This window comes from Emydura macquarii, unplaced genomic scaffold, assembly GCF_026122565.2.
Source record: "Emydura macquarii macquarii isolate MOO-44397 ecotype Brisbane River unplaced genomic scaffold, CSIRO-AGI_Emac_v2 contig_2676, whole genome shotgun sequence".
NCBI lineage: Eukaryota > Metazoa > Chordata > Testudines > Chelidae > Emydura > Emydura macquarii.
Window position 1 is genome coordinate 44,298,275 of NW_027132813.1, and position 144,179 is coordinate 44,442,453.

Below are 144,179 nucleotides of genomic sequence, written 5' to 3' on the forward strand. Positions count from 1 at the left end.
CTGTCCCTATAAAATCTGGACATCTGGTCACCTTAAGGTGCACTGATCATTACCTGGCTCTTATAATCCAGTTCTGGACTGTCCTGAGGGGCTAAGTTAGCAACTGTTTGGTTGCTTTTTCGTTATTACCTTAAATTTTGCCCCCCTTTCTTTCTTGTGGGCTAAGTGATGTTATCCTTTATTTCCTCCTCAGAATCTGTGAGTGTAAGTGGTAGAGCTAGTCAGAACGTTTTTGATTAACCAATTTTCCCATTGGAAAATTCCATTTAGTTGATGCTGAAATGTTTTGTGGAAATGTGTTGATTTGGATGAAGGTTTCTGAGGTCCACAGTGGAGTCTCTGGACATTTCAAGAGAGACAGACAAATATGACCTTTTTTGATTCAAAAACAGATGTTTTGACAATTCCATTTTGAGAAAACCCTTAACATTGGTTTTGACCCAATGTGGAATGAAAACAAACATTGAAATAAGTTGCTGTAAAATGCAATTGACATTCTCCAGCTAACCCCAGTCAATGGGGACCAACTGAGCTAGAACCTGTAGCACCTGGTAGAGCATGAGTGCCAGCATTACTTGCCTCTGAACACCCTGCCAGGGCTCTAAAGGGGACTGTATACCACAGTGACACCCTGCACTAAGATTGGTATGATAACATCGAGGATTTGGGAACCAGTTACCCTTCTGTACTATCACCTCTTGTTGGCTAGTTTAGTAGGTGACATTTACATTCATTTGGTAACAGCTCACTACCTATTGGATCTAATTATTCTTTAACTGGATTACAACAGCACTACGGGTCCAAACAAGATATAAGACCCATCATGTGGGCACCATATACTACACAGTCTGAGACAATTCTTGTTTCATAAAGCTTACAATTTAAATAGATACAAGACAAAGATGGTCAGAAAAGAAGATTCATCACCATTAAAGATGAGGAACTAAGGCATGGAGAGATTAAATGATTTGCCGATGGTCACAGAGGAAGTCTGTGGTGATGACAGAAATTGGACTCAGGTTCTGATTCCCAGTCCAGCCTTAATCACAAGTCCATCTTTCCTTAGATCTATCTAGAAGTACCCAGTTTCTGGGTGGAAGTAGTAGATGCAGCTCTTAGAGAAGATAGAGAAGACTAGAGAGGAAAAACAGGGATAAGGAAATTAAGGGCTTAGTTAATATAGTCTATAAACCAAGAAGGATGAGGTACTGTACATTGCTTTTCAAAATTCAGCTGAACAAGGTGAAATTTTGATTGATAACAAGATTTCCAGAATTTATCATCCATAAAGCAGTAGTGAGAGCCAGTGGGTGCATTGTACGTTTAAGCCCTTGAGTTCTCAGGCACATCAAGCAAGGAGGTTTACCTTATTCAGAGTGCTACGATTTATTGTCTACATTATGATGAACTGTTTGTTATGAGAGATCTGCCTGAAGACGTATGGTTTCAAAGACTTAACAGAATGCATTTGCGATGGTCTTCTTAAGCAGATAAAGGGCCTAAAGACACAAGAATAATTTCACAGGAACCATCCTATTCAGATGCTCTGACACTCTTTTTACCATAAAATATTCTTCACTGTTTTAGAGTGCAGTTTCTAGCACCACCATTCCTATGCAGCACTCCCAGTCCAACCCATACAATCGTCATTAATGAAACTTAGCCGGCACTGGAGGAAAGAGACAATCACGTTTACAGGAGGAATTCAATTGGCAGCTGGAAAAATGCTGCGTCTCTTTCTGTTATGCCCTCCGATGAGTGACAATCCCATCTTTTGCCCTAATCCATCATTGGAAGAATTGACTGACTTCTGGCTGAAGGCTAGCTCCTATGTTTGAATTTTAAAAGCTATTACGACACAGTGTTACATTAATATCCAGCACCCACAAGTGCCAGTCTGCTGACCTACTTATTTGCAAATTCTGGAATTAGCCTTTTTGAAAGAAATAGAAAATCAGAAGCTGTAAGAAAGGAGGAGCTATTATTCTGCAGCTGTACTTTAGATGAAAATGTGCATCTTTTTAACATGGGTGCACTTTCTGTGTGATTACGGGCAGGAGAAGAACAGCAGAAGGTTTAGGGGTTCTGAAAGATTGTAATAAGAGCAAGGATGTTCTGTCCTTACACTCTCACACATGGACACATATGTGACCACTACCATTTTGACCAACACACCAGGGAGTGAACCCAGGGCCTCCAGAGCTAAAAATATAAGCTACTTCAACTTGAGCGAAGGCTCCGCAGTTTGGGAGGAGGGGGTTGGGTCATGGGGTGGTACCCTGTGAGTCTCTTCAGGCCTTAACCACAGACCACAACCACTCCAGCTCTGCTTCACTACAGCCATGGTTTACAGTGAGTTGCCAGCTTACCCATTTGCTTTTGGAGAAGATGCAGTAGTAGCAGCAGCAGCAGCCAGTCCTGCCTACTTCTGCCTTCCTTCAGGCTCCCAGCTTTCCCCCAGCACTTCCTTCCTGTTTGCTTATGCAGTCCTAGCTGCTGGGGCTGCTTCCCCTTCAATTATCCCTGGGGCTGGAGCTCTTATAATTTAATTGGTACCCTCTGTCAACTACCTGTCTTCCAGTTAGGTCCCAATTAATGTATACTAATGGGAATTAGCGTAACAGAGTGTGGAGTTAGCTCCTGGCTCAGCACAAATTGTTACACACTGTGATGCTGGCAGTCCAGGTGCCAGCTCATGCCAAGGTCTCAGGCCTCATTGAACACTTACAATTGCATAGCTGGAAACGAATCTTGCTTGACTGTGTGTTAGCATGATCCCAATAAACGTCACTTGTTAAGTGGATAAGAATGTGTTTCGTGTGTTATAAAATGCTTGTAGGATGCTGCACGTGTTGTTCTCACTCAAGTATATCCCATGTTATAAGGCAACAGCAAACATTTGCATTGAATGTACCCGTTACAAAGGAACCCATTATATGAGAAAGAAGCCTGGTGTAATGCAAATGATGGTCTCTTACAAGAAGATGTTAAATCCTATTCATTAAAGGCAAATGAGCCATAGGTGTGAGATCAAGGATCAAAGACTTTAAGTGTGTTCTCCCCCTCCCCCACTTCTCAGCCCCTGAATAAGGAACCTGTGCGTGGGAACTGTTGCTGTTAGCTTGCTTTCTGTGAGAAGAAGCTATAAATATGGATACAAGGAAAAGTTCTTCATATTTGGATTCTAACAGGGCAGAATAACCAAACAAGAAGACAGAGATCCCCAGAGATACTCTGGGTAACCCTAAAATACTTTAGGGAAACTAGCAGATTACTACATCTCTGATACCTTTTGAAATTATAGACACCGACTCTCCTGTACATATATTTTTTTACCTGCTTTAACCTCTCAATAATTCTCATTCTTGTTTCTTAGCTAACAAACCTTTAGTTAGTTTACTGCATAATTGACTACCAACATTATCTTTGGTGTAATATCTAGGAGGCAAATCAACCTGGTATTTTGGGACTGGACATAACCTGAATGTTTTGTGATTTTTGGCATAAGCAACCATTTATCGCATAATCTAGCTTGCCTGGGAACTGCCTGTGACTCTGTTATTAGATCACTGAAGTACTTTGGGAGTTCATATTTGCTACTGGGTTGGTGAAACTAATTATAGAACATACCACCAGTTGGAGTGTCTGTCCTGAGGTTGGCATTCATGATCATCAGTCACTCCAGACAATGTGACATTCGCCTCCTTCACTTCTTCCCAGCTGGGGTCTCCTTATTCCAATGCCCTATATTCTCTTGAGTTGAGCTCTGCCCCTGTTAACATTCCCTGCTTTTTGGGGGGATTACAATTTAGGATCTATTTCTGGCTCCTTAATGGATGTTCTATGCTTTCCAGCCACGGAAAGAACAATCTGTGTGTGGAGGCCACCCCCACAATTTCTCTGCCTATGTGTCCTCACACCAAGGTCATTCGGTGAAACCTTTTATTACCTGACTGTCCCTCTTTAATCTCTCACTGCTCTACTGGTTCTGTCCCTTGTTTGGCTAAATTCTCTTTCTCCTGCAGGTCTGCTCCTGAAGCTATGTGGGGGACCCCTTGGTAAGCAGCTAACTCTATTCAGGTCTTGGTCACCAACTTGTTTCACCTCCATATCTCTTCCTTCTTTACCATCTCTGTCTCTGCCCCAGACTTTTTTCCTTTTGCTGACGTTCCTGGCTTGTATCTTCCTATCTATGTTCTTTTGGTTTTTTCGGATCCCCCCCCCTCCAGTCTCTTTTTCCATTATTCAAAACCAGTCCTGTGGTCTCCTGGAGTTTCCTCTTTCCCCCATGACTGGATGGAGCAAAGTCTTCACCATCCTCACTTGCTTCCCTTTAAACACTCTTTTGACCTGTAATAGGATTTTTGCTACTGAGCAGCATCTCCTTTCCCTTGCACATGCATTCAACTTTAATCCCCTCCCAGGTAACATCTAGTGGGATTTCACAAGGTCCCCCCGGATGAGTGAACACCTGGCAGTCAAGTCTATTAACCCCTTCACTCCTTTCCTGCCAACCTTGACTATAAGGTTAAGCATGTGTTTTCCCCTGGGTGTCCCAGTCCATCCACAGAATTCTGCCAACCTACAATCCATATATGGACAGTCTACCTTATATGTCCTGACCACCCACATTGGCAACAAACCACCCCTCTGCTTGCAGAGAAGGAGGACCCCTTAGCCTCTTTCTGTATTTTCGGTCCCTTTTCCTGCTTGGGCATCTACAGTCTTCCTCCCCATCTCTGGTCCCCTTTTGGGACAGATTGTTCGCAAGCCTCTAAGGACCCTTCCATGCATTTTGCCACGTTGTCCAAATCTGAGGGTTGCTGAGGGTGCTCCCATACAGTTGCCATCTCAGGGAGACATTGAAAGAACTGCTTTAATATAACTATATCCATCACTTCCTCCAGCCCCTGGCTTTCCAGCCTCAACCAGTGGACAGCCCAGTCCAACAGTCTCTGTGTGAAAGCTCTGGGCTGTATTCCTTCTGTCCATTTTGCAGCCCAAATTTTCTGCCAGTATTTCTCCAATGACAGATCCAATCTATCCATGATGTTGTCTTGACATAATCATAATCTCTGGCATGTTCTTCACTAAGGAACATGTATGCTGCCTGGGCTTCACCCATCAGACAGAGCCACTCACAAAGTCCATGGATGCCCTAACCAGAATCTATAACTACCCTCTCAAATGTTTGTGGAAAGGCCTCTGGATGATCTGTTGGATCATCAATTCCCTAGACTTTATTGCTCCCCCCCATTGCAAGACTCACTCTGCAGCAGCTGGCGTTGTGCTGCAGTCTACTTCTTAATAAAGAGTCTTTTGTTGCTCTGCCTGCTACACCATCCTAAAATGTTTCTTTGCTTCCTGGGATTGTTCAAAGAGCTGCATAGACTTTTGTAGCTCCTTTTGCTGTTCTACCAACTATTTCAGGAATTCTTCCATTTCTGCTGCACCACCGATCCTCACACCAGCTCCCTCCTTGGCTTATTGCTCAGGTGAGAGACACTGATCCCCGAAAAGCCCCCAAAATATCACAGATCAGTCCTCTGGGAGCCCGTTCAGGCTTTAATGACAGACCACAACCGCTCCAGGTTTCTTTCTCCGTGTTCCATTTAGGTTCCAGTTAGTAGATGCTGGAGGCTATTAGAGTGAAAGGATACTGAGTTAGCTCCTGACTCATCCCACCCTGTTACAGGCTGTAACAACTCATATCCTCAATTGATCAGCACAGAGCGGGACACAGTCACCAGTGGGTTACACATACACTTAAGACAAGTGCTGAACTATCACATTGGGGCTGCATTCTCCCTCAACAGGGTAAAATGGCTTTCATTCAAGTCAATGGGAGTCACTTGTGTCCACAGCTGGCCTTTAGTGTGGCACAGAGAGGGTGGCTATCAAAGCTCTTGGTACTAGGGCCCAAGAAATGTGAATGAGAATCTCAGCTTTTATTTAGTAAAAAAGTAAGTTTCCAGCCCTTTTCATTTCAAAGAGAGCCTTGAAAATGTAAACTGATACAAGCCAATCAGGGAAGTTGAAAGCTTGTAAGTAAGTGTTCCTAAAGATTACAAGCTAAGATTTTTCAAAACTGGGTGCCTAAAATTAAGCTCAGACTCTACATTTAACCACCTAAATAAATGCCTGACGTTTAAAAGTGCAGAGCACCAATAACGCCAGGCATACAGGTTATTCACAGTAACCTCACAGAAACCTAGGTCTGGCCTTTGGGATCCCAGAAAAAGCATGCCCATAAGTCACTTGATTTGGTAAGAAGACCCAAGATCACAGCTGTAGAGACAGTACTCTCACAGCTGGTTGCCTGTGGCTGTCAACTTCTTAGCTAAGCAGCCTGTCTGCTAAAAGGATTGATTAGATATCAAGGAAAGGTTGCATGGGGTACATCCGCAATGCCAAAAAAGACCTCCCTGTGGTAGTAATTCTCAGAACCCAGGTCAACTGACTTGGGCTTGCGAGGCTTCCGCTGTAGGGCTAAAACTAGCCATGTAGACATTTTCACTGGGGCTGGAGCCCAGGCTCTGAAACCCAGGAAGGCAGGAGTGTCTCAGAGCCCAGGTGCCAGCTCCCATGGGAATGTCTATACTGCTAGTTTTAACCCTGAAGTGTGACCTGAACTCTGAGACTCAGTGCTATGATTTTTTGTTTTGTTTCGTTTTTTGTTTTGCAGTGTAGACATTCCCATGGTCTACTAGAACAAGCAAGGGGCTGAGAGCAATGGTCTAGTCCCTGCTCTGACACGGACTCCCTCTTTGGTCTTTGCCAAGACACACAGGCCGAAGTGTTCAGACTTGGATTCTAGAGGTGCAGATCCAGGCCCTGATTCAGCATGGTGCTTAGGCACATACCTTACTTTGAACATATGAATCGTCTCATTCTCTTCAATCACTTAGTCCAACAGATCAATAGGTTGCTTATAACTATGGTTCATAACCATCTATCCCTTCCACTAAAGTACTTATTTATAGCCATCTATAACACACACTAGTCCTCTCTGCAACATGCTTATAACATCCATTAGTCATTTAACAACCCCTTTATCAGCTATTATAAATATAGCCTTAATATAAAATGTGACCAGAATCCCAATCTTTCAGAAAGGTTTTTTTCCTTCTTTTTACTCAGATCGTTTTATATCACTGGTCTTAGAAGCAAGATCATTTTCATTACAGTTGAAACTACCTGGGCAACACCTCTGTCATTGTATAAGAGAACTAGAATATATAGTTTACAAAAACTTCCCTAGGAAAAAATCCAGTTACCTTGACTTAAGGCAAATTTGAAATATGGACATTTTAGGATAGATGTTGCCTCTGAAAACAGCAGCCTCCCAAGATAGTTGGCTAGGATTAAAAAAAGTTCAATTTTTGCTATTTTAGGAGAAAGCAATGAATACTTTACATGTCTATGCTTTGGATGTGTGCCTGAGTGACACATAGGAAGGCTGTCTGAAGTCCCAGCAGACAGAGAAATTAAATGTGAACAGATGGACTAATTCAGTGCAATCGAAATGTGAAGAAAATATGGCTGACTAGAGATGACAAGGTTTGCCTGAATTCAGCACTGGAGCTATAAAAGACAAGCATTTTTTTTTAAACCCATCAGATTAATCTTCAGGAGATGAGCTCTGCAGTGGGTTTGAAGCACTGATCTTTCATCTCCAGAGACATGGGGTCAAATTGTAACTCAGTGTACCAGCTCAGTACATTTGCTGGTTTCAGTCTAATTCACGGTGGAAATGTGCCCCTCCTCACCAAACCACTCTGCAGTTCATTGTTAAACATGTGCATTGACATTATCTGCTGGAAAAGAGTCAGGATAAAAATTTGAAAGCTGTTGTAGGTGCTCAGTCCTCAGCGTGGTGTTAATTGTGAACATTTAGAATGACCACTGGCAGGCATAGAGCAAGGGCGTATGAGGCTGTGTAACAGGAATTAAAGTCAGTCTTGCATTCACCCAGTTGTGATGTGCTGGGTCTCTGTAATCTGTACATGGCATCCAAGTGGGACTGAATTAAGATCCAACAGACCACAGAACAAAGGGGAAAAGAAGGACAAAAAAAGCCTTCCAGCCCCAGTTAGAACAGCCAAAAAGCTGCACAGAATAGCGGCAGAGCAGGGAGAGCCTTGAAAGAACAGCTAAAGTGAGTCCAGGTGGCAACAGGGAGGAAGGGTAGCAATACAAGAGTCACCAAGGCATTCCAGAATGATGGAAGAGAGCAAAACAGTCTGTTTGGGGGCCTGGGCTGAGCAAACGATGACAACAAAGAGTTTAGAAATGTGGTATTTGTGCTCACATAAGAATCAACCCACCAGAACTGCTACTGCCATCTGCTCTACCAGAAGGACCAAGGGAGAAAGTGAGCACTGACCTTTTCTCTCTGGATAATCCAACCTATTATTTTGACTGATTATTTCTCAACATCCATGGAAGTTACCAGACTGCTCAACACCACGTCAAGTGCAGCTGTGAAGGGGATAAAATCCATCTTTGCCCGTTTCAGGATTCCAGAGCAAGTCATCTTTGACAATGGCCCTCAGTTTTCCCCTCAGACCTGTAAGAGGTTGGCAGATACCTATGGTTTCACTCATGTCACATCCAGCCCACAGTTCCCTCAGAGTACTGTTGAAGAAGAAGGTGCTGCCTAGACAATAAAACTTTCTAAATCTTGAGGTCCTCATCTCACCCTGTTGCCATACTGATCAACACCTCCGTGCTCTATGCCCCCTAGTGGTATTGTGTAAATAGAATGTAAAATCCATCCTGCCTTTACCCCAACCATAGTGTGTTGGTCTCTGTAATGGCTACTCCACAACTGCGTGCATGCTTCCCAGCTTGACTAGACAGACATGTCATAGCTCTGCTTCATCCAGCATGCTAAAAATAACGGTGTAGCATGGGTGGCAGCTCAGGCTACCTGCCTGAGTATCTACCTAGGGCATCTGGCCAGGATTGCATTCAGGAGCCTCTGCTACCTCCAGATGCACTGCTATTTTTAGTGTGCTAGATCAAGCAGAGTTAGTGTCTGTATATTCGAGCTGGGAAGCACAATCCCGGCTGCAGCACAGACAAATCCTTGGAGGCACTGGCAGGGGTGTGTAGAGAAACTTGACTAATTCCTTTCAGATTATCAGGCCCTAGCACACGTTGTTCAGCTGTCACTTTCCTGAGCATTATAATCTGATAAATTAACACGCATTGAATTGAAAACAAGATATTTTATTGTGTTCCAGTCGCGCCTAGACGTCCCAGCCAAGATCGGGGTCCCAGTGTGCTAGGCGCTGGGAAGATACATAGTAAGAGATGCTCCCTGCCACAAAGAGCTTTTAGTCTAAAGAGGTAAAACAGACAAAGGGTGGGGAAAAGGAGACACAGAGAGGTTAAGTGACTTGCCCAAGATGTCACACAGTTAGTCTGTAGGACAGCTGGTAACAGAACTCTGACTTTGAATTCCACATTGGTGCCTAACCCACAAAACCCAACCTTCCTGTCTACAAAATACAATACAAATAAGTGTAAATAAAGGCATCTATGGATACAGTGAGGGCCAGATTTGCAGATGCTGATCTCCATTTTTTGTGGGTGTCAATAAATGCAGACTGCATTTATTTGTAACTATAATTTTGCCCCCTCCCTGACATGGAGGCCTTGTTAAGGCTACGCTTAAAATTTGGCCATGAATGTTTTGTCACAGTGCTGTTAATACTGATCTTGGTCAACGAGCTCTCTCTCTTATAGAGCACCTTTTAGCATGAAGCTCTGATCCATCAGGTATAAAGGGGTCTATTATCCCTTCAGTGGGCCAAAATAATTCCTGGTATAATTCCATGAAATTAAGGGGCTTATCCAAGGATAATTTAACCCAGTGTGTTCACATAATTCCTATTGATATTACTGGGAGTACAGCATGTGCTAGAAAAGAAACATGATCTGTATTTGTTCAGCCTGAGGTTGTTTTGAGAGAATTTTTATTTTAAACCTTTTTTCTAACGAGAGACATGATTTTTGTAGTTTTCTTTCATTTCAATTATATATATAGTGCTACCTCTGTGTGTCTTCCAGGTGCTTTTCCCCCTACAGAAAATGAAATGTTAAATTCATGTGGTAACATGATTTAGGAATCAATACATTCTCAGCAGGCTGACAAGAGTACACCAAAAAACTCACTCAGCACACAAAGCCTTCAGGAGCAAAACTGCTAAAAGGAGACATTTCCCCTGTACCAGAGTGCATAGGGACCAGTATCAATGGCAATGCCCTGCATCATCAAGAATTAAATGGAATCGGGGTTGCTAACCATCCGTAAATTTACGGACTGTCAGTAAAAAAATGTACAATTTTAACACTGTCCATAAACTCGTAAATAAATGAAAATGTCCGTGAAATTGGGTGGAAATAAAACATATTGTATTTTGACATTGATTATCGTTCAGAATCACTTGTATCATAAAACTACACTGACCATGACTTTATCAATTTCCTGTTTTCTATTATTGCACACACTTAAAGAACCCAATTGATCAATTAACTGCAGCTAAAACAATTGCGTAATTCCAAATTTCTGTGTACAGAATATTGCGATTGAGTATACACTTTTGTGACATTATTGTATTGTTTATGGTATTTTTAGTGATGTCAGTAAAAGTTTACCATGTCAGTAAAAAAATCAACTTCAGATCTTCATGCCAGTAAAAACTAAAATGCAAGGTTGGCAACCCTGATGTGGAATATTTGCTTCAAAGAGACCATTCACTTGCCTCTGGCCCTCTCTCTATCATTTACTTGTATATCCTGCTAACAAAGGGAGATTTATTATCACACCAGAATGGGCATTGTCCTATTTAGGAAAGTGATCTCCGTTCTAGGGCTACAATTCAAAGCAGTATTTAAGCATGTGCTTAAGTCCATCACCACTGAGCAATTCACAAGCACTGAAGGCAATGAGAGTTAAGCAAGTGCCTAGGTGCTTTGCTGAATCAGGAAGGACTGCTGAATCAAGGCCTAAATCATGATCTTTTGTTTTCCCAGCTAACACATAGACTGAGTAAACGCTGAGGAAGCTTTAATGTCACTTAACATTGACTCCCTTTGGCACACTAAGGAGCAGCAGTGGTGCTGAGCCCCTCCCAAGGGAAAAAAAGGTGTCAAATCACAAGGGGGAAAATCCCAGAACTATTGGGAATACTCTAGACACATGGCTTGATTGCTAGATATAGGACACAGACATGAAAATGGAAGCTATGATGCTCAGTGGCAAGAAAGCAGAAGATATTGCGTGAGATTCATCCATGATGCGGAGGGACCATGCAAGACTTGCCGCACTACGTATACCCTTTGTATGGTCTGTACTGGGGGGTATAAGGAACTGAAGCAATGCTCTGAAGTGCTATCCACATAGGCTGGCCAGGGAGGCCGTGCATTAAGGAATGATCGGCATTTATATAGATCCAACGGCCATAAGAACGCTCCACGATGGTCACAACGAGGTGGCAGCTGGAATTGCGGCTGTGTATGTGAACAGTGAGAAGACTGCAACAACTGCTCTGCTCAGTGGTCCCAGGTAGTTAGGGGTGGATACCCCCTCTCTGCACACCACTCTCTCAGAGCTCACAGGCTTTGGCTCTGCACAGGTAGAGAAGATTTAATGATGAATAAATGTAAATGGCACCAAAGGTAAAGGAATACAAACACTGGCAGGTATAAAAATCTCATTGAAGGAAAATAGAGCTAAGTATATATTTTTAAAGGCCGAATTAAACATAGGGGATGGTTTCCCTTTATCTTTACGAGGCCAAAGGGAAACCATCAAAATGAACATTTCTCTAGCAATACTCTAATACAGTCTTCGTACCAATGCTGTCTGCTGCCAAGGCTACAAAACAGGATTGCTTGATAGACGTCTCTGGGATCTTACAGAGCAGAAACACACAACGAGTAAAATGCAAACTGTTCAGAAAAATAGAGAGGGAGCCTTGCAGTTCTGGAGTACACTTCAACAGAGGGACGTGACATAGCTACCTAAAGATTCTGTGTAATTACCTGAGAGAGCAGTGAGAAAGCAATTGAAAGGGACTCTACAGACCTAGTTCAGACTTGCAGGATTTGTATTATATACATTAAAAGGGTGTAATTTTGAAGTAGTTACAGTATCAACACCATGTAGGTAAGTGCCAGTATGTTTCAATACATGTATTAAGTATGAGATATTAGGTATTATGAAGGCCTGGCCTACACACACATTTTACTTAGCTAGCTACTTTGGTTAGAGGTGTGATATTTCAATGAAATAATCAGATCAGTACAGATTAGATCAGCATAACTGAGCCTACACTATCTGTACGACTGCACAGATCAGTACAGTCAGATCAGATAGTGTAGGCTCAGTTATGCCAGTAAAAAGGTGCCTTATGTTAGTATAGCTCAATGCCCCTTCCCATATAGGAATAAGCGACATCAGTGCAAGCACTTTGATGCTGGTATAACTATGTCCATTCTAAGGTGGATGTATCACTTTAGCTATATTAGTACAGTGAAAGCAGTACAACTTTTGTTTTTAGGCAAGGCAATTCACTCATTAGGTACAGCTTTCAGTTATATGAATGGCTGGTAACAAAACTTAGAACTGTACTTTAAGATCTACTGATGAAAAGTGATATAAAAGAGCTAGATATTATTATTATGCCAACTAGCCTTTAATTATCTGTATTATAAAAATTTGTAGTTATACTATACTAATTGGCCACCCACTTACAATTTATGTTGGATGGGATCAAAGATGGTGAGCCCCAATGGCTACAGACTGAAATACAAAATATTACTGATGGAAAATAAGAGGAAATACCATTAATACCACCAAGGTCCTCTTCCAGCAATGAGCTCTGCGCTGTTGGGGTTTACCAGCTCAGTGCTACACAACTGGAATCAAAGGGAGATTTGCCATTGACTTCAGTGGTGTAGGATCAGTCCTAAAGAGCTGTCATTTTTAGGTCAAACAAATAGTAATAATAAACAAAAACCACCACCACAACAGGAGATAATCTGTGGATTTCCAGCACACTGAACATATGGGAAGATAGGAGAAAGCAACCAGTGCTCTTGAGGTATATTTCATAACTGACCACCATTTAAAATCTTCCAGCTATATTATTCTGACAAAAAATATGAGGAAATAGTGGCTCAAGCAGGGTTAAAATATATAGGAAATTCATTTGACTAAACTGAGTCATAAAATTGCAAAAGAAGTATAAATCAGAAAAACTAAGATATTATTTATAAAATCATAAGAACTGGGGAATATTTATTAGGCAACTGCGTAAGAAAGATACAAGAAAAATCAGATGTCTGGTTAAAAAGCAAAATAGGTACATTGTGCATGTGTGTGTGTGCATATCTTTCTTTTCTCCCAGGGAACTCTAGATCAATATGGACAATATGAGGCTAAACTGAAAAAAAGGAAGTGAACCAGCAAATCTTTGCAGTGGATTGGATGGATATAATACTAGCCATTATGTGCGGTACAAGTTCCTGCTCATGGAAACAGTCCTAGTGAAAAATGATGATTGGGTGTTATTGCTCATCCATCTTATAAAACAAAAAGATACACATTTACACTCAGGCCACTCTGGCTGTGTAAAGACGTCCTAGGTTGAATGAGAATCAGCCCCCAAATTCACAGTGGATGGAATGCCATAGTAGGGGGAAATCACTGTCATGTCTTTTGGAATGTCCCCAGTTGAAAGGTTTGTGGTTTCATATTTGAAGATTGATGTAAGAGTTATTTCAGGAATATAGCCCCAAATGCCCACTGTTGTGTAATGTTTGGGAAACATCCTGGCTTACTGAACTGAAACAAAGGTAGATGTTCATTTGGACTCTTTGGGGAAGCAGCCAATATGGGGCGATATTTTATCACGCTGGGGCTGAATGGCCAGCCCTGATAGTCTGCTGAGTGCTAGGCAGAGACACCGAGGAGGAATTTTCCATGCCACAGTTGCAGATTGACGGTGGAATCGCTCCAATGAGGTTATTGCAGCCCAGTGATGATATAGCCTTTTGTGAGCTCTTACTTATAACTCCTCTTCAGGATGGGGGAGAGGATCCAGAGAGCTGCACATCCTTTGGCCTCCATCATCTCAGCAACCTCGCCAGTACACATGCTGCCTGCCTCCTGCCCAGGATCCCATATTCAGCCCCATACTGGGCCGTGGAACTACACCAGTTCTGCTGCAAAAGGCCCTTCCATCCATCCCCTATAGAAATGTAGCTGACACAAATAAAAGAACTGAGGGGAATGAAATGTCTCTGTCTGCTTTAGAGTAATAACAGAGGAAGATGCATCAAGAGAGATGAATTGGTTAAAATAAATCTTTGACACAGCTTTTATAATAGCAGTCGGTGTATTTACTGTAGCCCATTATTTATTCTGATGAAGCCTTGCTTATCTCAACACCCTCTTCTTTTACTGCAAATGTAAGAAAAAAACTCCTACTGACAACAGTTCTGGTTATCTTTAATGAAAAATTAGTGATTCAAAAAGGAAAAATCAAAAGACTATGTCCTTCTCTTGTGGGAGCTGGGCAATAATTATATTTGCTTATGTTAACTTTGCTTATGTAGCAATGACTATTGTCACAAAATAAATTTGTGCTGTAGATAAGTTAGTAAATACAATTGTTTAGCTCCACTGAGGGAGGAGAGATACATCTGCCTGCAGTTTGGATGATCTCAGATGTACTGGTAAGACGTGTTTAACTCCTTAGTTGTTCTACTTCCTAGACCAATTTTCATCAAAAAAAGCATGTCAGCTAAGGTGGGTTGCTATTCATTAAATCAAACTGAATGATAGTGTATTTCATAGTGTTTTGCAGCTGGCCAGGTTGCAGCCGTCAGTGCACATGTCTAAAGGAGTACACTACAGAACTGGGGGTGGATACTCATGTCAGTGGGGATGTTCTTCATGAATGGCTTTTGTTGGGCATTGCACAGAACACTTCACTGCAGCACATGACCGTGGTGTTCATTCAAATGCTGACTCCTTGAAGAGGGACAGCTATGACAAGGGACGTTCTAGCCCTGTTTTGACCCCGATATTTATGGACTGAAGCTGTTTGAGTAGAACAGGACTCAAACATTTTCATTTGAATTCAGACGAGTGGTTTGGTCTGGCCATGTTTTTAACCACTTGTTCATTATTTGTCAATGTTCATGTGAAAACTGATATTCACTGTCCATTATTCACTATTCCTGATTTGTTCTTCTTTGATTTTAAATATTTCAGGCAGCAGAATCCTTATGCTGGAGTTTAGTGGACTACTCACTCTCCACTAGTAATGAAGTCCAAAGAGTCAAGGGGAAGAGTTTGCTTACACCTAACAGCATGAAAACTATTAGGCCCAAGCATTCAGCAAATACAAATGCAGAAATCAGAATGGAATCTGGAATTATCTGTGAACAAGAGAAGTAGGAAAATCTGATGGCTAATTTATTATGAATGAATAAGTGGTCCAGGCCTATGATGGACTGGATGGAAATAAGTCAGACAAGGAACAGAAACAATGTAAGATGGAAAAGACTATAGTTCCACCAAGTCCCTGCCTTCCTATCAGCAAGTGCCTTTATGTCTCATTAGCTGTCTCCTGTGAGGATAACATATTTTATTAGAATAATTTATTTCTACCAACACCCACAAAAGTGCTACGCACTGTACAAATATAAAATATGACATGGTGACTCCCAGCCCCAAAAAGCTTACTATCTAAAAATGTTTTTAAGGGTCTGATCCAAAATTCACTAATCAATGGGAGTGTTTCCATGGACTTCACTGGGCTTTGGATCAGGCCCTAAATATTTATCGATTCTGGATTTGACTTTGTTGAGACTATCATTCCCCACCCTAGAGGGCACTCTACTCCAGACACTAATAATCCATGGAGCTACAAAAGAAACTCACCTCTTCCTCTTCCCCATCTCAGATTGTTTTCTTCACTGGTAACAAATATTGTAAAGAAATTGTCTTTCCTTTGTATCCCCTATAGTATTTATAGATCAGCATCGGGTCAGTTTTTCTCAGCGCTGGTCCTTTCTTTGTAGAACTTTCCTTCCACTCCAGAATGTTGTCTTCAGCAAAATCAACATAGCATATCAGTGGTGCTCCTTTTGTGATGTATAATTTATGACTTGTTGCTTACTCTAGCTGTGGGTAACAGCGTGTGACAGTGGAAAGCACACTACTTTACATGTTTTTAATATCTCACTCAAATATAGGTACCCATTCTGCATGAAGTAAATGTTCAGAAATGTAATTTCTTGCAATTTTAAACAAGGGTTTTATTCTGGGTGCCCTTTTATAAAACTTTCATTTTACCCTAGAGTTCAATGGCTCATCACGTGAAAGCCAGAACTATTACACTTGGAAAGCTACTGAGAAATGACCCTTTGAGACAATCCAAAAAGAACTACAGAAATTAAATGTGGTAGACACATCACTGCACAAGGGAAGTGGTGTTTTGGTGATATTTTTTTCCAACAGAATTACCTTTTTAAATTTTTATTGAGAATTACATCTGCGAGAGTTCTCAAGTAATACAATAGAAGACATTTTCTAGGATTTTAATGTGTAGTCATAGTTATCTAATAGCCAGAGACCTGCTCATTAGTTCTTATTTGCAATGCTTACAAAATGGAACTTCAGTGCATCTGACTTTAGGTGAACCTTATTAGAGAATAATATTTCTCTCAGTGGGAACTTATTGCATAATCACACTAGTGTTTGATGTGGTCATAAAGATGCATCTGACTGCATTTGCCTTTTTGCCTTGTCGTAGCACATAGTCCTGCAATTTCCCATGCCTGCCTCACAATCCAATATGGGTTTGAAATTACCATAAATAGCGTGTTAAGCTAATGGATTTTGGTTGTTACTTGTGCTCGAGGGGGACTGCTTTGCTCATCTTGGATATGAAAAATGAACTGGATTCTTGGGAGGGAGGGAAGGAGGAGAGGAGTGAACGTGCTTCCTGTTGCCAATCAGCATTGGGCATTAAAAACCATCAGCAGCAACGCCTCTTTACTCTTGAGCATTAACCATTAGCATTTTTTTCAGAAAGTGTGCATTTGACTGATGAAGCTCCACTGAGGAATTTACCACTGAAAACTAAATGACTGTCTGGCAGCTACTTGCCTCCAGTTTTGATGGTCTCTTCCACAGTACCGGCATTTATCAGAAAAAAAACAGTCGTAGAAGAGCCGATAGTGTATGGAAAGTTGATGCCTGGCGGTATGGCACAAGCGAAGCTATTGATTAACGCCAGGTAGATGGCTTGGCAGAAAATGGAGCCAGCTCCAGTTGGAGATCAAATCTGTTGAACCCTGAGACTGTGTATTCAGTTCTGCCAGCAATAGTTCAGATCCTCAGGTCCCGCCAGTTATCTCAAAGCTCAAGACAGGTGATGATGGTGATGGTGAGGCAAAAACAGTTTAAAGGCACCTTTGTGCTCGCCCCAGTCCTGGAGCATCTGGAAGCTATTACAGGCCACATAACTTATGTTACAGTCAGCACATGTCTTCTCTGATCTATGCTGGCTCATAGTGGCCCCTTAAGAACAGTTATGTTACCTGTGATTGCCTCTGGTCACTCCCCTTTCCACCTATTTCATGCACTGCAAACTCAGTTATAGAGAGAGGATGGTATAAAACCAGCTATAGCTATGATGGCTCTATCTCCATCCTGGGGAAAACCCCAACTGCCCAATTAGGACAGCTTTCTAGCTGGGTCTGTTCTGCCTTAGAAGAGGACTAAAGGGACCAGAGAGAGGAATGAGGTTCTGGCCCATATTAATATGAAGATGCCTGAGAAAATGAGGTCTGGCCTGTTAGAACAGAGAGAAAAACTCTCAGATAAGTTCGGTTTGGGATACGGGGGGGTCGGCGAGGCAGTGATGATTCTCGAGTTTCGCTTAATCAATAAACTTTTTATTCTATATTAAACAATTCTACTCCTATAGTAAACAGTTCTACTTCTATAATAAACAGTTCCACAGCAAACAATTACACAGCAAACAGTGATAGCAAAGGGCAGGGGAACTCCATGCGCGAAAGGACAAAGTGCGCCACCCAAGACTTCTGCGTTCGTGATCTCTCTGGATCAACGCATGGCTGCCAGCGTGTGACACTAGGGTCCCCGGTTTTGGAGTTCCCCGAAGGAGTTACAAGACAAACACAACAGAGAACAGTTAATCCATACTCACAAACACCATGTACAAATATACCATGTTGGTCAAATTCAGTTGCCGTTTGCTTTAAATCCTGCAGACGGGAGAGAGCCACTCTGAGTGATCAGTTGGCAGCGAAGCGGGCTGGGGAAGATGCGTCAGCCCGCTGAACCGACATGACCAGGAGATTCATGGGGTGCCGGGTAGATACAATTCCTCTCTGCTACCTGAGTTTAAACTTTTATAGTTTCCCGCGGTTAGCAGAGGCTAAGCCCCATTGGTTGCTATTTGCTGCATGACCTTTTAAGGTCATGCCTTGGCGTTTAGCCAACCAGGTGCTTACAATTTTCCCGGGAAGTTGCTGACCACGCACCGGCAGGTGAGGTCGCTTCATCCCGTTATAAGGGGGCAGGTACGTGTGGGTCGTGCGGTTCGTGCCACTGAGTCAACCCTCCCTAGGCTGCTTCTTTATCCGTGTGGGGGGGTGCAGTGCACGTGGCGCTGCGGACGGCAATATGCAATTTTGTCTCCACATGGCCTAGCGGCTTCCACACTGGCAATAAGATCAAGGTAGGTGGGGAACAAGTTGCTACTGAATGCTAATTCTGCATCTTGTCTCTGACTCCCTCTATGGCACCAAGCACGTCACTGAGGCCAACGTTTTCAAAACTGGAATGGCTCAAGTGGGGCACCTAAAGAAGTGGCCTGGTGTTCAGAGCTCCCACTGGCTTTACCTGAAAAAGCATATTTGTAGAGGGTTGCCAAGGTGGTTCCAAGGTCAGGGAACTTTCTCCATACACCCTCCTCCTCTTCTCTGCCCTCTTGGGGTAGCTTGCCACCATTCCTGACGTAGGGTGGGAACCACTGTTTTAACCTCTCTATTGTTTTCCCCCTATGAAAAAATGGGGATATCATTTAAGTGACTAAAGAGGATGAATTTTGGTGTGTAAGGCCCTTTGGAGAGCAAAACTGCTGTATACATGCTTGTCTCTGAGTTTGGATCATGATGCAATGACATTTGTTACCTGTCGCAATGTAGGTCGGTAGCATCGCATCATAATGCTGATCCCAAAGCCCATTCATTATTTCAGGACCCTAATCCCAAACCATCCAACCACCTCTGGCTTTTCCCAGTGTTGCTCTCATGGTAAAAGATTATTGTTCCTGGCAAATTCCATGCATGAGCAATTAAATGAGGACATTATTATAGACATAAGGCTAAGAAAAGGTATAAGGAAATCTGGGGCTGACTACAGTAAATGCTGCTTTGGCTCATACCTGAGGCCAAATCCTGACCTGGTCAGCTCAGTGAGATAGTGCATGAAAAGGCCCACTTATACTTTTTGGTTCAGGAACCCTGTTTGCCAAGATGGCAGCCTGGAGGGCATCTACTAGGGCAAACTTTGGGATACTCTCTTGAGCACTAGGGAGAGATCTTACCCTAGGGTTGCATGTTACTTACACTTCTTTGTATTTCAGTGGTGGCTAGAGTCCCTTTTTCAAGTGCTTACAAACTAGATAATGTAAGACAACACAGCCAAATGGTGGGAAAAAGGAAGTATTATTTTCCCCATTCTACAACTGGGGAACTAAGATACAGAGGCCTCAGTTCAGGAAGGTACTTAAGCCCATAGCTAACTTTGAACATGCAAGTAGGCCCTTTGACTTCCCATGCTTATGGCTAACATTTTGTAATGGGTAATCATAGACAGGATGCGGGCAATAAACAATAAAATCATGGAAATGTACACACAGGAATGCATTTTTCAGCACATCAATACAGAAACTTTTAAATTGCCTATTAAACCTTATATAATTCTGACTACTGACAAGATTAATTGTTAGAATGTAAAATGGTCATTTGCGAACACTTAGAGCTTTCCACTATTCTGAAATAGCATGTTGTACATTGCTAGGTTGTCATCTTTGATTGAGCATCTGTCATCTCACAAGATAGCTTTGTAAGATGAAAATGATCGCTTGTAGTCTAAGCTCAAATAGGCACCAATAAGCACCTCAGAGCTATTGCAGCCAGATTTGGAAAGTGATCTTTTAAGTTGCACCAAAATTCCACAATGCCAACGCATTTCATTTCAGAAACCACACTGCTGTGGCTACAAAACTCAGCTTTTGCCAACTCACTGTCCTGAAGCATGAGAATAGACTCAAATACATTCAGTGATGCAGCATCAAGAAGTTTGGGCTGATTGGGATCAAACAGTCGGCAGGCTTTAAAAAAACTGGCAGCGGGTTGACAAGACCATTCAGAACCAGTCATGAAGGCTTTGATTTTATCACTGTTTTCGCAAAGGGCTTTCTTAGCTAAGAGGTTGTCAGTCATGCCACTGAAGGACTTTGTCCAACTGGCAAGATCGGCTGAATCATTTGCCACCTTATGCGATCTGATTTCTGGTTTTTGGTAGGCAGTTAGAGTTGTCATTACTCTTGGTGAATTGCCCCAATATTTGCTTTTATTTCCATTTATTTACTTAGTGACCATATCAGAGGTTCTCAGACTGGGAGTCGGGACCCCTCAAGGGGTCATGAGGTTATTATGGGGGGTCTCGCAAACTGTCAGCCCCCATGCATGGCTGACAGTCAGAGCCCTTCAGAGCTGGGTGGCCAGAGAACAGCAGCCGATGGCCGGGTGCTCTGAAGGCAGTGCCACCAGCAGCATGGCCGAAGTAAGGGTATCATGACTTGGGGAGAGGGGAAGCATGGCATGGGGTGTTGTCACTTTTTTGGAGGGGGTCATCACAACCTGAAATATTTTTAAGGGGGTCCCAGTGAAAAAAGTTTGAGAACCACATGAACTACAGCTTCGCTCCCACTCCGCCTAAAAAAATTCCATGTAATCCTGCAAGTGGCTGGTATGAAAAGGGACAGCTTCAAATCAACTGTTTCATTGTGTGATTATGGGGGAAGGTGGAATTGCAGGCATTTTCCCTTTTTCCTGCAATGATTCACAGAACCATGTTGTGGGCAGGGCAGACAGTGAATGCACGTTTTACACCAATGACAAGTTCATTTACTTGTACAAATGTTTTTCTCCAGGTATCACCCACTAAGTTGAGAAGATGTGCAGTGCATGTTATGTGCACTACATTCAGAAAAAGCATTAGAGGCTTTGTTCCCAGGTTTTGTTCATATATGCCGCATTGCCAGTGACAAAAGCATTGACTTGATCAAAAGGAATTCCATATTTCTAAACTGACTGCCTGAGCCCCACCGCCCAGGGCTAAAGTTGCAGAGGTCACAAAAAATCACAGAATCCGTGACCTCTGTGACCAACCCTTAGCCTTACTGTGACACCCTGTGTCTGAAAAAAACATCCCCAGAAATCCCATATTCACCAATGTCATGTAATTATATGTTCTGAACAAAGTACACCTAGTGTGGTATTATTTTAAAAGTCTTGATCTGCTGAACATCAATATCTTGGCAGATTATATATGCTACCATTGTATGTGAAGTCATGAAACATTGTTGAACATGTTGTGAGGTGGGAAATTCCCACGAAAAGCCTTTCAGGCAAAACAATGGAGTGGCCAGACAATGTTAATGGCTCTCTCTCACCCATTCAAGAATAGATTCCACTACCAGCAACTATTTACAGTCAAGTCTTCACTGTAAAGTGCATGTTCACAATGGGAGTTGAGTGACCAATGAGGATGACCCCACAGGTTATGAGCCCTGATTGTTCTAGCAAGCTGAAACAGACTATAAAACGGGGACCATGACCTCATGATAGGGTGATCCGATGTCCTGATTTTATAGGGATAATCCTGGTATTCGGGGCTTTTTCTTATATAGGCGCCTATTAACCCCTCACCACCATCCTGATTTTTCATACTTGCTATCTGGTCACCCTATCTCATGAAAGGGCTTCTCTCTCTCCCCCACTCAACACTTGAAGGTTCATCTGGGAGACAAAAGGACTTTGAAAGGGGGAAGGGGAGTCCCAGCAGGGAAGGTTGCCCAGCCTGCTTTTAAGAAACTGCTTGTACTAGCTAACAAGGTGAGACATTGCTAAATCAAAATCTTATTAGTGTGTAGAATTTTGACTGCAAACTTATATTTATTTCTTTTGGTAACTACTTTTAATCTCTTTACACTTGCCACTTATAACACTTAAAATCTATTTTCCTGTAGTTAATAAACTTGTTTAATGTTTTATCTTAACCAGTGTGGTCTCAAATTGGAGTGTCTAGGAACCTTAGTTCAATAACAAAAGCTGTTGCATGTCTTCCCCACAATGACGGGGGAGTGGATTTTTTTAATATAATTTTGGGGATAGACTCCTTTTGGTGCAGTTCTTATATCCTGTGTGGTGGGGTAATTGGCTGGTGCCTATCTATTGTTGGTTTGTGGGTGGCTAAGCAAAGCACTTATATATAGCTAAGCACTTGGCTACACGCACAATTATGCTGGCAAAACTGTCACTCAGGGGTGTGAACCGCCCCCCTTCCCCAATATAAATTTTGCCAGCATAAACGTGAGTGTAGCTGCATTATGTTGGCAGGAGAGAGCTCTCCTACCGACATAATAAAACCACCTAAATTGTAGCCTCTGTCTCTATGGAGAGCATGTCCCACCAACATAGTGCTGTTCACACTCGCGTGTACGCCGGCAAAACTTACATTGCTCGGGAGTGTGTGTTTTTTTCACTCCCCTGAGTGACAAAGTTTTGCTGGCATACCCATGAGTGTAGACAAGGCCTAAGTTGGGTGTGTCTCTTCCTGTTGATGGCTGTGTACATTCTGCTTGCTGACAGCATCACAGAGTGAGAGGCAACCCAGGTTAATGTTCATATGATCTAGTTGGCTGTGGTTCTCTGCATATTATTGTGTTAGATGATAGCGCCTGGCAAGGCATAGTGAGGGATAGCCCAGGTTGGAGAGTGAAGAGAGCACAGCATTCCCATAGTTTTCATATTGCAATCCAGGGGACCCTGTAACATTTACCCATGCTTAAAGTTAGGCATGTGCTAAAGTACCTTCCTGAATCAGTACCTGCCTGAATCAAGAATTAAGTGACTTGCTCAAATTGACAGGAAGTCTGTGGCATAGCCAGAAGCCAGATCTTCTGAATCAAATTCCAGTGCCCTAAGCAGAAGATTATCCTTCTCCAATCACCATCTCCCCTCCCTTTTCGTTATCTAGCCCTTGGTGTTGATCTGATTTAACACAATTCATACTAAGTACTATATCTAAAAGGGAACATTACAATGATGGTGAAGGGGGGTAGAGGCAGGGAGGGAAAGGAATCAGGGTTGACATTTTATGTCTTTTAAAAGTCTGACCTTTTGGAAATATCACTGTGTACATTTTAAATATTAATAAAGGCACTAGCTGTTAGAAGGCGGAGTGGTGTTGTCGGGGGTGACCTTTTATTGAAGTAAAAGAAAATTGACAGTTTTATTAGCTGTAGAGTACTGCCAATGAAAATTCAAAAGAGCAAGCAAAAAGCTGCCACTGTAATTAGCTAAAATAGCTACATTCTGTAAATGAATCTGAATATAAGGTTAAGTTGAAAAGTTGCTGCAGGCACAGTTCATACCTCAGCCCTGATTCAATTGCTAGTTAGCCTCAAAATTGGGAAGATACAGTATTTCTATTTTCCTGGTCTTTATAACAAAGGCATTGTTTCCCAGAGGTGAGAGCAGGGAAATAGGCACCCTAGGTGCTACGCTCTGCCACTGAGTCACTGTGTGACTGATAAATCACTTTTCCTCTCTGTGTTACAGTTTCTTCATATACTACTACTTACATATTACACAGTAGTGCTGTGAGTAGAGATGGGCCAGGACAGCATTTTAAAACACCCCACACACTGGGTGTTTGACCTCGGGACCGAGCTCAAAGAATTTGTATCTCAAGTCCATCTCTAGTTTTTAGTCTGAATTAATGGGTATAAAGATCCTTAGCTGAAATGCCTTGTGATTAATAAAAGAAGCAGTTTTATTAGATCCACAAATAAGTACAAGACTACATTTTAGATATGGGATTGTTTCTTCTCTAATAAACATTTCGAGTAAGACAACCACCAACCCAAAACTTTCACCCAAAACAAACTTTAAGATTCAGAAATTTAGATTGACTTATCCCCCCACGCCACCTCCTGCAGTGCTATTCATGGATGTTGATGTTTCTGCTGCCAAAGGATTAGTGAAACCTGAACATTACCAGGAGACTGTCCACATATATAAGTAGTTCCCTTCCAAGTTTTATAGAATATTAGAATCATAGAAGATTAGATTCGGAAGTGTCCTCGGGAGGTCATCTAGACCAACCCCCTGCTCAAAGCAGGACCAACCCCAACTAAATAATCCCAGCCAGGGCTTTGTCAAGCCGGGCCTTAAAACTCTTAAGGATGGAGATTCCACCACCTCCATTCCAATGCTTCACCAGTCTCCTAGCGAAAAAGATTTTCCTAATATCCAACCTAGACCTCCCACACTGCAGCTTAAGACCATTGCTCCTTGTTCTGAGTGGTGGCAGATGGCAGAACAGCCTAGCTCCATCCTCTTTGGAACCCCCCTTCAGGTAGTTGAAAGCTGCTATCAAATCCCCTCCTCACTCTTCTCTTCTGAAGACTAAATAAGCCCAGTTACCTCAGCCTCTCCTCGTAAGTCTTGTGCCCCAGCACCCTAATCATTTTCATTGCCCTCCGCTGGACTCTCTCCAATTTGTCCACATCCTTTCTGTAGTGGGGGGCTCAAAACTGGACACAAAACTCCAGATGTGCCTCACCAGTGCCGAATAGAGGGGAATAATCACTTCCCTCGATCTGCTGGCAATGCTCCTCCTAATGCAACCCAATATGCCATTAGCCTTCTTGGCAATTAGGGCACATTGTTGACTCATATCCAGCTTCTCGTCCACTGTAACCCCCAGCTCTTTTCTGTAGAACTGTTGCCTACCCAGTCAGTCCCCATGGAGTACTGCATTGAATTCTTCCAGCCTAGGTGCAGGACTCTGCACTTATCCTTGTTCAACCTCATCCGATTTCTTTTGGCTGAATCCTCCAATTCGTCTTGGTCACTCGGTATCCTATCCCTATACACCACCGTATCTACCACTCCCCCCACTTTAGTGTCATCCGCAAACTTGCTGAGGGTGCAATTCATCCCATCATCCAGATCATTAGTGAAGAAGTTGAACAAAACTGGCCCCAACATCAACCTCTGGGGCACTCTGCTTGATACTGGCTGCCAACTAGACATGGAGCCATGGATCACTACCAATTGAGCCTGATGATCTAACCAGCTTTCTATCCTCCTTTTAGTCCATTCATCCAACCCATACTTCTTTAACTTGCTGGCAAGAATGCTGAGGGAGACTGTATCAAAGGTTTTGCTAAAGTCAAGGTATATCACTTTCCCCACAGCCACAGAGCCAGTCATCTCATCATAGAAGGCAATCAGGTTGGTCAGGCATGACTTGCCCTGGATGAATCCATGTTGCCTTTTCCTGATCATCTTCCTTTCCTCCAAGTGCTTCAAAATGGATTCTTTGAGGACCTGCTCCATGATTTTTCGGGGGACTGAGGTGAGACAGACTGGTCTGTAGTTCCCCAGATTCTCCTTCTTCCCTTTTTAAAAGATGGGCGCTATATTTGCCTTTTTCCAATCATCTGGGACCTCCCCCAATCACCACAAGTTTTCAAAGATAATGGCCAATAGCTCTGCAATCACATCAGCCAGCGGTCTCAGATGTATTACAACTGACCCCATGGACTTGTGCATGTCCAGCTTTTTTAAATAGTCCTGAACCTATTTTTTCAACACTGAGGGCTGCTCAGCTTCTTCCCATATTGTGCTTCCCAGTGCAGTAGTCTGGGAGCGGACTCTGTTTGTGTAGACAGATGCAAAAAAAAAGCATTGAGTATGTGACGTTGGCTTCCAGGGGAGCCATGCTGAGATAGCTTAAACAGGGCAAACTGCAAAGAATGGGGCAGGCAAAGCCCTAAATACTGGCGGCTTTTCTTCTATAAGATAGATCAAGCCAGCAACAAATAGGTTCTGATGACCGCACTGGTCATTCAATAGACAAAACACAGTTCCCTTAAAACGATCCAGCCCTTTGGCTAGCACCCAGACAGCCAAGTCAAACACGATGGGGATTACTGAAAATCTTTATCCATCATATGTAAAAAAGTTCTACCAATCCCAAAGGATTGGACACATTACCAAACAGGTCAATGAATAGTTCAGATCTTACCCAAATACATGCTTAAAGCCAATGCTTATTAATTAAACTAACATTTATTTTAAAAAAGGAAAGAGTAATGGTTAAAAGGTCATGACACATACACAGATGAAAATAAAGCTCTTAGGTCAGTTTCAAAGTAGCGATGATAACTGAGTTGCAAAGTTCTTAAATTGCAAAGTCTCTGAAATTACCCAAACTGCTTGAGGGTCATCAGTACTTGTTTAGAACTTCTTTGTTAGAAATCCAATCCAAAAAATGAAGATTAAATAGTCCATGTGCAGAGTTTGCTCAAATTCTCCCATAAGAATTAGCAGGGTGATTCCAGGCTTGTCGCTTGGATCCCAATCTTGCAACCCAAACTTTCCCTGACAAGCTTGGATGGATTTGAGATAAAAAGGATCAGTGCACTAGAGTCTTCTATAGATCCATGCAGGCTGACCGGTCCCTGAAGTATCATCTCCTATGTTTTGTGCAGACCGGTAATTAGTTGCATTAGCATAAGGTAATTGGCAATTTATAACCATTTATAGGTATTTACTACTTAAACTTCAAAGAGAAATACAAGCAATAGTATTGTTAGATTCAAAGTTCCATCTAAATGTTCATATGTTCCTTTTGAACTCTTAATCATTAAAACAGTGATAGACAGGAAAGCAGTTTATCTACACTGCTAACCTCTAACAAGAGGTAAACAACATCAAAACTACCAACAATACATTTGCATATCAAAGCTCTAATCTACTTATGAGGAGTGACCCTCATCATCACTGTATTTTCCTATAATATATCTTTAAAGGTCAGATTTGGGCCATGTAATTTGTAAAGTTGCTTGGCTTTTTCGGGCCTAGTGTCAGAGTACTTCAGCTTTTTCCATATCTTCTGCCACTAGTTGCCTCCCCCATTCAGTAAGGGGCTCACACTTTCCCTGATCACCTTCTTGTTGCTAATATACCTGTAGAAACCCTTCTTGTTGCCCTTCATGTCCTTTGCTATCTGCAACTCCAATTGTGCTTTGGCCTTCCTTATTTCACCCCTGCAGTTTGAGCAAAATTTTTATACTCCTCCCTAGTCATCTGATCAAGCTTCCACTTCTTGTAAGCTTCCTTTTTGTGTTTTGCTCACGGAAGATTTCTCTGTTAAGCCAAGCTGGTTGCCTGCCATATTTGCTATTCTTTCTATGTATCAGGATGATTTGTTCCTGAGCCCTCAATAAGGTTTCTTTAAAATACTGCCAGCTCCCCTGAACACCTTTCCCTCCATATTATCCTCCCAGAGGATCCTGCCCATTGGTTCCCTGATGGAATAAAAGTCTGCTTTTCTGAAATCCAGGATCCGTATTCTGCTGCTCTCCTTTCTTCCTTTTGTCAGGATGCTGAACTTGACCATCTCATGGTCACTGCTGCCCAGGTTGCCATCCACTTCTACTTTCCCTACCGATTCTTTCCCGTTTTTGAGCAGCAGGTCAAGAGGAGCACGGCCTCTACTTGGTTCCTCCAGCACTTGCACCAGGTTGTTGTCCCCAACACCCTCCAGAAACTTCCTGGATTGTCTGTGCACTGCTGTATTGCTCTCCCAGCAGATGTCAGGGTGATTGAAGACCCCCATGAGAACCAGAGCCTGTGATTTGGAAACTTCCATTAGTTGTCTGAAGAAAGCCTCATCTACCTCATCTTCCTGGCCCGGTGGTCTGTAGCAGACGCCCACCATGACATCATTCTTGTTGCTCTCACCTCTAAACTTAACCCAGAGACTCTCAACAGGCTTTTCTCCAGTTTCTTACTGGACCTTTGAGCAATCAAATTTGTAAAGTAACTGCTGTTGTAAAGTAACTGCTGTGACTTCAGATGGAAACATTCTTGCCAGTTCCAGGAAGGTGCTCTGGGTCTAATATGGTTCAGACGGGCAGCGTGGAAAAACCCAAGTATTGCAATAACTATGCTTTAGTATGTAGGGACCGAAATTATTTAACATGGCTTTTGATCAGTATCCTAACCATGGCTTGGGTATCACGACTGGCTGGCCAAACTCTGCTAGAACTTAGAATATCTTTGACTACCAGTAACTTATCTGAATTCAATTGTTGCAGGAATGTAGACTGCTTTTTAGTCTGAAGCAGTGTCTCAATGAGAGTCTGGTTCAGAACTGTCCATATGTTTTGTGATTCCTTTCTAAAAGCTGCAAGAAAGTTACACTTTTGGTGTGATCCGAGAACAGAAGCTGCCCACACAAAGTTGCATCACTTTTGCAGCCTGGAATCTTGAGAAGAGTAGCCACAAAAAAATTGGAGGTTTGAGTCTGGTAAGATCCGCACATTTGGGTACATTCTTGAAACTTAGCCATGTCTTGTTTGAATACAGATTGGACTGAAATCCTGAAAGGTTTGATTCCTTTATAGTCTAGTTTTTGTGAGGCCATGGGTGGATAAATGGAATTACACCAGGGATTAGCTTGGCCCAGTGAAGCTATCCTTAAAAAGCCTTCTGATAGGACACACATAGAAAGCCTGTGCCAGTCCTTCAAACAATCTGTCCTGTGAACAGCATGCTGGTCAATGCATGCATGCTCTCACACTTCAGTACTATTTACTTTAATACAGTATAAGATCTTTCTTGTCCTTCAGGTCTATTCAATGTATGATTTACTATGTTATTATTCACATCATAAGACTGGTAGCTTTTTACAAAGAAATGTATTTAAAACTAATGCAATTCAATGAAGATGGGGAAGCAGGATTTGCCCACAGCCCCCACAGATGAGAAGGATCCTGCCTTTCTTGGAATGAGTGTTGTTCCATTGCATTGGCGTTGGAGTTGAATTTGGGGAGCTCATGCAGATCGTATGTACCCCTGGCGCATGGTGGAGGTCTGCTTTGTTGGTCTCCCTGTGAGTTGTCTCACAGTGGGGTCTGTGGGAAGGCTGACACACTGGTTGTTCCTTCTGGGCAAGGGAGTGTAAACAGCATAGCATCTTAGCCTCCGTGCAAGCCACTCTGCTGCTAGTAGTGGTAGATCCCCCCAAAGCAGGGAGCACCATGGCCGATTCCCTTGCATTGCCCAGCAGAGCTAAACTGGCCAGAGGGAGGTGGAGTGCCCAGGAAACCCTGTTTAAGGGTAATTGTTCTCCTGCTCCAATGAGCAGTCCCCAGAGTTAACCTAAATATTTCTGGGGACCTCTGTCATTCTCAGCCCCTTTGCAATCATTCCTGCCCCGACCCACCTGAACCCAAACTGTGGCTTGAAAACCCCAATGCAGCCAATGGACCATTTGCTGTGCAGCTCCTGTGTGGATCTAGAATGCCAAGATGTCACGGCATTTGGTCATTCGTGTGAGGCATGGGCAGTCACAGCATGGATGAAGCAACTATATCCGGGGAAGCAAAACCAGCCATATTTCAGTCAGATCAGGAGCTACTAAGGAATTTGACATTCTGCCTGGTAAACCTGATGCCTGTTAAACTGTGCAGCGAAGCAGCGGTTCTTGCTAGTAGTTTTTGTTGTTGTTGCTGAGAGCTACATGTCACTGGCTGAGGCAAAAGAATAAACCTCAGTGATGCTAGTTGAAGGAGATGGTCCCGTATGTCTAATATCATCCTTGGAGAACCATAGTCCTGCCAAAACACAGCCAAGGTTGTCTTCTCCTTTGACTTCAGTTTTATACCAGTGTAACTCCAGTGATTTCAGTAGAGGTATTGCTGATTTACACCAGTGTAGAGGAGAGGAGGAGCAGACCTTTTATACTTTTGAAATCTCTGCTTTGTATTTTGTCTGCCTCTCCTCCCCTTCTCTGCAGGTCCTACTGATTCCATGTTCACTGCTGCTGCTCAGAGCAAAATCAGCACTTCCACTGAAGTCATTTATATATCATCCTCTCGTATCTTAAAAAGATTTAACTATCATAATCCTGTATGCTAGCAGCTGAGTTCCTGCCCTTCTCTGTACCTTTTCTCATCTTTTACACCTTCTCAACAACCTTTGGTCTCCTCTCTCCTTTTTTCTATACGTTTCTCTCATGCTCTTCAACTTTCTCTTGGGGCTTCTATCTTTCTTTATGACCTCATCACATCATCCACATTGCAGTCACTGCGGGCACTGGATTGAGACACACAAGATGTGGGCTCTGGTTTCCGGCTTTGCTATTAATCTGCTCTCTGACCTTAGGCAAATTACTTCTTATCTCTGTGCCTCTATTTCCCGTCCTAGCCTCCGTCTGTCATCTATTTTGATTATAAGCTCTCGAGGGCAGAGAATCTTTTATTAGGCTTCTGTACAATGCCTAGGCACAATGAAAGCCATATCACAACTGGGGCCTCTAGGCAATATTGTATTACAAATTAAAGTAATTATTTAAAGCTTTCTGAATTCTTCTCGTGTCTTAAGATATTGTGTCCTTCTTTCTCTCACTGTGTCCCCCATAGTTTGGCCGTGGCAGGTGGAGAGAAAGAAGCATAACCAAGAAAACAGTACATTTGAAGAAACTTTTTATCCTTGCATCAGGCTTTCAGGGTGACTGAAATTACCAGAAAGATCTTACTGTATCTTAGCCAGAAATGAGTGACTGCCATACACCTATCAGGTCTATATTTTGATATTAACCACACCAGTATTAATGCAGTATTTTTTTTTTTAATTTTCAAAGTCTATTTGGTTAAATCAGAGAGCAGAAAGACAACCGGCACTTCAAGACAATTAACTGCAGCTAAATCACATGGTTTGATTTAACATTTTAAAATTTTAATGATAAAATAATAACTTGATTTTCAGTTCCTGATATTTCCTGTGGAATTATATTCAAGGACTGCTTTAGAGCATAAAGACACATGGGCCTGGATCCTCAGAAGTATTTAGGCTTTGAATGGATACTTCTATTGATTTCACATGCTAGTGCACATAAGACATCAATATCACTCAGGCACAAGGAAAATATCTGGGCACAAGAATATGAATTCATAAGAGAGGGAGCAGAGTATAGAGTGAAACAGTTCTAGAGAGACTTTTAAATCTTCATTGGGAAAAGAATCGAAGTGTATTTTGCATACAGACATGTAACCCAGACAGGAAGAAAGAGGCATGGGAATTAGAAAGGAATATAGAAAACTCAGGCAACATCTCTAAAAGAACACAGCAGCTCACTTGCTGTTTGGTTCTGTCTGGTTTCTAGGGGTGCACAATTTTCCTGCTACCTTAAAAGATGGCTTGCTATTTCTCATGGTGTGTTTTGAGTCTCCCAGGACTGCGGTAGCACCGTAACAGTAATAGAAATCATTAATGATAATATCTCACAATTACATACTGCTTTTCATCCCCAAGGGCTGCAAAGCCCTGTAACGAGCTTGCCCCCTAGTCCTGCTGTTGATGGCCCTCAGAACTCCCCTGGAAAGCAGGGGAATGGGCTGACTGCAGGTTGATGGGACGGGCTGGGTCCATTATAAGGAAAGGAATCGCTGCACATACCAGTGAAATGCAGCGGCTGCTTAACTATGCACAGCAACACAATACAACGATTTGGGGGTGACTAATGGAGGTGCCGTATTCAAACCTGCAAGTGAATTTAGGGGTCCCATATCCACTGAAGTTGACAGAAAGACGCTTCATTGACCTCAGTGGACTTTGAATCAGGCCTTGAGTCACGTAGAATATAATTATCTGTACTTGAACTATGAAGAATACTGCCGCTATCACACCTTTATTTGAAAAATAAATGCCCTTTTAACATCTCGCCCAAAAGACGCTGCTATCAATAACTTACAATTGTGACCAGCAGTTAAAATGATCCATCTCTAACAAGAGAGCTTTAAAACTCAGCAAAAGCTTATAATCAAACTCCACATCTCATCTAGACACAGAAGTGTGCGTCAGAGGAGAAGAATCAGAAGGGAAAGGTTATTAGATTTGCAAAGCTTTAGTGTGAATGACAGACTTATTAAGCAGAGCTTAAGAAAGACAAGAGAAAACCACTGCAGTACATTTCACAATCGCAGGAATGAACATCTCCACAAGAATAAGTTAAAACAACAAATGTTTGACTGACTTCTGTGACCTAAAAAGAAGGATTCCATGTTTTGTGAGCTCTTGAAGAGATTGGGAGGGCTGGCTCAATTGTCATTTTTGTGTGATGTCCTTTCACCAACAGGATTTACTTGGTCCTTCCCTCAGTGCAAGGGGGCTGGATTTGATGATTTCGAGGACATCCAGCCAGTCCCAGTTACCCTGTGGAAGAAAGCTAGTATATTGATTTGACAGTTTGTTCTTGACAAATCCATATTGACTGTTACTTATCACCTTATTATCTCCTAGGTGTTTACAAATTGATTACTTGATTATTTGCTCTATTATTTTTCCAGATACTGAAGATAAGCTGACTGGTCTGTAATTCTGCAGGTTGTCCTTATTCCCCATTTTATATGCTGGCACCATATTTGCCCTTCTCCCATCCTCTGGAATCTCTCCTGTCTTCCAGGAGTTTTCAAAGATCATCACTACTTTATTTGCCATGATTTATGCCAGCTGAGGATCTGGCCCAATGCACACATCATCTGAAAGCTACAAATAGGAAATTTGGGGGAGGAACAAGACACACACCTTAGTGCCAGGCAGTGAAGACAGCGATATTTGGAGGCATAGAGTGGTTAAGTCAAAGATAATTTGCTCTGTAAAACAAGGACTGTCCCTTTTAAATAATGACGACAGGCATGCTTCCCCCCTCCGAATAAATGCTTCAAGGTTCTTTAACAATCCTATTGACCTCAGGACTCAGCCAAACTGCCTTTCCCTCCATTGCTAAGAAAAGTGCTTTATTTCAAGGTTCTCAGATGTCTGGTAGCATGAAACAGACACAAAATTAATTTTCAATTTTAAAATAAAAAATTCAACCCTTGGCAACCAAGCTTGTTTACTCATTGCATCACCTCAGCTGGCATTCTACACGGTAGGAGATCTGGTCTCTTATTACTGAAGGAATCACTTGCTTAGCCTCCCCATGACAGGTGAACTATGCAATAGCAAGCAACTGCTTGGGGCAACAGAGCCAGTCCAGACTGAAAAGCCAGTCCAGATGAGGAGATAAGAGAACAGAAATCCTGGACACAATAGAGAAGGAGTTCTAGGAGTATCTTGCATTTATAGAGCATCTCACATCCTGAGGGATCTCCAGCTGCTTCAGAATCTAAGGGCCACATCCTCAGCTGGTGGAAGTCGATATAGTCACACTCACTTCACTGGAGCGACACTGATTGACACTAGCTGAGGAGCTGGCCCAATACATACAGTGCTCTACAGTGGTCCTAAGGCACTGGCCCTTATTGGAGGAAATGCCTCTGGAGCTCCCCCTTGCACAGAGGGAAGATGACTGCTTTTATATCCTTTAAGGAGAACAAAGCCCACTCCTTTCTGCAGATGGTCAGCTCTGCTGTCCAATGCCAAGCAGGGGATAGGACCATGACCTCTGCGCCTTGTTCCCTGGTTTGTGGTACTAGCTCTTTGCAATCTTTGTGCTCAAGTGATGGCCAGGACTATGCCTGTGGCTTATCCCAGTATAGGGTTGTGCAAAGGCATGGGGAGGTCGCTGTGACCTCCCCTTTTGCACTCCCACAGAGTGCTGGTATCACCTAGTAATCACCTCAGTCAACGAAATGCACAGCCTCATTGTGGAACATGGCATCAGCTAACAGCACAGTGAGAACGCTACATGACAGCTTAGGGCTGGGCGTGATGAATGCTGTGTAGAATATAAACTGCAGGTGGGGGCTCAATAAGCTGCACTTGCAGAAGAGGAAGGTAACCTTGCTTTTCAAACACACCCCTGGATGTGTCCAGTGATGGCAACACCTCACGCGCACACACATCCATGTGTCAAAACACTCACTGACCTTCCATGCTGCAGCCAAAGGTCTCCTCAGTATTACTTTAATCATGACACAGCAGGGAAAAGTGCCACCATGTAGACTTGCCAGACACCACTTCCTGCAGCACTCAGGTTTTCAGCTAAATACTGACCTAACCCTGCCTGGTTTGAGGGGATGGGGACCATATAAGTATCTTAAATAGACAGACAGTGATACAGCAAACTGGGCTTTCCAAAACATTTAGCATTATGTGAATCCACAGGAAACTTGTGTGGTTTTGTGCTTCATTACAGGCTTGAAACAGAGAAGCTTGGTTGAATGGTTTGGGAAACATTTGAATGAAATTGGGCTGAATTGATTGGATTAATTTGGATTGAAAACCATTGGAGAAGGTGCCAATTTTAGCCACTTGATGGTTTAAACTGTCTGAAGTTTGGAGGTCATTTGATCCTGAAATGCAAAGTGAAACTGGAGACGGGTGAAACTCTGTCAATTCAAAGCAAGGAAAACATTCACACAAACCTCCCTATGAAGTGAAAGGAGTTTTGTACGTGCCTAGTTTCATATGTAATTGTTCCACCATGGGGAGAAATTCGCCAGTGGTGCATATGGATGAGGTCACTGGAGCTGTACCCATTTAACCCTGCAGTGAATTTGGCCTTTGCTCTCTAGAGGGGAAAATAATTTCAGCTGAATTTGGAACAAGTTTATCTCTACAGTACAGTGAACGCAGTGAGGCTGTGACCCCATAATGTGCTGTCACAGGTGAGGTCAGAGTGAGCATATAAGCAGCCTGTTGTGGACATGGGTAGCGATTATGTTATGTTACAGATGCCACATTCTACTGGTTTCCACTCATGCACTAGGGGGCAATGAGTTAAAAAATGGCAGTTGCTTTCTCTGACTTCTACCATCTACCACATGTAGTAGCATCAGATCCCCGAACATTTTAAAACACACATTCCTTCCTTGGGCTCGCTATTTTATATGTCTCATCTTGTGATGCACCCCCTCCAATTACGCACTCTGATGGTGCATCAGACTTTTATGGCATTATTTTTATAACTTTTTACTGAAGATGGTTTTATTAGAACGACCCAAGAGTAATTGCAAAGAAATTACTACAAATGCAGAAAATGTTCGACGATTATACCGAGAAATCAATTTTTCCATAGATAGCGAGAAACAATTTACAAAAATAATTACAGTAGGCGGCATGCTGTTTTGGGAAGTCATTTCCTAGTACAAAGATAACTCAGTCTCTCTCTCTTTTCTTATACCCCTTAACTCAGGTAAAAGACTAAATCATAAAACGCTTATGAGAAAATGTCCCTCAGGGCCATCTCACAAACGTCAAGGAGTTTGCTACTGACTTTTATTGTATATTGATTCCTCTTGCAGGGCCTAAAGTGATGCTTGAAGTCCATGCCTCCTTTTGCATGTGCCTGCCTATTCTTGCATGCGTTTTTGTGCTTGTGGAACAGAGACATATATGCACAAATAAGTGTACAAGTGCCTGAGGAGCCTTAAGCAGGAACTAATCCCTGATTTGTGCACGCAGGAATGGTAGATGTGTGCATGAAAGCAGATGCACAGGCTTCACTGGCTCCCTCTGTTTCCTCAGACACAAACTGCTTTGTCTGCACTTTCAAGGCCCTTCACAACCTATCCCCATCCTGTTGTTTCTTATTCAGTATCAAAAGGTTGACTCCCATCTCCAAACGGCCCCGGCTGTCAGCCTCCATTTTCCGCTGTTCAATTTTCAAATAGGCACCCTCTTGCTTTCTCTCATGCTCCCCTTCACACTGAGGAGGAGCCCCTCATAAACAGCTGTAAAACTAACTCGTGGCGCTCCTTAAAACTCTCCTTTGCTGTGAGGCCTACAAAACACTTGACAGTTGTTAGGCCGCTCGTGTGCCAAAGCTCACCGATACATGCTGACCAATATTGTCTCATTGTTTCCTTGTCTGTATCCATCTGTTGTCTTCTCTTATATTTAGACTGTAAGACTTGTGAGCAGGGACTGTTTTTTGTTCTGTGTTTGTACTGTGCCTAGCGCCAGAGGATCATGGTCAATGACAGACTCCTGGGCAGTACAGTACAAATAATAAATAATAATAGAGTAGCCATAGACGTGGGCCTCTCCTTTCTCCCTGTAACTCACACATGTAATCCTTCCTCACAATGTGCTGCCTTTCCCCCCCCATCCCCTAATACTGACTATTTCCAATGTTAGTGATCTGTATCCATATTTTCTCCAGTCATGAATTTTGGGAAATGTTCATACCAAACAGCTGAAAATGACTGACCTGAACTAAATCCCCCTGAGGCATTGCAAAATATAATGTGTACAAGCTTACAAGATGTGTACTCTGCATAGCTTGCGTAACTCCCATTGACTACCGCCGAATTTCCAGGTAAGTATAGACCAGGGCTTATAGATATAACTTAGCATTTACTGGAAATGCACACAAAGTATTTGGTTTTCATATAAATAATGTGAGATTCTGTGTATTTCTGCTGAGCTTTGCTTCTTGTTCCTACTTTACAGTTGTTCCTCAGAAATTCTCCCTTCATCCCTAGGAAATGTAAGAAAGTAACTCAGCCAAGCCTAACAGTACCTTTTATTCTATAAAAAGGTTTGCTGGCTCTGTCCTCCTGGGGTACTTTATCCTGGATCTTTATAGTAATGTGCTACCAGCCACAGAACCAGCTACTAGAAAGAGAGGGGAGAGGAAGTAAAAGGATGAGCTGAAGAAGAATGTATTTGGGATTGAGCCTGTGCAGAGGATTTTGTCTGCAGATAAGGGTCTTTAGAATCTTTCAGTGTTCCTTGTGGAAGATGATCATGTGGTTAAAGACAGTATGGCTTAGTGGATAGAACTTGGGACTGGAACTAAGGAGACCTTGGTGCAGTTCCCAGATCTACTTCAAACTTACTGAGTGACCTTGGCCAAGTCACTCCCCCCTCACTGTGCCTCAGTTTACTCATCTGTAAAATGTGGATAAGTATAAAGCACTTTGAGATCTACAGGTGAAGAGCGCTATAAAATAACTAGGTATTGTTGTTCGATTATTAGTATTAAAGCATTGGATGGGGACTCAGGAGATCTAGGTTCAATTCCTGGCTCTACCAGATTTTGACAAGTTACCCAGTATGGGTCTCAGTTCTCCATCTATAAAATGATGACAATAATATTTTCTCCCAACTTTGTTAGTCTGATCTACTAAGGGCTGGTCTACACTGGCGGCAGAGGTCGACAGAAGATACGCAAGCTACATAATGTAGCTTACGTATCTCCCATCAATGGCTTACGTTGGACGTACCATGGTGTCTTCATGGTGCTGCGTTGACGGCGGGTGGACTAATTAAGTTGACCGGAGAGTGCTTTCCCATTGACTGGGCGAGTCTACACAGACCTGCTCAGTCGATGCTGGTGCATTGATGCCTGCAGCTGCAGCAGTATAGATATGCCCTTAGACTGTAATCTCTTCAGGAAGGGACTGTCTTTCATCATATAGAGACTTAGTACAGTGGGGCCCTGATCTCAGTCTCGGTTTCTAGGAACCATCATAAGACAAATACGTTTGTTTCATGAAGTTAGATTTCTGGAGCATTAATCCACAGCTACAGTTTTCAGCATCATCTCTACTCTCATTTTCCTATGAAGTGCTGAAGCTGGAAGGTGTGGGTGGGAGTATAAAACTGCTCAGCATTCACCTATCCCATCATTTGCATCAATGATTAGCAGAGTTAAGACAATGCCAAGTGCTTTTGAAAATCCCACCCTGTGTGCTTGCAAAAATTAAGTTCCACATCTGCTCTGTCAGGCCACTTTACAATGTCACTAACTTGATAAATCACATTGCTTATAAAACATCAGTCTCTAATAGCTAAATAGACACATGCAGGATCAAATGTTTGCCACACAAGCAATCAAACAAATTGATGATCAAGAAGAAAATGATTATGGAACTATAACTGTTCTATTATTAACCAGCAATCTGCATATCTTCCTCCAATTAATGTCTAAGGAATGGGATGTGAGTTAGTTGAAACCTAATTACTGGCACAACACTTTGTTGATTAGAAACACTGTAACAGTCCGTGCTGCTGCTTCAGTTGCATGAGGCCCATAATAATAACCAAATAGGATGTCAGTCATCGCGCTGCTGCTGGAAGTTTCTGTTGTGGCAATAACTTTCAGTGCAAATGTCCTTCATTCTCTCTGTCACTCAGCTTAGTAATTGCCTTGCCACTCAGAAATCCTGCTCTGATATAGAGATAGGATTTTGCCTGAGATATAAAGAAAAATATATATATTGCTTGAAATATAAAGCTGGTGTGCCAGGCTTCAAGCCTGGTTACTGGTATTAGCTGAGAAGCAGCAGTACCAAAAGGCTTCTGAACACAGGGTGTGTTTTTATTTACCTCTCCTCCATGTCCAAACGGTTTCCCACAAAAGTGTGTATATTGCACCTTTTCATAGAATATATCATCAGTATCAAATTCTTTGTCATAAGGTTTACCATTAGCATCAAACTCTTTATCATGAGACTTAATGGTAACACCAAATCCTTCATCATGGGTAGTCATTTCCAAGTATTTTTATCATACCATGGCATGCCTTCTGTTTAGACAGTCTGGTTTCTTCAATACACATTGTGTCTTTCAACTCCTTCCTGAACCTTAGCATGTGTTCAGTTACTGGTTTTTCTTTCCCTTCGGTGTTCCTTTCAGTATAGATCCTCCATCCAATCATATTCTTGGGGTTTTGGTATTCCAGGGTCTGGTGAGGAAAGAATGTAGGGAATTCTGCATATTGATTGGTCCTCTGTGCAGCTGTCTCCCAACCTCAGAGTTATGCACATGCAAAAAATACATCTCCCCTCTTGGGGTTACCCTGTGATCCGCACTCACAGTACTGGCACCTTCCCCGCCCCCTTTTGCTAGAGGGTTGTGATCTGTGCTAAGAGTTCCAGAGGGGTAGCCGTGTTAGTCTGTATACGGCAAAAACGACGAGAGTTCTGTGGCACTTTAAAGACTAACAAATTTAATATTTGTAGACATAAGCTTTTGAGAGATATCAGCTCTCTTCTTCAGATGCAGTAATACTGTTTCCTATTTTCTGTATTACTGCATCTGAAGAAGAGAGCTGATATCTCTCGAAAGCTTATGTCTACAAATATTAAATTTGTTAGTCTTTAAAGTGCCACAGAACTCTCATTGTTTGTGCTAAGAGTGTCTACTCTTTGGTCAGATGCACCTTTTCCTGGAAGCTCTCCCTTAGCTGCTTTCTGTGTCTTATCAGCCCTGGGGGAAGCCCTCCTTCCCCCTGCCAGCTGGGTCATTTACATTTTCACAGACAACAATTTCTTCAGTAGAATTTGCATCCGGTCTTAAAGAGACAGAGTTAATTTCCACAAACATATCAGTCCTGATGTCTTGAAAACCTGGGGTATCCCGTCACCACTTTCTCTGTCCCCGAGAAGTCAGCTTTGTGACTGCTCCCCTCTGCAGGGGGGTCAGTTGCACAGTTCCTTCTCAAAACCCGAATCACAGGCAGAGTGCGTGGGTCTACAGATGTTGAATCAGCCACTTTGTCCCGGGTATCCTCTCCCAAGTGACCAGTGAGGAGACATTCATGTACTTTCCTAGTTTCCTCCTCTGGCCCCCCCTCTAGGACACATCTCTCTATGATCTCTAGAGCAGGATCTATCCCCCGTTCAGCTGCAAAGGGCTCACAGATAACATTCTGGACAGTTTTCTCACTGACAGGCACGACAACCCCCTCACCTTTCCTGAGGAGGTGGTGCCTTTCGGCTGCAGTGCAGGAGCCGGTCTCAGCCTCCCCTATATTTGGAAGCATGCTGCTTTCCCCTGCAGCAGAGGAATTAAAGAGACTCTCTCCCATTCCTTCGGCAGTTCCTGGCATGTTATCCTTTCCCCCCTGGGATCCAAGCATAATATTCCTTCTTGCTGCGGGTCACCACATTAACAATCTTAGCTACACAAGAAAAATAATTTCCAATCAGCGTGTCAAATGAGATGTCTTCCATCATCCCCACAATCAAAAACACTTTCCAAATCTTCCCACAGCAAATTAATTCTCGCTAGTGGCACAAGGAACCTGGTTCCATTCCCCCCCAATCTCTGCCATTTGACCAGGTGATATGCTGGCATCTGGAACTACACTCTGCCTAACCAGAGAAATATGTGATCCTGTATCCTTCCACCCCAGACACTCTCTAGCATTAGTTTTGACGACCTTAATGTACTCCATGTCTGGCTGTATAGAAGCCAATCTCACAAAACTAATATGATAAGTCTCAGGTGCCTGCGAGATTTCTGTGTTGAGGACAGCAGAATTAACACAAGCTGTTTGTTGCCTGCCTCCTCCTAGCACAGGGTTTTTATTCCTCAGTGGAATTATAGTGACAGCCCCTCTTGGGCTCCTCCGTTGTCATAGGAGATCTGGGATGAGGATTCGAGGAATGGTTTAGAAGGGGGAGTGCCCAGCCACCCTCCTTTTGGTAAAATGCAAACCCTGCTTCCCACTAAGTTCAAACCCCTTGTTTGTGGTTTACTCTCAGTAGATGCCTGGGTCCACTCAAAGGTATCAGCTCAAGACGCCATCTCATCCACAGTTTTCACATTTTTGTCCCATAGACACGGTTTCCCATCAGCTTTACGTCTGCTTAGAAAATGCACCTGAGCAATGAGGTCAAACATTTCTTCAAAGCTTGCCACCCCATTTCCCCATCAAATCTTTCACCCTGTTTACATATTCACCATTATTCATACCAGCATTTCTTTTAAGATTTCCTGATTTCACTCTATATGTTTCAGAGGTAATCTGAAAGCATTTCAAAACTATTTCTTTAAATTTACAATGATCTTAAAGCATCCTAAATTGACATTTCATTGGATATATTCAGAGCTTTATCAGTTAACTTTGCAACCAAAGTGGGGATTCTCCTCTCATCAGGAATCTCATGAATCACACACAGCCTCTCAAAAGTAGTGAAATATTCTGCAACATCTTCTGTCTTGTTGTATTCAGTACACACCTATTCCCATTTGTGGATTTTAGAGAGATGGGAATCAATGGTGTGGGAAGGTTCTGGTGCTGTTTTTCTAGAAAGTTCAATTGGTGTTTATGCTCTTTTTCTTTTCTCCTCATCTTCCTTGGCTTGCAGTTCTAGGGCCCGCTGATGTGCTAACTCATGAGCTTCCTTCTGAGCCCCTATTTCCAGTTCCTTTAGCACCAAGATTCACTGATGTTCTCACTCTTTTTTGGCCACCTGCAGTTTGTACAGCTCCAACTTTGTAACTGTATCACTCTCACTGCTTTTTCTGTTCCTACCTCCCTTTTCCGAAATAAGCAAACAGAAAATAAACTTGTGACCTTCTTACTGGGTGGTTCTCAGCCACCGCTCTTAAAGTCTCACTTAAAATCTCTACACCAGTGTATGATTACTCTGTATCTCACCTCAGAACAACAAGCTGTGCATGTCATCCTGCTCACTGCACCACGGTGGCAGGATTCCCCAGGGTGCATATTGGACTGTGGGACTATGCCCTTCAAACGCACCAACCTGGGCTGCCTCTGACATTGTGATGCTGATGTCAAGCTACAAACCTCTGATAGGCACTGAACTTACACAGACATCCACACACCCAACTGTGTTTCATGGATGATCTCTCAGCCACTCATGAACCATCAGTAGGGTGGCTCCAGCCAGATCCCCCCAGCTCCCCACTCTTACACCCTAGAATTGTACTGTCTTGCACTGGTCAGAAGCCCGGCCAGTGTTAGTTCATGAAGTTTGTCACTCCCTCAATGTGGAGTGGACACACACTAGCCGTTGTAAACTGAGATGAGATTTTCCAAGCACTTCAACCAAAGCATAAAACAAATGTATTAACTACAGAAAGGTAGATTTTAAGTGATTATAAGTAGCAAGCGTAGAGATCAAAGTTGGTTACTTAAGAGAGAAAAATAAATTCACAGTCTAAGTTCTACAAACTAAGTAGGATTTGAATCAAGCAGTGTCTCACCCTGACAGATGGTACAAGCAGATTTCTATTCCTCAATACATAGGCTGGAATTATCTTCCAGCCTGGGACCACCCTCCCCCAATTCAGCATCTTTGTCTTCTAGAGGTTCTTCCAGTGCTGAGATGGGGGACCATGGGGGTGGGGAGGGGAAGAGAGACCAATAGATGATGTCACTTCCCATCTTTTACACTTTTTTCCTGCTTGCTGGAAAGATCCTTGCTGTGATGTGGGGATCAGGCAGCCCCCATAGGACAGGCAATCTCCATCCCCTACATGTTCTCTCTGAGATAGCTCTGGCTGTTGGGAGAGTGGATTCCCTTTAATGGGCCATCAGCACTGTCTGGCTACTCCTTTGTTGTACCTGAAAGAATGGTTGTAGGTGTTCCCAACCTCACAACATATTTCAGTAACACATATAGCCATACTTCATAACTTCACATACGATAGAACATTAATATCCTGTTCGATTAGATGTTCAGCATCTCAAGACTTCTAAAATGACACTTCACAAGGCATACTTTGGAGAAAACATATAACTATAACACAGTGGTGAATATGGGGGTTCCAGGGTTCTTCTTAGAGGTATAGAATGTCACAGAAGAGGAAAGCCCTTTGAAGAACTTACCACTTCTGTAACATTTGATTCCACTATGGGCATCTCCCCTCAAATCGTCAGTCTGCAGCCCCTCAGGGTCCTTATGGACCCCTTGTAGCTGCTGAATGCCCAAACAGCTACACATCCTAAAAAATACCTGCTTCCATGTATAGCTATTCAAAAGACCTATGTGCTTTGTACTTGATCACCAATCTGTGCATTCACAATTTACCGTTGTAACCCATTTGGAACCCCTTAATACACAGATTGAAGCCCAGTTGGTGCAGAATGCAGCAGTCAGCTTATTTAGCAATTCCAGCCAGGTAAGTCTGCAGTCTGCTGTGTTCCCCATGGAATACAAAATCAAATCCAAGGTTTCAATCTGATATCCAAAGCCTCTGCAATGAGATTGGCTCAGGCTACTGAAGAGACCACCTCTCCCACCATGATCACAACCTCCTCAGGGACAACCACAAGGGTGAGACTCACAAGCAAGGAAGATGGAACCTTTTTAATTGGCACAAATCACTTCCATGGATGACTGGAGAAACAGCTAAACTTCCCCGCTTTCCCATAACAGCAGCGAGGGAGAAAATTAGGAGAGAGGGAAAACTAAATCAAACCAGATATTTCTTCTAACTTTCAAAATTATAAAATGCTCACATCCCAAGGTGAGGAGCACAGCATAAATACATAAATAGATAGACAGCTACAAGACTTGTCTACATGAGGACATCCAGGAAAATTAATCTGAATTAACTAGAGGTGTAGATTTGAAGTGGATTAGTTAAACTACCTTAAATTCCTATGTGAACACCCGCATACAGAATTAAATTTAAACTAAACTGAATTAAGGCCACTTTAATTCTGAATGAGGAATTAATGTAGTTTAAATAGGAATTTAATGTAGTTTAACTAATCCACTTCAAAACCATACCTCTAGTTAATTCAAATTAATTTTCCAGGATTTCCTCATGTAGACAAGCCCACAATGAGTTAAGCTATAAGATTCCTTTTGTCATGAGGATTTTAAATCTTGGATCTGAAATTTAGTTTCCTTAGCCAGAAATAAGACCTTCAGTTTGGGTTACCATCTTGATAAAGCAAAAGTGAAAGGCCTGATTCCTCTTTACACTCAGGCCCTTTTTCACAGTTTAAGTGGGTACATAATTTACTCCCACTTCAAGACCCCTTTATACTGATGAGTAGTATAAAAAGGCTTTAGCATAATTGGGAATCAGGCCAAAAGAATACTGGCGTCAAACTAATGAGTGCAATACTGCAACAGCAAGAGGGAATTCCCATTCAAATAGCTGCCACCTGCTTTGGAAGGAAAATGGTTTTTGGAATTGCCTGGCTCCCATGTAGAAATGCAGCAAGTAGACCTGCGGGCTTGTAAAGGAGATGAAAGAGTTTGAGTGAGTATATGCAACAGATGTAGGTAAAGCAGGGTGAATAGTTTGTGATGAAGTATTTATTTGTCAAATTTCCTTTTCTGGGATAGTTTGCAAACTATGTACAAGCAATCTAAACTGGTAACATTTATGCATTACATCACTAGAGAGGCAATGTCCCGATTTATAGCACTGACATTAATACCCACAATTTAATGAGAAGCAGCAAAAATAGCCAATCTAGAATTATAGGAGACAGGATATTTGTTTCTAAGGATCTTTGAACTCATTACAAGTATGTATGACATAGATATGCATATTCCGATGAGGAATTTGTTATAACATCTGCTGGACAAAATACTGAATTAATCCATCCACTTTAGTTGCCTTCATTGATGACATGGACTCATTTCATAGCAAAAGCATTGAAGAGCAATATTGCCGTCAGAAAATGTTGTGATATGAATGAAATTATTTCCTGTCTTCAATGTACTTTCTATTTCAGAACATACTAGTGAAAGGAATGAGTTATGAAAGCCTTAAATGCAGCAAGCTTCTTATCTAACTGGAGCATGGTCTATATCTTATCCAAGCTACATCAATTTGGGAAGTAAAAGTATATTAAGTTATTGAGAAAAACCTCTTTCAGCATTACCTCAAATGATTCTATTCTGATTGCTGTATAATTCATTGCTGCGATAGACATCCTAAAAACTGCTCTTGCTTTAACAGTGCCAAGAGGCAAAAAGACACATTTCTGTTAGGGTGAACTGTAACAATGTATGGCCTTGGTCTGCTTCTGTGTTTTATTTACAAAGCCTGAGAGAACTGTTGCATGTTTGAGAGAATTTAGTTCTGAAGAAATTGGATTGAACACTGTTGAAAAGTCAAAATAGTTCATATGGAAATAATTTGTAATGGTATAACTGCATCCATGTAGAGTAAAAGCAGTACAGATTTTGTGTCTAGACAAGGCCTTCGTGTTTTTTGTCTCTCTGCCTGTTATCTTAGGGTATGTCTATACTGACGGCGGCAAAGTCGCTGCGGCCTGATTGATCTTTCTGGATCGATTGAGCGGTCAGTGTAGACCCGCTCAATTGATCAGGAAGTCAACTGAGTAAAATCACCCTTTCAAGTAGCGTAGCGCTGTGTCGACAGGAACACAGTTCCCGTCAGCACAGTGCAGTGAAGATGGCATGCAGAAGGGAAGCACAGAAGTCGATGGAAGTTACTCAAGCTACTCTGCGTACTTTGCGTAACTCCCATCTACTGCTGCCGAATCTCCAGGTAAATGTAGTTCAGGGCTGAGGAAGTCAGGTCCTTTCTAGCCTGAAAGGCAACAATGACTAGAGAGCTAGTGAAATGACTGCACTACATAAGCCAAAAGAATCAAAGTTAAATCTTTCAAAGGGGAAGAGATTTTTAGTAATGGATTTAAAACTTTTTTAAAACACTTATTTCACTTCTATGAAGAGCTAACATTTCAGAGAAAGAATCTCTGTTCAAGATTAAAAAACTCTCCCCTTTCATTGAAGTGCAACAACTCATAACATATATCCTCTGAAATCTCCAGGAGGTCCTGCAACAAAACCAAGGAAAACCAGGCTTGACATTGATATTTCTATGGTAAACAAACAGAAACAAAAATATTCAGCCCTTCTTTATACATTATAAAGGAGCAATAAAGGGCATAAGCCTAAATATTTTAAAAATGTTTTGCTGGTCATCATTAGGCAGGCATCAATAATTTTTAAATGGATCATTTCCTCCTGTTTGCATACGGGATTAAAAATAAGCTTTTTCAGGCTGGCACATACAATAGAGATTGATAAGAAATCCTGTCTACTGCATTTTATATATACTCATTGTGGCCCACATTTGACCCTGCTATAACTCCAGTGAGATCAATGGAGTTACAACGGGGATGGATTTGCTCTAATACAGTGGGTACATAACAATTCAGTAGTCCACCCCGATCAGCTGAGCACATGTTTAATTTAACCAAGTGCCTAAATCTTGCTGAGTTAAACACATTCTTGAGTGTTTTTCTGAATAGGGATGGACTGGTTACTCAGGTCCCACCGGCATCCAAAGCATTAGGGCAAATTGATTTTCCTTCCTCCAAGTTCTCTCTCTTTCTCATGTTCCTGTTCCCAATCTCTCCATACTCTTCCCACCTTCACCCTCTCCTTCCCATATATCCCCCACTAAAGAGTCGCATTCATTTTATTTCCTTCCCCACAAAAGTCACGCACACTTTTATGGGTGTCATGTGGTAGGGTCACTAAATACTCATATTAATAGGAGACAAAAGTACATTAAAAACAAACATATGCTTGTGTCAGTATTGCCAGTTTCTCACTCAACATCATGTTTCTCAAAGTGGAGGAATGTTTCCAGCACCTGATGCCAGGTCTACACTAGGGTTAGGTCAACCCAGTTACATCTCTCAGGGGTGTAAAAAATCCACCCCCCTGACCAACATAATTAAATTAACCAACACCCCACCCCCACATCTAGACAGCACTGGGTCAACAGAAGAATTCTTCCGTGGACCTACTTCACCCTTTCGGGGAGGTGGATTAACTGCAGCAACAGGAAAACCTCTCCTGTAGCAGAAGTGAGTGTCTACACTGAAGTACTGCTGCACTATAGTTGTACCACTAGTGTCTGACGTGTAGACATAGCCTGAAGCTTAGTACACACTTACCGGGAAATTCGGCAGCAGTCAACAGGAGTCACGCAAGCTATGCAGGGTAGCTTGTGTAACTCCCGTCAACTTCCTAACTTCCCTTTAGTGCGCCATCTCCACTGTGCTGTGCCAACAGGAAAAGCATTCCTGTCAACACAGCACTACGCCTTTTGAGGAGGTGGTTTAATTGAATCAACTTCCAGATCGATTGAGCAGTTCTTCACTGCTGCTCAATCAATTCGGATAGACTGATCTGACGGCGGCGAATTTGCCACCGGCAGTGTGTACATACCTTGAGTGTTCTGAACTATTTTATCATGGAACACCAAATAACTTGTTAAGATTCACTTTGAGCAAAGGATATCTTCCTCGAAGTCTACACTAATTTGACTTTTGTCTTCATGCCAAACACTTATTCCACTTAACTGTTTGCTTCTGGTAAACACAAAGCAAGTTCTGCTGGGTCTGGCAATGCATTTTGAACAGCTCCCCTTCTCCAGTGTTTCTACTGTAAAGAGTGAGCATCATGGTTAACTTATAAAGAAAATAAGTGCTCTAGACAAGAGCATGGAAATAGAATTTTAGCCATCTTCACTGGGGGAAGAAACCAATCCACCAAATGACACAACAAAGATTATTAAAAATAACAGCACAAGGATTTTAACCCCTTATCATATGAATCTCACTAACCAGTTTTAAACCAGTTCTTCCTTGGTTAACCCCCTTTCTCTTGAACTCTGTGTTTTTAAATTCTGTTTCCTGTTTTGGCTTCTCCTTTTCTAACTTCCTATGCCTGTGCCTCCAGCAAGACATGGCAATTCTGACTCTGCTAGTAATTAGTAGCCTGGAAATGCTCAACTATAGCTTTTACACAGTTGTCTGCGTTTGCCAATTTATCCTTTCCCTCTTTCTCTGGGAAGGACAGACCATTGGAGAAATGACCAAAAAGTAGTAATAAAACAAAAGAGGAATGTTCCATCTTTCATGTTTAATTCATATCACATTCACTCATTCACAAACATGAGACACCCAGACCAGAAAGAGAACTGCATCTCAAATGGAATGAGCAGAAAAAAAACCTGAAAGAAAAAACCACTCAGCTGCTACAGAGACACACCTCCTTGTCAGAGTTTTGATTAATTAAACAAAGTACCAAGACATTTAAGGTGTTCCAGAAAAAGCTCCTAGGATGGGCTACTAGGATGATCTGAGGAATGGAAAACCTGCCTTATGAGAGGAGACTCAAAGAGCTTGGCTTGTTTAGCCTAACCAAAAGAAGACTGAGGGGAGATACTAGTGCTCTCTATAAATACATCAGAGGGATAAATACCAGGGAGGAAGAGGAGTTGTTTAAGTACAAGGTGGACACAAGAACAAATGGATATAAACTGGCCATCAGGAAGTTTAGACTTGAAATTAGATGAAGGCTTTTAATCATCAGAGGAGTGAAGTTCTGGAACAGCCTTCCAAGGGGAGCAGTGGGAGCAAGAAACCTAGCTGGCTTCAAGACTGAGCTTGATAAATTATGGAAGGGATACTATTATGGGACAGCCTAATTTGGCAATTGACTGATCTTTGACTACTGGTGGTAGATATGCCCAATGACCTGTGATGGGGTGTTTGATGGGGTGGGTTCTGAGTTACTACAGAGAATTCTTTCCAGGTGTCTGTCTGGTGAGTTTTGCTTACACGCTTAGGGTTTAGCTGATTGCCATATTTGGGGTTGGGAAGGAATTTTCCCCCAGGGCAAATTGGCAGAAGCCCTGGGGGTTTTTCGCCTTCCTCTGCAGCATGGGCCAAGGGTCACTTGCTGGTGGATTCTCTGTACCTTGAAGTCTTTAAATCATTATTTGAGGACATCAATAACTCAGTCACAGGTAAGGGGTCTCTTACAGTAGTTGGTGGGTGAAGTTCTGTGGTCTGTGTTGTGCAGGAGGTCAGACTAGATAATCATAATGGTCCCTTCTGACCTTATAGTCTGTGAATTTATCTATGACAGTGATCTTCACTATTTTTCAAGTGGGATCCACTTTGGCAAAAAACCTTCAATGTGAGAGCCACATCAACTACTAAATTAACACATTCCTTGCTACTCCTTAATGATGTAATATTACAGAGTGACTCATATAACTAAAACTTTTGTTTGTTTCTTTCATTAATATCAATAGTTACGGTCTAATCTGCTTTTCCTCCTGTTTCACTTTCCGATTTTCTCTTTAACGGAATTAAGAATCTATCCATTCTTTCCAGTAACTCACTGGGTCCAAAAAATAATATGACGCAAACGGTTGAACACTGAGTTCTACATTGGTTGCTATGGTAATATTACGGTTATACAATGGATATACTTAGTTGTACTTATTGGTGCACATCATGTAAAGAAGGTGGACTTTGATAGGCTTGGTACATATTCTAATGTTAAAAATAAAATAAATTGGAATGTAAACAATTAATCAGGGAGCCATACTTAGGGTCAATGGGAGTTGCCACTGGCTCCCGGGCCGTGCAATGAAGAACACTGATCTATGAGATTTTATGGAAAAGGTGGGACTGTCATGGTAAAACTGAGACATGTGATCACTTTATCTGTAATAGAATTTGGTTGGGATGTATAGCAACACATGGGACCAGACACTATCAGGAGAGCTGATAAGAGGAATTTCAAACCTCTTGGGATTGAATTGACAACACTGTTGATGTTGGTTTAAAGATGTGCATGATGATTAGCAGAGGTATCTGATTCCATGACAATTAATTCGTGAACTCCCACAGGGTTAATAGTAAAGTTCTCTACAGCTGTACTGCTCATTTTTAGCTATGACTTTGAAAAAATATGTTAACCACCACATACATGTTCATACTGTGCTAATATAATAATTAATTATGATTATAGAGCTGCTCTAAATCCTATGGAAATTGAACAGATTTGGCAGAGTGATTTTTTTCAGATTTGGCCAATAGTCTGTAGGAAGGAATTACTTTATCATCAAGCCAGGCACACCAGGAAAGCAATCTCAATCTGTATTGTGTCTCAGTCTGCACTGTATCCATTGACTCCAATAGAAGCTGCTGGATGCCCAGTACTTTGAAAGTCAGGCCCTTTGTTTAGGTGCCTAATGGTGTGTTCTTATTTTTTAAAAACTCCAGGGGTTCATTTTGAAAAGCATTCAAGAGCACAGTGAGACTTGTGCTCTTAAATTTCATAGGTGCTTTGGAAATTCCACTTGTTGGTCTTAACATGTGAATCATAGGAATGTATAGCTTGGGAACTGATGTATGTTTTACAGTTACTGCATAATAGGGAAAAAAATATCATTTACAAATATCCACGCTGATTTAAAGTGATAAACCAGATTTTCCCCCACAGCCACATGGGTTTTGATGAAAGCCTTTCTATATTTCAGGATTTCAAAGACACAAGCCTTTCCTTTTCCTTTTTGTGTCTTTTTCAATCTCTTTCCATTAAGTTAGTTAATCTAAGAGGAGCAATGTATAACACACCCCTTCCTGCAATGTAGCTTTATAGAATAAGCAATATAATTTAATATTTGCCCTGGTTAGAGTGTGAGTCCATTAAACGGGTTGCGTAGTTTGGCAAAACTGCACACAACTGGGGATGTTGTGCTGTTGGGTAGGGATTCCCAGTGCTTTGTAAGAGTGGCAATATTGTGACTCCTCTACAATAGCCTTGCGACCCCCTTTTGGGTTGGGACCTCCAGTTTGAGAAACGCAGATCCAAGTCATTAATGAAAATACTGATTACCACCAGACCCAGGACAGAAAACAACTGATATCTCAGGTTCTCCTTCTGCATTTCAGCCTTCTTGTGCCAGAAACATATTTTGCCTTTGTGCTCCATCCTTAATTTTACTGGCAGTAGCAGCTCTTGTGCTAAAGTTCATTTTTTATTTCAGCCAGTTCCCAACTCCTGGCCAGTCTCTGTGGCATGAGGCTAGGTAAGAATATAATTTTTGCTTCTCAAACATTAAGTTTTATTTAGGCCTTGCTTCTTCAATTCCAGCTGTCATGTTCCATGCCTTTTTCATCTCATCTTTCACAAGTCACTTGGATCAAGAATTTATTTCCTTGCTGGCACCTCAACTACACAGATACTTCTGAATCCCATTTGGATCTCCAGGTGCTTTGTGTGTCCATCCATCCACCAATTTACATTGCTCAAGCTTTTCATGGTGGGGTGAGTGCTTCATTGTTTTTAACCTCCTTAGTTTTCTATTCAAGGCTATCTAGTCCCTTTTCGTTGCCTATCATTTTCTTATTCTTATCCAATGTGCTGATGTCAGCTCTTGCTATCAGAGAGGTCATGGAGTTCTAAAGTTTATCACCTCTTGAAATTATTCTAGAAGCTTTTCCTTAATGGAAGGATCCTTTGCTCCCTGTAGTGTCTGTGTAATCATTGAGGAAACATGGAGTTCTAAAAGAACTAGAAAGGCAGTCCTCTGATGTGGAAATTGACAATTTGCCAAGTCATTGGATGGGAAGTACTAGTTCTTCTTATTGGAAACTTTATACAGTTCCCATTTAGAGATCTCAGAACCATTACATGAAGTCTAATAATGCTCAGATTATGTAGTTGCTCTGCTACTTAAAACATTCTAAGGGCTGGTCTACATCAGAAAAGTTGAACTAATGTAACTAAATTGATTTAAAAGTGATCTAGTTACCCTGATGCAAACCCCTAATGTAGACATGAGAAAGGGTTCAACAGAATCTTCAACAGAAGATGCAGTTTCAGAAAATCTAAAGTTTCAGTTTTGTGAAAATTTTCCAGTTTTCCACTAGGAAAGTCTAAAGCAAATGTTTCATTTTAGGTTAGGTTGACTTGAATCAAAACATTTTGATTTGTCAAACTAAATCAAAATATTTGATTTCAGCTGAATCGTGGGAGATGTAGTCCAGTAGGGGAGTCCAGCCCAAAGAGGTGAATGGGGGCATGAAGCACTCAAACTACAGCCACCATGAGGCATTGTGGCAGCTCTGGAAACAGATTAATGTTGAACAAGACAAAATGAAGCGTGGCTTCACTTGTTTTATCAAACAGACAGGAAACGTTTTGATTCAGGAATGTCAAAATGTTTTATTATGATTAAAAATTAGATTTAGAAATGTTTTACTGCAACTTTTTGTAATTTTTCCTTTTGCAACAAATTTTGATGTTTCAATTTTTTGTTCCAATTTGGGATGCCTTTTTTTTTTTTAAATGGGAAATTCTACAGTGCAAAAATTCCAGGTTGTGCCCAGCTCTAGTAGACACTCTTTAACCCTTTTAACCTTTGCTTAAATCAGCTTAGTTTAATTTGGTAAGTTACCAATGCAAGTTAAACTATTTAAGCAAGAGTTTAACTGGTTTGAGCTCATCTACAATTATGGGTTTGTCTTGGTGCAACTTTTCTAGCAGAGACAAGGCCTAATTCTCTGCCCCCATTGCTTTAGCTGGTGAAATCATTCTATTTCAGAGGAATGTTCAATTTTTCAGATGCACCTGTCTCAAATTCTGACATTCCCTAATAAAAGAATGATAAAAAAAGAAGTCTGTTTTTCTTATAACAATTTTCTTACTGATGAGAGATGGCATGTTTTAATCGGATGGGAGCTTCCCTGCTCCCCTGAATAAGTGATCAAGCTAATAAAAATGCCAGTTTCAAAGACATTTAAAACTCTAAAAGGTGGGGAGCCTTTGATCAAGAGTCATAGTGTTATAACTCCCCAACAAGAGCAGGGTACGTGAATGGCTCAGGATGTTGGTGAGAGACTACAGAGCCTTTCAGCTCTAAACCAGAGGTACCAATTCATCCCAGGTCAGTCCTTAATAAATGCAGTTGCCATCCACTGGCAGGTTTTATACAGCACCATAGATGTTCTTGACACTTTACAGGCAAAAAGAAAAAGAGTCTCTTCCCCAAGGAGCTTAACAGCCAAAATAAATCAAGAACACATTCAAATCACAACAGAATGTGGCATGAGGGAGATGGATAGTGGAAGGAAAAGACTGCTCTTAGAATATGTCTGCACTGCACACTTCATTTGGTGCTGTGTAGAGTACACACTTGCACAGCCTCCCATAGCATGGGTATAAATAGCAGGGTAGCTGGTGAGGCCCCAGCTATGCCTCCCATCTACACTGATATTTTACCAGTTAGTTACTGTCCTGCTGCCTCCCTCATGCTGGAGCCTTTCCCCACTACAGGAAGAGACACCCCCAACAGGGAAAGGCTATGGCAGGAGAGAGGCAGTGGGAACAGGTTGGACAGCTCTCCACCGTGAAGTCTTTGCTTGAAGTAGAGAAAGGCTCTGGCACCTCCCTGCCACTGGAGCCTTTTCCCAGCTGGAAGGAAAAGCTATAGCAGGGGTGAAAGGCTCTGGCAGCACCCTGCTGCTCGAGCCTTTCCCAACCTCAGGAAAAGGCTCCAGCTCACAGGAAAGACTCTTCCAGCTCCATGCTGGTTGGGCATTTTCCCTCCAGAGTGAAAGGCTCTGGCAGGGGATGGGAGGTTGAGGTGGAGGCAGTGGCCTTTCCTCACTACCTCTCCTCTGCCCATCACAGTATATTCATTCTGGTGTTGTCATTTGGTGACCTCTCTCTTTCTCTCTCATTGTATGATGTCAGCATGTAGCTACATCATAAACCACCAACAGCCTTAGGGCCAACACCAACTGGCACAGCATTTGACTTTTCAGAATATGCGGAATAGCCATGCTCTGAAGATCTAGGTCTTTGAAAAGTGCCTCAAGCGGAGTATCCCAAAATGTGGACACCCAGAATCACTAGTTGCTTTTGACAATCATGGCCCAATCTCTCTAGGTACTATTACTGCATTTCTTCTTAAAGGCATCCACATAGGGACTGAGACACTGCAGTGCCATGTATCACAGTACCTAACTTTTAGGCACCTAGAAAATCAGAGGAACCACACTGTGATCCACAAACCTGGAGTTTAGGAACCTAAGTCTGGGCTTTAGGTACCTAGATGCCTTTGTGGATCCTACCCATAGGCCCTGAGTCGGGGGGAGGGAGGGGGAGGGAAGGGGAGGGGTTTAAGACCAGTTATCATCTAAGTACTTGGGTAGTCCCATTAAAGTCAATGCAACTATTTACTTACTTCACATTAGACACACGTTCCTGAATCAGGCTCAGAATGCTGTTACTCAAATAGGTGTCATCATTACAGCATCTGAAAGGAGATTATTTTTACTCAGGGGTGACCTGGGAGGGAAAAAATATAAATAACCCCATATATTTCTAATTCTTTTCTTATTAAAATTTTAAATGTAACCATATGACTGTTGAGACTGGAAGATAAAGCAAGACAATTTCCCTGGCTTTTAGCAGAGATGAGCTCAATTACCAAGGTTATTTTGGGTCTGGAAATGGAATTACAAGTATCTCTGATACGTGCCTATCTGCATCCTTTTTGCCCCCTCTTGGGACTGCTAACACTACAAAGAACATTCACCTTTCAGCTCCTGTGCATTATAATAGTTATTCTGCGATGCCAGCCTCTACAAAACACTGCCTTTTGGGGATTATGAAGAGACCTGTTGTATTACTTCTGTAATGGGGAGCAAATTCTTCTCTCCCATTTAGCATCTTATTCCACTCCATTGATTTCAGTTGATTTCAATCTTACTCGTGGAGTAAAATGTTGCTCAGGATGAGCATAGGTTACAGATGTTGCTCCTTGGGAATAAAGTCCCAGATTCCTTTCCATGCCAGAGTTCCACTTGGCTTAGCAGAGCGGGCGAAGGATGGCATCAGGGAACATTCTACAGCTGGTTCTATGCCAGTCTTGTCTTGGTGTAGCTTTGGTGCTGCTCTAAGTTATAGTGGTGTTAATGGTCCTCATGAGACCATCTGCCAGTGAATGATTGCTCCAGTCACACCCCTCCCTGCCGCTCCCCACCTCAGTCCCCTTGTGCTGGGGCTCAGATTGGGAGATAGCTATAGTGAGTCTGAACCCAGTGCATCAATTGCAGAGGAAATAGAAGCTGATTTCTGTCCCCTTTGCAATGAAAAGTGATGGGGTAAAGGAGAGAACCTAGCCCAAAGTTTCCTTGGATGACTAAACCACATACTGTTTCCCACAATTTGTTTTACAGACCCCTTGATACTCAATTTGGAATGATTGCTCTGACCTTCCTTTGCCCGTTTTTCTTTTATTAGCTTTCCTGCTCTGTGTATTTGCACTGCATATCACAAATATTATAAGTGATCCAAAATAAATTCTAACTTTCCCCATTTTAGTGTTTTGGTTTCTGGTGACAGTCTAGCAATTTACTCCACACTAAGAGACAGGAAAGGTCCAGCCTCTGGATAAGTTGTCTGGCAGCTCAATAGAAGAATGAGTGTCACTAGTGCAATACAATTTTAAACACTTTTTATTGGCTCCCTCCTGGAAAATTATAGCAGTAGCTTGCATAGCAGATGTACGAGGCTGCAGGCAGAATGTATCTGTTTCCTTTCTATACAAGTCACTCTATACGAGTCACTCTATTCTCTACATCTGTAGACAAGGAAATTTCACATAATGTCATCATAAATCATATCTATAATAAAATGATTTTTAAATATAGCCATATCCCTTTGTATTTTAAAAATTGACCTTTTTTTACCCTTCACCCCAAAAGGATTCTTCTGTTTCCCTTCTTTTTTCCTGAAGCTTTGCCAGCTCTGCAGGTTTGGTGTTGGCTTTCCTAGTAGCACTTAGAGTAAAAAGGGGTGTAGGGAGTCAGGGAAATGTCAACAAGAATTCACTTCCTCCTGATGAATTGAAAACATTCAGCACCATGTTTCCTGCTGTTTTATCAGACAATTGTTGCCTACTGGCACAGGTAAAAATGGAGACAATCCAGACAGGAAGTTAGAGAGCAGAGCCTTGTTTCTTGGTTTCAGCATGTTGCTGGCAACCTTTAAATACCAAGAATGGATTATGTCCTTCCTCTTCCTCAATTGTGCAAAGGTATGTTAAGGAAAGAATTATCAATAGTGTTAAATGGGAAGATGGAGGGACTGAGTTGCAGGGAACTTGATATCCACCAGTTTTTGGAGTGGTGCTCCTCACTGTGATTTTCCATCAATGTGATATTTAAACATATACTGAAATTGTTAGGATTTTGTAAAACTAAATATAATGGATCGAAATAAATACATAAAATAAATTTCTCTAAATACTAGATCACAGGTATTTTGAAAGCCATTCCCTGCCCATTATTCGTGTCCATCTTACATCGCAAGCTCTTTGGGGCACAGCCTGGGTCTTCACATGCTTGCACAATGCCTAGTAAAAATAAGTGGCATGATACGTGTCATATTATTTAGCCACTAGATGTGTGTGTGCTGTAGAGAATTCCAGACAGATCGTGATTACCTCGTAAACAAGCAAGATAAAGCTGGAATACAAGCTGTGTGGTAGCCTGTTTGTCTGGGTCTATAGTTGTAGCTTTTTTGTTCCTCTTTAGTGATTCCATATATTATGACAATGGGCTTTAATGCTAATTGGGTGGACAACTGAGCTCTGGTGTTAACATGGCACAGATATTAAACTGTTCTATTCCTGGAAGACCAGAGTTTCAGATAGGGTGCATTTTTAAGTTCTGTGCTAGGGAAGGCATTTAGCATCACACCAAATGACACACTTATTCCAGGAGCTTGCAGGTGGCAAGAGTGCATTGTTAACACACTAATAGTGTCCTCTTCTGCTACTCTCACAGACTGACACTGAAATGGCATTGATATATTTGGGCAGGTGTGCAGGTTCAAATGTGGCAAAGAGAGACAATAGTGAGAGAAATTAAATGAGATTCTAACAAGAAAATTATGGGAAACAAAAAAAGAAGACGTAGTCACAAGCTATTAAAATGCTCTATAGCATTTGCATTTTGTAGATTGTTCTGTAAATTTCATGTAGTCTAGTTTTTGTCAACAGGAAACACTGTTGGTGTGTCGTTGTCTTCCTCCCAGGTTAAGGTCAGTCTCCTAGTATCTCAGGGTATGTCTAAATTGCAATCTAAATTGCGATCAAAAACCTGCGATCATCAACTGGCATTGTTCATGCACAATGTAACTAGACTGAATACAAACAAGTGTTACCCCAGGAACAAACATTTGAAAGCCAGAGGGATAGTCATATATATAACTTCAGATACAAAGATGATACTTGCACATAAATAGGATAATCATATTTGATAGATTGTAACTTTTCCACTTACATCTACATGACATACTTTGTATCAGATTTGTTGCAATTATATAACAGTGGTAGCACAATGAGATATCTGGTCATATTTTAATCATACAATGTCACAGCTGTGCTCTAGGACCCTGCGAGGTGGGAGGGTCCCAGAGCTCGGGCTGCAGCCCAAGCCAGAACATCTACACTGCAATTAAACAGCCCCTTATTCCTAGCCTTGCAAACCCAAGTCAGCTAGCATGGGCCAGCTGCAGGTTTTTAACTGCAGTGTAGAGATACCCTCAGATGACCAAACCCTTCTGTTGTTCCATTTTTAGACCTATATCTGTATTCATCTTCCTTGGCTAAGCTAAAACCATGAGCAACAGATGATACAGTGCAACAAATAATGTGCTCTATTAAAAGAATTTATATAGTTATTAAATTCTTAAAGGCTTGCAGTGCTGCAACATGACTGCTGTTAGAGCAGAAGACTGAATAAGAAAATTTGGAGCTGGACTGAAATATTAATATAATCTCCCTTCTAGGAAATGTAACTTATTGCTTTAATATTTTATAAACAGGTACATGCAGAGTGGGGATAGAGGAGTGGAAATATACTTTGTATGCTTTTGCTACATGCTGTATTGCATGAACACAATTACCAGCCGATTTATTAGCTGGGAATTAACACTAATAAGTGTGATAGGCAAGAGATCCATGCTTGTCTCATTGCAGGCAAGGAGAATTTTGCCATTGACCTCCATAAGACCAGGATCTTTTTGTGCTTATGGTATCACTGAAATAAGACAGTGATGTTCTTTGTCTTCTTTCTCTTCATATCCCTTGACATTTCCCTCATTCACAGAAGCAGGGTTGTAGAGCCTCTATAGACTTTCCTATCATATTATCTGGCTGAATTGAAATTGCAGTTGTACAAAGACAAATTGCCAAAATCTGTGGATCCAATCATCTGGGCTGGCATATGGCAAATAGCCAAGCAAAAAAGATTGCAGTTTACATGGGATGAGGAGCAAACCAATGCAAAAAACATGGAAAACACTATGATGCTCCTATCAGACACTATAAGGTTTACTCCCTCATTGAGTGCAGGTGATGTGCACAGGGTCAGTACACTGTCTGAAAGAGGTGGATGCAAAAGTAGGTATGGGTAGGAAGGAAAGAGCTGTACTGTATGTGCTCCTCCCAAATGAACTTAAAGGACCTGCTGTGAAGAACACACTGTGAAATGGGTCCAGGTCAGTGCTCGGTCTTCCTATATCACCAGCCCTGGAACCAGTGAGATTTGAGCTCATTGGGTCACAGTTCAGGGCAACTGCATCTGTATTTCCCCTTAGTGCTCCTTTGACCCAGGTCTTTCAACCCAAAACTCTAGATAACTTTACTCCATGCTAAGTGGTGTCAGGAAATCAATCAATGGAGAGACGGCCATCCGACTGATAGACGGCTAGCAAAAACTACACAACACAAGAGTGCTTTTACTTAAAGCTATATGTTATTTAGTCTCAAGCACTTACCCATCTCTGCAACAGGTTAGTAAAACACCCCCAAATCTCAATAATTACCAAAGTTTGGTGTGGCTTTCAAGTGGTACAGTGACAGATGTCCAATTGGCCGGTCTCTCAGCTGCCGCTGGGGACCCCAAATTGTGCCCATGAAGAGATCTCACTAATCCAAACCTCTCCCGCTCCTTATTAATCCTTGTTAGTAGACAATGACACAAACAAAACAAACAACTTATTGGGCAATCAGTTTCAAAAGCCAAGCAAGAGGTTTCCTCAGATCACTAAGTGGTCAGAGGTGTTCCTGCAGAGCCTGCATGCCTTGTGGCCTGAACATACACATCCCAGAAGGCAAACATAGATACGCTGCTTGTTTTTCTCCTAAAACAAAGACCCCAGCACGTTCAACAGAGATTTCATCAGGGAAGGGAGCAGGGTTGAGTAAAGCTTGATCAAGAGGCTCCTGTCCTTCCTGGCTTTGTCATGCTAAGGCTAAGACTGCAGCACAGGCCTGCAAAAAGGCCTACTCATTTGGCTGCTATTAGCAACAAATATAATTAATATTACACTATCGGTAGTGGTCCCTGGCCTTTTTAAAGTCCAGCAAAATCTCCCCATACAGTCCAGCCAGCTCAGGGTCCCAGCTTCACAGCCTTGCCTTTCTTGAGTGGAGACCTCCCTTCTGACCAGGGTATTTCCAGGCTCCACAGTTCCCTGACTTCACAGTGTTATTCCCAGCAGTGACAGGCAGCTCAGCCATACTTGCTTGCTTTCTCTTCAGAGATGGTTAATAGTGTGGTTGTTATAGATACCACACAGCTCTTTTTATGTAAGGATTGGAACACTCTGTAGACCATTTGTTGGATCAGGAAGAAGGCCCTGAGACTGTTTAAAACCTGGCTATTTATCAACGGTAACTGTGCAAGAGGTACCCTGACCGCAATCCTGCCGGTTTAGTAGTGTTACCATCAGCAGGTGGCCCCAGCACCCATCTCTCCCTCTTGCAGTGGGCACTGTCTCCTCCATGCCCAGCCCCCTGCCTACCACATTACTTTCTTGGCCCATTCCTTTTTCTTGTTACCATAACCAATTTGTTAGCCAGTAAGGGGAATTTCTTACCTGCCCTTGCATTAATACTAATGTCACTTGCTGCCTCCTGTGGTTTCAGTAAGTACCATAAACGAGGAGACATTATGGCAGCACCCTCCGTCTATGGTAAGGAAGTGCTGCCATTACCACATCCACTGCCGTTTCAAATGTTGGAGGATATTAAAGTGTATATAGTACTTCCATGTGAATAAGTCTTTGTGTGCCCCTTGCTCCTTTTAAAAAGCCTTTTTTTTTTTTTTTTTTGTGCGAAACAGGATAGCCTGGCGTTCTTTATGCACGATGAGGGGGTTTGTAAGTGTGGATGGGGGATAGGAGACAAAATACTGTGACACCCTTCCCTTACCAACTGAGAAATGGGAACGCTGACTGGCCTGTAAATGAAGATAGATTTTCCTTACCATTGAATGTAACATACTTTTCTTTACAAGTCTTCTAGTCCCTAGAAAGCTGTAGACTAATTTCTCAAAGAGCTGCCAATTATTTGTGTGGAATTCCTGTAACTTTCCATGATGAAGTGTGCAGCGAACTGTTCCCAAGCAATAAGTTTGCACTGTAACCATTCAACACCAATTACCTGATGCACAAATGGAAACTTCTATTCTACAGACTATGTTTAAAAAAAAAAAAAAAGATTTCCAAATAAATTATGTAAGATTGCACAACATTACCCATCACAACCAAAACAAAACCTCTACAACTGTCTGGCTAATACATTGTGAAAGTTATGCCTTCAGTGTCTCATGTGAGTGCTAGTCGGTGGCAGCAGATGTATGTAACTATTTGCAGTAGGCAGTGATTTTAGAGATATGGAATAACTGACGTAAATGAATTCTGAGATTAAAAATGGGCCCCCCTCTGAATTTTTAAACGTGAATCATATTATTTTTATGATGCTGCGCATACAAAGTAATGCACATTGTTTCTATTTTGAAATACATTTGATCGTATTTTACGTTAAGAGTACATTCATAAGTAGCTTATAAAGGATTAGTAAACAAAAAATAGTGTCATGAGCATGTTACAGACATGAGAAGTATGCATTGTAGATGTCTATAAATACATCACTACAAGGTGTTCTAGATGGTTATAAGCAACCTACTGATATGTTGGAGTGATAACAATTGATTAAACCTTTATAATACAGAAACCTTTTTTTCCAATGTACTCTTAATATAAAGTGTGCTTGATTTTTTTCTGTCAGGATAATTCTAATGTCAGTCAGGCACATTTTCTTTATTCTCAAATTCAACTAACTAGTCTTGCATGAAGAGAATAAAGTAGAAAGTGATGATTGCAAGGAATTCCAGGGCAATGTTAAAGTGTCAGAACAGATGATACTGAGACATTCAAGACTCTGGTATGAAAGACACAAACAAGGGCAACCTTTTTTGGGAGGAAACAAAAAATGTTTTCTCTTAAAATCAAAATTTCTATCAGCTACCCACCATGAGGCATCATCATTTTCATTCTGTCCAACTCTACCAGCCACCAAAGGCCTGCAGGGAGACTCCGGAGGCCATTTTCATTATTTTTGCTTAATTTGTGGACTTTGAGTACTTACGGGAAGGAATGTTTAATTATTACTGTGTGATTGGATAGCCAGTTGTTATTCCCAATTTCCATGTCTTTTCTTTTTGTTTTGGGTTTCTACCCTTTCCTCTTCTTTGTTTCACCATTATCTGTTGCTAGAATAAAAGATTTATGGATACTGATAATCTGTTGGTCTTTGATTTGCTGTAATTATAAATTGTTGGGTCCTAGAGATCATAGGGACTGTCTATTAGTTTATGCACTTTCCCATTGGTTTAAGGCACAGAGCAGAGTGATCCCACAACCCACTGGTGCTAAGGTGGATCACTGAACCTCTGAGGATGGAGAAACAAGGGACTCTACCACACTTGAAGGGCCAGGCTATCCCAGGAAGGAATTATATTTGTTAAAACACATCGATGAAAATATTCCTGCTTCAAGAAACAGTTAGTGGGGAAATGGCATGGGTTAATTTAATTGTTGTTCAGCTGAAGAGCCTTTAGACATACATAAGCATGCACGCAAGCACGCACCCCACCACCCTCCCTCCAGATCATGTAGTTGCTTTTCAATCTGTTGTGAAAACCAAAAAATGCTTAAAGCTCCTGACATAGATCACCTTGTTGGGGCACGCCACTCATCTAAATGATATTGTACAACTGACAGGTAAATGGACCACTGTGCAGTGTGATCCTGCCACCAACCAACCTGAAATTAACAGGTTAAATGAATTTTTAAAAAAGGAAACCTTTATGTGGTCCGAAAACATGCTGAGGTTCACCTGTGCTTGAAGTATAGTGTTTGAAGATGGTTCAGTGTGTGTCTGATGCGCTTTAGACATTAAGTAGGGGAGTAAAGATTTGGCCCTACATGTAGCAATAAATAATGAATGCTTTCAACAGCTAATTTGCATCTGAATTAACCAGGCTGGCTAAATAAAAAATTCACCGATTATGAAGGTGGAATTTAGCATGCGTCTTTCAGAATTCCTATTGTGCTGAGTGAGTGGGGACAGAGGCAGGCACTAGCGGCTCTGTTAAAAGCACCATTAATGTAATTTTCCTAGAATTATTAGACAGTTCACACTGAAGAACTGGAAATTTGATTTTGCTGGAGGGGGTCTTCCAGCAGCCTCTATTTTCTTTCCTGGTTCCATGTGACAGAGCTCTTCACTGCAGCAAGAATGCTTTTTGGATGAGACTGTCAAACAGACTTCTCCATTCGGCCTCAAAGTGGCTCTGGAGAGTGACACAAAGCACTTCTCTGCTACTGCAGTCCCACAGGGTTGGGAGCGTTATTCCTTTGCAGTATTCACCTGCTCTCCTGGGGAAATACGAGCCAGCTTCAGACCTTGACAATAACTGGCAGCCAGTGATATGCGTACATGGGGAACAAACAACGCTTACTAAACCTAGTGACAACTTTATAGGTTCTGGAGGAAAAAGGCTCCTTCTCTTTCTCCTCTGGGTGACTAAAGGCAGAAGCGAGTGGCAAAGGAGCCAATGATGGGGAAAAGTACCCTGCCTTTTAGCAGCCTATCTACAGCTTGCCATACCATGATCAAGAGGGAGAAAGGGAGGGGGTGAAAAAATAGACACCTTTTAATGGAGAGGTGTATATCCTTTCACATCTTTGTGTCTCATGTTAATCTTTGCTTTATGAGACTCACAGCATGGTAGCCTCCTTCACCACAGGACTTGAAACAAGAAATGGGTAGGAGATTAGGTGGTCACATGTGGAGTTATAAATATATGGAGGGAAAAGGTATTTGCTTTTTTTAATAAGAGAACAAAAAAAGATGATGAGGCAGGGTTGATGAGGTATGCGAGGAAGGCCCACAGGTCCAGATCCTCAGCTGATATCAACCAGCATAACTCCATTGGCTTCAGTAGAGCTACACAACTATGGCCCAAGTAGGACCTGGCCATTGTGTTTTATTTCGTTACAAATATGAGGATACATTTTTTAAAATAGTCATAGAATCATAGAATTTTAGAGTTGGAAGGGACCTCAGGAGTTCATCTAGTCCAATCCACAGCTCAAAGCAGGGCTAACCTCAGCTAAATCATCCCAACCTGGGCTTTGTCAAGCTGCATCTTAGCAAATAAACTAACTACTTTTTGCTTCAGTGTATATGTGCATTGTGAGGTTCATTAATCCTACACATGATGCCTCAACTATTTGATACATTGGGCAAATTCCATTTCCACTGCTGTCAGACGTACCATATACAGTGGTCACCATTAAAATGTTGGTGTTTACCCAGAGTTATCACATAATTGTCCATGAGATTCTGTAGTGAGGATCTGATCCAGAGCATGGTGAAGTCAATGGAAAGGCCCCTATTGTTATCAAATAGTTTGAAATAAGGATCTATATCCCTTTACTTAGTGGAGGAAATTGATGTGGTTTCTCAATCCTCATCATATGGTACCTCTAGGTAGATGCTGACTTTCTAATAGTGAATGTTGTATGATGGTTTTTAAATGCCAATGTTCCACTGCAACACACTTGCTGCTCCTCTCTCCTGTGGATAGAACATGGTTGCATTCTTCAGCGTGACAGGGTTGAATGGTGGCACTTGAAAGAACAGTAGCTCAAATAGAACAAGATTGTTTCCCCATTCTACAAGTCATTTCACTTTAAGATCTAATTCCACCTAAGAATTCACAAGGGTTATTTTTTCACTTAGCTCCAGGGAAGATTAACAAAATTTACATCTCACCTGAATGAGCTTCAAAATCACCATGTGAAGAGACTTAAAAATACTGTTTTCTTAGTAATAGAAGGTTATGACACAAAACATTAATATGTAGTGAAAATATATTTATACCATCTAAGGCAGATTAGGCCTCAGAACTTTACAGGACATCTTTTAAAGCATTTGTCAAATTAAAATCATAGACATTACCTGGGTAATGCAGTTAAGCTACCTGAAGTGAGTGGCATTTTACTCCTGCAGTATCACTCTTTCAAACTAAGCCTGAACACTGACTGCCACTAGGATGAAAAATGATTGGAGCAGATTGCCTCTAAAGAGAATATTGCTTTCCATCCAGAGGGTGCGGATGATAAAAGAGATGTTTAGGATTCTGGCAATTCATAGCTGCAAGTCTGCATTTTTTAATTTTTGTGAGCTGATACAAATCAGAGAAAGCTGTCAGGAAGCATTCATAGGTACCAGGCAATTCAATATCAAAGATAAGCAAGAATAAAAGAATCTCACTGAGCATCATAATTGAAGGGACTGGTTTCCTTCAGGAATCCATGAAGCCATTTGGATTCCCAACACATTTTTATATAATACATATTTTAAAATGGAGGAACAAATTCTGCATTTCCTAAAAACCTATGCACATATTATAATTCCCTCCTCCCCCTCAGAAGGAAGCAATTCACTTTAAAAACAAAATTAATTTCATGTCCTTGAAAAGGTCATTTACTCAGGATTACTGGCAGGTGCCATAAGCTTAAGAGATGTCATTTGCGTGTCAGTTCAACTCAACTGAACACAAAGCAAATTAATTCTGGCTTGGTCAAATATTATCCAGGGCTGCAGATTCAGGAGTGATTTTGTCCTGATTAACAACATTACACTAGGACCCAGAAAATGTCCTGGATCAGGGTTGGGCCCTGTACAAACACCTTGTAAGAGATAGATTGTAAGGTCTTCGAGGAAAGACTTAATTATTACAGTGTAAATAACTTATTTGTATTTTGGTCAGAGCCTCCACGCAATGGGGGGAAGGGGAAGGGTACACTTTACTGGGGCCCCAGCAGCCTTGGGGGGCCCGGCCCAGGCTGCAACCCCCCTTACGGGAGGGGACCCATGTTAAAAGTTTGCACTGGGCCTGAAAAAATTATGCTCGGGCTCTGATTTTGGTTATGTCTAAGAACCCTAGTCAGGAACCAGGATCCCATGGTGCTAGGCACAGTACAAACACAGAACAAAAAGACAGTCCTTGCCCCCCAAAAAGCTTACAATCTAAGTAACTTCTTTTCTAGGAGTAGCACACTACCCTATTTTCAATACTGCTGCAGTGGAACAGGATTTGTTCTTCTTGTGCACGGCTGGCATCTGAGGCGGGTTCCCCATGTGAAAAATGGTGTTTAGTGTCTGATTGAGCAGCTCCCCATGAAGAACGTTGCTAAAACCAGTGAGATACGATGCAACTGTGTCTATGAGAGTGAGCTGGAGCACAGTAGCCCCACACTCTCCAGAGGGTTTGTGTTTTTTCTGTGTCAGGAATCCAGTGCACATTTAGCAGCATCACAACCAACATACTGGTTAATTCAGCATTTGAGACCAGAAAGCGAAGTGAGGGGTGTGGCCCCCTGGTTTATCTCCCAATCTTGAAAGTAAGCCAAGATGCTGCCAATGTTTGGCTCTCACACGCAAGGCTAATTTGAGTGTCAGCACTCTCCCCATATCAACGTACTGACCACTGTGTAGGTCAGTGATTTCCACACAGAGTTTGCTTGGTTAATTTTGATCATGACTTTGGAATCCTCATGAGTTTTCATTATTTCCTTGCAAAAGACTCCAGATATATTTTATGTACTTCTAGATTGGGACTTTCAAAGGCATTTAGGGAAAGTAGGTGACCAACTGCCACTGAATTTAATGCAGTTTGGACAAAAATCCCTTAACCTACTTTGAAGATCTCACCCTTAAATCCTCCAATTTAATGAACTTCCTGCAGTTAGTTCCACATCTTAATGTAACACTGCATGTAAGCATATTCTGGATCTGATAAACTCAATGGACTGTGTCTTTCACTGTATCAGTGTCTACCCAGTAGTTTTATATCTCCACTTATCTAGAGCAGTATTCACAATGTTGTCCAGGTGCTGAATAAAAGGATCTAAAAATTGTACCACATCCGCCTATGTAAAGACCATTTTCTCTTTTACTCATTTAATGGGGGCTGGTTTCTAAGGGTTAATTTAGACAGGGCTTCATCATGTGCTCTAGTTCAGCATTGTGATCCTGTTACCAATTTCTGTAAACAGAAATGTTGTGATGTTGTATAGTTTTTCCCAAAACATCTTAATGCAGTTGGACACTAAGGCCATCAGATGTTTATATAGACTTAATGCGAGATGCTGCTAATAATATTTTAAATTGAATGCAGCCATAACACCTCCCCCCCCCATCTCCACCATATAAATAGGTATAATCCATTAATAGTATCTCCTGTGTGCTCTCTCTGTGTGCACACATACACACGAGAAATATTTTTTATAACAAAGAAAGTAGGATGGTTTCAAGGTTAAAGTAGCAAAATGGGCTTCAAGAAAGCTGGGTTCTAATCCCAGCTCAGCCACTCATCTGCTTCATAACCCTGTGGATCATTTCATCTCTCTGTGCCTCAGTTTCTCATCTGTAGAAGTAGGGATAGTGATATTTCTTTTCCTCTCACCCTACATTTGTCTTGTATAGTTAAGACTATACGCATTTTAGGGCAGGGTCTCTCTCACTGTGTGTTTGTACATTTCCTTGAATAACAAAGCCCTGATTTTGCGTGGGACAGAGATTTTACTCCAATACAAACAAATAATGATAATGCATGATCATCTGGGTGTCTAGTTTTATGTACTCAGTGTCTTTGAATCTATGTAGAGCACAGGAAGCCCTGGTTATTAACATATTTTGCAATTAGATACTTGCACAGAATTGACTAAACTGCTGTCATTCTTGACAACTGCAGAAAGTAGGCCAGTGATATTAAGACAATCAATATGTTTTTTATAGTGGATACGAAACTCTTACAAACACTATAATTTTGTCATTAAACTGATTTCCTAAATCAAATGTTATGTATATTTCCTAATAAACTAATGTATTATGCTAGAACTTTGTTAAAGCAACTTCAGATTTCCCGCTTCCTTTCTTATACTATGTGTTGTAAAGAACACTAGACAATAACTTGACAGATACTGACAAAACTACCAAACTGAAATATCATCTTCACTTGACAACTATTAATAGTCTGCCACAAGGAAGGAAGTTGTAAGAGGACAATGTTGCAGAGGTACATGGCCTTAACTTCTTCACATTTATTTTTAAATGCATATAAAATGTGGAGTGTCAAATTATGACAATATAATACAAATTAAATCTAAACTCTAAATTTACATTAAACAGCTGCATTTTTATTTTATGCACTTTATATAAAGTCATCATATAAATGTAACAAAAGGACAAAGGTTAGGAAAGGAAAGGAAACAAAACAATCAACTGAAAAACAGACAAACCAGACATGGTTAGTGACTAAAAGCTCAATTGCATACACAAGAGCAGTTTATAAAATTAGGAAGAAGGAGGAGGTCAGAATAGTAGGGTAGATTAAATTTAGAAGGTTTGTCAGTGAAATTCTCAGTCCCAGGGCTGTTACAGGGTAAAGAAATTGCAGGGTGGCTTCTAGTCTCCAGGTTAATTGTGTGTATTGTTGCATTCAGTGTTCTTGTGGCAATGCTGGACCCAGGACATTAGAGAGATAAGATGCGTGAGGTAGTATCTTTTATTGGACCAACTTCTGTTGGTGAAGAGACAAGCTTCCAAATTTACATAGAGCTCTTCTTCAGGTCTGAGAAATGTACTGAGTGTCACAGCCAAACAAACACAAGGTGCAACACAGTGTTCAGCATTAAACATTTCAAGGGATCATTCAAGGTGAAGAGGACAGTTAACGCCTCTCCAGTGACATGGAGGAAAGGGGGGGGGAGGGGGAGGACAAAGGTAGGTAGGCTTAGTGGATTATAGATTGTTGTAATAAGCCATAAATCCTGTGTTTCTATTAAATCCATGATTTTTAGTGTCTAGCAAAGTTATGAATTTAAGCTCATCTTTTGAAGGTGTTATGGAGATTTCCATGGAGGATGAGGACTTTGAGGTCAGATGTAGAGTGATCATTTTGTGAAAAGTGTTCACCTATAGGTGATACAGTGTTTTTGTCTTATTTTTCCTGAGAGAGAGTTCATTCAAGAGCCTAGTGACTGTCTCATTTCAGTCACAAATTGTTATTGGGTATTTAGTACACTGGATGAGGTACACCACTTATTGTGATTGGCAGGTTTAGGAGCCATGGATCTTGAAAGGTGTGTTGTGAGGAGTGTCGATCATCACAGCAGTGGAGAGATGCCACAGGTTTTGTATCTGTGCTGGCAGGGCCTGCTGCCACTTTAAATTGGCATGTCCTGGTCTATGTGGACCTTCTGATGATGAGCCTGGAGAGGTGGGGGGGAATTGTTTGAAGGCCAGAAGACTGGGTTCAGGAAAGATTTCTTTCAGGATGTGGTCCTCCTCAAGTATGGGTTGTAATTGTTTAAATGGTACCCTTTATGGGTTCCAGTGTGAGATGCTAGGTGACAACTAGTGGTGTATGGTTCAAGGAGATTTTAGCTCCCTACTGAATAAGGTTCTCTCAGAGAATTTGGGTGGCCTCTTCCATGATGCCATCTACTTCTCTGGTGTCCTTTTTTGGTGAAGATAGTTTTAAATGATAAGATATATATCTGGATTTCCTCCTTGGTGCATATTCTATGGTTTCTGAGTCCTGGTTGAAGATCACAGATCTCTTTGTGCATTTGGGGTGGTTACTGGGACTGCGAAGGTAGGTGTGGTAATTCATGTGTTTCCTGTATATAGTTATCCAGAGGGTTCCATTGTGGAGGCTGATCACAGTGTCCAGGGAGTGCTCTAAAGAGAGTTTAATGGATGGGTGATGGTTGCTGAAATTATGGAGGAAATCTATGAGGGAGTTTAGGATGTTTGTCCAGAGGATGAAAATATCATTGATGTATTTCAGGTATATCATGGGTTTTGTGGTGCATTTGCCCAGAATTTCTTCCCCAAGGTTGTCCATGAAGAGACTGGCATATTGGGGAACCATCCTAGTACCCATTGGTGTTCCTATGGTTTGAACAAAGTGTTTGTTGTTGTGTGTAAAATTGTTATGGGTGTGGATGAAATGGAAGAGTTTGGCAATGTGTTTGGGATGGATATCTGAGTGTTGTCCATTGTTTTGTAGATATTTGAGGCAGGCAGCCATGATGTCACTGTGAGGGATGTTGTTGTACAGGGAGGTGACATCCATGGTGGCAGAGATGGTATTCTGAGAGAGGTTGTTGATGTTGTGCAATTTTTTGAGGAAGTAGTTTGTGTCCTGGAGGAAGCTAGCCCTTTGTGTATTGGGTGGTTTGAGGTGATTTCTATGAGTCCCGGTATTCCTTCAGTAAGAGTGATGTGGCCAAACATGATGGGTCTCCCTGGGTTTCCTTGTTTGTGCATGTTGGGAAGCACATAGAAGGTCCCTGTGGTGGGTTCATGAGGGATGAGGTTATAATGTTTCTCTTAGAGTTGTTTAAGAATGTCATCAAATCCTTCCCCAAATTCCTGGGTAAATTGTGGTGTGGGGTATTCTTTGAGTTCTTTATGGTAGATGGCGTCAGAGAGTTATCAGTTGGCTTTGTTAACACCATCATCTTGGATGAGGACTACAGTGGTGCCCTGTTTGTCTGCTGATTTGATCACTGTTGATTCTGGACACTTCGTGATCAGTGTGGATACCAGAGAGACACGGTACGCCCCGATTTGCAGATCAATAAGGTTTAGCCTGCAAGGTTTTTTATAAATATACTAGTTAGAGACAAAGCCTAAAATTAACTACAATATATCATACTCAAGAAGCCTGGAGAGCTAAGCAGTTACTCAGAAGGCTGTATACAGGAATGGCTTTCTTCAGGGGCGCCGCCAGGGAATCAGTAGATCCTCTGGTCCAACTGGCAGCACCTCCTGCAGAGTCAGGTGTTGATGGAGCACCCCCCCTTTCTCTAAGTGGTGACTTCTTATACCTTTCCATAAACAACCTCCACCTAATAATCTCTCTCTCATTATCATATATGCTAATTACCTACATTGGGTTTCCAACCTGAACTCCATTCCATTCTCACCATAACTGGGGTTGTCAAAACAACATCTGGTGATAGGAGGGACGGAGTAAAAGTATGCCCCTTGGCAATAAAACAATGTACCCCAGATGTTCAAGGATAACTTGTTGTTCCCATCACCGTTATCTATGTGCAGCTGCAAGCATACGGTATCTGTATTTTGTCTTATTATGTGCTGTGGCATGCAGAAACAGACATCTAAAGGTTATTCAGTAGTCTTAGTCATCTCTGCCAACTGGAAGATGTCATGCTACAGGGGTCAGAATATCAAAGCAAGCAACTGAAGCTATGCTAGGCCTGTAGGACAGTGGTCAAGCAATTCAAATTGTACTGGGCCTCCAACAATTATTATCTGATGGTTAGATTTCAGGGTCTATATAGCTGTCCTCTCAGCAGTGGAGAGATTGTGGTGGAGGTTTGTTAAGGATTTGATACTCCATTTTTTTCCTGAAGCAATCAATATAATGATCAAGAGTGTGGTTTCATCCACTGTAGGGTGTCCAGTCAGACCATTCTTTTTACTTATGACTATCAGTTTGGATGTGGTAATTGTGGGTGGTATCATCATGGTTGTGAAAGAATTCTTTGAGGAAGAGTCATCAAAAGAATTCTAATTCTCCACCTATTAGTGTGATATCACAGACCAGAACTCAGCAACTCAAAGCAGTGCCAGACCTTGCCAGAACAGCAGATGCAAAACCTGTAGATATAATCTTCATTGCTATGATTATCAACACCCCTCACAACACACCTTCCAACATCCAAGGGCCCTGGACATGCCTATCACAACATGTGGTGTACCTCATCCAGTGCATTAAATGCCCCAACAATAACTACATGGGTGAAACCAGACACTTGTGGTGCTTTTGTCTTATCATTTTTCTACATCACCTGTTGAACACTTTTCATAAAGTAACTGTAACTGACCTCTCAGTCCCCATCCTCAAAGGAAACCTGCACACTACCTTCCCAAGATGAGCCTGGGAGCTTAAATTCATAACTTTGCTAGACACCAGTCATGAACTGAATAAATACACTGTACTTATGGCTTATTACAACAATCTATCCCCACTTCCTTCCTATGACTGGAAAGGTGTTAACTAGCCACTTCACCTTGTATGGTCCCTTGTGTTAACTACTTGTGCTAAACCATATATTCCACCTTGTGTTTAGCTGTGACACTCTGAATACCTTTCCCAGACCTGAAGAGCTCTGTTTAAACTCCAAAGCTTGTCTCTCACCAACAGAAATTGATCCAATAAAAGATATGACCTCATCGACCTTGTCCCTTAGTTAGCTTATGATATTTTAGGATCAGCTTAGAGCTGCTCAGCATCTTCTGGATTGTCAATCATATATTTATTTTTTTATTTATTTTTTAATCACACCAAAGGAAATGTACTGCTTTAATAAAAAGAAAATTAAAAAACAAAACACAAAAGTAAGTCTGGAAATCAAAAGGATTACAATGTAATTAACAAATTAATAAGCTTGACCTCATCATGTTCATTGTTGAACCAGACAGCATGCAAATTCAATAATGCACATTAGATTGCAATTGCCCTTTTGCCCGTTCTGAAAATCATTACCTACTGGGATTCCTGAGGAGTTCCCTAATGAGATAACACTGCTTATTTTGAATATTCAGGCAAGTTTAGTTCAGACTACAATTCTATAGATGGCAGAATGCAATTTGTCTTACTTTGCAAGATTCATACTAAAACCCTGAATTTCTTGGTTACATAGTCAAAATCAATTCACACCTCCATTCATTGTGCCTCAGGGATGAACGGATGCAGTGTGTGTGTCATATCCGTAAGAGCTGCTTCCATTATTCTCCATTCCCACTAAAACAAGCCTAATTCAATTGATTCTCTAGATGCCTCTGAGAAGGTTACAGGGGACAAAGTACAGCAAGAGAGAGCAACACCCTCCCTGAACAGCTTTCAGAATGCTAGGAGTGTGGAGTCGGAACATTAAATAGAGGCGGATGCTCCTAGCCAGCGGTCCTTGAAGTCCTTATTTTGCAGACATTTTTCTTTCAAAGACTATGCAACAATAATGCAGAGAAGGAAAGTGATTTTGTTTTGTCATCTTTGTCATTTTATAATAATGGTGATTTTGTTCATTTTTATTTTTCTTATTTTGTCCTTCATCATTTAAGAGACAATGATGAAAGCCTTAGAATTCCCCTCTATCCCAACCAAGAATGAATGTACTATTATATTTCTATTAACAGAAGGGGCCAGTCAGATCTTCATCTGATATAATTCTGCATCACTCCATTGAGCAGCTGGCCCAAAAGCTTTATTACCTTTCAATTCAGGTTTCTAGTTAAAGTTGAAATTTAAAATATAATGGGTCAGGTCCTCAGCTTGTCAAAAATGTGTTTCCTCAACATTAGGACTTAAATTTTTCTGTATTTTTTCATTGCACGTAATATATCGGAGACTTTCCATTCTGATTTGAAAGAGGAACTAATTTTAAAATGTTGAATTTTCAATGGGATGAAAAATCAGTTTTCCACCCAACTCTGCTTTCCAGTATAAATAAGAGAGCCCATCTTCTAAATGCAGACCATAGATCCATTTGGATCTAACTCAGTGCACATGTAGGATGCAGATATCAGTTTTTAAAACCAGGCTAGTACATTACTATGGAGGATTGCTAGTAATAAACATATTTCCTGAATTTTATTTGTACTTATTGATTTATAAAGTGTGTAAAGCTGCAACTTTGGAATGAAGGTATACTTGCTAGATAGGGGAGCTGAATTAAGCTTGATTTTGGGACATGCAATAAGAGGCCTTAGATCAGCATATTAATTAAAATTTGGTATTAACTAATCAAATATCCTGGCAGATGTACTGTAGATAACTATCATTTTAAAGTCTTAGGGTTTTTTAGCTGCAATACACCTTAGTATATGAATTTTTCAACTTGGATTTTAGCCTTCACTAAAATTTAGTAACAAAGTTTTTGTTATTTCCTTTGTTAATTGTCTTTAAATGCAGCATCACTGTAGATCTTAGAAGCCCCACCAGGCCCCTGCTGCTCCCATCCACTGCTAGACTTATATAAACTTAGTAGTTTGGGAGGGCCTGTGTCTCTCCATTCAATGCGGAGGTCCCCACTACCATCAGCTCTGTGGCGCTTTGGACTTCTGCAGAGTAAGCAGTTCTTTATGATTTCATCTGCTGCCACAGCATCTGAGCTCTTCAGGTTCTGGACTCCCCCTTATTTTATCTGTACACGCTGACCTTTTTCGCTCCACAGAGTAATCAGCTCTCCCTAGCTTACACTGCCCTATGGGGTGAGAAGATTGGCAAGGTACCTGTCTTCTCCCAACTCTTGTTGCTCTGAATATAGGCCTTATGAAGTACGTCTGGGGCCACGCAGATTTGATAAAGTCTGTAGCAAAGAATAAAACTAATGCTTGTAAGGTTTTCTGTTTTAAGAAAAAATGATCTCATGCACTGGATTTGAATGGTGTTTCAATGTATGGAAAGTTTGAATTTACAATCAACCTCATATATAGCTAGAGCTAAAAGTTAGACACTAAGTAAAATTTCAAAGGTTCTGTCTTTTCTGCACTCATAACTTAAAATGGTTTGATTAATTGACTTCAGCCTTCCACCACAATGCTAATGCATCCTGAACGTAGTCACACAACGGCTTAGCTGAAAATACTTTTCCCGTGCAAAGTTAAAAGATGCATGAAAAATAGGGGTTATTGTAGTTTATGGAAATCTACCTGACGTTTTAACTATGGAGCAGTCAGGCAGTAGCTCCACGACAAGCATTTTAGTGACCAGTAACTCAAAACACAGAGTTGGAACTAGGTGTGCCGGGGGTGCTACTGCACCCCATGGCTTGAGGTGGTTTCCAACATATACAGGGTATATAGTTTAGTTCAATGGCTCTCAGCACCCTCACTGTAGAAATCATTCCAGTACCCTGACTCAGCATAGTTTATGCAACTTCCTTCATACTGGGGGGGGGGGAGGGGGATTGATACCATTTTGCAATAAATCCATTATTACAGATTACCTTTATCCACAATTAGTTTGTTAACCCCACACACACTTTCAGAGATGGGCCTAGAACCCAGATCCTACAATACAGGCCTCTGTACCAAGAACTAAAGGAAGCACTTGCTTTGTGACCCACTATAGAAGGATCCTTATATTCTTTCTGTGCTGCAAACAGGCATGATGAGGGAGTAAAGCTCCTCTTCCTGTGCTAAATTAGAAGGGCAGCTTATGCTGCTCTCTAGCTCTCCAGGCTCAGGCAACATCTTTTCCTCTCTGCTCCCTCATGCAGCAGCTCCTCCAGCGTTACTGATGTGAGGAACTTGCATCACTACAAAGGAGCACAAGGACAAGTTGTCTTCTGTCTCCCACTGGGAGCCCTCCTAAAACTGACTGCACGTACTGGTCTGTATACATGAGACACAATAGAACATTTGCCTATCATTCTTCCTTCTCCATTGTTCCCACCCCTAGGAACTTGGAGTGGAGAGGAGATCCCTGTGAACTTGAAGCTTATGGTTTAATATACCAAGACCAGGCAGCTCAATGGATGGAAGGGATGTGTTTATATATCACCATCTTATTTAAAAACAAACAGACATCCTTCATGCCATTTACATGCTGCTCAAAATGTTTCTCCTGACTGCTCCTTCATTTGTCCACTTCTTCCTTCTGTCATATAGGCCTTTTTGTTTGACCCAGCCGCCCAGTTAGTTTTTGCCCAGAACCCTTCCTTTCCTTCAGAAGACTTCAACTGTTCCAGGTTTTTCCATAACACTTAAAAAAAAGTGCATGCATATCTATTTATCTCTCTGTGTGTGTGTGTGTGTGTGTGTGTGTGTGTGTGTGTGTGTTTAAGATGAGAATACTATTTTTGGATTTTAAAAAACTGAAATCCAAATGTCTTTGGCAGATAACTTTGGTTTTTGTAACTTTTGGTTTCTGTCTGAATTATGTCTATGAAAAACCAAACAGTTTTCTAAAGAAAGACACTTTTAGTGAAAACATTTGTTTAGTCAAACCCCCAATTAGCCATTAAAAAAAAAGTTTTAATAGCAAAACTTCCCACCAACCCTACATCACACCAGTCTATTCTTTATTGCATTGAACCTCTTGTGCTTTTACATAGGACTTTTAAAAAAAAAAAAAAAAAAAAGTTGACTCTCTCTAAAGAATCACATGGAAGCCAATATATAGCACTGTGTACACATAGCTAGAGCTGGCTGGAAAAGCTTTGACAGAACCATTTTCTGAAAGAATACAATTCCATCAAAATTGAAATATCACAAAATTATGTTTATTTTGCCAAAACTTTGTTTCAGAGGGGAAAAAAGCTGGGGGAAAGGAAAGGGCCTGTTCTGTCAGTGTCCAAACGTATCATTTCAACATTTATAGAATTAAATTTTTTGATTTTTTTCCCCCCCAAAATGTTTGTGTTTTTAATTTTGTATTAGAATATAAATTTTTAAAAGTAAAACAAAAAAATCAAAACAAAATCATTTTCTTTTAGAATATTTTGAGATGTTCAGCCATTCTTAATTGGGACGAAAACAAATTTTAAAATACATTAAAGGGGGCCAAAGCCTAAATCCTCTCTGACTCAAAACTTATATTGAAGTCAAGGGGAGCTTTGACTTGGATTCAGCCCAATAGTTTTAAAACCCATTGTCCAGGACAAAATTATGTTATTTATAATATTCTCCATGCCACAATGTGTTGTTTCCTTCAGCTTCAGGGAACATAAATTGTCAAGAGCTAACTGTGTTAGAAATTACTAAATAAAAAAATACTGCTGGTCAAACATGTAAGTTAGCATCCCCCTGACATTCTGCTCATATACCTCTTGTTCTTCCTTCATGAAATCACTACCCTTCACAGGCCTGAGTTAAATTAGACCTGATAATCACCTAATTTGACATTAAAAAGAAATCCCAAGCGCTGCAGGCAAAGGGTGGCCTTACTGTCAATGCAGTGACCCTAACAGAGTTTAATTAGTGTGTGATGTAAAATGTGTGTGTTAAAAATACAATCTATTCAGCCTTAATCTTGTTTACCTTGGTGCGCGCACACACACGCACGCACACACACTTATGCGGATTTTTTTCTCCTGGCAACCACAGCTGAAAAAATAAAGTGATAACATTGGACTGTCAGTGACAACATTTTGCAGATGTCATTAAAAGTTTAAGATTCAGCTTTCAAAACAGTTATTTCACCATTTGTTCTCAATCCCCCCATCACATATTATGTAGCTACTAATGTTATTATTGGTATGAACTGAGTATTTATTTAAATTTATCCAGCTCGACCACTGAACAACAACGAGTAGTAGGATACCATTCAGAGGCACCCATCATCAGAATCGGGGCCCTAGGATCCTTGGTGCCGTGCAAACATATGGAAAACACTATGCCTACTTCAAAGAGTTTACAGTCTAATAAGACAAGTTACATATGGAGGGGATAGGGGGCAGATTTACAATTAAATATAAGCCTTATACAAAATGGCAAATTAATTTATATATATTTGTATTTTAAAATTATTAGGACTAGGAAGAAGTACCAGTTATCACCATCTGGCTGATTTTTTTTTTTTATTTAGTTTATCTTAAGGGGTCTCCTAAAATGTGCAATTCTCAGTTGTGTTACAAAAAGGCTAGGACAAAGAGGGGAGTCCTTCATTTTGCCCTGAAAGGGGTCAGACTTTTGGACATCATCTCTCGAAGGAGGCTGTTCTATATCATGCTGTCATGGGGCACAGCTCGCTTGTCTCCCTCCTTCTTCCCCACAGAAACTGACTCCAGTGGTTGTCTCTTTACCCTACCCCTTTTTATTTTAAGTTCACTCCACCATTTCCACAACAACTCCCGTGGAACAATCTGTTTACAGCACCAGTAGCGCTCTTTGGCTGTCCCCCTAGGACCTGAGGGGAACAGAGGTCTTCTTCCTTGAGGCCTCCATGTAACTTGGCTTACCCAGTCCTAGTCCTCAGAGCCAGTGAGAGCCCACTGGGGGCTATAAGCAGGAATATTTTTGTCCCGGCCATTCTAAAATAGGCAAGTTTTTATGATAAAAAAAGTGAATTGGAGGCTCCTTTGAGCTTCTTGGGCAGAGATGCCATTTCAGATTTGGGGGGTGGGGGAGAACAACACTTTAACCGTGATTATAGGGGCTGCTTAGGCACCTCAAAACTCTAGGGGTCTTTTTTGCAGATGATAAACTTAAAATTAGCTGACAGGGGCACTGTATCTAATTCCTATATAAAGAAAGAAAAAAATATACAAACACCAATTAAAGCCAAATTTTAAATTTATATGTAAATTTAGAACAATCAAGAGATAATACCGCAAGGTACCTCGAGGGTTGGGATTGGGAGTATCAGTTCTGGAGCTTTAACACAACAGAAACACCAGTTTGATACTTGGTACACTATCTTTAGCAGAGATAAATACAAATAAATAAAATCTGATTACTTGCTCTAAACAACACACTGTGTTACTGCCATTATCTGTTCTATTTTAGTCACATTTTTTTCAGTCCACTAAAATTTTTTTTTTAATTTAGGCTTATGTGGTTTAGTTCTCTCATTAAAAATGGGAATTTATTTTTCTAATTATCTAGCATTTATGTTTACCGTTTGCAATCATGTACGTGACTCACTAACATGTGACTCCATCATTACTATTAGTATCATACTTGGAACTGCATTTATTTTTGTACAAATATGAAGTTATTTTACAGACAACTAAAAATATAATTTGAAAATAAGCAACCTTCATCTTCAGTGTCTAAAGTTATGTGTTTAGACTTTTTTTTTTTTTTTTTTTTTAATTGGCACTGCTATGGTGAATACAAGCTAAATTTCCATTCAGAAAGGTTGCTATTACTTGATTGTACCACTTCAAATAGCAAATGACAAAGCACAATATGGTAATACAAGTAGTAATGATAATTACTCCAGCCAGGACAGGTTAGTCATTTTAGCACTCACTACTCAAAGAATTAAATTTATGCATAACAGAAATAAAATTATGATGTGCACAGACCAGTCAAAAGACTAAACAACAGTACTATAATTCTTACTGAACTTTGAAAGAATAAAATTACAGAGGACATTTGGACATTGTGTATTTCGACAGGAAGCACTAACAAGTAACAACACTACAAGTTTGTGTATGTGGGCGTGAGAAAGAGAGCGCACTCCTGAGTGAATGTGTCAGTGCGCAGTTTCTTTAAGCTGAGCACTCAGGAGCCTGAACACTTCTTCAGTACAGCGCAGCCCCAGTGCCCTCTCCCCAGTCAGAGGGAAAAGCCCAGACAGGCTCCCTGTCCCCCCACCCCAGCTCATTGGAGTCGGGGTAGATGGGTGGATGGAGGGGGACACCCTGGAATCAGCCCCCACCCAGCAGATCAGGAGGCAGGCTCCCGGTCCCCAGTGGCACAGTCAGCAGCAGCTCCATGGTGAGGGACAGAGGCAGCACAGCTGTGGAAGTGCAGGGCAGCGGGTGGAGGAGGGGCAGCATCCTCCCTCCTTCTGCAAACTTCACCCAAATGTGGTACAAAAGTCAGGGTGGGGGTGCCCCTCCCTAAATGATGCCCCTGTGCTTGGGGCCCTAAGCAATTGCTTAGTCTGCTTATGCCTAGCACCAGCTGTGTTCCCCCCTAGGAACATCCTTCCTGCCTCCTTATCAGCCTTTGGCTAGAGGGCTAACTGGCTCCTTATCCCAGCCAGCCAGCCAGCCCACCCAATTGTCTAATTATCTGTCAGCTTTCTCCAGGGGAACTAATTAACATATGAGTGATGAGAGTGCAGGCTCACCTGTTCACTCCCTGTTCCACGTAAAATACTATGTTAAGATTGAAAGATAAGCATTTAAGAGTCAAGGGGTGCAAAAGTTAAGGCTGCATACACAGCTTTAATTGGGACTAAACTGAAGACTGTATATGCACTTACATGACACGTACTATTTCTTAACATAATTCAATATAACATTCAATTTTTCTTCTCCAATTTTAGATACCCATGTGAAACATTGTCATGCTGGTCCAATATTTAGCATATAAAAATTAAATGTTTTCCTCTATGGTGGACATCTCAATAATTTCTGCCTAATCCTGCTCTCATAACAACTGTGGAGCATTTCCTATTGACTTCAATGGGAGCAATATAATGTCCTTTGTCAGCATCATTACACAGAACAGATACGTTTCTGTTCTTGACTGTATTACTGTAAGTGTTTCACAAACTGTTTCTAAAAGAAATACACCTGTGGCCTTCATCCCAATCCTACTGAAGTCAGTGAGAGACTCTCCATTCACTTCAGTAAGGTTTGGATTAGGCACTTCATTTTGTGTATGGGTGAATGGATGTCTCAAGAAGTATGGTTGCACGAATGAAGTTCAATCTGCAATCCATGGGTAGGCTTGACGGTTGCAGCGATGTCCTTGTGAGCTAGAATGGCAGCTGTTCTTCCTTCATGCACTCTTGACTGAGGTCACAATCGATGGGTCACATACTCACATATTCAGTGGCCCCTCCTCAGGTCTGCCCACATTGGCCCCTTCAGTCCAGCCACACCAAAACCAGTGTTGAACCTCTCCCAGTGGCATGCAAGGAATAATCTGCCTTCCCACTCTGCTCACAAAGTCCCCTACCCCACCTCTACTCCAGGGCTGAGCATTCTCTGCATCCTCCACATTTGGGTCAGTCCTACCCATGCTGCACATCTATGGTGCCCTTCATCCAAGGATTTGAACATGCGTTACACATATTAATGATGAGAATACCCGTACGAGTTAGCTAGGAATTCCCTCCTTTTTTGAAATGGGTAAATTGGGACAAAGAAAGGTTGACTGAGATGTCCAGTCACAGTAGTAGATCTAGAAACAGGACTCAGGAGTCCTGGCTCCTAATCCCCCAATCCATTCATTGGCCACACTGATTTCTATAGAAGGGCTACCATGCTGATGAGGGGAATGAATGGAATGTGCTGTGAGGAAAGATTTTAAGGAGAAAGATGAATGTGTCTGAGGCTGGATAAAGATGCTTGCAGAGCACATTGGGATGGGTCACAATTAACTGGAGACTAACCTTTGTTTCATTACCACATAACAAACATAGTTATGGTCACATACTCAGGATGAGAAAACGGTGGTTTTACTCCAAAGCTCATCGACCTATGGGCTTCCAAGGGACATACAGCAGCCGAATGAACATTAATAAGTTGATTATTCACTTAGAATAATTCACATCACTAAAAACGTGCAGTGGTCCTGCTGAAGGTCTAGAGGAGTTGGACTAAATGGAGCAGCAATTCTCCTTCCATCCTAATTTGTTTTGAAAATCACATTCAGAGCAGGTCTCAGCCCTGAGGTGCTGTGTGTCTCCTGACATGAGCAGAGCAACCGCAATTCATTCTGAGGCCAGTGGGGGTCACGCGGCATCTCTCAGGAGATGCTCAGCACCTGGGAGGATTGGACTCATAATTACAATGGTTTGTCAGTTTCTCTGTTGTTGACAGACACCATTTGTTATTTAACTCTCCTGCAGCTTATCTGCATTTGAAAGTCTATGGGCCAGATTCATCATTGGTATGAACACCTGAAATCAAGAGGTTACTCCAGAGATGAATTCGACACAATGGGCCCATGCAATTTGTTTAGCATATCCATAGTGATACAGTTATTTTATGGGCTTATATTGGGCCAGATCTTTGGAAGTTGTGCCAGTTTGTTCCAGCTGCTGAGCAGATACATGAAATATGGCACATGTGGCTATGCACATTGAACATCTACTTTTGCAGGTAGCAAATACTTGAAGACAAAATTATGCATGGATAAGCTGCTCTCCTACTATGACGATTGAAAAATGTCCTCCAAAGTACCCAGACAATCCAGCAATCGAAAAGATAAGACTATGTAGACCTTCTAAATAACGTTTACTGTGGCAAGAGGAGACTAAAAGATTCTGCTTATGAAGTGTATTAAGGTGTGCCAATAACTTCCATTACAACCCCAACTTCATTTCAGCCATCACTTCTTGAACACACACCAAAGAAAAGTGGAAAAAAAAACCCAGTTCCTCGGTGATTCTCTATTCGTGTTCAAAGCTGATTCAAGCCTCTATAATGCAGCCACAAAGGAGTCATTCATTCGTCTTTAATGGTGGTTTGATATGATTTGATTATGTTTTCCCTACTACTAAGAAAACGTACAGTACACTAAGCATGTACAATCTCTGGATGAAAACTGCCCTGGACACTTGCAGATTATTTATAACCCAGCTCCATTCTAGCCTGAAAAGCCCTACTTTACCTCTCACCCTCAGCCTGAGAAATCAAAGTTATCACCTTCATCCTGCTATCCCAACCCTGAGTGCCTGTTCAGATTGATTGTACATTCCTGATCATTTACATAAAACAATAGTCCATCATTCAAGGGTAAGAGTTAGCCAAATCTGTCATCGAGGTCTGGGAAATGAAGTGAGACAAACTTGTTCTCGATTAATGCCCACAGCAGTGTCAAAAGACAGCAACACCACTGATGCGACAACCCCCACAGCAGAACTGGGACATTAATTTAGTGACATGTGCACCTGTCTCCTTCTTTCAGTTTTTTTCCCTCTCAAGGATGACTGGACACAGATACAGTTTCCTTCTAGCCTGCAGGGTGAAAATCCCACTTCTGAGACTTATACAGCAGATAAATAGAAATCCCCTGACCTCAGCAGAATCTACTGTATTATTGATGATGAGCAAAAGGAACAGCACTTAAAAACAATTCATATTATTTCCCTGGGAACTGAGGGCCCATAGTGATGAATTATGCATTACTCAGGTATTGTAATTATACATTGTATAGCAATGCTGGCTTAAACTCTGTGTGAGAAATGATGACCGGTAGGAGATCACAGTGCATTTTGGAGCAGATGGGGAATATAATTTTCCAAATGGGGCCAATAAAACTATCCAATCCTCTTTAAAATATTCTTGTTTACTGTGTGCTGCTTACAACCCTTCTGAAAGTCAGAAAGGAGAAAACTTTTGAAATGCTTGAATGCAATTGTCTCATTTTCAACTAACATACAGTACAGAGTGAAGACTCACTTCTATGCAACCTTCACCAGTATTTGTAATAGTCATGGATACCAAGGCTTAAGCAGGTATCTCAAAATAGAATAAAACAGTATACACAAAAAAAATCCCTCCATTGGTTCTTAACATTTTTTCCATGGATTCCGTTATGCCAAGCCTGATCACCGATACTTGTAGCAGAAGCACATGTATGCCATTAGTTTCATAAATAACCAGAACTGAAACTGTGTGCCACTTTGATCCCAGCAGCCAAACTTTTAAAGACCGTACAAAATGCTTGCTCATCCTGTAGCAGATCTGTACTCTGAATCACATCCTTTTGCTGACATTGGGTTGCGTTGAGTCTTCTGCATTCACTTAATCAATTAGTTTTGCAGTTTGACCTAGAAATAGTTGGGTTTGCCCGGTTTGGGGTGCTCTTTGGGAGCCCATGTCACATATTTAGATAGATCAGATTGTACTCTCAGGGATCACTGACTTTTAGAAACGTAAAATTTCTTGTTTCAGTTTACGTGGGGCCAACCACAGATTCATTGATGAAATCAGATTACTACTTTCCTTTCTTGAAGATGGATTCCATATTGCTGACCTCAAGCATTCAAAAATCATGTGTCAACCCCCGCCCAAATCATGAGATTTTAAAACAATCAATCAATCTGGGACTCTATTTGTCTTTTGGTTTTTTAATCCTTAGGGTTCACATTTTCCAGCTTTCCTTTGCAACTATGCAGTAACTTAAGTTTTTAAATACGGAAGTTGATATTCTCACCCCATCACATGATTACAGGAACTGGGGCTTTAAGACAAACAAACATCAAGACATGCAGGGAATGCTCCCCCACCCCAAGAGTTGACAACCCTGTTTTTCTCTCTCTCCCTCCAATCACAATACAATATACTTCTAGTGCCAGATTCTTCATCTTTGCTCAGATTAAGGACTATGTCTGCAATGTAAGGGATTTCTTACAGAGATGAATGAACTACTCAACTAGTTGGGTCCTATTCCCAGCTGGGGCACTGGCCTGTTGTGTGACCTTGGGCAAGTCATTTTTCCCTCTGTGCCTCATTTTCCACACCTGTAAAATGGGGATAGTGAGGCTTGTCTCTTTTGTAAAGTAATTTAAGATTACTATAAGAGCTGGGTATTACTATTATCCATTGAACAAGCCTTTGGACATTCTACCCGCAGTGAATTGGTGCCAAAAGCCAGGAACCAATTATTCTCCAAGAGTAAAGCTAAGAGTCTGATCTTACTCTCATCCAAGCGAATCGTTGCTCACACTGAAGACATGCTTTAGCCAATTGTGAGTTATGCTTTATAGTCAGACAAATTATTGGGCTCAATATGGGAGTATCTGGGTGAAATGTAGTGGCCTGTGATGTACAGGAGGTTAGCCTAGATGATCCCTTCTGGCCTTAAGCTCTATGAATCTGATACGAACTTCCCCGTGGCAAGGCCTACAGTCTAAATTTTCAAGTGATTAGTGGAGATTTAGGTGCTGTCTCAGTGTTTGGGTGCTCAACCTGAGACACCTGAAGGGGATCTGGGTTACAGAGGATAGGTACTCGCTACTTTCAGGCCCTTTTATGGTGACGCAAGTTGGGCAGCCAAAAAACAAGACAGCAAGAGTCATCGTTTTTGAAAACATAGGGCTATCTGGACATGTATGTACCCTGAGCTCATTAACGTGGCAGCCAAACCCCTGCTGCACCAGATACATGGTCACTCCACCAGCCTGATCGTACCACCTGGGATTGAAATTCAGTCATTTTTTATATCAAGAGGCAGCGTAGCTCAAAGAGAAGCATGCTGTCCGGAGTGGATGTAGGGAAGCGCTACATAAAGGAGGTGCATGTGAACAGAAAGCCTTGAATAAGTTTGGAATGTTTCTTTTCCACATTGCATCACGGGCAGGTCAGGGTAAGTTCAGAACCACAATTTGGCAAGCAAAGTCCGAGCAAGGACAGGCTAACGGATACACTAATTACTGCAAATGCCATGAGCTCCAACGTGAGTGGAGTACAAAGCTGGAAAAGGGCACAATTTGAAGGAGAGAGTAAATGCCTTTCTTTTGTCACTTACTGAGTGCATGCCTTCAAAACGTCCTCTCTGCAGGATGGCTTTCTGGCCCTCCCATGATTTCCAATTAGTTTTTGGCCTCTCCTTTAATTGGGAAGCCTGCTTTGTGACAGTAGGCCATGAGCGCATAAGTGACAACTATGCCCTCATACATCTCTCCTAGTGAGGGTCTTTCCTTAGTCAAAATTGGGATGACTGCATGATGTATAATCCCATCAGTATCCATGACGAACTAGACAGATAAAATGTTTGATCAGTAAGAAAAAGTAGAGTTCAGCAAGCAATGACTAGATGCCAAACAGTTTTCATCTATGTATTACAGACATTGAAATAAGGCTTCATAGTATATTTAAAGATGGGCAGAGAACTCACAGAGAGCCACGCCTATGTTGTGGTGTAAGATGGTGCACCATATCTTATCCGCAAACCTATTCACAATGGAGGGGAGCTGGTAAAAAGGAATCAGTGCTGTAGGGTGATGAAACGACATCATAAACCTTATGGCAATACAAGGGTCATCAGCACAATTGTCTGAGAATCAGAGATTGCAACAAGATGAGAAGTTTGGATCCAAATTTGGATCAGAATCTGATCATTCCTAAGCCTTGAGGATGTTCAAATGTAGAGTACAAGTTTTGACCTGTTACAAAAGATAGGCGAAAGTTCTTCTACAGGAGAACCTGAGCTCTCTCAAAGTACAGGGCTAGGGCTCAGATCCAGACTTCTAATTTAGATTCTGTGACATTACCCCGGATACAATCTAGACTGATGAACAGCTGTGTCCCCTCAATTCTGCAACCTGGGGTGCCTTTGACTCTGCTTCTCTGTGAGAGTAACCACTCCTAGTCCGCTCACATGCAGCCTCCAGCATGTAAATCACTCTCAGCTATATTGTATGAGTGCCATAGCCAGCCAGACATGAATTACTTTGCAAGGCAACATCAGCAAATTCCCGATCTCAGACTTTCCCACAGAAACGTTCATCTTGTACTGCCCAGCCCTCTCATGGACAACACACTGATGAGGTTCAGGAGATAGAAAGTCTGTGGAGATGGAAACTTCCCGCTGTTTCTTTGCCAAGATGTAAATTTCTCACTCAGACTTTTTTTCCTGCCAAAGAATGGCCACTTAAACCAGGGGATGGTCCATTTGATTTTGACAACACCTGGCTGAGGCGTCAGTTTGCCTTTGAGGAACTTGTTTGTGCTTGCTTTTCTAAACACAGTAATGCTATACATGTGTATGTATGTTGCCACACATTTTACCAGGACAATAATGATCAGCAAATTATGAGTTTTCAAATGATATCTCTCAAGGCAAACTTTGTACAAGATTCATGGCAGTTTTGTAAAAAGGGTGAACATGGGGGTACAGACTGTCACACACCCATCTCTGCTACGAGATGCAGCATGAAACATTGGGACAGATCCTCTACTGGGGTAAATCAGTAACTCCATTGACTTCAGACTAGTGGAGTTATGCTGATAACCACCTATTAAGGATCTGGCCCAATATGTTGCTATGGAAAGACTGACTTCTAGTTGCTTGGCATGTGTTCTCATGAGGGGCACCTGGCCCGCACAGAGCCATCGGGGCCCTTGCTGGAAGAGCTATAGAATTCTTTGGTACTGATTATTTATAGTTTAACAGTTTGATGAATTATTTTAAATTTATCAGATGCTAAAACAGGAAATGGGTAGGAGGCAAAACCCCACCCCTTCTCTGTGGCCAGAAGTGGTTCTACTCATTAGGGGCAGGATTTGGGCTGTGTAACTGTTCTGTTCCACGGAGCTCAACCCCCAAGGCTTCCCTTTTCATCCTCACAAAGTAGCTTGAGGCTGGTTAGGATGAAGTTTGGATAAAAATGAGGGTGAGATCCCTGCTCATTTCGCCTGAAAACTTGGATCACAACAACCGAGGCCAGCTCTGTCTCTGGACTGTAGCTAAAGCGGTGGAGTAATGTAGCTCAAAAAGAGAGTCCAATGTGAGTGGGAAAAACTATTTTAAAGAAAAATAAAGTTCTCTTCTTCTCCCTCTTAGATTTGTCCTCCTCCACTCATCTGAAAGTATGTCATTATCCTGTAATTCTGTGTGATGGTTAGCGATACATTTGCATGGAAGATGGAATATAAACTAGAGCAGGTTATTTAAATTTAAGAACTAGAGAAAACAATGTTGGCTGAAGAATTGCGCTTGCATACAGTTAGAAGAAAGAAGTAGATAAATATATGGGGGAGAGTTCTTGGTGCCATGTAATTAGATTTACACACACGCATTGCATCACAATGAGAGCTAATGTACCGAACAGTTTAGATTCCTGTGTTTTTATTACCCAGTCTTGCTAATTCAATAAACTCTACTTTTCTAAAGCAAAGAGCAGACAGAACGTTGTACTGCTAATTGAGGCACTGAATGTCACAGAGCTGAAGGGAGAAGTTATTATAACTTATTGATAACGTGGTAGAATCTATGGGCCCCAACCCCATTGTTCTAGGTGCTGCACAAAACACACAAACAATGAAGAGCTCACAGTAAGTAGGTTGTGTGGGCTCCCTAGCCAGGATGCACAGAGGATTCTGGAGACTCAGTGTGATTCTCTTTCCCCTGCACGTACAAAGCTAGCATCTACAATTTGCAAAGAGGGAGGGGGTGTCCAGGATCAGTCCTTTCATTTGCAGTAAGAGGGAGGCGTTTGCAGGCATGCATGCATTTTGCCAATTCATTTCTCTATATTAAGTAGGAAGTCAAAGGCCCCAAGCCCACAGTCCTTGCTTCGGTTTATCTTTTTACTGAAGGGCTGGACTGGTGCAGTTTTCAGGTGCTGGCAGCTGAATCACTGTACACAATCCCAAGGAATCTGACAGAATATCCATCCTCCAGAGGAATCGTACTCCATCCCTGCATATTTTTTTTTTTTTTTTTTTTTAAAAACAGCTTGTTCATTAACAAAATACCGTACATTCTTACAGGATAGAAGAGGCTATCCCAGCCATCAGAAAATGTACATTACATTTATAGATCTCAACCAACCCAATAGTTGATATTTATGCTTGTTCCACTGCAGTTGATCTTTAATCTTAGATTTTATCTAGACTGATGATAGTAACTAAGTAACGCTGAGATGGTGTGTTTTTAAGGTCCTTTTTATAATGAGAGTAATAAAAAACATAGCCAGGCCAAGGATATCAGCAGGAAGGGTCAATGCTTGAATTCAATGGGGCTTTGAATCAGAGGCTAAGGTTCCTGCCCTGCAATGTTGACAGTCACCATTCCCACTGCTGTCAATGGACACCTTGCCCGAGTAAAGAATACAGGAATAGACACAAAAAGGAACAGGAACCTCATTTTTCCAGTTTGAAGAGGGGTGTATGTTTGAGGGTGGGGAAGAGGGTTGGGGTGAGTGGTATATTTTAAAACTGTGCTTTCTATTGTTCTTAAATAGCAAAACTTGCTTTTTAGAGCAGTTATTATTATAACAAATTCTGCATAGAATTTAAACAGGACAGAAAAAGACAATCTCAGGAAAAACAGGATATTCATACGGACTGGAGAGATCACTTATTTCAGCTGCACTTAAGGTAATCACCTACAGTATGTTTTAATCTCCTCATCCGCTCTACAGAGAGAAAGAATATTTTTAAAGTGATTATTAATTAACTGAATACATCTCAGAAAACTCAGTCTGCAGTATTATTCCTAGGATTCAATTTTCAGAAGTGGCTGTTAGATTGCATACATGTCTGTGCACTGAAATAGGTACAGAGGCACCAGAATTTACTTCTGCATCTCAGGACTTTTTTGAACATACAAGCAAAAGACTGGCCTGCCCAATTTAGGGTGCTGCTTCTGAATTCTGGGGTGAAGGAGCAGGATTCTAAGCTGGTATAAATCAGCATAGGTCACAGCAGTTTAGGATCTGGCCCAAGCCTGATAGCTCTGGAGGTCATTGGCTGAAGGGCCAACACCATGAACTGTTTCAGCTGACGAGCAAAGACTTAATAGCCAGGGGTATTGCTGACTCATATCCTCTGAGGGTGGGGCTAAGAAGGGGAGCTGTAACACATACTAGCCTGTGCGTTATACATTGTCTCCACACACCACTCACCTTGCCTTCACTTTTTCCTTTGTTAGGCCCCAAACCAACAGATATCAAACTACACTGGCATGGATGCCTCATTAGGGCCAGGCTCTTTTGTTCCTCTAGACAAAGATAACTTGATGCTTACTAGAGCTGGTTAAAATTTTTCTGACAGAATATTTTTCCACTGGAAAATTTTTTGTTCACAAAATTGAAGTGTTGCTCAGGATTCTTCCAGCCCCTTTTTGGAGATTTCCCCCCCCATCTTATATGCCCACTTACTTCACCCACTCTTCCAACCCTACATCTGTCAGGGAAAGCATCCTTCTAGACAAGACAAGCATCCTTCTAGACCCATCCTGGAGCCCCAGTGCTCTGTGGGGCAGAAACTCTGAGCCTCTTGCCTGGAGCCCTGATGCCGCACAGGGCAGAAGCCTTGAGCCCCCCCTCACCCAGAGCCCCAGGTCCCTCCCAGACAGTGGCTGAAGTCTGGAGCCTGCATGGCTAAAGCCCCAAGCCCCATAGGGCTGCAGCCATGAGGGCCTCCCCCCACACCCAGGGGCTGAAGTCAAGAGCCCTGAGAGCCCCTTGCTGAGTCCTGGAGTTTTTATAATGTGTTGGTGCGGGGGCCTCACAAAGAAAAAGGTTGAGCAGCTCCCAAGTGAGTTGCTCACTGTATAGGTCCCTACAGCTCTGTTTTCCCCCACAGGGCACCAAACAGCAGCAACAAAGCTAGCATTTAAGCCCTCTAACACTACTAACTTCACAAGCTCCCCAAGGCGTTAATGTACTCGACTGCTTCCAGTGTCTGGATGCATTACACAGCTGATCCTCTCCCATAGGTGGATCCCTTTGCAGGATGAAGTTCTGTCCCAAATATATATAAAAATAAAATTACATCCCAAACATCCCAAACCACTACAGTTGCAAGGTCAAGCACTCAAAAGTTAGGAAGTGCCACAATTACAGCTGTGCAACCCTAATTCAGTCCCTTGCACGTAGATATTCTGAGCAGGGTCCAAGCATAATTTTTTCAGACCCAGTACAAACTTGTAAACTGGCCCCCTCCCACACACACACCACAATCCCTCATCCCATACATACAATCTCACAAGCCATGAAAAACATTTTCCTCATGGTAATGGGGGTTGCAGCTTGGGCCGGGCCTCCAGGCCCCAATAAAGCATACCCTCCTCCCCCCCTGTGGGTGCTCTGATTCTGAGACAGTCTTTAATTACATGATTACTCACTGTTTTTTCCACAGGACCCATCCAGTTGAAAGCTACTCTAGGGACTTGTACTCTATTCCTGCCTCTGCTATAGACTGCCTCTGTGAGGCTATGGGCAGCTATTTAAGCCAAATTATGTACAGGCAGTCACTAATTGTGAGCCTCATTTTCTGGGTGGCTTATTTGAGTCACCTGGGATCAGATTTGAAGAGGTGCTGAGCACTCACAGTTGCAGCTGATGTCAATGGGAGCTGTGCTCTAACATAAAAAGTACTATAAAAATGCTATGTTTGCTGGAAAAAAAAATCACACCCTAGGCTTTTCATATTGGGTATCCCAAATCAGTGGTAACTCTTCACAATTTTATGCTAATTCCTCTGTCTCAGTTCCCCCTGAAAAATGCAGATAACCCTCCGAACTTCAGACGGGTGTTGTGAAAATAAACTTAGATACGCTTGTGACAGTGCCACAGATAAGCACATGGTGAAATTAATCATTTTAGACTCAGTGCAACCTTTGCATGGCCTGTGATGAGAATAAATAGAAGCATTGAGCAGGACATATATACTGAGCACCATCCATCCTGTGCATGGAATAAGGCAGGAATCTCATTTTAAAAACCCCCCAATATACGAGTTTGTAATTAAAGACTGTACCATAATGCATATGCACAAGGACCCAAATTAAGATGCCCTAGCCAACTTTAGTCCTGTTATTTCCTAACTTTTGAGCAGTTATACTCTCCTTTGCAAACTTAATGTTCCTTTAAGGTGGGTTCTTTTAATGTAATTATATGGTTGTGAGTAGAAGGCAACTCTCTCTGAAGAAGTAGCAGCACTATGTGGAAAATGGCGTGTGTACAATATGCCCAAATGCTTTTGATCAAGACTCTCTTCTACAATATTCTCTCTGCTTTTCTGCACTTCCTCTTCCAGCAGGCACCAGACTAGATTGTTTTGGATGCACTGTACGCTAGCCTAGTTTATTCAGAGTTCACAATGCATTTTAGCTCATCAATCTGATGGTTGCAAATCCTCTCCACTAAACCACACTGTCTTCTGTGCAATCAAGGAGGCTTCCATTGTGTCAGCCTGATGACGAGAGCCTAGAAATCTCTGCTCAGAATGAAGGGTCCAACCTTGCCTAGTCTAGGAGGCATAGCAGACAGCAGCAAAGTCACCATGCACTCACTGTACTGGTTTATGAGCTGCAAACTCAAGCTAACAGAGGAGGAGAGGCAGAGGGAAATCAGATCCGTGGCTGCTTTCTCCTTTGCTCCTGCTGCTAGAGGAGAAATCAGGCTGGTCTGCAAGTTGCTAGGTCTGTGCAAGGTACTTGACAGGGATGATATCCTTGAAACACAAAATTACACAGGGCATGTCACAGTCTGGCCCCTGGAATCTAGGGCTGAAAAGGAGTTTCATATTACCATGGAGGTTAGAACTGAAAAAAGTCCTATTAGATTAGCTAGTCCTTCTTCCTTAGCCAATGAGGGCTTGCTCCTTATAGGACATATTATTCTATATTATTTCTATTATAGTGGCTCCCAAAGGCCCCAGTCAGGTTCAGGGTCCTGTGGTATTTTCCTGGCTTTAGTTCTAAGCAATTAGACCTCCACCACGTCTCAGGGGGGCAGTGATTCCAAGAGGGCAGTTCTAGTTCCATCCATTATGGGGCAATACGACACAAACAGACACACTGGCCTGCTTGTGGCACATCAAGGTCTGGCTTATCCAGCCAAAGGGTCTCCACTGGTAGGTCACTGGTAGTCTTTCCAGGGGCTAACGTAGCAGTGCTTTAGCCTTTCAACCAAGACCTAACCCTTCCAGTCTGTTGAAGTCCAAAAGAATTAGGAAAAAACAAAACTCAAAACAGGACCACCTGTCAAACCTTCAGCAGAACCTCATCTTCTATTCAGGCCCTGTCCTCAAATAACCTGTATTTCAGCCTGTGTCTCTGGGTCTGGTCAGCCCTTCCACTGGGAGGCTCATCAAACCAGCAAACTATATCAGTCCCTAGGCTACAGCCAGGCTTCTTCCACTTCCGGAGAAGCTGAACTTTGCTCTCTGTCCTGAGTACCTCTGAAATGGGCCTGATCTCCTCCTTTTAACACCCTTTTCCGTACCTGACATCTGCTGCAGGTGTAGAAAGATGGGGCCAATTGGGTCCACAAGCTCTCATTAACCAACTGCTTGCCAGTGTGGGTCCTGTCTGCCCCATCACAGATCCCTCTCTTAGGGGCATCCACAAGGGGTAGGGTGTGTATTTCAAGTATTTGGGTCAGCTGTGTCCTCATTTTCACTCTCTGGATGACACCAGCGAAGTCCGGAGAGTCACACAGGTCTGACTGACAGCTGGATTGGGCCCTTTGTGTTGATATGCATTTGTGTTTCTTTTTCATGAACTTTACTAGTGCCTTGATGAGAGTATAGTGATGGGAAATCTAGGAACTACAGTGCTAAGAACAAGCTAGGACTCGTGCCATTTTGCCTTAATAAAAGGCTCCCTAAATTAAAGAGCTACTGGTGTAATAAACCGAACATGGAGAGACAAAGAATAAGATAACACAGCTTATTGGGGATCCAGTGGAATCTGATTCAAAGCCCATTGAAGTTAGCAGGAATCTTTCCACTGACTTCAGAGAGCCTCAGATTCTCCTCTCTGCTGCCATGTGACAGCTGAATGAGCCTTCTGCTTGGAGAGAAAACTCCCACAGTCCCTTGCTTCTTTTCACCATTTGAGCAGTTGCCCAAAGGTTTCGTGGGGAGCTCAGCTGAGGGCAGCAGCTTGGTGGAAAGGGTTCTGTTTGCGAGCTGAGCATCCTGGCCCCTCCTTGGCAGCTGGCTATTTCCTGCATTTGTGTAACTAACTCAGTGTACAAGAGGTTCTTATTTCAACAGCTACTACAAGGTCATTCTCGCTCAGAGATCTGTCCAGGGGAGTCTGCAGTTTCCCAGTCTCTGCAGGAGTGGATTGACATGACACATACAGAGAGAAGATTGTCTCCCTCACTTTTGCTAAGTCTGAGGACAAAAATAGGACTCTGCTATCTGTCATATACCCCGGCTCCACCAGTCCCCAAGGGGACAAGAGGAAAAGTCAATCTATTCTATTAACAGCAAGGCCTGGCCTATGTTACAAAGTGGCATAGTTAGGAGTGTGAAACACCCCCCCATCTTTGGCACAGGCTGTATAGTGTCGACACAGCCCAAGTTTGCTCTTTCTCCATCTCAGATACTGTGGTCAGAGCACCAGAGGAACATTTAGAAAGAAAATAACAATTTTGTATTGAGTGTAGGGCTTGAATGGGGTCCAATAGATAAGGTTGGGGGCCACATATTAAATGAGGATAAAAAGAAAAATTGAATAGCTACCCATTCACTGGATGAGGCAGGGGTCCTGTGGGGAAAAAAGAATGTGATCATATCATTAAAAACTGTGTCATCATGCATACACACAAAGGGGCAATATTAATATTAGTTTAATAGGAGTTTTGGTATCTAATTTCCTAATTTGAAAAACCAAATGGAAACACAGAAATTCTGTTCCATGGAGCCACTGAAACCCAGCAGAATTGGTCCACAGCACCAATGTCTGTCATCTGAACTAATGGAGTATCTGGTGGCAGTAATAGGCTGGGTGTGGTCTGAGCACTAGAGGGGGATGAGACATGCACTTTGCCAATGGGTGTCACCACTGTTTGCAGACCGGAGAGGAGCAGTGGGGCTCAGAGCTCCAGCCTGGGTTCAGGTCTAGGTTCGGGAGGGGAGTGTGCTTTAGCAGTGGCAGACACTTGTGCCCTTGTTTCTCCTCCTCCCCGCAAGCTTGTCTCTATCTTCTCTCACCCACCTTTGCTGCTGCCGCCTTCTATCACTGTCTGCTCCAGACCCTGAGATCCCATCCCCACCATCTGCATCTATATACCCAACCCCAATCCCTGCTCCTAACCAATCCCCACCTTGGCTCCTGCCCCCACAGCTCTGTTCTCCCACTGTTTTCCCCCCGTTTCCTCACCCCTCTGCATTCTCTGTCAAGCTGCTTCATCCGTCTCCTCACTGCCTCGGCAAATCAGAAAAAAATTCTTATAACCACTTTGTTAACATGGGCACATTGTGGTATCTCCCTCCCCCAACCTCATTCTGGGAACCAACTGAGCCAATTTAGCTGAAATTTTCCAAAACAATTCAGCCAGAAGCTGATACTCAACATGGAAGATTTCATCCTGAATGGTTTCAGTTTGGCAAAGCTGTAAGCAACAGAAAGCAGGCTCTTATAGTGGGGAAGTGCTGGGCAAACTTAACTATAGGTGTCACTACATGCACTGCCTATAATAAGTGTCAGTAAGTGCTGCCATACATTCTAGCTGTCTGAACTTACTGAGTCTGCAAAACTGAGCTAAAAATACCTTGCAAATTGCTTTTCTCCTGATATTTCAGCACTTCTGTGCTTGGCTGAAACCACGCACTGCAGAATTGCTGAAAAATGAAAAATCATTTCTGAATAAAAAGTTACCTAGATTGCTTAGAACCTCAAAAAAAGTTCCTGTATGGTTCAGATTTGGGGGGTCAATTCTAATTTTATCCAAACCAGCTCACTTAACTTTAATAGTCCATACAGAGCAAGGAAATAACTTATAAACATTAGATAATAAATATAGTAATGCACAAAGTTTCCTGTAGTCTTGGGCATGAGAGGTGTTTGCACGTTGCAGCCAAAACAACATTATAGGGTTTAAGATGTCATCAGGAGTCACCAAGAGTTTGGTAACCAGAAACAAATGAAAATAGCCTGTTCAAGTTACAGGTGCGCCAGTGCCTTGCTGTCCCTTGTGCTCCCATTCAGTCATTGCAGATACCAATATTTCAAAACAACACTCCACATAATTTATACGTATGTCAAATATCCATCTCATAATGCAGATCATCACGCAATTAACTTGCAAAGATTTAGCAAGACTTTCCCTTCGTTGTTGCTGAACTACATTCAATGCCATTAATGAGAGCTAATTAAATCAATCATTTCTCCATCTATTCTCACAGCGCTGCATTTGCCAAACGCAGATCAGATGTGAAATGTTTTCTTAGAGATATCAAATATCGAGATGCACATTTATCGTGTTGTCCTTCCAGCGTACATCTGTTCTCACCATTGTGTATTTCATTTATCATACGCTGACACCATATGTATCCCAATACAGCTGCGTGTCATTTAATTCCTTTCTCATTTCTCTGTGAGACCCAAGTGCATTGCACTCAGTAATTCCAAAGTTAATATAGACTCCTAAGCGTTAACTGTCTCCGTTATAGGAACACAACAACGTGAGCTACATCTTCCAAGGTATGTAACTGTCATTGTGTCCTGTCAGCCTCCATCTTGGCATGATTAAGTGTTACACATTTTCATTTCAGGCTCTAGAGAAAGTCCTGATGGTTAGCGCAGTAGATTCAGGGAAATTGGAAGTAACGTCAGCTAGGAGACCTTTGTATCCTCTTGGTGATAACTCTGTTTCCCTTAGCAATCCCCTGCCCCCCGTTTCCCCCCCAGGTCAGCCCATTCTCTCTAAGATTAAAGAAGCTTCTGTTTGAGTGAAAGTCAGTACAACAGATACTGTGGAATTAGGTCTAAACCCCTGTCCATGGAGTGTGCAAACAACACTCAACAAATGTTAGATGTTTTAATGAGTTTTTTTAAATCTGCCCTTAGCTCATTTGACCATATGGAGATAATACCATGGGGAAAGTCCCTGAAGTAGGATTCCTAGCCAATCGCGTTTTGGGTTGCGGTATTTTTTATTACAATCTAGCAGGGGGAGCGTGTGTTGTGCTTTAGAACATACAGGCTTGGGGGAGGGAAGGCAAAGGAGCTTTCTGTGCCTTCCCAGTTCTGGGCAGTACCTAGTAATGACCCTGGGCCTATCGTAGGGCAGTGGCAGCACTGAGAGTGCTGGGCTAGTGAGAGACTCTAGGAATATGCCTACACTGCAATAGATGCTCTGAGCCCCAGGGCCTGGGTCAGCTGACTGGGGCTTGGGCTGCAGGGTGAAAAATTGCATCATAGATGTTTGGGCTTGGGCTGGAGCCTGGGCTCTGAGATACTCCCCACTCAGCCTGACCCCAAATGGCTCCACTGCAGTTTTATAGCCCTGCAGGCCATGCCCCTGAGCCCAAATCAGCTGACACAGGCCAGCCATGGCTGTGCTCTGGGTTTTCATCACAGTGTAGACATATCCCAACCGGTCTCTCTTGTTGGACATGATCAGGCTCAGATATTTGCATTTGAAGATACTGGGAAGCATCTCCCCTAAATCCAATGGCCACAAAGTGGACTAGGAACCACAATGCCCTAGATGCCAAGAACATGTCGATAAACTGATTTGAATTCAGACATGCGCAGCCAAAATGATTAAAAGGCCAGCTCAGCAGTCTTCTGAGTCTGCACCACATTAACCAATCTTGAAGTAGAGATTTCAAAGCCTGCTGGCTAGCTTCCTAGGTTTTTTTTTCTTTTACTCGGGACAGTCAGTCACCTTGTTCAAGGCCACCCAGCTTTGTAGAAGCTGCCTGGAATTCAGGAATGGGAGACCTAGAATGTATTAGAGACAGAATGGTGGTTGATTCTGGTCATCCCGAGTTTGGTATATTTGAGTTTTATGGAGAATATACGTATGGGCTAATAATGATTTAGGCCTTGATCCAAAGGCTTTGAAGTCACCAGGAGTTTTTATATTAAGTTCAATAGGCTTTGGACCAGATATTCTACAAGTATCTGCATGCTCTCAACAAGAGGAGGGGAGAGAAATGCCTAGTTTGGCCTTAGATAATATAGGAGAAAGGGAAGGAAACTGAGAAAAGGAAGATGTAAACTGAATATTATCAGCAAAAATTCCCAGCAGTCATTTCTATCCGAGCATGGAATAATCTCAAAAGGAAAGTTGCAGAAGCCTCATTGCTAACACAGAGAAAGCTTTGGAAACTATTATAGATTCTGCATTAGCAAGGGATGGTTTTCTCTATTAACTTTTACCAGCACCTGAGCATTAAACTAAGAATGCCCTATGTGTCATTATCTAAAGCAAATAGACTTAGGCAGCAGGGGCCATTACAGATCATTTCTCATATTCATGTGTCATCAGGCATATCAATCAACAGTTGCTGAAGGATGCAATAGGTAAAATCCTGGCCCCCTTAAAATCATTGACTTCAGTGGGGCCAGGATTTCACCACTTTCTCTCTTCATACACAAAGATCAAGAAAACCTTTCAACCAGTCTGACCTTTATTATACTTTGAGAGACCAACAAAACAAGAAAGAGGGAAGTACATTCTGATGGAGAGAAGGAAAGAAAGCAAGCAGTTTGTGCATCTCCCCTGCATCAGGCTTCAAACAAACCATCTGCTTCTGCAGCAGGAGCGTAGAGCTGGTTGGAAAATGCAGTTTTTGTCCATGGAAAATTTCAGCAAAAATGGGGGGAAATTGTTTATTTTTTTGAAAAAAATTGAAATTGTTCAATTTTAGAGGTTTTTGAAAAACCCCAAAACTCAACATTGTCTGCCAATAACTTAAACAATATCCCCCTCCTTCCCGTTTTCCATTTCATCAACATTTTCCAGGGAAACCAGTAATTTACCATGGAAAATTTCAACTTTTTGATGAAAACCCAATTTTCCATCATAAAACAGTTTTGATGGAAAAATTTTCACCCAGCCCTAGTGGGACCTGCTCTCTTTAAAGGTGCAGTGCACTGAAAACAAGTCCTGAGAGGCACAGACTACACATCCCACAGAGGATCTCTTGATCTTTCACTCAGAATCCCCTTGCTTTGGTGAGTTTGTCAGATCTTAACGGAATTTTCACTTGTTTCTTTGTGTTTGGATAGAGTTTATATGGGCTGTAGCAATTTTAAGGCTATATGAGGTTGTTTATTAAATAAATGTGTCTGGTTGACAAAATGGTTGTCTCTGACTTTGACAAAAATGAAATTCATTTCCTATAGGAAAGATGGTGAAATGCTCAGCCTACTCCCACTAATATCATTTACCTGACTAAATTCATGTGCCTAAACCATTCTGTCCATTATATACATTTCATCAAGAGAGTGCACATAATTCCAGTGACAAAGTGACTTTGTCAACAAAATATAGTCTGGCACGTATACAAAAAATTATTTAGCACAGAGAGAACATGGCTGAAATCAATTTGCAGGGATTACGGAGCTATAAATAGACACAGAAGAGGGAGAAGTTATTTGCTTTGTGTTTTGAGCCAGACTGTGGGAAATAGTTTACATGAAAAGAATGAGAGTTTACAAGGCAACATCAGCTTCCTGCAGGCCATCAACATGGAGCCACAATCAAATTTGGTATGCCCTGTCTCTTTTTAGTGGCAATACTTTTGAGCCCACAGTCCATCCATTTATATTAATTGCAAAGTCTTCTGGTCTTCATCAAAAGTGGTTTTCCATTGTATTTGGTGTGACTGGCATCAGGAATATGCAAACGAGGTCACTGACTCCTTTTGCCTTTGGAGAGAAGCGTCATGTCCATTTACTGCGGATATATACTGAAAAAACCACTGATGGAGAAACCTTAGCCCCAATTCTGCAAACACTCGAGTGACTGCATAGATGTGAGTAGTCCCAATGAGTGTGTGTGTTTGAGCTCACTGGGACTGCTTGCATATGTAAGTGCTCGGGCAGTGACTGTATCAGATCTTTCCAGGAAAGGTGCACGGAACCGCATAATGGACAATCATAGAAGATCCTGCCTTCGGTTCATTTCCCATTAGTTAGGAGTGAAGTTTTGCTCTGAAGCATGATAGTTTACATCCAGTCCAAAGTTCTGAGATTTCTTTTTTTTTAAATCACTATTATTGCAGTTCTGGATAGTCTTATTATCCACGTAAGTGTCCAATCCTTTTTTGAATCCTCCTAAGTGACTCAGATTATCCTGTGGCAATGAGTTCCACCCGGTGGTAGTGTGTATAGCTTTCTCTCTCACTCCATAGCAACATGGAAATTTTAAAAAATTGCTACACTCATTTGGCCCTTAAGAAAGATTAAAGTTTGGGTGGATTTGAATTTTCAGTGATAAAATGGGCTTTTTCTTTTTTATCTAGCATAGTTTATCCTTCCCTTATGCACACCAAATGTCTCTGATTTATGAAAATACTTATATATTATATTATTTTATATGCCGTGTAGTTGTAGCCATGTCGGTCCCACTTTATCTCTCATATTATTTTATAGGCATTTAGGTGGTGCTCATTACTATGGCAGTTGGAAACATTATGCAGAGCTTAAATGGGTTAGTTACTATTCCAGTTAAGGGGAAAGCACATTATCCTCCCCTCTTACCTGCAGATTTTAATCTAAATAGTCAGCTAGGAACTCAGAGATTTATAGTTGGGACAAGCCTGGCATCTTGTAGATCTTTCTAATATGGCCAAATTTGTACTCTGCAGAAAGTAGAGATGTAGGCCTGTCTCTCAGAATCTTTGCCTCCACTGCCATGTGGGAGAGTAGCCAATTTCACACCAAAAAGGTATCTACTGTAATTATATAGCAGTGGTATGCAGAATCCCTGCCGTATTCCAAGCAGTGCATCTTCCCTCTAAGCCTCCATCAACTGTTATCATTTATCTTTACCTCTTGGTCTGTGCTTTGATTGTAAATCTTTGGGGCTGGCACCCATCTTTTTGATTTGTTCTGTAGAGCTTTATGCACATTTCTAGATGATGAACTGTACATCCAATAGCCCCCTTAGTGTAACGCATGAGTAGAAAAAAGCTGAATTAAAACAGGAGTTAATTGGAGCCAACCATGGGTGGCTAAACTTTGGGAAATGCTTGCAATGAAATATCATTCTGCTCCCTTGCACTGGGGCACTGTAAGCAACAGGCTTTTCTCCTGCCCAGGCACTGGATGTGATAAAACCTGCAGAAGGGGGCAAACTCTAGGAAGAGCTCCTCATAGCATCTCTCTCCTATTGTTCCAGTGGGAGCAGGGTGAGTTCCCCCTTGCCTCCCTGTGCCTCCCCCAAATTAGGATCTACACCCTCACCCTGAGGGAATCCCTTGCAACCAGCACAGTATGGACCAAGTCCATTCCCTTGCCTCTGTGGCAGCCCATCTGCCCTGGCGCCCTGCCACTAGTTACTCCCTTGGCCTTGGCTGTGACTTTGCTGAGAATTCCCCATGGTTTCTGGGCATGTTTCTGCCCCAGGTGAGCTCAGACCCAGTGAGGTGCTAACTCTGCTGTGATTTAACAATCCACCTGTTTCAAACCCAGCACTGTACAGTTCAGGCCCTGATTCAGCAAAGGTTTTAAAATGTGCTTGCCTTTAAGCAGCTGGATAATCCCATCCCATGTCAGCTAAGCACATGCTTAAATCCCATTGACTTGAATGGAATTTAACTCTGACTTTAATGGGGCTTACACATAGATAAGCATGTGCTAAAGTGCCATGGGCCCCAATTCAGCAAAGTACTAAAGAATTCAATGGGATTAGTCAAAGTGGACTAGGTGACCTCCTGAGGTCCCTTCCAACCCCAATCTTCGATGATTCTATGAAGTGTTTGAAGTTAAGCACACGCTTAATGCCTTGCCAAACTGGGCCTAAATCGCTACTGCAGGGCTGCAGAAATACCTAACTAATACTAACACAGAACGTGACCCTTCTACACACAGCGGCTGCGACAGAACAAAAACCCCAAGCAATGATGATGGCTGTTTGAAATGCAACATGATGCCAGAATTTTGAATGGGTGGGGACAGGCAATTGTACCAATGGCAAGGATTAGTATGACATGACCCTTCTTCCTGGAATCCACTACAACAGAGCCTGATTATTATAATACTCAAAACACCTAACTCTTATATAGCACTTTTCATCCATAAATCACAAAATGCTTTACACTGGGGGTCGGTATCATTATCCCCATTTTACAGATGGGGAAACTGAGGCACAGGATGGTTAAGCGACTTGTCCAAGATCATCCAGCAGGTCAGAAACAGAACCCAACTATCCAGAGTCCCAGTCTGGTGCTCTATCCATTAGGTCACACTGCCTATTAGACTTGCATGCTGCTTCTGTGGTATTTCTTAATGTCTGACCAGGGAAGGGCGCTAGGTTTGGACAGTAGGAGAAGAAAGCAGAGGCTAGGAAGGAAGGAAGAACCCAGAGTTGCTGTGGTTGAGGAGCCGGGCAGTCAAAAGAATCAGTTGTTCAAATCAAGTGGTGGTTCATGTACAGAGTGGTGGGAAGTCTAGAAGACAGAGGGCTTTCCAAGGTGTAGGGTAATTTGTCAGTTGACAGCAATAGACAGGCTGATGGGAGAGTCCCTGGTACTAGGGAGATGAGAATACGGCTGCTCTGTGTTAAGGAAGTGGGTCTGGCAACAGGCATGGTATGTGGTAGTAGGGAGAGATTTTCCTGTTGTGGAAATAAAGTAACAGATGAATGTGGTGAACCTAACAGCAAAAGCCAAGCTTATTGAATATCATCCATCCCCAGGAGATGCTGACAGACAAGGGAAGTCTCAGATCAATTTTATCTATTCGGTGTATTTTTTTTTCTTGCACCATCCAAAAGGTATAGCACATAAACACTGATCAACAGTAGGGAGCTGAGTCAGACCCATGTTTGAAAACCAAGCACAATTAAACCAAACAAGGTATTTTTAGCCATCTGCATGGCCCAGAAACATTTTTTTCTTTCTTCCTGCTACAAGATATAAACTGAGTAGTTAGGAAAATATTTCCAGTGTGTTGAAATGCAAGAAATTTCCCCTTAAATAAGTTATAAAGTCCTTCATGTGACATAAGAGGTTTTGAAAGTTTCTACAATAATTAGGGACTGAAAATCTGCTTTGGTTTCTGTCACGCTTCCCCTGCGGTGAAACAACTTGTTGTATGCAAGGAGGCAGCCCTCGCCTGATGCCAAAGGATCATTCTGAGACACTGGAAATTGAGAAAAAACACCCTGCCTAATGGAGAAAAATCACTGAGAGGCCACCTAGACTTATAACACTGAGAGCAAGGTACCCTCACTCCAGAAGAACCTACTTACCTGGACTTCTGCATCTTCTAGATCTTTACTTGGTCCCTCAGTTCTGTGATCCTCCTTTTCTGGTGTCCCCCAACCCCTCTAACCAACCTTCCCTTCCTCTCTCTCTGAACTCTTTTCCCAAGCAATGGAATAAAAGTATGTTCCCGTGGATGCTCCAGGTGTGTGGATGGGCCCCATGCTTGTTTCACAGGGACAAGCCCTGTCCCTTGATGGAGTGTCTGGGAGAAGCTCCAGGAAAGGTTTCCTCACCCCCTACCCACAGGAAGGGGTGCTCTGGTCGTAGGTTTGGTATTGACTGGCCCTGCCCTGACTCCTGATTGAGAACGGGGTCAACGCACACGTTGCCTCACTGGGGAGGAGGGAAAGAGCCGCTGCAGATAGGAAGACTGACAGCTTCCATGCTGGAGACACTCCCCACCTTCCTCCTCCAGGAATCCAGTAGAGTCCATGCAGTTTGTGGAACAACCACTCGTGGATAGGTAAGTTTCTGGGCAGGGAAAGGGGAAGGGGAGCAGAGCTGGGTGGCTGCTGCAGCCACCAGTAGGTAGCAGAGCAGCGAAGGTGCATGAAACCCAATCCTCTGCCACCGCGAGGGCCAAGTTAGTGCCGTTGACGTGCTGGCCAGTGCTCAGGGAGTGGGGGTGGCCTCTCTCTCCCCACCACTGATGGTGGCGGAATTACTGATGCTCTCTCTCTTGCAAACAGACGGGTTACATGGGCTTCAGCTCCCCTCCCTTCTTAGCAGCAGCAGCTCCTGGCACCGCCTGCCTTCTCCCCCTCCTCTGCACACATTCAAATGTGCTGAGGTCACTTCAGTGTTGATCTTTTAATGGTGACCTGCCCCCTGCACCGATAACTTGGCTACAGAAATAGGGCTGGGTTGCTGGCCTCTGCTCTGGGTGTTCTGACAATGAAAAGCAGCCGCAGAGCTGGCTTACCCGGCTGCCTAGGGGAATCCCCAGGTTGCAAAGTGCCACTCCAGTGTCTCCTACATGACCATCCCTCAGGGTGACTGGTGTAGGGGACCCAGCCAGGGGATAGGAGTTGTGGCCATCGGACCCTGGCTGTTAGAACAATCACTTGGGTCCACAAGCAGCTGGGTCCAATTTAGAGCAGCTCCGAGGCTGCTCTAATTTACACTAGGAGCCAACCCAGCCCACGGTTGGTCCCAGGAGGGATCCAGAATTTGGAAAAATTGCTTCTAGCTGTTTCATTCAGATCCCTCCCTGCTCTCAAGGTGTCCTGAGTATAGAATAGTCCACCTCCAGGATTGGGCCCATATTGCTGCCACTGAATAGTTTATTAAAATACCCATGTCATGCAGCCATCAATGGACAATGATACGTATTTGGTCTTTAAACATTTTGGGCCCGATTCTGCTTTCAGGTACGTTGGTGCAGCTCAGGAGTGACTCCCATGAAGCCAATGGTTGTGTAAATGAGCTGAGAATCTGACTCTGTGTACTCCTCTTGCTGTTAGCTAATGCTGTTTGCTGGTTTCCAACATCCCTTGCAATAATATACAATAGTTTTCAGGGTATCTGTCACTACATCCCTTACAGTAAATGCTCTCTTGGTTACCGCCTTAGGCTCTGTACTGCTATTGTGAGTTTGAAATCTGTGAGCAGGGCTTCCATTTAGGGTTTTGGAACAGGAGTTATAAATCGCTCTGGCATAGGAAACGAAACTGGGAAGCCCCATTTGTCACGTCGGTGCCTTTTCAAAACTACATTTGGCAGCGGGGTTTCCGTATGCAGATAATTGTTGTCCAAGCCAGACATTACATTAGTCTCACTTCTCTCGCAGTGCAAGCACTTGAACTGAAGTGGTAATAAAAAAGGAACCTCACAAACGGACCAGAGGCCAAGAAAGTCATTTCTATGTTATTGATCCACAGCATAATTGAATGGTGTGCAAAAGGAGGTGGGGACAGAATCTTTTGTACTTTTCTTTGGATTAGGAAAGCCTTCTTGTACAGTGTATAAAGGCAAGGTTAAAGCCTTCTTCAGCGTGCTGACCCAGTGGTTCTTTGCTGTAGCTGGAGAGAGGGCTGCTTACACAGCTAGAACAGAACCAAAATGCCAGAGCCAAACCACATTGGACTTTGGGATAGATTGCGCCTGGAGCCAGCCTCTAATTAGATGCTTCCTTAGGAAAGGAGGTCGCTAACCAGTGTCAGAAAGGCCCCGCTGTCCCTGTGCTATTTTTGTGGCTTTTCTTCTTTCTCTGACTTGACTCCTCATGAAACCCACTTATTCCTCTGCCTTTCTTGTCCCTTTCTTGATGGTTCTTCTACTTCTTCTGACACACTTCTTCTTAAAAAGCATGCCCTCCACAAATTTGTATACATTCTTTAGCAAAGGCTATTGTATGGATCTGGGATTGAACTAAAGATAAAATAAATTATTTTCTCTCACTAATGATAGCCATTGTAAACAATCCAGATCTTAATCCAAATCATGAACCAGAAAGCTTTAAAGATAGGAAGGGCCATAGAATACATGCAGTTGGCCAACTATTCAGTAAAGAAGCTTTTAAAACCTATTTAGAGATCAAATTGACTTTAACTGGCCCTCTTTTCCATGATCCCAGTACTTTCAAGTTAGACATTATGTTTCTCTACTTTCTTGAAAAGCTTTTACACAGAACGCTAACTTTAAAGGAAATGATGACATCTGGTCAATTAAAAATACAAAAAAACCTGCTAATTTATATCAATGTTTGCAGAGAACTTTCTTAACCAAAATTTTCATATATAACATTCTGGGAAAAGGATCTGGATAGACAAATTACCCTAGAGACAAGGGGTTTGATCTAGACAAGAGGACCAGCAACCTCAGTCTGTAGCATGATAAAACAAATTTTCTTTAGAATACAGTTTCGATGGTACCACACACCAGTCAGGTTAATATGCACACACAAACACACGAGTGAGTGGAGATAAATGTTGGAGAAATTGTGCATTATTTGTGAACATACCCAGTTATTAAAGCATATTAGGATGCAGTTCTGAACCAAATATCACAAAGTGTTGGATATTTATTACCAAATGAACCTTTAGTAATCCTCCTGGGGCTTCCCAGTAGAAATGGTCACACAAAATGAAATAAAGAATTAATCTGTCATCTGCTAGTAGCTGCTACACTACTAATAGCCTGTTACTGGGAAAAGAAAAATAACCTAATTATAGCGGAATGGTTCAAAAAAATACAAGAGGTTGTTGTGGGAAAAATTAACTAACCAATTTCATACCCAGAAAAGCAGAGAGAGTACAAATAGATACTTAGATATTTGGTTATTTTTATTCAAAATACTCCTGCAAAAACCCAGCATACCTGTCCAATGGTATTTGAATATTAATATTTGATAGATATGCCTGGCCTATTAAATGTGTATTCAGAGATTTCATGCATTTTAACAAAATCACTAGAAATGACATGTCATCGATAATGATGCTCATTCTATAATACAGTAACACCCTGTTAAATAGAGACGTCTGATGACTATATTGCTGTATAATGTCTCTTGAAACAAAAAACTCACTGCTGTCATGAGTATTGTTTTATTTCTGATATTTACATGGCACTGACTTGTAAACCTGTTAATGCTTCCTAAATAAATAACTAGTAAAAATTTAATAAAAAGCAAAATCAGCCTGGGGCAGTTTTGCTGTAATCAAATCCAGCTGTAACTAAATTGTGCCGAATGCATAAAAGGAACCACACGCACGCACACAGTGCCAACAAAGTCCAGCTGCCCTGCTGTCTTGGCTGAATGCTGAATGATAAGCATGCTTCAGAGTTTAAATGACTGCCTTCAAAAAGCTCGTGCTGATTAAATACATAAATAAATAAAAACACAATGATCTCATCTGAGTGTCTTAAAGCAGCAGAAAGAAATGGCAGGAGCTCCCAGCCAGTCTGGCGTGACACACAGTAGTTTTTGATTGAAGCAGACTATTAATGGATACAATTAGGATGCAGTTTCATTTTTAAGAAGAATTGGCTGGGCAGTGACAAATTGTGGGACGCTTATTGCTGTCACACTGAGACAGGTAATCAGGGAATGAAGCTGTAATTGTGGCTCCTCTTGTTTTCCTTCTGCTGGGGAGCAGAATAAGATTCAATTTAGCAAACCATTTGCCACACGGATCATTCTTTCTGGGTGGCAAAGCTAAGCCTGCTGGGATTCCTCTCCTTGAGTTTTGCCATTTTTCAAACCTGTTACATGCCAACTGATGCTCATTTTAGTCTTTGCTCATGAAAAAGAAGGGAAGAAAAAAATCCCAACAAAATTGGCGGCAGCCTTTTGCGGGCATATTTTAGGCCTGATCCAAAGCCCATTATGGTCCATGGAGAATCTCCCATGTTGACTCCTTCTGGATGCCCTCTCCCGAGCAGAGAGGTAAGTGGGGCCTACTGGAATAAAATGGAAGCAGGAACAGTCTAGGGGTTCTACAGAGAGGGAGACTCCTCCACATGGATCTGAAGAGCTGAAAGGCTTCCTTCTATCCATTCTGCAGCTCCCCACACCCCTCCTTTAGAAAGGAATTTGAGGGGCACTCATGAAGAAACTTGAGACATTTCCAGCCCCTTTGGCCCTCCTTCCATAGGTGACTCTGTAGTGACTTTTGAGCACTTGGCTGCAGCTAAATTTCAGATAAGCAGATCTCTGAGAATCTTCTTTCCCTGAATAGGCAACATTCCTGTGTCCTAACTGAGTGCAGGATCACTCTGAGCTGCTGTTCACAGTGCAGACCCTGGAACAGAATTGAGGGAGCAAAGGTGAATTTCTTGATATACTGAGCTTATTATAAAGTCCTTACTCCTTAAATGCATTCTTGAGGTAAAAGCTCTGCAGAGGAAATCATCTTGTTATAGTAAATCACTAGAAACATAGTCATTTTAATGGGCATTTCACTTTTAAGAGCCCAGCATCTGTTCTGCTCTAAATTAGAAATACAAAAAGAATGTATTTCATTTTTATATCAGCAAGAAAACAAACCAGGGAGTATTAAATGCATATGAATGTATATGTTCTGTGTATAACATGGCATGTAGCTCTGCCAGTATTTCTTGCATCTCCATTTGCTTTCCCTACATTAACTACTTTAAGGCAGACAGGACTTTGGCACGCAAAGGATCTACAGGCCCATTGTTCCATAGGCCAGATCCCCAGCTGGCATAAATCAGTGTAGCTCTGACTTCAATGGACCATTGCCGATTTACACCAGCAGAAGACCTGGTCCCATATGTGTTGTGCCAGACAACTGATGCCTGTTTTGTGAGAGCAGGTTCCTGTTTAGGCATTCCATTCATCAGGAAACCCAGCAGTATGGGCAATAACTGGGCGGTTCCCACAAGCTCCTGCAAGTCATCATCAAGGGAGCTTAAATTGATTCAAGTGATCCCAATCTAGGAAATCACAGAAGCATGCACTTAACTTTACATATGTGTTGCCCCTGTGAAGTCAACGGAACTACTCATGTGCTTAAAGTTATGTACATGTGTAAGTGCTTTGCTGACTCAGCCAATGAAAATGCAGTTGAGTGGCATTACTTCATCAGAACTCTGATTTTGATGTCACCTTCTCAGTCATGCACAGGTTAAAGTTGCCCCACCCTTGGACAACATGTGGGATGGTCTGATCATGTTCTATAGACCCCACTAAGCAGTCTTGTAGTCTGTGTGTCCAGGGGGGCTCTCCAGATCCAACGGGCAGCAACGACAGAGCTCTTAGAGAACTTGTGTCCTTGTGAAAGGTGACAGGTTACTCACATTTTTTTTTAAATGTAGCCATTTTTAAAATTAAAATTTGTCCAAAAAAAAAAAAAATAGAGACGGGAAATGGTTCAAATAATAGTCTGAAGAGACCCAGAAGAAAAAATTCTGTCCAAGAAGAAGAAGAGGTGGAAGATAAGATTAGCTTCATAACTGAAATGATAGGAAGCATAACAAGAGTGCCTGAAACAGCCAGCCTCTGAACCTTTGCAAGATGACATTCCTGGTCACACTGGGCCCAGGAGGGCTGGAAGAGAGAGAGGATGGGCCAGTGCTTGCAGCACTAATGGGGCACTCAGGCAACCTGGGTTCAATGCTCTGCCACAGACTTCCCATGCAAAAAAATCCCTATGCCAATGAGTTTCAGAGCCTGGGTCAACTCACTAAGGCTCACAGTATGGGGCTATAATCGCAGTGTAGACCAGTAGTTCTCAACCAGGTATTCCTGGGGGTATGTAGAGGTCTTCCAGGGGGTATGTCAACTCATCTAGATATTTGTCTGCAGATATTTGCCACCAAGCTACATAAAAAGCATTAAAAAAGTCAATACAAACTGAAATTTCATGCAATGACTTGTTTATACAGCTCTATGTATTATACACTGAAATGTAAGTACAATATTTGTATTCCAACCAATTTATTTTATAACTCCACAGTAAAAAATGAGAAAGTAAGCAATTTTCCAGTAATAGTGTGCTGTGACACTTGTGTCTTTTTATGTCTGGTTTTGTAAGCAAATAGTTTTTAACTGAGGTGAAACTTGGGGTATTCAAAACAAATCAGACTCCTGAAAGGGGTACAATGGTCTGGAAAGGTTGAGAGCTCCTGGTGTAGACACTGCCACTTGAGCTGGAGCTTGGCCAGCAGGGTGGGTCTCAGAGCCTGGCCTCGAGCTTCAGCAGGAGGTTTGTTGCACTGCTGTTTGTTGCCCCATAGTGTGAGACTCTGAGACTCACTGCCATGGGGCTTTTTTTGCAGTGTAGGCAGACCCTAAGTCTCTCTATGCTTCAGGGCTTGTCTGTGCAAACAGCCAACGTGCGGCAAGCTGGGGCATAAATCCACAGCACACTGTCACACCAGGCAGTAACTGTCCATGTGAATCCCGTTACCAGACAAACTGTTCATCTAGTCAAGTCCTCTGTTCCCCAGCTGTAAAATAGGAATAGTCACACTTCCCGACTGCTCAGGGTGTTGTAAGGATAAAGACATTAAACAATGAGGTAATACAGTAATGGGAAGGGCACACAGGTCCCTAAAGGGATGATCTGCTGACACCATTGAGGGAGCTTCTTCCTGAAAGTGGACTGAATGAGGCTGCATGGATGCGGTGTTTGGGTCTGTAGCCCAGGGCAACTACATGGCTAGCAGCGGAACACAGGTCCTTATCTAGCCATTGGTCAGGTCTAAGCATATGGTGCTAGCCCTCGCAACATCAAGTCTAACATCAAGTGCCTAAAGACTTTGATGGACCTGGTGCAAAGCTCTGCAGGGAAGAGAGCATCCATACAGCACCGAGCACAATGGCAGCCTGCTCTCCATCCGAGCCTCTAAACGCTCCTGTAGTACAAATAATAAATGATAAGTTGGCTATCAGCATTGAAGTGCTTTTTATAGGCTGAAAAAATATGGGTTTTAAATCAGGGGTGCTGCGCATATTTAAAAGAGCCACAGGAGATATTTTAAATGACTATGTGTGTCTAGAGCCATATACTCTTAGGAGAGGATGTTTCTGTCTATCTTTGCCTGTAAACATGACTGAGACCCCTTGTCTTTTGATCCCACTCCTGACTGCTTCTGTAAGCCTTGGAGAAGCCTCGGGGGTTTCCAGACAGCCTTCAGTGAAGTTTGATAGCAGTTTGGAAGATGTGATTGGGAATGTATTAAAGCTCGTCTCATTAAATAAGAGTTTACAGCGCTTGTAAGTTTACAGCTTACTTGATGGATGTAAGCGTTAGCTGCTGAGAGCTATATGCTCTGGCTGTGGCAATGCAAGAGAGGGAGAATGCTTTACAATTCATATGTCAGAAGCATTGCGTGCTTGTTTTTTTGAAAGGGAACCTACACATTGAGGAATGAATGCTCCTCTTTAGTGTTGTGCTGTTGCCAGCCAGCCTTGCTTTATTACTGAGCAGTGTTCAAAAATCCTTCTCCTTTCTGGCAAACCTGAGATTGAATTACAGCCAGACAGGAGCCTTTCATCCGCGTTTGGAGCAATAAACAGCTGCTTACCTCAGTCTGATTGCGCTGTTCCATGGCAGTGCACTGCACTCTGTGGGGGCTGAGATGGAGCACGGTTCAAAGTTCGCCTGCCTCTCAGCTTCCTAGGAACAGATGATTCACGCACAGCAGCCTCACCTCGAATAAATGGCTCAAAATGGACTAAGCACTTGGGTGAGAAACTGAATTTCAGTTATAAAGATATCATCTCAGGAAGAGATGAAGGCTTTTCGCCGTGAAAGCATCCTACCAAAAATCAGGCCTATTGAATATCTCCATCTTACCGTCAGGTTTAGTATGAGGCTGATATTAATGTCCCCACTAAAATGAGCCACTGAAGAAATAGAGACGATTCATGGCTACAGGGAACTCAGATTATTTACAAATTTCCCTTTTATTAAAAAAACCCAAAAACGACTGGGGAAATAAAAAAGTGTATTTGGGTACTTTAAGCTCCTGATCCACAGCCATGTCTTTTGGTTAACAGATGTGAGAATTTAGCTCAGGGGTTCTCATGTTGATAATTGAAGAACCACATCTTAAGAGAGATTGGCTAGTGCACTCTTTCCTCTAGTTATGCCTGCACGGGTCACTTCCTTTCTCCCTGGTGATCAGAGAGCATCCCTGCAGCATCTATGCAGAGGTTCTCAACCTTTTTTTTCCTGGAACCCCTTTAAAAATATTTCAGGCTATGACAACCTCCCCCCATACCAAGCCTTACTTCTGCACTGCTGCTGGCGGTGGCGCCGCCTTTAGAGCTGCTCTCCGGCCACCCAGTTCTGAAGGGCTTGGGCTGACATCCGGAGCCCTGACATGCATAGGGGCTGACAGCTCATGACCCTCCCCCCAATAATAACTTCATGACCACCTGAGGGATCCCGACCCCCAGTTTGAGAATCCCTGATCTACAACAATTGCCGCTATGGAAAAGTGACATTAGAAAGGGACTTTGTTTGTTTAGCTTCTATTAATGTGACTTAGCAGATGGAAACAAGGCCAAGTTCTAGCTCTGGGGGGCCCAGCTAACTCAAAGAGGAACGCCAGGCAAATTCTCCATAGCCTTAGTTTGGAAACCGCAACTTTAGGTCTTGCTACTTTAGGTCACTTGGTTTCATCCACAGACCTCAAAGTGTTCTATAAAGGGGCATAGACGTTATCAGCACCATTGCACAAACTGGCTAACCCAAGGTTGCAATAGGTTAAGTGTCTGATCTTGCAAAACACTTGGATGCACTTCACTCATGTGAGCAGGCCTGCTAAATCCAGTAGGATCTTAAAATACTTCTCAAAGGGTAAGGATCCTTAGCCAGTTTAATCACTGGGCGATGAGAGTGCTCAGCGCCTCTGCCAAACAGGATTGAGAGGGCACCGAAAACTGAGACACCCCAAATCAGTAACCACTTCTGAAAACTTTGGCTTAAGTGGCTGGTCCATGGTAGGGATTTGTTCAGGATGTGTGCGTGCATTTTTGGTATTCTGTGCCATCAGGAGCAGACTGCAGGCTGAGATTCGGTGCTCCACCTCGGAAAGGCCAGCAGCTTTAAACTAGCTTTGAAAAGCAGAGGCACCTGGTATAATTCAGGCAGCCTTGGGGGCCTACATTTTGGCAGCCTCCTGCTCTATGGGCTACCGTGTGCTCCTCAGCCCTGTGTGCTGTGGCCTGGCTCCTGGCACACCCCCTCCCTTTTCTGCCCCCTGCAGCTGGGCTTGCAGCGAGGTTCCCAGAAGGCAGCCTTATGGCTGGGTTCCACAGTGCCTGCACCAGGGTAGTCATCACCCGGGCCCTTTAAGGAGCCTTTGTGCCCCTTAGACATAGATCAGCTAGAGTGGAGGTAAGGATTTCATGCCAGTTCTACTGACTCTGAATCCAATGTCCTATCCCCCAGACCACATTACCTTTAAAGATGCTTATAGTCCAAGGGGGAATCCAAGGGGCTGAGACTGTAAATGGTATATAAAAACTACTGGGACTAATACATGAGCCTAGGTGCTAACGTGTATTTTCTAAGGGTAAGTCTATGCTATGATGTGTTTGTAACTCACGATACCTAACCCACGTTAGCTAGTTCTGGTTAAAAGAGCAGTGAAGACAAGTCAACTTTACATTTAACATAGGTTAACAGCAACAAGTTCAAGTCTGTAGGGCCCCTGAAGTGGAACTCAAGCTACTATCCCAGAGTTGCCATGTCTGCATTGCTATTTTAACCCAAGTTAGCTATAACAAGATAGCTGTTCCGAGTTAAAAACAAACCTTATTTTGCAGTCTAGACGTAGACTAAGTCAGGCTACCAAAGTTTCTCATGTCCTGGAAGCGCTTGGAGAATCCTGTTACACTAGAGTTGTCTTTTCCCCTTCTCCCCCTTCTTTTTTCATCTTGGGACCGGGGCAGACCTGTACAGAAAATCAGATCTACAAATATTTTTATCTGAAAACAAATACATACGGTACTAAAATCACACTAAATTAACTCAGCTAAGGAGATGGAAATTAGATGATTTAAAAGCAGAAGAGTCTCCCATATTGATACAGCAGAATGTTTTTAACTACCCAGACAAGAGTCATTGTTTCAGGGGGAAAACAAACACATCTTTTATGGTTATGACAACGCAAAGCTATTTTAGGACTCGAAATTGTCCACTCACTAGCATCCTCAGATGAAGATATAATTTAAAAATCCTACTTGTTGGAGGTTGAGATTTCTGTAATGCTGTGGGGCTGCTGATGGATGATTTGTCATTACCTTTGCCTGCTTCCTTTTTAGAAATGTTCATGAATTTGTAATTGCTGCTGTTTGAACATCAGGGATCAAATGTAATTGCTCCCCTTTCTCAGCCATTCCCCAATGCACCAGCCTTTAAAACTGAAGATTTGTGTGAAAGATTCAAGCACTCTAGCTCAGGACTCTGGTGGTTTTGTTTGCTTCCCTTATTAAAGAAAACATGAATATACTGAAAATGTCTGAATATACATATATTCAGATTTACACGTGTATCTTCCTGTCTGTCAACATGTATTTTTCATGAGTTATTACTCCTTTTGCTTTAATTAAAAAAGAAAATCAAGCCACTGAAATTTAAATGAAGTTCAGCATACCGTTGGGTGTGTTTGTCTAAAATCCAAAGTGAGGGATACTTTTATCCCTTCTGCACCCCGTGTTCTCAAAAAGCTGGTCATAATGCAATGTAGATACAAATCATTGCATTCGATGCAATGTCTAAGTCCAACAAGAATGAATTAAGTCCCTGATCCTTTAATCAGATGTATACGCAGGCTTAGGAATTCATCTGCATGGGTCCGACTGCAATATTACAGTCTAAAATTATACTATTAGTGGGAGTCACTAGACAGTCCGGTTACAGGTAATCTTATGAGTTCTGTTTAACTGACTATATAGGCAGTTAGAGCTTGGAAAAAGCAGTGTGCTTGTCCTTTTTAAAAACCGAGTGTATCAACAGTGAAGTGTATTCTTTACCCAAGTCTCTCTTTGACTGGAATCATTTTGATGGTGAGCTGCTACCTACAAGATATGCATCAAAGACATTATAAAATGGAATGGGGTGAAGCCAAAAAATATTTTCCTTAGTTTTCCCCCTCTTCCCCAATATAATAGTCTAGATGTGCATAGACTGAGTGAGACCACATCACTGCCCCACTCCAACAGAAACTGTGTCCACCTCACAACTGGGGCCCTGCGTATTCTGCAGCACAACACTCTGCATGCTGTGGGAAGACTTGCCCCGTTTCGGTAGAGCACTGCTGCCGTATCCTGCATTGCACACCCTGTTTGGCAGGATTACTTATGAGTGTGTCAGTCTTGCTAACATGTCACTGCGCGAGATGTACAGAGAAACATTCCTCTGGCAAGTTTCTTTACTAAATTATTTATGCCAGTATTGACTGCGCAGTTAATGCCCTAAACCTCTGTTTGTGAATGTTTTTCCCCTATGTAACTTACTGGTGAGAGAGTTACAGGTCCCCCTCTGTGCCTGATCCACAGAGGATATGAGTGTTGCAGCCCCAGTAATCTATGAAACTTCCACCCATTCTGTAGCAGTTAGTGCATTCGACTCAGGAATGCCCAGTTCAATTCCTGATGTGCTGATGTCACGTAAGTGGGGGTTCATCTGGGATTTGAACCCAGGACCTCTTGAAACTTATTGGTGGGTTACCTTTGCATTTCAGGCTGCTGTTTAAATTCATGTGCTAGAGGACATGATATTGGTGTGCTACAGCAATGATATTGGCCTGCCTGCAGAATTTCATAGTCCTGTTTCTGGGCAAGGATAGGCATAGTGGTGTGGAACCTTGTAGGGCAGGATGGCAGCAATAGCAGCTGTGATCAGTAAAAGGAGCTGAATGCTTGGTTGAGATGAGGTAACAGGCACCTAGGGACCAGTGAACTGCAGGGGCGTGTTTCACTTTCCTGTCAGAGAAGTGCATTGTAGAAGATCTCTCTCACGAATGGGCAGTTTTAGCACTGAGTACTCAAACCAAAATTCTCCCTTCCGGGAATGAAAGAGGCAAGTAGGTAGGAATTTAAACTCTTGAATATACATACTGCAGAGGATGCAAAGGCAGAAGACAAGATGGTGGCCAAATGTAAAGAGAGAGTGAATTTCTAGGGTTGGGAGGCAACTGTTTGCCACCCCTTGTGGCAGACACATGGAAAATCGTGCAGCTTTACTTAGAGCCTAGCTCAGTGAATGAGAATGTTGTGAATTAGAAATACATGATATTGCAAGTGTCTGAGGAATTTCTAGAACAAGCTTTCACTCCTGGCCGTTGGGTGGAGTTGCCAATGCATATTCGGTGAGTGATGTGAGACTGTAGATCCAGGCTCCATTGTTATCACTTGATTACAAACAATGGGCGAGACAGATGTAGCACAGAATTCACAGCCCTTGGAGGAGTTGCAGTTCTGGGCTGCCCAGGGGGGCCTGAAACTGTTCTGATTGATGGAAGCCTGTCCTGGCCTGCTAATGGGTTAGCAGCACTGCCCAGTTATGTGCACCTCTTCAACTCAACCCATCACTCCCTAGGGGAGTGCGGGGCCTGGGGCAAATCATTCTGGTGGGCAGCCAGGGGACCCTGGCAGCAGCCGCCCGCCGCCCACCTCCCACCCGGGTCTGGCGCAAAGCGCAGGGCCCCCCAAAGGATGGGGCCTGGGGTGATCGCCCTGGTTTGCTGTACTCTAGGGACGGCTCTGCTCTGTATCAGGGCTTGCCAGGCATCTGCACAAGGCTGTGTACATGTGGTCAGGGTGGGGGACACTCTCTCCCTGCCAGCTGTGAGGATTTCCTGGTCCCTTTACACTACTGTTGTGGGAGAGACAATCTTACCAACTACATGCTGATTTACAGAAATAGTCCACTCCTTCAGTAATCACAAAAGGGCTCCCTACGGATTTCCAAAAGCACTCGGTGCTGGCCTCCCTCTGCTTCCTCTGAAATCAGCGACGCCCATGGTAAGATTCTCATTGATTTCAAAGTGAGCAGAGAAAGGCCGACCTGAGCACACTTGAAAATCCCAGCTATTATGTTTATTGCTGTAAATGTGGTATGACTGTCACAGAAGGTGGAATTCACCCCTGTGCAGAGCACTAGCCCATGTATGCTGCGGGACTTATGTATTTCATAGCCCTTTTCTTGCTCCGTGGAAGAGTTTCCACCCAGAAGTAACATTATTTTCATAGTTTAATTACTCAATCATTTACATTTTTTAAAATAATGTTGGTCCAAGATGAAACTCAAGGGCAAAGTATTTCACTTGGGAAGGGAAAAAAAAAAAATCAAATGCACAAATACAAAATGGGGAATAACTGACTAAGTCCATGTCTATGCTGATGGCGGCAAATTCGCCGCCACCAGATCGATCTTTCTGGATCGATTGAGCGGTCAGTGTAGACCTGCTCAATTGATCAGGAAGTCGATGCTGGTAAACCACCCCCTCAAGTAGCGTAATGCTAGACAGTGTAGACACCGTGCAGAAGGGAAGCACAGTAGTCGACGGGAGTTATGCGAGCTACTGTGCGTAGTTTGCTTAACTCCCGTCGACTGCTGCCAAATCTCCAGGTAAGTGTAGACCAGGGCTAAGTGGTAGTACTGAAAAGAATCTGGGGGTTATAGTGGATCACAATTTGAATGTGAGTCAATGCTGCGATGCAGCTGCTAAGAGAGCAGCTATTCTGGGGTGTGTTAACAGGAGAGTTGTAAGTCTCTCTCTCAACTACTGCTGAGGGCTCAGCTGGAGCGCTGTCCAGTTCTGGGCACCACACTGTAGGCAAGATGTGGACAAATTGGAAACAGTCACGAGGAGAGCAACAAAAATGATGAAAGGTTTAGAAAACCAGAACAACGAGGAATGGTTTAAAAACTGGGCATGTTTAGTCTTGAGAAAAGAACACTGAGGGGGGTACCTGATAACAGTCTTTGTTATGTTACAGACTGTAATAAAGAGGAGAGTGATCCATCGTTCTCCATGTCCACTGAAGGTAGGACAAAGACGTAAATGGGCTTAATCTGCAGCAAAGGAAATCTTGGTTTGTTATCAGAAAAAAATTTCACTGGGTAGTTAAGGTCTGGAATAGGCTTCCAAAGGAGGTTGTAGAATCCCCCTCATTGGAGAACAGGTTGGACAAATACCTGTCAGGGATGGCCTAGGTTTACTTGATCCTGCCACAGCACAGGGGGTTGGACTTGCTGACGTCTCTAGGTCTCTTCCAGACCGACATTTCTATGAGCAACTCACAGACACAATGGGCCAAATACACCTTTGCTGCCAATCTGCTGAAGTCACTGGAGTTACACCAGAGATTAGTTTGGCCATCTGAGTAAGCAACATGAAAGTAGATTACTTGAACAAAGACGAAAACATTTTTGAAAGTGTGTTGCCTCAAGTATAACTTCAGAATGTTACCACTAGATGGAATAGCAGCATAGTGGGCAAAGATACCAGTAAATCAGCTGCAATAAGTACTCTGCAAAAATACTTCAGCCAGCCCACGATAAGAGTGCTTGGTGAATAGGTAACAGAGTAAAGGCGTCAGATAACTGGTATATCTAAAACAGCCCAGTTCAGGAAGCAGATTTTGGAGCCTGAAAAACATCTGTAATAAGTTCTCTCTCTAGTTTCACACTGGATGGTTTTATAACTCGACTGCTGCAGAATTCACAGACACACCCCCACTGGTCCTGCCAGTGCTGCAGCCTTCTGACCCCATTTCAGTAATGCAAACCAGTTGGGGTTTGACTCTCTCCTGATGTAAATGGTCCAGATTCCTTAGAAGTCAGCAGAGTTACCTCCCATTTACATTAGAGAATTGGAGCTGTTTATTTCTGAGATATCTTTTGGGGAGTAATCACAAGAATAGGTGAGAATTCCTTTTGACTGAATTGACACCATTTTTCATAGCACTATTCATAAAAAAATATGTTAACAGTTCTCTTTGGCTTTGGGCAAGTGGATCCTTTACAAGATAGTCAACTGGATTTAGATCTTAACAATGAAGATGCTCTGCCTCTGTAGCATAGTTTGTTTGCATCTGGGTAACAAAAACATGGGCAAAATTGTGAGATTTTAATTTGGCCTATGTAAGTGACTGATCATAAGGAGACAGTATAGGCTATACCTAGGCTTGGAAGGATTAGATTTTTATTGGTAGGTGTCAGTAAGCATTGATTTCCCACCACACACACAAATCAACAAAAAAAAAAATATCAATAGTAATTGAAATGTACAGATAGGCAACACTACTCAAGAGTTTGATTTAAAGATATTTACTTTGTATGTTTTGACAGTGTTGCCAATTTGTGTTTTAATGGTTATAAAGCTTTCTGAATCTCAACATCTACTGTCAATAAATATCTATTGTCTGACACTCCCCCATAATTTTGCACAACTGTGAACAGTTTAATCAATACCTAAAAAAAAAATACTTAAAAATAAACATCAGTATTATCCACGGAAATGATACAAAAATATTGAATTCTGCCCAGCCAACATATGCCATTGAAAACAACTGAAGAAGCCACTTGTTTTACAAAACAGCTGTAAAGGATATTGAGTTAAATAGGAATGTGTAGGGTTATGGTAAAGGTGGCAATAAAATGCATGCCTATTGGTTATACACACATATACTTCTGAAAATGGAATTGCCAGTTGGTAAATACAGTTGATTCTCCCATCTCTGTGCAAGGTGAACAAGACTTCTGTACAAAATGGGACTTTCCACTAACTTCAAAGGGTTTAGGATCAGGCCGAGTGTGAATAAAATAGACTAAGAGGTTGTGTAACACTTATTGCCCTTCCAATGAAACACATCCACATTCCGAAGCCTCCAGAACAACCTGTTACATAATATAAGGAGCAGCAGGTTGATACTTTGGAGGCAATAGGTTTGATGATCTAGTTTACCATTTGTAGAAGAGCGACTCACCAACCAGCACACTCCCTTGTGCCTGGGTGTAGCACAACAGGCTCTCCTCTTCCGGTGTCCCCCACTGACAGTCACTCCAGTCTTGCAGTGGTTTACTTCTCATTACAGCCCTCCGACCAGGGAACATTCAGTCCTGCCAATTTTCAGCATAACAGAGTCCCTGACCTTACATCAGGTCTTCAGCCCCCAACTCTGGGGTGGGTGTTCCTTACATCTCTTGTCTCCAGGCTTTCAAAAGCCCTAGCATCAGGGGGTTTCATGCCACCTTCCTCAGCAGCTGGTAGGGGATCCATCCAGGTTTCAGCCTGGGCTCCTTTGGACTCCGTGATGTTTCCCTGAACTATTTTCTACTTCCACCTGTCCCTAAGCCCCTTTGCCAAGCTCCGTGGAGTTTGCTGCAGCTCTTGTAGTGAGCAACACCTCTGTGGAGGTCTAGTTCCTGCCCTTTTATTAAGGCTCACTCCACCTCTTCTCACTGTTCTCTCCTACTATGTACCTTCTCATGAGAGACTCAAGCTCCCAAGGCCTGCCCTCCCCACCTTCTGCCCTCAAGCCCTTCCTTTATCCTAACCACACAGCTGGGGTCTTGTATTAATTGAGCCTGACACACCTGGTAGTTGCCACCAGGTGCCTTAACTGAGCTCTCCAGCTCCCCTTAACACTTCCAGTGCCACTATGGGGTATAAAGTCCACAACACCTTCCAATATGGAGAAGAAGGGGTGCAGTTTTGCAAAATTCCATGCCCCACAGATAGATGCTGGAGGATTTAGAATTCAGTTACTAAACTGAACTAGCATTAACAGCTCAACAGCATTATTATTGTTATTTATATTATAGTAGATACTAGAGGATCCAAAGGGGATTGGATTCCCATTGTGCTAGGCAGTATATGCACACTTAGTAAGAGCCAGTCCTTGCTGTGAAGAGCTTATAATCTATATAGACAAGACAGACAAAAAGGTGGGAGAAAGGAAGTGGCTTAAAATTTTAAAAGCAACCAGTGATTTTGGTTGCAAATATTTTATGGCTGCCAAACTTGAAAGACCTTTGAGGGCCTGCTTTTCAGAAAGGGCTGAACACCCACCCTCAGAAAAGCCTAGGCCCTTGAAGCTGGGCACCCCAAAATTGGAAACAGTCAAAATTATTCACTTTTGAAAATTTAGATACGTATGTGTATCCTCATTTTACAGGTAGTAACTGAGACACAGAGAAATTAAATGCCAGATTTTTAAAAGTGCTCTGCGCCCAGCAGTTTGAAGGGAGAGCAACTTCATGTAGGTGTCTAAAATAAGAGCTCAGGTCTTTTGAAAATCCAACATTCATTGTGGGTGCTAAACACTATCAACAATCTGGTCCTAAGTGATTTGCCCATGGTCACACAGGAAACTGTGGCAGAGCTGTGAATTTAACGCAGATTTACTGAGTCCCTGTTCAGGGCTTGACCCCAAAGTGCATTTTAAAAAAAATCATGTAAAAGAATCATATAATTCCAATGAAGGACTGAGGGTAGTTTATATGGACAAGAGATCCCCTGGAGTGACAAGGTTTCACGCTGTTATATTATTTTTTTGTCTGGCAAGTGAACTATATTTCACCAGACGGTGGGAAAGACTTGGAACAAAACCAATCTTGGCTAAGCAAACATTTGACAATGTTCTGTGGAAAAACCCATCTGTCCTGAGAGAGATCAACTCCAGTAGATGCTGATGATGCTAAAAATATCTGATGGCATCCACGATCCCTGGACATTTTGTTTTTAGCCTCAAATACTTTTGGCAAGTCTCAATTTTTTAAGGAAGGAGAAATCTTTGAATTTAGAGAAGCAGTTTTGATTTGCTCCGGATGTATCTATATGTGCTTGGCACTCTGTGCTGTGTGGAAACTACAACACAGCAATCTGAGATGTAATTAACATGGAAGTAACGGAAAAAAGGTTTGTGAGCTTTTAAACATAGTGCCTTCTGATACAAAGGGGTTTTCACATCTCCATTGCTTTGGTAATATAGTGTCTTCTGAGATGCATGGGAAATAAAAGTAAGCCTTGAAAGTAAATTCAAAAACGCATCCTACATGCAAAACAGCATCTTGATTAGCAGTGAGAGAAAATAACATGCTTATTATTTAATCACCCTGACAACAGAGACCAGCTGCGACAGTGTATCCCCACAAAACCTAAAGGGCCTGATTCTAGTTTCACATCAGTGTAACTCTGGTGACTGTTATGAAGTTAGTCCTGATTTACATGGGTGTCAGAAAGATCGGCCTCTATCCCAGAATAAAAGGGAGGCTGAATGGCAATGGAGCAAGGACATGGCAATGTGACAAATCCCCCGGGGAGCCTGAGGCACATGCTACAAAAATTCAGTTGTTCAGGTTTCTTAAAGTATTGATGATCCTTACCAATAGAATTTTCTAACATGATTGTGTTATAGCATGATGAGACAAACCCAGCATGCATTTAGGCCTCTGATACCCCTCTGAAATCTCCCCCATCAGCTCAGTTTCTGATGTCAATTCTGAAAGCAGAGGGGCCCAGAGACATATCAAGAGGGAAACACATGGCCTGGTTTTCCCCTCATTTGCACGGGTGTAACTCCACTGTCTTATCTGGGATCGCTCCTGCATGACACCATTGGAAGCAAAAAGTCAGGCAACAGAGTATAACTGAGAGAACATCAAGCTGGCACTGTGCCGAGGGCTGGGATGAACTCCACTGCAGAGTGCACGCTACTTTGGACATCGTGTTGCAAAAACATTAGCAGAGCCATTGTGCCAGTGGCATGTGTCCCTAAGATTTCCTGCCCTGTTAAAGTGCTGTGGCATCAGGGTATAACAGAGCCTTTCCCAGGACACTGTCTGCTGTGTACCAACAGGTGTGAGAGGGCATGCAGATGCCACAATAATGTGTAGAGTATATCGCTACATAGATCGGATATGATAAACCGGATAAGATAAAGGAAGAAGCCAGTGGCCTTGGCTTCCCTTGTGAAGATTTTACAGAGACGGAGAACTCCCACTTCTGTACTGGTCAAGAGAGAAAATATACCCATGACTGCTTCAGAACATATCTGCTCCTGAGGGTCAGGAGAGTATGTGCACGGAGTTTAATAAGACCATGTTGTGGGGATGGGAAGAGAGGGTGAGTAGGACGTTCTGGGGAGGAGTGGATTTACTGGAACATGCTGAGGGAAGGCATTTAAGTGTGATAACCTGAGGCAAGATGAGAGAGAAGGGATGTCTCCCAAGACATGCATTCAAAGCAGCAGGTCCATGAGGTAACCTGGAGCTGGCAGATAAGCTGCTGCTCTCTTATTTTTTTGTTTGTTTGTTTGTTTGCATGGCAGCTCTGATAACCAGGCTAAAGTACAGACAAGGGTAACACTGCATAATGCGACAGAGACACATGCACTGTTCTACTTTTTTTTTTAATTGAAATCCATGAAAATCCCAGTCACACAAGGGGAATGAAAAAAAGGAGTGCTGAGGTAAGCTGAAGGCATTAAGATTGGAATTGGAAGGCTCAAAGCATTGTTGGAATTATGAACCCTGCTAATTCTTCCTAGCTCTGGTTCTTGATGGTGAACTGTAGCACTGCTCACGGAAATAGGTTGGGCCTGGAGGGACTAAATAACCCGAAACACCTGTTCATGGTATTTGCAAAGCCAGACTCCTGCAGGGTATTTTGGAATTGCATCACATGCGGGTTTACAAAGGGCTAAGTATGATGGTTGTGGTAAATGGGTTAGTCCATTATTTTACATACAACTACAGACTGGGTAACCCTCCCTGCCTCTAAAGTCAATGGCAAATTCCCATTGGCTTCAATGGGGCCAGGATTTCACCCCATATTTGAGACTCAGTTCGTGTAGCAATATGGAAAGCTAGAAAGTTAGGTATTCCAGGAACACGTGAGCACTTTCCTTCCTTTACCGCTGGGTGAGATGTACACTGCTGTTAGGGAGCCCCCAGCAAGAGAACTGCAGAGGTGCGTGATCAAAGTGAGAACATGGGGGGACTTTGCAAGGGGGATTCTCCAGAAGTACTGGCTTACAGCTAGTGTCCATAGACCCATTTTGTGCTCACCCACCCGAGCATGTGACGGATTATACAACCAAGAAATACACTGCTTTACAGCAACACAATCCCTGGTGGGTAACCAAGGCTGGTTCCTTGGAGTTTACATAGGCTGGCCTGGCAAGGTGCAGGTTGACCATGTTTTCAAGAAATGTAGGCTGTTTGAGAGAGGACTGAATCTGTTTCCAGCATGGCATACTGTAAGCATTCTCTTAACAAAATTATATATACATGACCAACAAACACCATGTGATCAAAGACAGGGGATACAGGATGCTCCCAAACAATGTTGTACTGGTCTCGCTCCGCTCCAGTGCAGAAATGCTGTTCTGCTTCTGCTAGTATTCATTGTTTAAACACTCTTCTGGGTTGGCTAGTGATCCTTCCTAAGTTCATTAGCTCCAGTGACTGCAGCAGGTTCACAGGAAGCAGCCCTATAGCTATCTCCCACCAGATTATAGAAGATGAACTGAAGGTCAAAGATTGAGGATCTGATGTAACAATGGGGAACACAAATTCCAAAGTCATGGAACTCACAGATGCATGATGGAAGCAAAGAACACCTGCTTTGCTTCCTGCTTAGCTATGGCATGACTTCAGCGTGTCCAGTGCAGCCTGGGATTCCTGCCACCAATAATCTAGCTTTCTTTGTTTATGCTTCATCTAGCACAGGCCAGCTGTATACAAAGGTGACCTCTGAGGATAATATGGGAAGAGAGTATATTATACACACTGTAATACTAGTCAAAGGATAATTGTGACACAGGCTATCGACACAGTGGAGTGCTGGCGGCACAATATTCTCTCAGAACTCGTTCTGCTTCAGTTCTATCAGATATGTTAAATTGGATGAGATAACAGGCAAACCATTCTCTGTCTTTAGGTGCACCCTGACCTCAAAATGAATGACACAGAGGTCAGTCCATGGCAAAGGTACAATCTCCAACTTCCATTCCCAAACCAAAATCAAAATACAGGGTATGGCCATCTTAACCACTGATATAGAGTTGCCAGAGGAAGCTATTGGCAGTGCATAACAAGTTTTATTGGTCCTACAAAACCCAGGCATTATGCTACATATTCTTAAGCACCATGTACTGGAGCCTTATTTATTAACTTACGCCTAACTCTACACTATATCTAGCAACTTTTTACAACTAGAGAGTATTCCTGTAACACACGCACTTTCACCACCATACATGGCAGATAATAACATGATTGTGATGGCAGTCCCTGAGACCTGAGCTAACCCAGAAAGCTTGTCATAATCATGCACACCTAGAACATGCAATCTCAGTACCTTCAACACCCTGAGGAGATGAACTTGCAATTTAAGCTGAGCACCGAAAAAAATGGAACTACTTACATCTCTACGCACATTGACTTCAAAGGTTTCCATGGACACCTCATTGTAAGACTGAGGGGTTTACAGACATTGCAGGTGCTTCATGCAATGTCAGCAATGCCTTCCTCCCCCCACCCAAAATGTATTTCCTTAAGATATAGATTGATACTGACAGCAGCTCCTGTGATTTGTTCTTGCCACTGTGTTTCATTTTTCCATTCAGGGGTGACAATCTGGTGACTCAGTTTTATTTGAAACTTCCCAAGATTCATGATGGAGGGGCAAGGGTTGCAGGCCTGTCTGGGTTGATTACATAGGTATTGCAGTGAGTTGGGAAGAGGCACTTGAGTTTGGGGTGCAGGCTTCAGACTGTATGGATAAATTGTTACGTTCCTGGCATACAATCAGAGGTTTGACAAAAACCATAAAATACGCTTTCTAGAAGGTTGCATTGTAACATTACTTTATTTTTGAAAATCCAGAATCCTAACACACAAGAAGCAAAAACAGAGACAAAACCAGCTGCTTCCTATGATAGAGAGTAACAACTCAATCCACCTTTCTCTAGACTGGATCTTTGCAGACTTATTGCTAAAGACCTAGATCACATGCTTTCCTACAAAGACCCTAAGGCTGCAAGCCGGACCAGGAAACTCCTTCCCCTTAGTTTTCAATACACAACATAAATTAGTGATAATTAATATGGCACTAAATCTTTCTTATTTAATAGCTACTGAATTTTAGATTTCTTGTATTTTGAAAATTCCCGTCCACCTTCCACCACTGTTTATCCATTGTGTGTGCAATTGCACATCATGTATTAGATACTGGTCAGTGAATTTAATTCTGCTGGAGGCACAGTGGTGGGTTAAGCAGACTGTGAACTGGTTGTGCGATCACACTTCTACCAGCAAACAAGCTCTTTCCACAAGTTCATGCCTAACACTGAGGATTTCACCTAAGAACAGTGACAACATACACACTTCTCAGCTAGCTGTCATAAGTCTGTAAATATGCAGTTCTGTTGCAGCCCTGTGGATCCCAGGATCTCTCTCACCAACAGAAGTTGATCCAATAAAAGATATTACCTCACCCACCTTGTCTCTCTAATAAATCTATAAAAACAGATGTGTTATAGTATTCAACACAGCTAGCAATTATCCAGTCATTATGCTGATCTGCCTCTGATAGCATAATCACCAACATAAGGAAGTCTAAGGAACTTTCCCTTTTAAGATTTTCAATGTGTGTCCATTTTACCTTCATTTTCCTAAGGAGGGATTATTTAGGAAGGAAAAAAAAAAAGGGGGTTTGGGGGCTAGCTCTTTCACCTGTTGTAGTCAATAACGATCCTTCCATTGACTTCACTGGAAGTAGGATTAGTCCCTTCTACAGCAAATGACAGGCTAAGTAATTGTTGTATGAAAACGCTACAGAGCACAGTATGTAAAACGCAGCTAAAGGTCAGGGAGAATTTTAAATGGAATTTGTAACTTACTTATCCAATGTCGTTAACAGTTCGCTGTGTTTTAGAGGAGATGGAATCCCAGAAGAAACATTTTTCATCCTGAATTGTTTAAAATTCATTCTTGTTTCCAATGTTCTATAACAGCTAGTAGTGGGTGACCCTCGAACATTTTGACGGTGTAGTTAAATAGCCCATGTTTATCAGTCAGGGCCCAAGCATAATTTTTTCGGGCCCAGTACAAACTTGTAACACGGGCCCCCTCCCACACACACACCACAATCCCTCATCCCATACATACAATCTCATGAGCCATGAACAATTTTTTCCTCACGGTAATGGGGGTTGCGGTCTGGGCCGAGCCCCCAAGGGCCTCCAGGCCCCGGTAAAGTGTACCCTTCCCCCCCTCCATGTGGGGGCCCTGTTATCAGGTCTCATGTCCTGCTCCAAAGCAAAGCACTTAAGGACATGCCTAACACTAAATATGTGAGCAGCACTATTAATTTAATTGGGATTCCTCCCATGCTCAAAGCTAAACATATACTTTGGTAGATTGGGTCCTTGAACTGGAAACCAGACTGTCTCATGAGATTTCAGGTATCTCCTGTTGCCATGTGCTCTGATTGTAGCACAACTGAGATCCTCTTGTGGTGTTTCAACACTTCTGCTCCCAGGGCTACCGCCACAAAGGGATTCAGGCATCTAAATGCCTCTTCATGCGCCAGTTCCTAGTACGGTCATAATTAAGTCCTTTTGTGAATCCACCCCCAGCTGCATTAGATTGCAGCCAGTGGCAGGCTGCTAAACCACCTGTGTGATTCAGTCCCCTGGAGGGGGACAAAGAGCCACACTGGCTCAGCGTAAGTAACATCAGGGTTTCCCTCTAACTTTTAAAGTCAGTTGTGCCTCCATTCAACCCTGCCATGTGTTGTTTATGTCCAGTCCAAAAGGAGCAGCTGGTCAGAGTAGATTGTGTATATCTTCATAATATACATCCTCCCCTATTTTACCTGCTCTGATAAGTTAATGATCAGTCATTAAAATAGTTAGTAATGTGGATATTTAAAACATTGTCATTGGTATCTGAGTTAGCAAGGATTGGAATGAATGGAGCAGTTCACACTTCTGAGCTATTGTTTCAGGCTCTCTGCTAACTCAGGTAGAGAGTTTTACTTGGTTAGTGGTTTCAAGGTTTTCTTCCCAACCATGATATCTAGAAACTTTCTAAAAATGAAAGTTGAAACTCTAGAGTACAATTGAGAGGTCTGTCTACACACTCCTGGCTAATCCATCTCACTGCTCCCTGGGACCAAGTCCCAGACTTTGGGTAATGCTGATTTACAAGAGCAATAACAACAACATTTTAAATAAAAGGAGAGCAGCATTCTTGTGAAAAAGCCATTTAAAATGTATTTCTATAGAAACCCTGGAGTACATAGTACTTTACCTATCTGACAATGGGCTTGAGCCAGGGCCTCTGAAGTCAGTGAATGGTGAATATTGTGTAGACAGTGTTAAAACATATAATAGTATGTAAGTTGTTAAAATCACAGTAACGTATGAGTAAAATGCTGCTCTTTAGTCACACTAGCATATAAATGCAGTGGCTTCAAATAGATGTGCATTGAGACAAGTACCTATTTAATGCTTTCTGTTGTAGCCAAACATTTCAAGATGAGCTTTTCATGTCATTCTATTTTGAAATACTTCAAGATAATGTGACACACAGAAATAACTTCAGCAAGAATAGATTTTTTTAAAGCAAGACAACATCATAAAACATTATGCATCATGATATGCAGTCTAAATTATACTGTCCCCAAGAAGCAATATCTTATTGGAAGTGTATCAGAATAGCTTGATTTTTCATCAGATTGTGAAATGATGAAGTACATTATATAAAATTTTCTTTCAATGTTGAAATGAAGTCAGTCTGTCTTACAGGCTTTGAAAACAGTGTGTTTTTCACTTGTTCTGATTGCCCTGAATTAACTATATAAATTGCAAAACCTCATTTTTAATTTCATGATGGTAGCCTCATATTTGAATTTTCAGATTCATTAGAAAAGTATCATAAGCTAATAAAAAATCACAGGCCAGGCATCCTAATTTTGTTTTGTGGGGATTTGACACTATCTACTTAACTAAACAATAGCTCAGACAGGGAAAAAAGTGTAATAAAAACATTGAAAATGTCATGCCTGTAAGGTTCAAAGCAGCACATGGCTTGACTAATTTAACACCTTCTTTTTTGCTTTCAGAGAAACTGCTTTCCCATTGATTCATTTCCTGTTCACCCATGAATATCTTGTCACTATCGCTTAGAGCTGTGGCATATTTCTTTCTGTAGCAGTAAAGAAATTACATATATAATAAAACATTTCATGGCCCCTGCTTAAAGCTTAGAGCTACCTTGTAGTCGTTGTACAAGAAGAGCTCATTAAAAGTGCATTATATTAGTGGGAAAGTAATGCTCTGTCTTCTGCAGAAAAGGTTCAAAAAAGTAAGGACATTTTATAATAAGGGGAAAATTCACTCGTATGAAAAGCAATTATGGAGATTCCTTTAGCACCTGGACTCTGTGGCCTTGATTCAAACTCAGTGTCATAGAGGTGGTATGTGCAAATTATGTTCCCTGTACCAGCAGCGGCTGCTGTGCCTCCGGGGCAGGTAATTCACCACATGGGAAGGCTGGTAGAGTTTGTACTGCTACCCTCACTCAGCATTCTGGCCGAGGAAGACAGTGTTTACTTGCAGGTTTAGCTCCAGCGAAGCCTGGAGGCGGTTCCCTGAAGGATGGGCTGAGGACAGCCTGGAGAGAGCTGCGCTTTCTTTCTGGTCAGCAGATCTCACCTTCTGTGGCCAATGGTCATCCACTAGATCCCTTTACTGGCTTCCACAGTGTCTCAAGCCTTGTAATGATAAGTGTTAATGTTACAGCACTGTAGGGGAACCTAAAGTTGAAATAGCGGGAGCTGGGAACCTAAATTCCTTTAAAAATCTGGCGCTTAGAGACGGCAGACAAAGGGATGGAGGAACTACAAAAGCTTGCGCAAGGTCACACTGCAGGGCAGTGGCAGAGTAAGAATAGAACCCAGCTCACCTAACGTCCAGCAAAGCGCTCTAGTCTCTCAGCCACCCTGCCTATCGGGAAGGGGGAGGAGGAGGGCGGGAATCTTCTTTGCCTTCCCTGTTCCTGAAAGTCAGGTTTGTCATCTCTTGTATTGCTGTGTATTCAGTTCGCCTGCCTCCATACCTGTTCCGGGATTGAAAAATAAGAAATGAAAAAGTTGATAACCATATCAATAGCCCATCCCAACACACTGAAAGGTTAAGAAATGGGATGAGTGTGAGAACTACAGTGGAGGTCGACACAGTGGTTAGCCTTGTTGGACAGAAATCTTATCCAAATGATGGTTGTAAGGCCTATGAACTGATGGTGACACTTTTGGGTGTGGATGTAAGGTGTGTTACGGTGTGCTACGGAGGCCAAATAAAGGCTAGCATGGCAAATTGCTTTAGTGCTAAAAAGGCCTTAGTCTCAGAGGAGTTAAAATAACCTCTCAATAAGTCTCAAGGGCATTTGGTTCCTGCACTAGCTGGATTCCCTTCTAGGATTTGCTGGGAGGTGGCATGTCAGGAATCCCATATCTTCGGGACCATTGGAGCTCTCCTATGTGGCAGATGTTGTATCTGTTCTTTATTATTGTTTTTCTTAAGACACCAAACACATGCTTAAGCCACAAGATCAACTGGTAAAACACAAAATGTGTTGAAGGACCAGCTGCCTGCCACTTCTGTCAGTGCTATAAGTTCTGTATCTCTCTTGTCTAAGTACCTGTGAAAGAATTAAAGTGATTGTACTGCATGCAGGTAACACATCTCCTCATTAAAATCGAGACAGGCTAGCAAATAATTTGGATGTCTAGGACTACCAGCCATAGGGATCACATAGACGCACAAGAGATTATGACTTCAAGAATGACAGTCAGTTGCTATAATAACTTCCTAAGGATAAACTGTAGTTGTAAGCTCTCTCTTTTTCCACCCAGCAATCTCCAGGAGAAACTGGAGTTAAAGTCTTTTAAGCTGACATGTTATAAGGAAAGAAAACCTCAGGGGAAGGATATTGGCTGTAGCTATTTGATCCAGCTCTTTCCTCTGCTTTCTTCTGCTCAATTTTAAAATATAAAATAATATTCCCCTTTATCATCAGAGTTCTCACCTAGTCAAAATGAGGTGGTTTTATCCAAATAGCCAAGCCGTCATGCTTAATTCTGTCATTGATTACATCCCTTGAAGAGTTAGATCTGAAAGATACCCCTTAAATGAACAGAGCCAGAAAGCAGTTATTCCTACTTCTGCTATCACAAAGCTGCATCTCGTCACAAAAACATGACTCTTCCCAGGAGAAAACTGAAGCACACCAGAGCACCCCCTGAGATATAGGCACAGCAGGCACTCAGAACACAAAAGCAGTGGCACAATCCTCCCTTCCTATGTGCTATGGATGGTGTAAGTACCTGTGTGCATGGGAAAGGAGTATGTCAGTCTTAAGGGGTTCTGCTGGCAGGTGAAGGCCCTGCAGTGCAAGTCTCATGTCATTAACATCTGCAGGATTGGGCATGTGTGTATTTATTGGACCCCTTGTTTGGGCCTGTTGTATAATTAGTTAGATGCCAGTCATGTGACAAAAATATTTCATTCCGGTTCTCACAACAAAAGGAAAATAGATCATGCACTAGGAAATCAACCATGGAAGCTGTCATGATATCCCACATGGTATCTGGCAATCGGCAGTCAACTCCGCCGACCATGATTAAACTCAAAGCACTGAATGCTAGAGCGATAGCTGCCATCTCAGTTGTGACCTGGTTGCCACAGACCCTCACACTGTGAATCAGGCAGAGAGAGGAATGCAGAGCAAACACTGATCAGTGGTTTAAACTGGCATTGAGAGATCTTTAACCATGCACCCTCTCACCATTGAGCAGCTAAAGTCTGGACCCCACTATCCTAGAGCACTGATGTCTGAGTAGTCGTGCTGGCTAGGAAAGGTGATTTATGTGGCTGACAAAACGCTCCCCCTGCTACAAGGATTTCATGAGAATGTGGCACAGTTGACCATTTCATATTACTCATGCAAGGGACCAGGGAAGGCAGCCTCAGAAACTATGGTCCAAATCCTTAAATGTATTTAGGAACATAAGGCATCTCAATAACTTTGTGGACCTAGGCCTACCAGTTGTGAAGGTAGGGAAGGTGTAGAGAGGGTCAGGGAGATGGCAGAAGGAGAGAGAGAAATCAAGGAATGTAATAAATCAAAATAACAATACAAATTTGGTCCTTGAGAAAAATTAGTTTCCTCAGTTGTATGTCACATGGGATATATATTATCACATATACAATATATATATATATATTGCTGAATATTTTTTTCAATTAAATCCAGAAAAAGCATTAATTCAATAAAGACATCTCCATTTCTGGATTTTTGGCATTTCTTAGGTTTGGAATGACAGCATGATGCAAAATTTAAAGTAATGCCACATTCATATCATGCCAGTTTCTGTTAGAAATACACTCTGTGCTATTTTGGGTAAATGAAGAGGCAAGAAAGAGCCAAAGAACCCCTTGAATATCTCCCAATATCTATCATCGCACAACGAAAACAACGATTCAATCAGTGAATAAATCAAACATGACAATAAACAATATTTTTTACAGGTGTCGGCTCCAGGCTGAATAGAATCACAGCTGAAGAAAACTGATTTTGAAATACAAATAAGACAATGTGTACCATCATCATAACAGCAATAGGTCAAGAATACAGCTCTTTCCTCGCAGACCCCAAAATCATGGAAATCAGCATGGAAATCAGCAGTTATTACACAGTTGGATCCCCAGCAGTCACAGAGACAAGGGAGTGGATTTTGAATAGCTTTGGCTACGAGATGAAACTGTGCAATTCCATCTGAAATCAATTGGGAAGCTTCAAAAACACAAATACAATGCAGCGCTCAGGGTTGGAGGAGATTTAAACTCAAACTAATACTTGTTTGTTATTTTCCCACTTTTTACATCTCTTTCCCTCCTACCCACCAAAATTCTGTGCTATAGGAATAAGCATTATCCTTCACCATGAACTTCTGAAATACTCTGTCTCTTCCACACCATTATACCTACAAAGGTATATCTTGCGCCACGATGCAAATTTTCTACATGGTTACAATGAAGCATCTAATTTTAACCTTTTTAGATAACAAGGCAATATCTTCACAAATAAAATTTCCCCTTGTTTTATTCTATAGTCCCCATCAACTGGTAAAAGATGAATGAGGGAAATGAGAACATAATTGCATGCAACTGGTCCAGAAGATCCCACACGATCTACTGGCTGGGGTACCCAAGGAGATGCCATTGCATTGACATCTTCTGGTGTTGCTATTCATGCCTGGCACATTCAAGCAGCACTCTCCAGTGCTCTAAAGAGCAAGAGGCAAAGCTGAATTACCTGCTTCAATGAATAGAACTGCTGGTGCAGAAAGTCACCAATTACTGTATTATAATATGCTCTGCCATGAAGGCATTGATGCTAAATGGGTTCCTTTGATGTTATATTTCCTGGATCCTGTTTCTTTGTCCGATGGCTGACTTAGCTGAATACAGCATTTATGTCCTTTGCAAAGACCCCACACTTAAAGCCCAAAGGGAACAAGTACTTTCTTGTGATAATGTGAGGGAAAACCATTGCTTTGTTTTTAGAAGAGGTCCCAATTTTGATGAAAGTCAACAAAATTTCAGTGAAAAGCCACAAACACTTTTCAACAACATTTTCATTTTTTGGGTCCTTTTATTGACCTGCTCAACCTAGTTGTAGGGTTTGATCCAAAGCCTATTGAGTTTGATGGGAATCAGTCCACTTTAGATCAAGCCGTCACTACCCATACAGGCAGTGAAATCCTATTCACACCATCTTTGTGTTAAGGCTCTAAAAGTCTATCCAGCTGCACAAATACCATTTATGCACGAAAAGCCATATGAGAAAATAATTAAAGTGCACATCTGGGGCTGGATCCTGCTCCCAACAAAGTCAATGGCAAAACTCCAGTTGACTTTCAAATGAGTAGGATTGGACCCCTGGATTTTATAAAGCTTTGTGGTTGTGGCTTCGTACTTCATTAACTCTTCCTATTTTTACTATTCCCTATCTCCTTTTGATGTTCCATACAACCCTTTCATCCATCCAAATTACATGCCAGCCATTAAACAACAGGCTGGAGGATTCTAACTTCTTATAAATTAGATGGCAGAATCACTTTCTGCTTTCTCCCCACTTAAAATAAAAGGCAATCTGAATTGTACACAGTCCAGTAACTGTGTTAAATTCAACCCTAAACGATGCACAGCATAATAAAGAAAATCAGCATCTAGGAAGGTCAAAACAGAGGAAGAGATGCTATCATCTCCACAGAATGAGAGAGTCACTTTGAGATCTGATTGTTATCTTGTTTAACAAGGGTTTATAATTCTGCACCAGAACTAGCCATTCACAAATCATTGGAGAAGACAGAGATTGCTTCCTTATCCTTGATTACATTTCAGCACACTAATAACAGAACTGTTTCTTTGGGGGACTTTAAGACTCGAAAAGCTTTAGAATTTCTGAAGGAGGTGACAACAGTTTTGTGAGATGAAAGGACGCTAACAATGTGTGTGTGGGGAGGGGAGGGAAGAACATCCCATAATATACTGTATCCGAAAAGGAAATTCAAAGTCACTAAGCACAAATTAAATGAAGAACCTGGCAAGCATCTGAATGTACTTGATTCTGAAAAATCCATTCCCATGTCTGCTCTCCATCGGTCAGTGTGTGGGAAGGGTATATGCAGCCATGCAAATGAGTTTCACAACATTCCTATGGAGACTGGTGCTTTATAAATATGTCCATAGACAGATATTTCTAATGAACATCTTTTGGAATAGAACACATTACAAAATTCTGCAGTATTTATATTTTTTCTTAATTTTTTTCTGACTGAATAGATTAATGGATTTGAAGGGCAGAAGGGACCATTACATCATCTAGTCTGCCCTCACTCATTAATTTCTGCATCAATCCCTTAACATAAATTTGGATATATAAGTTTAAATTTCAGTAAAAGATTCCATCATTGCCTCCAGAAGTTTTGGTGCAGACAGTCCCATAGAAAAGCCCGAGATCTGTATGTGTATAATATGGCCTGGATTGTTTTTAATTAAATGGACCAAAGAATCAGGGATGTTGACAATGTCCTTATTTTTGTCTGGGGGTGTGAGGTCAGCTCCTTCTAACTCATTTTGTTTCCATCAATGGGATTGTCATATACAAACAAACAGAAAGGTAAGTGATAATTGTATGAATTGCATGTGATTTCATATTGCTGCCTCACAGCAATAACCTGTATTGTTTATATAGAGGAGTAGTAGGGGACAGTAAAGAGTAAAGGTACACAAGGGAGGGCAGACAAGAAAACGGCAGGAGGCATACTGAGAGAAAGAGACAAAAAAAGGAAGGGTGCAGAGTAGCCTTACAGAGGAAGGGTGGAAGGATGGTTCCAGTGCCAGATATAATGGAGTAGGGGTGGGGCAAAAAAAGGATGAATGGGAGAGGCGGTATTTGGGAACAAAGGGGAACTGGTTGGATGGACAATTCTCGGATGGGCTACCAGCTACTTCTACATTACAGCAGCACAAAACACACCTTGTCAAGTAATATTTCAGACCATCCAACTATTATTTTTATTTGTATTGTGGGGATGTGTAGGAGCCCCAGTCATGGGCCAGGACCCCATTGTGTTTACATTTTCTAAGGGAAAAGCTGATGCATTATTCACATGTGGGTTTTTTAAGAGTGAAATGAATTTACTTCCCCTTTCTCCCCCAAAAAAAGTCCATTATCTTCTCCCATTTTGAGTCCTGGGCTCAACACTTTTCTTCTTAAAGCCATTTTTTAAAAACAAATATATTAATGTACAAAAGGAAGGGGGAAATGATATGGCAAGGATAAGAGTTAATGTAGATGGTTACAAAAGAACCTTAGACAATTGATAAATCCCCAGTATGTTTTTTTCTTTGTCTGGCATCCGATTACAAAACAGATTTTTTCCTTGAAACAATGTAAAAACTATTATAGTTCACTTTACATATTGATGTGTCTCTTTCAGAAGGTGCTTTTTAACTCAGAAGTAGAATGCTAATGCAGGGGTTGCTATGGCAAAGCAGTCTTTACTATTGAGGAGAATAAATAATTGCATAAAATACTGAATCAATAGGCAGAAGATCTGGGATGCTGGCTCAATCCATGCTGGGGGAAAAATCCACTGTAGCTGAATCTGGTTTTAAAAACTGGTTCAGCTATCACGGATTAAGCACACTTTCTTTTGTTAACATAGACTAGCTAGTGTAGCACCCTAAAATCATTTTAAGAAGTCCTTTTTCTATTTTAGGACCCAGATTTACACTGGTGTAAATCCAGACTAACTTCATTAATTTCACTACAGTTACTCCATATTTCAACTGGTGAGATCAGAATCAGACCTTAATCTCACCTAAGAACAAGTGTTTAAGACAATTTACGGAATTTTGAAAAAATTGGTTAATACGGATACAGCTATCAGTGGTTTAAGTTCTATCTCTCCAAAAATCTATATGAAACCTATACTTTTCATTTGATTGGTCTAAAGTGCTATTATTTGTCCTAGTAAGAACTTTATTCAAATAAATGACTTATAACCTAATGGCATCAGTTAAGTCTATCAAGTGAAATAAGGCTTCCACTTCTATTCATAGATGGATTGAATCTTGCTATCCACATAAAACTAAAGTAATTGTACTTATATGACTGTCCTGCATGGAAACTAGGGACTAAATCAAAATCAATGTAGCCCATATTAAATGGATTAAAAACTGGCTAACTGATAGATCTCAGCAAGTAATTGTAATGGGGCCTCATCATTCAATGGGAATGTTTCTAGCGGAGTCGTGCAGGGTCTATTCTTAGCCCAGTGCTACTCAATACCTTTATCAGTGATCTGGAAGAAAATATTAAATCATTGTTGGCAAAGTTTGCAGATGACACACAAATGGATGGAAGGGTGAATAATGAAAAGAACAGGTCAGTTATACAGATAGACCCATATCCCCTGCCAAATTGAACCAACCTGTACAACATGCATTTTAATACTGATAATTGCAAGGTCATACATTTAGGAACCGATGGTGAAAACCTGGTTACATGAAGTTAATGGAAATTTTGCCATTGACATAAATGAGGCCAAAATGTAACCCCAAGAATTCAGGTCACACTGATAGGATGTGGATTGTATTTTAGCAAGCAGTGACTCAGAAAAGGACTTAGGGAACATGGTGGATAACTAACTGTACATGAGCTCCCAGGGCTATGTAGTAGCTAAGAGAGTAAATGCAATCTTTCGTGAATAATCCAGGGACTATCAAAATACTACCAGAACCAGTTCCAGATATCACTTTAGATGGCATTTGTCTGGATGTTGTTGACCAATTTTATCATCTTGGTTCTCTTATCATCAGCAATGTAGGTCTTGATGCTGAGTTTACTAATAGAATTGCCAAAGCAGCCAGGAACTTTGGTCTTTTGCAACACAGAGCCTGGAACAATAACAAATTGTCAACTAAAGTGAAAATCCGTATTTATGAGACATGGATTTTATCCATTTTTCTATATGGCTCAGAAACATGGACGACTTACATCAGACATACCAAAAGATTAGACAGCTTTCATATCAGAGGCTTGCGTATAATTCTTTGAGTAAGATGGCAAGACAGGGTAACAAAGCTGGACATGTTAAATCATGCTGGTATGTCATGAGCTGAGGTTAGTCCTGCTTTGAGCAGGGGGTTGGACTAGATGACCTCCTGAGGTCCCTTCCAACTCTAATATTCTATGATTCTATGATTCATGGGAATGTTGATTAGTAAGAAAGGACTCAGGTGGCTTGGACATGTTAAGCGAATGCCGGATTATAGGATCCTGAAGAGTGTGCTGTACTGTGAAACTCGTGAAGAGTCTAGAAAGAGAGGCACACTGCTGCGCAGATTTCAGGATGCTCGCAAAGTTGACATAATATCCTTTGGGATCTCAGTGAATGATTGGGAAAGGAATGTAGAATGCCTCTTTGATTGGCAGAGTCAGCTTGTAGCTGGAGCGAGGCATTGTGAGGCAGATTGGATCAAGCTTTATGATGACCGGCATCAGAGAGGAAGGAATCTGCTGCTCAGATTCAGAGCACTTCTGGTGTAGGGCTGTGTCCTACCTGTGGACGGGATTGTCACTTGCACATTGGACTCATCAGACATCAAAAAACTCACTGGAGCATACATCATGCTCTGCAAAGAGTCACGGTGCCATTGATCAAGTAGACGGTTCCCTCCTTATACAGCATTATGAGACCATTACTGGAATACAGTGTCCAGTTCTGATGGACACAATTTAAAAAGCATGTTGACAGACTGGAAAGGATTCAGAAAGAGCTCCAAAGTATTAAGAGTCTGGAAAACCTGCCTTATAGGGAGAGACTAAAGAAGCTCAATCTGTTTAGTTTATCCAAGAGAAGTTTAAGGGGTGACTTGACCACAGTCTATAACTACCTACATGGGGAGAAGATTTCAGGTAGTACAAGGCTCTTCAATCTAACAGGCAAAGGAATAAGAATAAGGAATAAGAGACTGGCTGAAAACTGAAGCTAGAGACATTCAGCCTAGAAAGAAGATACAGTGAGGACACTTAACCACTGGAACAAATTACCTAGGAATGTGATGGATTTTCTATTACTTGATGTCTTCAAATCAAGACTGGATGTCTTTTTAAAAGATATCCTGTAGCTCAACCGAAAGCTATGGACTTGATGCAGGAATCACTGGGTGAAATTTTGTGGCCTGTGTTATGCAGGAGGTCAAATTAGATGACCAAAGAAACCCACCACAGAGGAATTTAGCTTCCAAAAGGGGAACTGCACAAAAATGAGGAGGCTAGTTAAATGGAAATTAAAAGGAACACTCCCAAGAGTGAAATGCCTGACTGCTGCATGTAAACTTTTTGAAAAATGCAAAAATAGAGGTTCAAACTATATGTATACCCCCCAAACAAACAGCAACATCCACAACAGAGAGATGCCCCCCAAAATGCCACCATGGCTAAACAGAGTAAAAGAGGTGGTTAGATAAAAAATATATCTTTTAAAAATTAGAAATCAAATCTTACTATGGAAAATAGACAGGAACAAATTATGGTAAGTCAAGGGTAAAAGTATAATTAGGCAAGCCGAAAAGAATTTGAAGAGAAACTAGCAAAAGATACAAAAACTAACAGGAAATTTTTGAAGTACATCAGAAGCAGGAAGCCTGCCAAACAATCAGTGGGCGACTGAATGATGGAGATACTAAAGGAGCATTCAAGGAAGACATGGCCATTGCGGAAAAGCTAAATGATTTACTTGTACAGATTTTCACTGCAGAAGATATGAGGAAGGTTCCCACATCTAAGCCATTCTTTTTGGTGACAAATCTTAGGAACTGTCCCAGGCTGAGGTAACATTAGAGAAGGTTTTGGAACAGATTGATAAATTAAATGGTAATAAGTCAACAGGACCTGACAGTAGTCACCCTAGAGTCCTGAAGGAACTCAAATATGAAATTGCAGAACTATTAACTCTAATATGTAACCTGTCATTTAAATCAGCTTCAGTACCAGATTATTGGTGGATAGCTAATGTGACACAGATTGGCAATTAGAGGCCAGTAAGCCCAACTTCAGTACCAGGCAATTTGGCTGAAACTATAGTAAATAACAGAAATATCAGACATATAGATGAACATGATATGTTAAGGAAGAGTCAACATGCCTTTTGGAAAGGGAAATCATGCCTCACCAATCTATTACTATTTTTTTAGCGGGTCAAACATATGGATAAGGGTGATCTAGTGGATGTAGTGTACTTGGACTTCCAGAAAGTCTTGGACAAGGTCCATCATCAAAGGCTCTTATGCAAAGTAGGTAGTCATGGGATAAGGGGGAAGGTCCTCTCACAGATCAGTAACTGGTTAAAAGAGAGGAAACGAAGGGTAAGAATAAATGCTCAGTTTTCACAGTGGAGAGAGGTAAATGGCAGAGTCCTTTAAGGATTTGTACTGGGACCAATGCTGTTCATAAATTATCTGGAAAAAGGAGTTAACAATGAGGTTGCAAAATTTGCAGATTATATAAAATTACTCAAAACAGTTAAATCCAAAGCTGAATGCGAAGAGTTACAAAGGGATCTCACAAAACTGGGTGACTGGGCAACAAAATGGCAGATGAAATTTAGTGTTGATATATGCAAAAGTAATGCACACTGAAAAACATAATGCCAACTATCCCCATACCAAATGATGGAATCTAAATTAGCTTTTATCACTCAAGTGATCTTGGAGTCACTGTGGATAGTTCTCTGAGAACATCTGCTCAATGTGCAGAAGTAGTCAAAAAAGCTAACACAATGTTTGGAACCATTAGGAAAGAGATACATAACAAGACATAAAATATCATAATGCCACTATATAAATCCATGCTACTCCCAGATCTTGAGTACTGCATGAATTTCTGGTCGCCTTATCTCAAATATATATAAGAATTGGAAAAACTACAGAGAAAGGCAACAAAAATGATTAGGGGTATGGAATAGTTCACATATGAGGAGAGATTAATAAGACTGGGATTGTTCAGTTTAGAAAGAAAATAACTAAGGGTTGATATGATAGAGGTCTATAAAAATCAATGATGTGGAGAAAGTGAACAGGGAAGTATTATTTACCCCTTCACATAACACAAAGACTAGGGATCACACAATGAAATTAATAGGCAGCAGGTTTAAAAACAAATAAAAGAAAGTACTTCTTCACACAATACACAGTCAATCTGTGGAACTCATTGCCACGGGATGTTGTGAAGGCCAAAAATATAACTGGATTAAAAAAGAATTAGATAATTTAATATAGGCTAGGTTCATCAATGGCTTTTAGCCAACATGGTCAGGGATGCAACCTCATGCTTTGGATATATACATATATATATATCCAAAGCATGAGGTTGCATTAGGTTTATATATATATAAACTCTCTCTATATAACTACCATAAGCTGGGACTGGATGATGAGGTGGATCATTCAGAATTGACCTCTTCTGTTCACTCACTTTGAAGCATCTGCCATTGTCCACTGTCATAAGACAGGATATTGCGCTAGATAGACCATTGATCTGACCCACTGTGGCCATTTTAATGTTCTTCTGTAATTTCCCGAATCTGAGTCAATGATTAGAGATCATATTGTGATGAGTATAAAAGATTTCAGTGCAAGAAAAGACTGTTAGAAGAGTCAGATCCAAATCTGGAAAAAAGCAGTGAGAATTTGCCAAACTGTTGAACTTAACCAACAACAATTGCACATTGTAGAAAGAAAACAAATTGACGTGAATACAGACATAATAAGAAAAAGTAAAAAATAAGTCTATGGAGGAAAACAGAGTGAAAATATTAAAGTTAAAACATATGAGCATATGAAAGGATGTTCTAGAAGTGGAAGGAGGCACCAACCGAGAAATGTCCAACATATGGTCAATTCTATCATATTTGCAGGAAACAGAATCATTTCACAAAAGTTTGTAAACAGATAAGTCTGGAAAAACTTAGAAATATACATTTAGTTCAAAATTCATGTCTCATAGAAAATATTGAATAGGGAATACAGAGCTGATATTAGAGATGAATATAATTTGTTTCTGGTTATTTTGAAACAGAGTCACATAGTGAACTACAAGGAGGATTGGATGGATACGCTATCTACTAAGGGGACATTTATTTTGTATGTAACAGATACAGGAGCTTGAGTTAATGTAATTTCAGACTAAATTATAAAATATCGAAAAGTCAAACCTGTAGTAAAAGAACAAATATGTATTTATTTACAATCTTATAGTGGTGAACAAATTCCAGTTGTGGGTATTTGTGAATTCCAGATCATAGTTAAAGATAATGTAGAAAAATTAAGGTTTGTAGTAGTTATGGGACAAGGTATTTCTCTTTTAGGTTTAGAATAATGTATAGCACTAAATCTAATTGGTAGAATTCAGACTGTTCAGGATTCTGAAACACTGGAAAAAAACATCAATTTACAGAGTTATTCACTGGCATTGGTAAATTGGATACAATATATAAAATAGAGTTATATGAAACAGAGAAAACAGTTATATATGCAACTAAAAAAATACCCTTAGCTTTAAGACATAGGATGCAAAAGGAATTGAAAACATTAGTTAATTTAGATACAGTTAAGAGTGGAAGAGCGAAATGAGTGGGTGAATTCATTTGTAACAGTAGAAAAGAAAGATGGATCCTTACATTTATGTTTAGATTCAAAAGATTTAAACAAGTATGTTGAAAAGGGAGCATTTTAAAATACCTACCAGGGAAGAAATATTCCAACAAATGACAGGAGCAAAGTATTTTTCTTCTTTCGATGCTTCAAATGGATTTTTGGCAAATACCATTGGAGCAAAAAAGTCAGTTGCTATATATTTTTCACACACCTTCTGGATGTTACTCTTTTAAAATCTTACCTTTTGGATTATGTTCAGCTCCAGAGGTATTTCATAGAGCAGTACAAAAGGTTTTTGAAAATATAGATGGCACACAAGTGTACATAGATGATATAATAATATAATAATATTATAATATAATAATTTAATAACTTTAGAAGTGCATGATATAAGATTAACTAAAGCATTATCTAGAGCAGGGGCGGGGAACCTCCGGCCCGCGGGCTGGATCCGGCCCGTGAAAGAACTTGATCCGGCCCGCGGGCGGGCGGGAAGTGTGCGCCGCCGAAACCCTGCCGCCGTCTGCCCATTTTCGGCGGCGGGGGGAGTCCGGAGGCGGTTACTGCCCCACGGAACCCTGTGGACACTGTAAAACCGTGCCGCCGAAAAGGCGGAAACGGCGGCGGCATTCGGGCGGCGGGTACCGCCCCACACGTAACTGTGCCGCCGCCGAATCCCCCCTGCCGCCGAATCCCCGCCCGCCGCCAGGGCCACCATCAGGCCCTTGGCAACAAAAAGGTTCACCATCAGGCCCTTGGCAACAAAAAGGTTCCCCACCCCTGATCTAGAGCAAAAGAAGCAGGACTGAAACGTAACAAAAATAAATGCAAAGTTAGAGTGCAAGTATTAACATTTCTAGGAGAAAAACTGACCAGTCAGGGACTACAGACTGATGCACAATGAATACAAACCATTGATAATTTTGCTTACCTAGAAGGATAAGGAGTCATTATAGAAATATTTGAGTATGTTTAATTCTGTAGGAAAATACATACCTGACCTAGCAGGAAAAACAACAAATTTAAAGGCTTTCCTTTGTAAAAATAATCCGTGGAAATGGGATTAACAACAACAGGAATATAGCATCTTAAACAATAAATAAAAACAGCTTTAGTGTTAAAACTATTCGATAGTGAAAGACTTACAAAATTGTCTTCAAATACATCCAAACAAGGCCTAGGAGCAGTTCGATTACAAAAGTATAGTGAACTATGGAGACCAGATGCTTATTCATCTAGAGCTATGTCAAAAATGAAATGTCAGTATGCTCAAAAAGAAAGATGCTTTGCCACTGGTTTTTGCACACAAAACAATTCACATATTTATAAATGGTAGATCTGTACAGGCCAAAGCAGATCATAAACCATTAGTTAATATTTCAAAAAGAAACAGGAGAGATGTACTGCCTTGGTTACAAAGATTATTTTTTTCTTCAGTTGTATTTATATGATTTAAGATTAGAATATCAGCCAGGCAAATAATTAATTCTTGCTTATACTCTTTCTAGAGTTTATGATGTGACCAATGTAATTGAAGAAGAAGATGATGTAGTACATATAAATGTACTTAAAAATTGTTTCCTACATCAGTAAGATTATGGGAAGATATTGTACAAGCAACTAGACAGAAGGAGCATTTACAAAGAGTTGTTACAGCTATTGAAAAAGGATATAATCAAAAAAGATACCAATGCCATATAATCAATTTATTCAAGATTTAAAATTGAAGGAATTCTACGTAAAGGTAACAGAGTAGTAATTCCTTTAGGATTAACATCAGAGACATTGAAACACATACATGAGGGACATTTAAGCATAGAAAAATGTAAACAGAGCAAGAGAGGTTCTGTATTGGTCACAAGTGAACAAAAGAAACAAATACTGATTTATACTTGGCGTTATTCAATTATAGAACATCACTGTAAAGCTAGAATGGGTTCTCCCACCTAGTAGGTACAGTTCAGGGGTGGCAGTCCCACCTAGTGAGCACAGTCCTGGGGTAAGGTAGGGGAACCCTGGCCCTCCCACTCCACTGGGTTCTGACCCAGGGCCCTGGAAGGTTGGTTCAACTTTGCTCACCCTGCAGTGTCTTGTGTCAGACTCAAGTAATCTTCCCTGAGTCATGTCCAACCTCATTCTGCATCCCTGTCAGCTGCTGGTTGTCCCTGGGGAGTGTTGCCTTCCGGCCCTGGTCCCAATCGCCGGCTACTGTGGCTCCCCTTTCCCTGGCTTGGTTCAGGCTCAGTTCACGTCCTTTCCTGGAGCTCTCAGAATATGTCCTTCTCCCTGGCCTGCCAGCTTCTGACTCCTTAACTCCCTTCTGTCCAGTGTAGGGTTTATACACCCCTTCACAATCGCCATTACAACAAAATTTAACACCTGCACAGTTACTTAAGAGAAAACTTAGAAACAGATTACCTATGGTTTTTCAAGATGGATTTAAGGAAAGGAATAAGTATAAATATCAGTTGAGTTTGTATCAAAAGAATTATTATGAAAGAAGATTGCATAAACTACCTTATTTGAAACAAAATGATAGAGTACATACCTATAAAGGTAGAAATTGGGCTCAGAAAGCCACAGTGACACCACAGGCTTCTCAGTCCTTGTCTGCAGGGGGACAATCTGGAGCAGTCTTTAGCAGGGCAGCCTGGAACCATCTCTGGTCAACAGAAGTGGGACTACTGGTCACAGGTGAGCAACCAGAGTACAAGCCTCCAGGGAGCCTGGGTATGTATCATGGTTTCTAGCCTATGCTACCATGTCTCCATTACTAAAGTCCCCATTTAGCTAGATTAAAGGTGGTACAGGTCTGCTTACTTGTGCTACAATTACACCTCCCAGTTGCCAATGTGCCAAGACAACCCCTTTCTCAGAGCCAGTTTTCAATTGAGGCTGTCTTCTTCCATGCACACAGGCCTGGAGAATCCACCTCATGGGCCGTTATTCCTCCATCTTGCTCATTCAATTGAGAATGCTTGTTCTAGTGAGCTGTCCCAGTGGCTGCAAAGTTTCTTCCCCCAGCAGGTGGAGCGGATCACATGTGAGAGCGTGAACTGAGCAGTGACATACCCAGCTACCCGGGTTTGCATGCAATGCCCTCTTTTGCTTACGGAAAGTGATGTGGATGCACCATAGTGAGGAAACGCTTTGCAAATCTGGGCCTGTGTGTAGGAGGACCCCAGACCTGTTAGAGGCCGGGTGTCCTAAGAGAATATGATTGTTATCAGTTTATGAGTTTGTGTAGAAATAATGAGACACTTGGCTGGGTTTTACCTCCAGGTAAATTGAAATTCCAAGCAAAACTCAGGGTTGGGAGTGGTTTACTGGGCTCTCTGAACAGCTGTCATTACAAACAATGATCAAAGGATAATTCACTTTGATCCTCTGATGTTATCAGTCCCAGTCTCAGGAAGAAAATAAATGATGGGCCAAATTCTGCCTGAGCCTACACCTCTTTCAATATCCATGAACTCAATGAGGTAAAATTTGGTCCAATATATTTGTAATATAAAACTTTTACCTTATTGCTGAGAAAATAC

General features: G+C 41.9%; 1 long non-coding RNA gene across 3 annotated transcripts; it reads right to left on the reverse strand.

The window, feature by feature from the left end:
• Window positions 1-5,609: 5,609 nt before the first annotated feature.
• LOC137164083 (uncharacterized) lies at window positions 5,610-89,913 on the reverse strand. 3 transcript variants are annotated; one of them, XR_010922925.1, is made up of 4 exons: window positions 89,851-89,913; window positions 54,139-54,210; window positions 32,465-32,643; window positions 5,610-5,640 (listed from the first exon to the last, which is right to left on the reverse strand). It is a non-coding gene; the product is annotated as an uncharacterized lncRNA (long non-coding RNA). The 3 variants fall into 3 exon arrangements; XR_010922924.1 differs by lacking the exons at window positions 5,610-5,640; window positions 32,465-32,643 and adding exons at window positions 38,579-39,067; window positions 40,075-40,285; XR_010922923.1 differs by lacking the exon at window positions 5,610-5,640 and having other exon boundaries at window positions 31,990-32,643.
• Between the last annotated feature and the right edge of the window lie 54,266 nt (window positions 89,914-144,179).